At 38.4% G+C, this 144,179-nt stretch overlaps 9 protein-coding genes across 13 annotated transcripts; 4 read left to right on the top strand and 5 right to left on the bottom strand.

Moving 5' to 3' along the window:
- Positions 1-7,177: 7,177 nt before the first annotated feature.
- On the bottom strand, positions 7,178-8,236 carry LOC117296583 (protein trapped in endoderm-1-like). Its single transcript, XM_033779605.1, has one exon. It carries the CDS (start codon positions 8,234-8,236, stop codon positions 7,178-7,180), a length of 1,059 nt encoding a protein of 352 aa, XP_033635496.1.
- A 12,059-nt stretch (positions 8,237-20,295) lies between these two features.
- On the top strand, positions 20,296-21,393 carry LOC117296554 (protein trapped in endoderm-1-like). Its single transcript, XM_033779539.1, has one exon. The coding sequence runs from the start codon at positions 20,296-20,298 to the stop codon at positions 21,391-21,393; it is 1,098 nt and encodes a 365-aa protein (XP_033635430.1).
- A 6,099-nt stretch (positions 21,394-27,492) lies between these two features.
- Positions 27,493-35,936, bottom strand: LOC117300970 (NPC intracellular cholesterol transporter 2-like). Its single transcript, XM_033784844.1, has 4 exons — positions 35,753-35,936; positions 31,286-31,402; positions 29,886-30,064; positions 27,493-28,488 (listed from the first exon to the last, which is right to left on the bottom strand). The coding sequence occupies exons 1-4, from the start codon at positions 35,835-35,837 to the stop codon at positions 28,402-28,404; spliced, it is 468 nt and encodes a 155-aa protein (XP_033640735.1). The 5' UTR covers positions 35,838-35,936; the 3' UTR covers positions 27,493-28,401.
- Positions 35,937-40,925: 4,989 nt separating this feature from the next.
- LOC117294368 (MAPK/MAK/MRK overlapping kinase-like) lies at positions 40,926-66,613 on the top strand. The gene is made up of 13 exons (XM_033776748.1): positions 40,926-41,209; positions 43,155-43,269; positions 43,648-43,737; positions 44,877-44,947; positions 50,618-50,696; positions 51,753-51,801; positions 56,443-56,528; positions 56,725-56,817; positions 57,832-57,933; positions 58,784-58,960; positions 63,795-63,957; positions 65,023-65,244; positions 66,433-66,613. The coding sequence occupies exons 1-13, from the start codon at positions 41,203-41,205 to the stop codon at positions 66,511-66,513; spliced, it is 1,335 nt and encodes a 444-aa protein (XP_033632639.1). The 5' UTR covers positions 40,926-41,202; the 3' UTR covers positions 66,514-66,613.
- Positions 66,614-73,206: 6,593 nt separating this feature from the next.
- Positions 73,207-87,688, bottom strand: LOC117295376. 4 transcript variants are annotated; one of them, XM_033778004.1, is made up of 11 exons: positions 82,941-83,061; positions 82,050-82,239; positions 81,167-81,332; positions 80,587-80,646; positions 79,956-80,066; positions 79,319-79,424; positions 78,358-78,427; positions 77,218-77,383; positions 75,747-75,812; positions 74,094-74,204; positions 73,207-73,576 (listed from the first exon to the last, which is right to left on the bottom strand). In XM_033778004.1, the coding sequence occupies exons 3-11, from the start codon at positions 81,312-81,314 to the stop codon at positions 73,464-73,466; spliced, it is 951 nt and encodes a 316-aa protein (XP_033633895.1). In that variant the 5' UTR covers positions 81,315-81,332; positions 82,050-82,239; positions 82,941-83,061; the 3' UTR covers positions 73,207-73,463. The 4 variants fall into 4 exon arrangements, with proteins under 4 accessions (XP_033633895.1, XP_033633904.1, XP_033633888.1 ...); XM_033778013.1 differs by lacking the exons at positions 82,050-82,239; positions 82,941-83,061 and adding an exon at positions 87,288-87,688; XM_033777997.1 differs by lacking the exon at positions 82,050-82,239.
- Positions 83,226-85,156, top strand: LOC117295396 (MAD2L1-binding protein-like). The gene is made up of 2 exons (XM_033778035.1): positions 83,226-83,429; positions 84,178-85,156. Exons 1-2 carry the CDS (start codon positions 83,226-83,228, stop codon positions 84,787-84,789), a joined length of 816 nt encoding a protein of 271 aa, XP_033633926.1. The 3' UTR covers positions 84,790-85,156.
- Positions 87,689-88,023: 335 nt separating the features above from the next.
- LOC117290626 (gephyrin-like) lies at positions 88,024-114,420 on the top strand. Of its 2 annotated transcripts, XM_033772132.1 has the most exons (18): positions 88,024-88,165; positions 90,768-90,846; positions 91,852-91,909; positions 92,391-92,483; positions 93,060-93,154; positions 94,974-95,040; positions 95,750-95,887; positions 103,213-103,246; positions 104,000-104,134; positions 104,919-105,011; positions 105,783-105,958; positions 106,278-106,336; positions 107,138-107,291; positions 108,262-108,383; positions 109,327-109,488; positions 111,010-111,074; positions 112,479-112,582; positions 113,118-114,420. In XM_033772132.1, exons 1-18 carry the CDS (start codon positions 88,123-88,125, stop codon positions 113,346-113,348), a joined length of 1,908 nt encoding a protein of 635 aa, XP_033628023.1. In that variant the 5' UTR covers positions 88,024-88,122; the 3' UTR covers positions 113,349-114,420. The 2 variants fall into 2 exon arrangements, with proteins under 2 accessions (XP_033628023.1, XP_033628012.1); XM_033772121.1 differs by lacking the exons at positions 103,213-103,246; positions 104,000-104,134; positions 104,919-105,011; ... (6 more) ...; positions 112,479-112,582; positions 113,118-114,420 and adding exons at positions 98,018-99,344; positions 100,218-102,067.
- A 1,636-nt stretch (positions 114,421-116,056) lies between these two features.
- Positions 116,057-123,176, bottom strand: LOC117299396. The gene is made up of 4 exons (XM_033782939.1): positions 122,949-123,176; positions 119,063-119,457; positions 117,514-117,618; positions 116,057-116,672 (listed from the first exon to the last, which is right to left on the bottom strand). Exons 1-4 carry the CDS (start codon positions 123,082-123,084, stop codon positions 116,118-116,120), a joined length of 1,191 nt encoding a protein of 396 aa, XP_033638830.1. The 5' UTR covers positions 123,085-123,176; the 3' UTR covers positions 116,057-116,117.
- Positions 123,177-131,434: 8,258 nt separating this feature from the next.
- On the bottom strand, positions 131,435-133,951 carry LOC117295655. Its single transcript, XM_033778367.1, has 3 exons — positions 133,871-133,951; positions 133,116-133,355; positions 131,435-132,433 (listed from the first exon to the last, which is right to left on the bottom strand). The coding sequence occupies exons 2-3, from the start codon at positions 133,345-133,347 to the stop codon at positions 132,156-132,158; spliced, it is 510 nt and encodes a 169-aa protein (XP_033634258.1). The 5' UTR covers positions 133,348-133,355; positions 133,871-133,951; the 3' UTR covers positions 131,435-132,155.
- Positions 133,952-144,179: the final 10,228 nt, after the last annotated feature.

Genomic DNA, 144,179 nt, shown 5'->3' with positions numbered 1-144,179 from the left:
AGGTCAAATTCAAATTTGTATTCAATACCCTTCCAGTTTTTGTCAAATTTGTCAAAATGTCAAATTCAACACCGTTTTGATTGCTTAGCGACAATTAGGATAAACCAATAATTCCCCATACAAATTGTTCAAACCCAAAATTGAATTTGACCTTGGAGTTCTTCTTTAAGCTGTGTTAGCCTGGAAGTATTTATTCTGACCTTGCCAATTAATGTAATTTGACCATTCCAGAAGCATTGTAGTTAAAGAAGTTCTTGCACAAATTGTTTGCAATAAAGTATCAAAATCATAAGAGATGTGATAGTTGTGATAGTTTTGATTTATGGAACAACCTTACAGTTTAAACTGTGTTAGCCTGGAAGTATTTATTCTGACCTTGCCAATTAGGTAGATTTTTTGTAATTTTTTAAATTCACTGAAATTGTTGACTGATTATGAAACATACAGAAAACCCCATTTTGCACATGTGATGTTTTGGATTGTTAATATTATTACCATTAAATTTTTATTAAAAAGTTGTTATCTTGAAATTCATGTTGTAGTCGCCAAGTCTCAGTATTTATGATGTGTCCATTTATTACAGCCCTAAACTCCATGAAATAACACTTTGCTAGTATTCAACACAAGCATTGTGTATATTATTACCAGTTTTAAAGGCACACAGTTTACATTAAAAATCGGTAAAATCTATACTTCAAAATTTAGTAATTATTTTACATGAGTGGATTTATACCCAGCAATTCAGTAAAAAAAAATACCCAATATTGATGTAAAGTTTTACACAACTATTTACATTGTAAAGCGGTAAAGTCTTACGTCACAATTAAGTAATATTTTACATGAGTGGGTTTACCCAACAATTCAGTAAAGAAAACTACCCAATATTTATGTAAACTTTTACACAGCTATTAAGCAAGATATTACCCAACGCCTGTTGGGTAAAGTTTTACCTAATAGTTATGGTGTTCGCCCACTACATCTAAAACAGGTAATATTTTACACAAGTTGTGTAATCTTTCCTCTGTGTGTATGAGACATTTCATTTCGTTTCATTTCATTTTAATAGTACCACATTTCGTGGCCCACAGGCCAAACTGGACGTGATTTACATTAGTTAAATAGCAAGTAGACTATTCCTTTAAGGCACCATGTCATTGTTTACAAGGTGCTGTGGCGCAATTTGCTACCTATCAAAACACTGGGGCGAATCCCTTCTCTTTACGCCTAGTGCGCTGGGTTCTATTACATGCTAATACAACACACATGACCAACAGCTTCATGTCCCATCCAAAGGACGAAGCAATGGTTAAGTGGTATGCTTCAAAGGACACAAGTGTTACGACCGGGACTCAAACCCTAACTCTGCTGTACAAAAACACCAGAGTTTGAATTCAGGGCTCTTTACCCGCTCGGCCACGATACTTCTAGTCAATAAAACCAATCAATCAGTCAATCAACTGGTAACTTCCGAATGACTGTAACAATGTGTAGGTCACTTCCTAAACCTGAGGTTATAGAAACACCACTTAAAATTCACCTCAGGTATGTGCGATGGGGAATTGATCATTTTGTGGGTTTACAACTAAGCATGCAAATCTTGCTTTTTTTCACTTGTGTACCATCGACAGTTGCCGTATAAACGAAGGATGTTGAAAGGGGTATCCCCCACCTCCGAACAAACAACCCCTCTCGGGTGTGTGGAACGGTCCAGCTTAGGACATCATAGCTTATATCACATGACCGGTGTTTGATGTGTTTAAAACAAGGGAATTAAATAATGTCAGCAAGCGCCGACAGCATTCTACCGTTTGAGGGCTTTAACTGCCCTTGGAAAAGAGAAGCAAAAATGTTGGACAACATTTACTCACTGACTTTTGGCGTTTGATGCGTGGTGCAGCCAACAAAAACGAATGTCTCAAAGTATTAACGGCAGTCCACTTCACTTTATATTCGTTTGTAAGAGATTTGTCAAACGCCACAGGCAAATCCATAAACCCAACAGAATACACCTTTATGAAACTCAATGTCCGTGTTTTACATTGTTATGGTTTTATTCTAATGTATACTGATTGCAAAAATCATTGAAAAAGAACTAGCTGTTGCTAACTGCTTAAAGGCAGTGGACACTATTGGTAATTTTCAAAGACTAGTCTTCACAGTTGGAGATTCTCAACATATGCATAAAACCACAAACCTGTGAAAATTTGAGCTCAATCGGTCGTCGGAGTTGCGAGATAATAATGAAAGTAAAAACACCCTTGTCATCTGAAGTTGTGTGCTTTCTGATGCTTGATTTCGAGACCTCAAATTCTAAACTTGAGGTCTCGAAATCAAATTCGTGGAAAATTACTTATCTCTCGAAAACTACGTCACTTCAGAGGGAGCTGTTTCTCGCAATGTTTTACACTATCAACCTCTCCCCAGCATTACTCGTAATCAAGAAAGGTTTTATGATGATAATTGTTTTGAGTAATAACCAATATTGTCCACGGCCTTTAACAACCGAAAGGGCGTATGGTATAATGCCAAAAAAAAATGGTCTCATGTTTCGACTCTACAGAGTCTTTCTCCAAGTCGAAGGCTATGACAACACAATAAAACACAACACACATATGAACAGGTATTAAGTGTCTAGCAGAGTCTTCTTCGGAGGTTAATAAATGACAACACAACACACTTGACATGTTCAAGTGTTACATCTGCTCATGTGTGTCGTGTTGTTGTAAATTAGCCTTCGAGAAAGACCCTGCGAAGATCGAAAAGTCGCAGGCTACCTTTTTGTAAACATAAAAAGTGTTTAAGCCACTACAGTTCATGAAAGTCGGCCAACCACAAAACCAATGCTCAGTAAACAGAGCCCTGAAAAAGTTACACCCACGGGGTCGTTTCCTCTTCATTTCGCGTCGATCTCTAATACCATCTCAAAACCTTCGTAAAAGCTTCAAAGAGAAAGCATTTTGTTAATGCAGCTTGAAGTCTTTTCATTCAAAAAACCACTTTAAATGCAATTAACGTACAAAATGCATGTTCGATGACACATACCCGTCAGGTAATACTATAATGGATAATTCTGCCTGAAGCTATACTTTTTTTCACTGAGAATACCCTAAAAAAGACAACGCAATAAACAGTCTGATCTTTACACACGACGGGAGATTTTTTTAAAGACATCTCGTATATACACATGATACAAAAATGCCAAGTGATGTACACAAAGACACTCTGCAAAACCGTTAAAACACTACAACACATTAATCTTATTCATACAAAAATATTAAATTTCCTGATTCAGATAAAATGCCACATTTTAAATTAAAGGAGTATACAATGTTTAAAGTAATAAAAGGAAATTATGAATATGTACACACTAACTTTTTGAACGAACTTTTTTTGCAATTTGACGTCTTAAACATATTTCCTGTTAACCAATATAAGCCAAACAACACGGTGGCCGCAATATACAATTAATTTTGTAAGATGTACTACGATTATCTTCGAAAAACGCGGGTAACCAGTCGGAAAAAAAATTGTGTTTTTGTAGAAAAAACAAATGTTAGAAAACCAGACACGTATTAAGTCTACCACCCGTTGCGAAAAATCAATTGTAACGTATTATTAATGCGTACCAGGAGTGCGTTTTGGCGACCCCAACCAAAAACTGTTTCGGTTGTTGGTCGTTCGTTCTGCTGTTCAGACTGAACGATAACCGAGTTGTGAGCTCGGTTACCGTTTTGGTTATGACGTCAGAAACAATTATTGGTTACAGCCGCCAAAACGCACCCTTGGATGTTACACAATTGAATGACAGCCCTGAACTTTGTTAAGCCGGGTTTCCAGACGGATTGGAATGGACGTTATCCCTCATTTGTTAAGTATTAATGTTTTACAACATTCATTCATGGAGAATCAAATTAAATTAAAAAGCACTTTGATAACAAATACCGATGTACTATAAAAGGAAAGTAAAAATGCATTCAAAAATTTGCAGACAATTAACAGAAAAACGGTTCATTTAAGGATATACATGTATATCACTTCACATCGAAATTCAAAATTCGCTTAGTTTTCTAGTACTATGATAAATTTACCAAATATAGGTTAAGTACTTTGTCTTTGCTTTAATGGTTATGTTAAAGACTACTTTTTTTGCAGCGTCACAATTTTACGTTTCTTGGTCAAGTACTAAATATAATTTGGTCGACCTTCAAAAGTGGTTAACAAACACTTTTTATGACAAACGGGACAGGAACGACTTTATAAAAATCGTACTGAATCGTTGAAGGACACAGATTTGGGTCAATTTCAGGCTTAAGATGGTTTGATATCAGTCTGTCTAAGTGTTGTTTGACTCTATTGTTAAAAAATGTGGCATACTTGAACTGAACAGTCATGTTTTTAAAATAGGAACAGTTTAGAAAACGAGGGAACATGGCCCAGTTTCATGGCTCTGCTTACCGCCGAATTCTGCGCTTACGATTTCGATTTCCCGCTTACTTGCAAGCGCCGAATTTATTCGCTAGCCTATAGGCTTACTATACTATAGCATGGCCGTAAGTACAGAATTCCCTGCTTCCGTAAGCGCCAATTCTGTACGGTAAGTAGAGCCATGAATCAGGGCCCATCAGTACGCATTGCATTAAACATAAGTTATTTAAAAACTGCTATCTATCTAATAAAGTGATAATTTATGTCAGGTTTTCCAATAACATTTCACAAGTAGTGCGAGAACAATTACACTTTTTGTTCATCCACAGGTGGTAAATACTCAAAATAATTATTAGCAAAAAACCTTACTTGGTAACGAGAAGCCTAATGGGGAGCTGTTGATAGTATAAAACATGGTGAGGAACGGCTCCCACTGAAGTAACGTAGTTTGGGAGAAAAAAAGTAATTTTCCACGAATTTGATTTAGAGACCTCAAAATAGATTTTGAGGAAATCAAGCTTCTGCAAGCACACTTTCGTGCGACAAGGATGTTTTTTATTTCATTATTATTTCGCAACTTTACACAGGTTTGTTATTATATGTGCAAATGATGAGGTAAACCTAGTGAGAAGACTGGTCTTTGACATTGACCAACAGTGCCGAGTGTCTTTAAACACCATAGAACAGCATCGAGATATGGACACAATTTCGCTGCCTACGGGCCTCAACATAAGTATAACAACAATGTTGCATTGTACAAGTGTAACAAAATGTAGGTGCATCAATATAAGCGAACCTACAAACAGTGGGGTAACAAAACTATCCAGGTGACTCTGAAACGATTTCCATCATCAAAATGAGGTCGTGACAGGAGTAAACAGACTGGTTCCTTTTTCTTTACAACAAAACTTGGTGACTGTATTATTCATTTGACATTGCAAGGAAACCCTGACATTATTTTAAACAAATACTCCAGCCACTGCAACGTGTATTTTTTTTTTTAAATTTCTAACATTCTTCTTTGGTAAGCATGAGTACCAAACGACATAATGTTGACAAATAGTGTTAATTTTTTAATTAAAGTGAACATAATCATTACAATAAAGTCAATACCCGCTGATTATCTCGTTCATGCAGATTACTCTTACGCCGCGTGCAATTTGCAGGTTTGTTTTTTTCTCACCTGGAAATTACCAACACAAACTCAGTGTCTGTCAACCTGAGCAAATTAAAAGTAAAGTGACTATAGCTGCCATAAATAGCCGGTGTAAGTGCAGAGATGTAAACAGTGTGTAGGCTAATATTGTATTCCCAACTGTTAACAGTTCCAGTCATGGATATTGGGTGACAATCGTCATTGGGTGACAATCGTATTGGGTGACAATCGTGAATCCAGGTCAAACATGAAAACATGTCAAACATGAAACTTCGTTATTACCAAAGAATATAAAGAAAAAGAAAGAAGAAGAAGAAATAAACTGGGATTCTGTCTACATTTTAGTATAAACAACTTTGCACGTGATAGACACAACCTCGTTATTATGGACAACGCGCAGTATCAATACCTCTCGTCACTATAAACCCCTGGAACGTTGGATATCGACGCTGATTGGCTAACCAAAAGTGATTGGCTTGAAGACACGCTTGTTGAAAACCTCCGAGTGCTTGCAATGCTCTTATGTGGCGCTTAGTACGCGCTGGTAAAGATGCATGTATTTTGAGACAATACACTTGAAACGAACCACATTTTTCAAAACAAGAATAAATCTGTGCCCAATGCCATAAGGCCTGTTTAAGCGCAACAAATTGCTTATACCAACGAAACCTCGTGAAGAAAATAGGTTAGCAGTATAACAATACCGTGCATTTAGCATTGCTGTGACTGACCATACAACTCAAATTCAATTTAACTTTAAAGGCAGTGGACACTTTTGGTAATTACCCAAAGTACTTATTAGCATCCTTGCTTGGTAACGAGAATTTGGGAGAGGTTTATGGTTTTAAACATTGTGAGAAACGACTCCCTCTAAAGTAACGTAGTTTTCGCGAAAGAAGTAATTTTTCACGAATTTGATTTCGAGACCTCACAATTAGATCTTGAGGTCTCGAAATCAAGTATCTGAAAGCTCGTGTGACTAGGGTGTTGTTTTCTATCATTATTATCTCAAAATTTCGACGACCAATTGAGCTCAAATTTTCACAGGTTTGTTATTTTATGCATAATGTTGAAACACACGAAGTGAGAAGACTGGTTTTTGACATTTACCTATAGTGTCCAGTGTCTTTAAGTCTTGCGAATATACAACAGCATGATATTCGGTAAACTTATAAGGCCGTTCATTTCAGCCATGCGAAATTGGTATCCAATTGGCAGAGATAGGCAACTGGAGATTTTGAATGCTGCTTGAGTGGCTTATCAGGTTGAATGGTTGTCTTTCTCAATCGTACAACGTAAAATGCCAAAATGGCTTTGAGGGTCTTTCGTTTCACGTGAAATAGAGTAAAGCCTAGTATTGGCTCATACTTGCTGCAAATGTGATACGAATTGTGACGGATAATTTTGCAACGGACTAATTCGGACGAGTTTAATTGTGTGTAAGCTCCTGCGAAATATTCGCAGCGAAAATAGAGCCGTGACGTCAAAAGTCGTATAGAGCTGTAATTGTTGGCTTCTAAAAAAGCTATGGTCGCAGAAATAATTTTGAGGAACTTTGAACAGTGCAAGTGTACAACTTTACTTTAAGTGGTTCTCTTAGCGTCTTTCTTTGCGGTAGAGCCTCTTGTAGGCAAGTCTGAAGTTACGGTTGGACCAGGCGTAGAGGTACGGGTTGATGGCCGAGTTGGCCCAGATGAACAGAGACGCTAACTGACCAAAATAGCCAGACACTTCCGTAAAACCGTCCCAGATGACGTACACCAAGTGCGGGGTCCAACAGCAGGCGAAGACCGTAAAGATCAACAACGGTATGCGGGTAAGGTTGAGCTCTCTCTTGCTCACGCCACGATGGTGTACAGGGGCAGCATCATTAGTGACCGATTTAGACACAGTAGACACTGTGCTACCTTCTGTGGTGCTTCCTTCTTGAGTCCGGACAGTCTTTTTATTGGACGCGTCACCATTGTGGACCCGCCGGTGGCTCGCTTTGGCCGCGTAAACCGTCATGCCGTAAAGTATCGGTACGAGAACGAAAGCTGGGAGGATCACGAAGAAACTCAAATACACAATGGAGACAATGTGCTTGGAAATGACGGTGCACCCCAGATTCTTATAGCTGTAAACCACTCCATTTGAGCCGCCGTTAAGAGACGGCAGGACCATGGTGACAAAGACGAATATCCAAATGATAGCGATGTTAACTATGACGGACTTATTGCCGCAACAACAAGGGTAGCAGGAACGCGGTCTGGTGATGAGAAAGTAGCGGTTAAACGTGATGAACACGAGGGTAGTGAGTGACGCAGCGAACATTGTGCTTGGGATGTAGTAGGCAATCTTGCACAACACCATGTTGTCCGGAAATCCTTTGTAAATCATCAAGGGAACCATGAAGAACAACTGCTGTACACTGGAGACCAGATCTGCCACGGATAGGTTACCGATCAGAGCCGTGCATGAGTTACGAAGTTTAGGCGTGGTGGCAAGAGCAGTCAGGGCGAGACAGTTACCGAACACTCCAAACGATCCTGAGACGATGAAGAAAACACCCTGGAAACCCATCCACAGTGGATGATAATATATCATCGGACGAAGCAAGTCATGCTCTCCACTCGCATTGAGGGAAGTCAAGTTATCCACGGACAACTCACCCATCACACCAACCTCAGCGTGTGATGTGAAGTTCGAATTTCAACGGTGGTAAACACAAAACGGAAGCCACACATACAATGTAAATGTTATCACTTTACATGTTCACCAACCTTCCCAAAGAAGTAGTCGCACGTTATTATTTACACGATGTGTAAAGAGAAACAATCGCTGGAGACGTTTGTAAACGGCTGTTGTTGTTGAGACTGTTTCTCAGAATCAAGATTGTTATGTTCAATTTACTGGAAATCAGTGGAGCTGGAAACCAACAGACGAAACGAATACATCAGCTAAAACAACAATACCCGATTTCACCGTGAAGTCAACCCCGTGTCGTTCCGAAGATCGATTCGTCAAGGCTTCATTGATCACGAATTGCCAACACCAGTCGTTCCCAACACCTGCCGTTCCCAAAATCTGGCATCTCCGACTCTGACAACATTCACCACAGATTGTCTACAAAGAGACGTACAATTTTTTCAATTTATGCCTTTTGGTAGTTTCATATTACACTAGGCTGAGTCGTTTCTAGATCAACGTACAGATAAACATCACTGACTTTTCTTCCTGAATTCAGCCAATGGAAGGAATCGGGTTGGGGGGGGGGGGTGTGGACGGTGCGATGGGTTGATACCTATCACACGCTATGACACGCTATCCCAACGTGGTGGCGCTATAGTAGACTCTCAGAAAGGTTTATAATCCACACTTCGCAGTGTAAGTGCGGCTCATGTCGTCATGCACTCACGTAGAGGGTGCCGTAAGGTATTCTCACAAAACTGATATAGTTTCATACACGGGGGAACAGAGCCTCAATTTATCTTTTTTGTTCGCTTTGTCGTTCGATTAAACAAAAACGGGGTTATTAAAGGGACAAAATAAAGAAAGAAATTGCCGATTAAGAACAAATTAATATTAATTCGATCTCGAAATTTTCGTAAAAATTATAGTTCATCCTCTCGCCCTCATGTTTCTCATTCCCCGAAATCTTTTCGAGTCTTCGGTCTATTGTTTCGTTTTCGGGGGAAATACTATTTTGAGGAAACGAAATAGGGGATTAGTACTTCAAGAGAACGAAAGACCCTATCTTCATCTGTAAAAGAAAATTCTTAACATTCACATGAAAGAACTACACAAAGCCTATTCTAACATAAATATACTTATTGTTATTGGTTATCCACACATTATATCAGCTACAATTGCAAAAAAAAAATAATAAGACTAAGATCTCTTTTGACAAACTTTGTAATAAGCTGTTTTAAAATTCATGGTCAAATGCCCTTTCGTATGAAGGCTGATGGGTATTAACTTCTAACAAAGACCAAAAGGTACAGGATAGGTTAATATTATCAATAAAAGAAATAACAAGATTAATTTCAGCGTTAAAGTGCTCTTATTATAGTTCATAACAGTGACATCATTCCACAGCAATGTTCTTCGCCTTACAAGCAATTGTTAATTTACACTTAAAGGCAGTGGACACTTTTGGTAATTACTCAAAATAGTTATTGGCATAAAACCTTTCTTGGTGACGAGTAATGTGGAGAGGTTGATGGTATAAAACATTGTGAGAAACGGCTTCCTCTGAAGTGCCATAGTTTTCGAGAAAGAAGTAATTTTCCACAAATTTGATTTCGAGACCTCAGATTTAGAACTTGAGGTCTCGAAATCAACCATCTAAACGCACACAACTTCGTGTGACACGGGTTATTTTTTTTTTCATTATTATCTCGGAACTTCGATGACCGATTGAGCTCAAATTTTCGCAGGTTTGTTATTTTTATGCATATGTTGAGATACACCAACTGTGAAGGCATAGTCTTTGACAATTACCAATAGTGTCCACTGGCTTTACTTATTCGACTCAACATAGTGGCGTGCCCTGTAAGTTCACAACGCATCCGGAAAACCGTGCTTTTTTGGTTATAGAAAGACAGTTATCTAAGGAACAAACTCTACCTGGCAAGTAGACACACACATGGTTTTACCGCAAATCAAATATATGTTGACACCTCACCATGCATTGCCTCAAATATATTCAAATCAGTTTCAAATTTCTTTCGAACCATTTTACATTTCATAAACAAAACGGTTTCAAACGCTTTTTCGCTTAGACCAACAACCCCGATCCATGGCAACGTGTCCCTTCGTAAACCAGTTGTTGTTCTTGTCAATATTATTCCTTAACCGGAGCTGAGCCGGGAAGGTCAGTCATTCTCTCGAGGGGCACGTATAAAAACTGATCTCCCCACAGTTTTAAACGTGACCGAAAATTATTGACCCATCAAACAGGAAGACAACCGACAAGCATTAAGAGGACACGTTGCTTTGGATCGGGAGAGTTGGTCTAGAATCGCGTTTGAAACCGTTTGTTATAAATTGCGTATGGAATTGAATTGAATTGAATTGAATTGAACTGAATTGAATGGAATTGAATTGAATTGAATTGAATTAAATTGAATTTAATTGAATCCAAACGAATTGAATTAAATTGAATTGAATTGAATTTAATTTAATTGGGACACCTGGTCAGGTGACTGATTCACACTCGTCATACAATGGGTTATTGAATGAACATTCACCTTTAGATCCGTCCTCATTCGCAATGACAGCTTGCGTGAACTGTGTTTCCATTTCTGGGGGATCAACTTCCCGCTTCGATGACATCATAGTCGATCTCCTGATTGCGCTGACTTTGGAGCCATCGGTGCTGGACTGTCCAGGTCGATTGGTGGCGCCCGATATCTTCTTTGCCCACATGCCTCGTACTCGCTCGGTGAACGCGAAAGCAAAAAAGGACATGGGCCCCTGAAGGGTGAAGATGACAGTGATGACGTAGGAGAAAGCACGGTCCTCGAAATAACCAACGATAAAGATACCAAACCATAGCAGACCGGTAGCTACAAATGTCTAGTGAGAAATAGTTAGAATTGCATTAGTAACTAAATTAGGTTCAATTCATGTCATTCGGCTATGGGAAATAAAAACTTCTATACAAAACATTCAACAGTAAAACTGAAAAGAATGTATTTTCCGTGAAAACTTCTCGTGGGAAGTCGAAATTTTGCCCGAACATCAAATTAATATTGCTCTACAGTTAAATTAAAAAGTATTGACTTGCAGATGTCATGAAGAAAAAATAAAGGGGTTCCAGAATTTATTGTAGCGGCGGAGCACTGCTGGCGGCCCCATGCAGGCCGATTGGGGAACCCGCTCGCCAGAGAGGGCGTCCTCTGGCTTAGCCCTTCTCCCTCGTGTGTTGGTATGACTTGTTGAGTGCAAACTAAGCTCCGGAACAAAGAACAGATAAGCCAGTAACTTGTATCTTCTTGTGTCTGTTAAAGCTGTGTGTTGATCGCAACTCCCGGTAAACGCTACACTATTGCTTTAAAGGCGGTGAACACTATTATACACATATTGACTGGCAACGAGGTAACTAGTATACGTCTATTCCCACGAGGGACTTTTAGTGACCAGAAGAGCGACCTATTTCCCGAGGCCGAAGGCCGAGGGAAATAGGCCCCTCTTCTGGTCACTCACAGGCCCGAGGGGGAATAGACGTACACTAGTTACGTCAAGAGAGGGCGCTGTTAACGCGGGCACTATTTGCAAAGACTAGTGCCCGCTCTGGTATCCCGCAAAAACACGCGCGCGCGATCACTAGCCTATTTATTTCATCCCACGTGACCGTGTTTCAGCCATCCAACCAGAATACAGAAAAAGCAAGAGATGTGTTATAATGGTAATTGTAAAAGACTAGCCTTCACAGTTGGTGTCTCTCAACATAAGCATAAAATAACAAACCCTTGAAAATTTGAGCTCAATCGTTCATCGAACTTGCGAGACAATAATGAAAGAAAAAACACCCTTGTACACGAAGTGGTGTGCGTTCAGATGGTTGAGTTCGAGACCTGAAGTTCTAAATCTGAGGTCTCGAAATCAAATTCGTGGAAAGTTACTTCTTTCTCGAAAACTATGGCACTTCAGAGGGAGCCGTTTCTCACATGTTTTATACCATCAACCGCTCCCCATTACTCGTCACCAAGAAAGGTTTTTATGCTAATAATTATTTTGAGTAATTACCAATTGTGTCCACTGCCTTTAAAGTATTCTGTGTTTCTGTTCACTGTTGGTATAGTTTGTGGGTCTTCAGAAGCTGTATAAGACTCTTGTATAATAACCGGAAAAGCTTGGATTTTGTCTGACAATTTGAATTCACCTACCTTGACAAAGAGACTCAACTCCATATGGAAAGTCTCAAGTCGTCCTTTCTTCTTACGGACCAGTTTAACATCTTTCCGAGTCTTCCTAATCCCCACCAATGTGACGGTAATGAACACCGCGTTAAGAAACATGAGACACGACAAAGGAATGGCCACCAGGTAGATAGCAGCCTCCCCACCGGATACGATGCAACCGTTGTAGACATTCTCCCTTTGGCCACTAAGCTCAGCAAAGAAGTGCAACAAACAGCCAACTCCTGCAATGACAATGGGAGCACCCCATCCGTAGAGCGAGTACAGCTGGAATACTCGCCCATCGTTAGTCGATCCTGTGAGCCTCATACGAACACCGAGGCCGAATGTGCGCACAAAGTGGAGAGAGATTATGTTACTCCAAAAAAAGACGGCCATCAGGAAATAATGGATAAGAACGGCGAAGGTGAGACAAGAAGCCTTTGAACCCAAGGTGAGCTGAGACAGAGGGGACCCAACTGCTATGAGGAACGTCACCAATAGTGCAAACAAAGCAACCAGAAAACTCATCATGTTCTTACCAGGTAGATTTCTCAGTTCAGGGAACATGTAATAAGTGAACAGAGACATCGCTAGAAACACTAGAGATATAGACATACCAACCATTGATAATATTATTTCGCTGGTGTTGTATTCAATCTGGGGGTATTTTTGGTTTTCGGTATCGGAATGGCACACGGCTATCTTTCCTTGTGACATCACGATGACATCACTCGATGATATATTTCGACCAGCTGCGTCACAATACATCAGCATTGAGCCCATCATGGTTACGTTATACTCAGTTGAATCTAACACAATGATTGGGCAGATTAATTTGACACTGCAAGTCAAAACAGACAGTCCACTCTTTTTCCAATCTGCATGAGTGATTTCTTGCCTCGTCTTAAGCGATGGAATGACATACGTTTCATTGTCAAGTAAGAACTCAATATAAGGAACGTCCTCGACTAAAAACCTTTGGTACACATCCAAAGCAAACTGGTCGAGCTCTTGACCTTGCTTCGCACATTGATCCTGCAGGAGCACTTGATCGAAATTCCTTATTCTAACTGTGGACACTGAAAGAGACATATTGGTAAACTCCCAGCATTTTGTTTTATTCAAGGCGTCTAAGACTAACTCTGACATTGATTCGATACTGGTTGAGTTGCTGACTTGAACCACAGCGGATAGAATGTACGGGTACGGCATTTTAATACTAGGGCAACTTGGATTCGGATACTTTTTATTTGAGCCATCGAGTTTTAGTTCGGTATTCTCGACCGAAACGTCACCCAATATCTGGCGGAAAAGAACCGAAGAAAACGCTTTCTTATCATCAACGGGGAGTTCGGTTTGGATGAAAACTTCATACGAGAATCTCCCGTTAGGAACTTGGGTTTCAAATATTAAAGAGTAGTTGCTTTGGTTCCTGAGAGAAACACACGTGAAACCATCGTCTGCAACTACCTGGCCGAACGGGCAGAAGAAATCACGACACTCACCGGTCGACTGATCATAGATTTGTCCATGGTCGCATGTTGCCTTGATAAACGTCTTGTCATGATCATTTACAGATAAACCTGCACCTTTCGATGGTGAGAAATCAAACAGCGCGCTAATCGGGAGGGTTGTTATGCCAATTCCTGGGCCAATTCCTGGACGTGGTATTTTATTATTAGTATCTTCACCCGAAGTGCCCCGGTAACCACACAACGAACAGTGTATGTTTGTATATTCCTTGTATGGTAACGAGTAGGCACGGCACGCGCCCCCGTTCTGTGAGTCGTTGCACTGATAGGATTCAAGTGACAAACGACGTGGCGCCACATCCCAAGGAAATGATTCAGGGCTTTCCACGCCATTAATCATACAGTTTGACACCAGAAGTGAAATATTTCTTCTGAATGCAAAATCAAGATCAAGTTCAGCTGGAGAACAATTAAACGAAATTTTCCAAAATGTGACATTTGGGGAGTCAAATCCATTACACAAAGCGCAATGAATGTTCATATAATGTAGTCCATTCGCAGCGGTTACCGGGAGAAGTGCAATGACGTCACTAAGGTGTTGAACGCTTTTTAATGAGCGTTTCATCTGACAGGCATGCAATTCACCTTCCGATGCATCCAATCTACAATCCTGTATCATCGCGTAACGACTTTGTCCAGGAGCATTAGCGAATTGATGAGTTGATTTTCGTTTGAGAATCACTGGCGACCACAGCGCCCTCAGTTGACAGAGATACTCTTGAACTAATTCATGTGTCGCTTCCTCGGCGTATACTCGGCACTTATCTTCGGAAGTTGATACCTCGCCCTCGCTTGTTAAGGAGCTATTGACTTGATCATTGGTGCACTTTTCAATCCCAAGTAAAGTATTTTCACTTGTCCCCGTCTCGATATCAGTACAGAAGAGAGCATAATCTAAACAACAGTCCCCATAAATGACGCAGAAGGGTTCACATTTGCAGACCAGTTCAATTCTCCGAGATTTTTTCGTTTCATACGATGACTTACTGCAGCTACCACAACACGAAGCGTCGCGAGTAAGTTGCAGTGTGACGTCATTCAATAGAATCTCCAAACCTGTGAGAAACAGACGGTAATAAACTTAACCGTTTGGGTCTGATTGTCTATGGTTTAGAGGTTGTTACCTTTGAAGCACAGTGCCTCTTTATCACTGACAACAATAAACACTTGCAACGCTAATCGATTTTTTCTATTTTGATTTTAATTGGGTTATGAAGTAACACATACCGATTTTACACAAGGTGTGTTGAGATTGGAGTTTTTCAGTGGCAATGATTTTGGGGCATTATACGCCCTCTCCCTACCCCGTGGTTACGTCATTGAGTGACTTCAATACCATAGAATGTGCCGAATCGTGCATGTCACTATTATGGTGACTTTGTATCGTGACCATTAAAATTGCCGGAGAACCCCCACAAAATTAATTAGGCATGAATTAAATTACCCCTCTCTCGTTCATTCGAAACTGATCTGACCCAATTTTTACACTTTGTATACCTCGATTATTTCTTCTTCGTATATGGGTACCCTTCTTCAGATGTATCGGATGAAAAAAAAGGCAAACGCGGACTCCATTTTGAGATCTATCGACAACTGTAGTGAAGACCCAAAACAAAATCTTCTTTCAGAACTGTCCATTAATTACAAACATTTCAGGACTAGAATCTGTTTCCTGTGCAATTAGTGCCCAGGGGAGTCAGTAGCCTCTGCAGGTTTGCCCTTAGGAGCAGCAATGGTTTAACATCAGAACTCAATAACAAGGTCGAGCTGACCATTAGATGCTCTATAGATAAACATTGTAATTAGTTATATTTTTTACTTAACCTAATGGAGTGGAAGTAACACGCCATGAAAGGCTCATCTTGCTCTTAAAAGGACGGAAGATTGAGCAAGTCGTACCTAATATCTCAAATACTGATTGATATTTTATTTAATTTGTTGTGTTGGCGACACAAACCCACGATTTCACCAAGGACTAATTCCCAGCGGCGCAACTGTACATGTTTGGGCGGGGTAGCGCATAGACATAGATTGGAGGGGTAAATTTAAAATATTAAAATATTCATTTTGTGCCTTGTTTTCTCGATCTCATGTGGGGATAGCAAGGGTCTTCAGGGGGCTTTACCCCCGCCCCCTCCTGCAAATGCTTATTCCTGATTCAGATGTTCAGGCTAGGATGGCTGCAAGCTAGGTTTGTTGTAGCGTGGTGTAAGGTGGTGAAGGCGGAGGGGGAACGTGTAGGGACGCAATAAGAGTACAATACAATAAACTGTGGCAAGCAACCCATCTTAAGTTAAGACGAATCTGAGTGCTTTGTAAAACTCAATGTTTTTGTCCCGTAGACTATTGCCGAAGAAAGAGAATCATTCTAAAGACATCAGAGAAATAGCAGCTGCACTGGAGCAGACATTCCCAAAACAGTGCCAAAAGCAGCTTGACATTAAAAACAGCACTGTTAGGTTAATCTACAAGTACCATTACGTTTTGGCACATAATACAGACAGGAAATTAGTGTTCTTTTTTTAATCAAACGTTTTCTCCCTTACACATTAGAGTAATTATGTTGCGATGAATGTTACACATTTAATTCCATGTATCTTTTCAAGCATTTCGCACAGGATGTAATCATCCGGTTTATAGAAAAAAGCATTGTTAGGTTAAATTACATCATCATCAGAATTTGTTTGGAGCGGACTTACAAATTCCATACAACCAACCCCGCCCCCAAAAGAATGTTTCTATATAAAATTCACACTGGAATTGAAGACCAGACATTTGAAAGGGAAAGCACCGGAATTCCAGTTAAAACCGGAAGATTCTTATGCCTGGCCATTTCTAAAAACCCAATCCTCAAATTACTAATCTATAGAATTTGCTGTTGATGAAAACACTTTTATTTAGGGCAGAAATTAAGGGGGAAGATCATCCAAACCGCGTTTTCGCGACCTTCACTTTGCTTGTGGGTCAAGCTGCTACTTTCCATCACAAGCCCAATTCTATTCCTAACGCGCCGATGTACATTTTCTCGTATTCAACCCCACCCCCCCCCCCCCCCCCCCCCGCTAGTTATCCTGGTTTGTTAGGAGAATTACTCACTAAAGCGTTCTAGTACCCCGGACAAAGATACTGGAAAAAAATAGATCACCATTATTAAGTCAATATGGCTCAGTTGGTAAAGTTTCGGCTATAGTTAATCCAGAGGTTGCAGGTTTAAGTCTTGTTTTAATAGATTTGTCTTGTATGAAAAAAAACTTAAGCTACAAATAGGATTTTTTTTCCTTTTAAACATAAGAGTATATGTTTATTAACAATAAAACAATTTTTTGAGTAATTGTTTGTCACGATTTATATGTTCAAAAAATTAGTTAAGTGCTTGGGGGTTGACTCCGCCTACCCCTTTTGTGACGTAGGAAAAGGAAGACTTTGCCTCGATCAAACATAGACCCCCCCTCGATGCGTAGAGAAACACACGTGCAAAAGTACATGTAATTCTAAGACGTGAGTTTGTACGCTGCGAAAAAGGTTTTTTTCTGGCATTTTTCCGGCAATGCCGACCAGGTGTATTGCTGCTTGATGCAGCAAAACAACTAAAGATGGGGTCAGTCTTCATCTGTTTCCTGCAGATCCCAAGTATAGGCGGCTGTGGGCTGCGAAAGTCAGATTAACTAAAGCGAAGTGGTTCGGTCCGACGTCTTTTTCAGCGCTATGCAGCGAACACTTCGAGCCGTCGTGCTTCGAATCCGGGATACACCACTCATTTGACATGACGAGAAGAGCCATTCTTAAACACGACGCCGTCCGAACAATTTTTACAGCTAGTGGGAAGTCGAAGAAGGTATCTGAAAGACGTGACGAACCCAGAGGAGCATTTGCTAAACGTGAAAAAATTCGGGTAAGTTTGAACTTTGAGGGTATGTTTTTAGCTTTTGCCAAGTGACACGATTTGTTGTTGGTACCGCATGCGATTCACCGTGCGTGCAGGTCCTATGTGACCGTCCGCACAACAGCAGCCATAGTGCGTGCGTGCAGTCTGCTCCGTGGCCGTATTTCTATAATAATACGTAGGCAGACCCACATCTTACAACCCATTGGTCACTAAAAAGTTGCATAGTTAAATAAAAATAGCAGCAATAGCTTTTGTAAAAACGTTCAACATTTTCAAGTTTCAATGTACGTAGTTGTGTAAAATCGTGTCTAAATTTGTTTTGATGTGCCAGGTTCCCAGACGTAATGTACGGGGGCCTGACTACAAATTTTCTCTTCAAATATCGCGCCTTGAATTACGACACGAACAGCGCCCTCTCGGGTCGGGGCCTACTCGTAAATTTGTAAATACATGTACAATCAAAACTAATATTTTTAAACCTTAGTTAACTTTATATTGACATTCCTCTCATAAAAACACATATTTTAGTGACAAAGCTTTATTTTAAAAAATACCACTGCCAGGTGACTTTTAAGACAGTGGACACTATTGGTAATTGTCAAAGACTAGTCTTCACAGTTGGTGTATCTCAACATATGCATAAAATAACAATGAAAGAAAAATAACCCTTGTCACACGAAGTTGTGTGCGTTTAGATGGTTGATTTCGAGACCTCAAGTTCTTTCTCGAAAACTATGCCACTTCACAATGTTTTATACCATGAACCTCTCCCCATTATTCGTCACCAAGAAAGGTTTTATGCCAATAATTATTTTGAGTAACTACCAAAAGTGTGCACTGCCTTTAACGGTAAACGGTTATATTCCTATAAAGGACATAGTAATGCAACCAAACACGACCATAGGTTGCAGTTTAAATATGTATTGGTGCTTTTTCAAACATTTATTGGTTTTTAAAAGGTAAAATAAAGCACTTACCATGTGCCAAGAGTGATGGAGAAAACGAGCACATCATTATCACGGCTGTAACACACAAGTTGTGGTGTCCCTTCATGATGGCGATCGTATGCGAAGTGGTATCAGCGAATGGTAATCGCCGGTATCACTGCTTCCCGCCTAACTAAATCTACCAATACTGACCAGGATACCACTTTAGGCGCTGGTGGTCACTCGGCACACGCATTGCGCTCAGCTGAAGATAGTCTTGGTGCAAGTAAAGAATACACTCAACTGTACCCACGTCACAAAAGTCGAGTAATAAGGAATAGCAACGTCTTGTACAAAGACTAAGCCGAAGAGCATGTAGGTATGTATGAACAGTGGAATTACTACCGCTCCCCAACAGAAACCATTGCGTAATTAATTAGAGTGTTTCATTATTGGGAAATTGTTGTTTCTTTTACTTCGTGAACGGGCACGGTCCGCCAATTTGTGGAATCAAGCTGACTACATAAAGGCAGAGTGTGCTATGTCACACAGTAAAAGGGGAAAAACTTTATTTCGTCCCTTTTTAAGAACTCCGTAATTTTTTAATCAAACGACACAGCAAAGAAAAAAGATAAATTGAGGCTTACTTCCCGTGTATGAAACTATATCAGTTTTGTGAGCATACCCTACGGCACCCTCTACGTGAGTGCATGACGACATGAGCCGCATTTACACTGCGAAGTGAGGATTATACATCGTCCTGAGAGTCCAATAGCGCCACCACGTTGGGATAGCGTGTCGATCCTGAGGTATCAACCCATTGCACCGTCCACCCCCGATTCCTTTCATTGGCTGAATTCAGGAAGAAAAGTCAGTGATGTTTATCTGTACGTTGTTCAGGGGATAAACGGCTCAGCCTAGTGTGATATGTTAACACCAAAAGGTATAAATTGAAAAACTGTACGTCAGTTTTGAGATGATCTGCGGTGAATGTTGTCGGAGTCGGAGTCGCCAGGTTTTGGAATCGGCAGGTGTTGCGAATTCGTGATCAATGATGCCTTGACGAATCGATCTTTGGAACGACACGGGGTTGACTTCACGGTGTAACCGGGTATTTGTTGTTTTAGCTCATGTATTCGTTTCGTCTGTTGATATTAAGCTCCATTGATTTACAGTAAATTGAACATAAAAATCTTGATGCTGAGAAACAGTCTCGACAACAACAGCCGTTTACAAACGTCTCCAGCGATTGTTTTTCTTTAAACATCGTGTACATGTATATGATAAACTGCGTGCACTTTTTTAAAAGTACTACGACCCAAACGCGTTGTAATTCGTCTGAGATTGAAAACCACAACGACTACTTCTTTGGGAAGGTTGGTGAACATGTAAAGTGATAACATTTACATTGTATGTGTGGCATTCCGTTTTGTGTTTACACCGTTGGAATTCGAACTTCACATCACACGCTGAGGTTGGTGTGATGGGTGAGTTGTCCGTGGATAACTTGACTTCCCTCAATGCGAGTGGAGAGCATGACTTGCTACGTCCGATGGTATATTATCATCCACTGTGGTTGGGTTTCCAGGGTGTTTTCTTCATCGTCTCAGGATTGTTTGGAGTATTCGGTAACTGTCTCGCCCTGACTGCTCTTGCCACCACGCCTAAACTCCGTAACTCATGCACGGCTCTGATCGGTAACCTATGCGTGGCAGATCTGGTCTCCAGTGTACAGCAGTTGTTCTTCATGGTTCCCTTGATGATTTACAAAGGTTTCCCGGACAACATGGTGTTGTGCAAGATTGCCTACTACATCCCAAGCACAATGTTCGCTGCGTCACTCACTACCCTCGTGTTCATCACGTTTAACCGCTACTTTCTCATCACCAGACCGCATTCCTGCTACCCTTGTTGTTGCGGCAAAAAGTCCGTCATAGTTAACATCGCTATCATTTGGATATTCGTCTTTATCACCATGGTCCTGCCGTCTCTTAACGGCGGCTCAAATGGAGTGGTTTACAGTTATAAGAATTTGGGGTGCACCGTCATTTCCAAGCACATTGTCTCCATTGTGTATTTGAGCCTCTTCGTGATCCTCCCAGCTTTCGTTCTCGTACCGATACTTTACGGCCTGACGGTTTACGCAGCACAAGCGAGCCACCTGCGGGTCCACAATGGTACTGTCCCCCGCCTCGCATCCAACATAGCGACTGTCCAGTCACTCCAGATTCAAGAAGGGCGTACTTTAGAAGGTACCACAGTGTCCACTGTGTCTAAATCGGTCACTAATGATGCTGCCCCTGTACACCATCGTGGTGTGAGCAAGGGAGAGCTCAACCTTACCCGCATACCGTTGTTGATCTTTACGGTCTTCGCCGGCTGTTGGACCCCACACATGGTGTACGTCATCTGGGACAGTTTTACGGAAGTGTCTGGCTATATTCGTCAGTTAGCGTCTCTGTTCATCTGGGCCAACTCGGCCATCAACCCGTACCTCTACGCCTGGTCCAACCGTAACTTCAGACTTGCCTACAAGAGGCTCTTCGTAAACGTGAAATGCTGCCGCAAAGAAAGACGCTAAGAGAACTACAAATAGTTCCAAGAGCTTGCACGTTTAATAGTTCCTCAAATTTGTTTTTTGCGACCATAGCTCTTCTTCTTTTTTTTTCTTCTTTTTTTTTTTTTTTTGGGGGGGGGGTTAAAAACCAACAATGCGATACGATTTTTTACGTCGTAGCTCATCACTACCTGACTCATTCCAATATTTTGAAATGCAGGAAAGCGCAAGCATGGTCAGCATGTAACAAATTAGATAAGATCTGGAAGTCTGATCTTGACAGAGCTATCAAAATCAAGTTCTTGATGGCCTGTGTTGAAAGCATCTTGCTATATGGAGCCGAAACATGGACAACAGCACAAAAAAAGAATGATCGCATCAACGGTTGCTACACTCAACTGCTGCGTAGAGTTCTCAACATCCACTGGCGGGACCTTACTATAAACAGGGAGGTTAATGGCAATCGACCACCACTTTCTGATACCATAATGCAGAGACGTCTCCAGTTTGCTGGCCACTGTTTGCGAACAGCGGATCAACCTATATCGCATCTGGTCTTCTGGAATCCTCCTGGCGGACATCCAATTCGCGGCAGGAGGAAAATGAGCTACACTGACACCATCACCCGAGACACAAATCTCAATCCAAACGAGACTCAACAACTCATGAGGGACAAAGCAACCTGGCACCACTTCATCAAAGCTGCTTCTATACTATTCCGTCTAAGGACGAAGGATGATGATGATGATGATGATTGTGTAAAGTTGATTAAAACAAATACATTTTCATCTCCGTAGGCTAATAACATCTCCAGAGGCTGATAACATCATGTCCGATACTATACCTATTCACACGACAACTATCATTAGTACCTATTTACCTTTTGTATTTTTGCACATCCCATAAATATTATTAAGAGTCGTATTTTTAACTTCTTTATGTCCCGGAGCACCTTGCACAACGTAGCAAATGTACAATGTTAATTATCCAAAACACCAATGTACAAAAACGTTGGCTCCAAGGTAAAAGTCAGTTACAGTGTGATGCATACATTTTCATGGAAGAAACAAAATTACAACTCTCTACATCGTTAAAACGGTGTAAATGCCAATGTGTTAGATACATTTAAAGTGCGATTTGGTCAAAATACAAAACCGTTCGATCGTTTCACATTTCAAAATAGTCTTAACGTTTTTGTTAGGAAACTTTTTAGCTCAATCATGAATTTTGATGATGTCCAATCAAAACGGCATTATAATACCTATAATATATTACCTATAGAATACAGACCCATATGTTGTTGATATTCGATGACGTCATTTTTCAAACTTCGCTGTGAGAGGGTATTAAATAAAAAGAAATGTTAACATGAGGTTACAGACTTTGAACCCCCCCCCCCCCCGCCACTTTCATGAGGACTCAAATGAGTGCACCATGAAGCTGAATTTTACCTTGAAGGCCCTTTTTAATGTGTTATATATTGTCCCGGTGGAAATGTGCCATGGACCATGCGTTTTGTACGGTAATTGCATTCAAAGTGGCTTTTCGAATGAAAAGACTTCAAGCTGCATTAACAAAATGCTTCCTCTTTGAAGCTTTTACGAAGGTTTTAAGATGGTATTAGAGATCGACGCGAAATGAAGAGGAAACGACCTCGTGGTTTGAACTTTTTAGGGGTGATTGTACACAGAGCATTGGTTTTGTGATTGGCCGATGTTCATTAACTGTGGTGGCGTAAACGTTTTTTATATTTAAAACGAGCAGCTATTGGCCTAACGTTTCGACCTTGTCAGAGTCGAACGCATAATTAACAACACGACACACATGAGCAGATATAACACTTACTTGGTGAGCTGTTGATAGAAATAAACAAATAAAAATGGCTTGGATAATTTGCAATTCTCTATCGTCATTGTTTACAGACAGTCCTTTTAAGGTTGAAAGAGCAGCTCTATAATTATTATTTTAATAACTGTAACAAAATGCGTGGATCAGGCCTGGCGTGGATCAAGACGCTGATTTTGTATAACTACCCTTCCATCACTCCTTCATATATATCATCTAGTGATTTATGGGTGGGTAAACTCGGAGGTTGACAATAGTGAGAAGGAGGTTGACAATAGTGAGAAGCACTGCAGCTGTTTTATTTTGACAAAGAGTAACAATGGCTTGATATACTTTTCACCACAAAACAACTGTATTTGAATGTAAAACACAGTTCGTGCATGAAACGTTTTTTCGTCGTTTTCTCAATAAATCACCAATGTGTCCACAGTGCCTTTAAATGCGGCAAATCTCCAGACGATCAATGGCCATTTACGGACAACTTTGCTTTTGGTCGGCTAGTACGTCTAAGTCCCACTGCCATGGCATCGATTGGTGATCATCTCAGATTCAGTCAATCTGTCGTTTTTTACTTGACGCTGTCATCTCGTGTGCAACTGGACATGTCATAGGCATTTTGGCCTTATTATGTTCACATGGTTTACGGAGGCTTGGTTCTCCAAGTAGGCCCCTATTAATTTACTTTATATAAAAAATAAATATAAAAACGCAAAATGTGATGTTGCACATTGCTGTAAGGTTTCTTACTGGGACCATGGAGGTAGAATATTGGGGTGGGGGTGTGGTGTGAACGTTTGGTTGTTGTTTTTTAATACAACGTCATGATATAACTTTTCAAAGGCTACCTAAATTTTACGCTTTTGGAACTTTTTTCGTTAACGGGGAATTTAATTTATCAGATATCGAGTACATTATTTCTGTCGAGAATGACTTCGAGTTGCATAAAGGTTTTTTTTTTCAATAAAGAGTAAGGACTTGGGGTATGAATTTGCTAGCCGATTAAAAGCAGTGAGTCGAGTCGAGTGTTAGCACTGCGAAGTATAAAGCAGGTCCAAGTCCCCAGTTTGTCATGCAAAGTATTTTCCCGCGTTAGCGTTATCACAGATGTCTTATAACACACCGAAATGTTAGCTTTTAATTTCAAGTCTTTTTATTTGAGATACAAGTCAAGTTAATGTCAAGCCCAAGTTGCGTTTTTAAAAATAGCTTATCATCTCTACACACACACAAAATATATAAAATATAGGAAGGGTATAGGTCGTGGGTTCGAATCCCACCCTAGTACTACTACGCTTGGTTGCATGTGATATACCACTGAACTCGGAAAAGTACTGGGGTGGATTTCACAAAGGTAGTCCTAACTAAGGACTAGTCCTAGGCAATGCTAAGAGATAGAACTGGTCCTAAGTTAGGACCAGTAACTCATCCCAACTTAGGACTGGTCCTATCTCATAGCATTCCCTAGGACTTGTCCTAAGTTAGGACTACCTTTGTGAAATCCACGTATACAGTGGTAGTACACACCGGTGTATGGGGTAAAACCAAAATTAATTCTTTATCCACGATGCATATTTAACATTATCTATTAGAGGGTATAGAAGCTACGTCAAACTGCGGAAAATAAATTCACTACCTCGACCTTCTCTTAACCAAATATTGCGCAGTCCTTTTGTAGAAAAGTACAATATCCCCCCCCCCCCGCTACCCCACACCAACCCCTCCACTCCAGAGCATCCAACATCTTTAAGAAACTGATTTATTGTATCAATCATGGGTGGATTTACTCGACTGAGGACGAGCCATTCGTCCTACCTTCTAGCCATACATTTTTAATATCTCCTATAGGACTAGTCCTAACTCTTCGTGAAAGTGACCCCAGGTAGACGTTACAGGGCGCTATACCGTGAAACAAACCAATCGTCCATACCTTTCATACAAAATTCTTGTTTAGTCGGGGGGGGCTAATGTACTTCATATGTATGTTTTTCTCTTTCTCGAATCATTTTATTATGTCAATAATAAAAATGCAAAAGCAGCATTTTAATTGGATTCAATACAGTCAGTAAGCAACAACACAAAGCTTGCTAATCTTGATACAAATTTCCAAGTAGTACATACACAATATAAAACTGTTTACATGCATTTGCACTCTATTGAAATGACTAATGCACAACTCGTTGGCTTGATCAAAAACTACTGGCATTATCTGGCATAAAAAAGGGTGATTGTTTTGTCAAACATTGTATGAAAATAGTTCAAACGTAGTCCCACATATCTTGCAGCAAATAATGTCTGTTAAAAGCGCCTTGAGCGTCACTATCAAGTGATGGATATGCGCGCTATATTAAAGAAGCCACTATCATTATTATTATTATTATGAAATTGCATAATTGATGTATTATTATTTTAAACATAATCCACATTACATACATACACACCACATAGTAACACTTTCCACACTATTTCTAATATTTAGAAAGTAAAACAGGGGTGGAAGAATGGACTGAACACAACATATGCATTCAAGTCACAAAGTGGTCATATATATTATAAGCATAGAGATCATGGACATAATACAAACTCCATTCAGACAAGCTGGTGTGCTTGTTGCAACAACAAAAATGCAATTCTCTATGAAGTAGAAACTGTTACAATAACAACCCTTTGTTTCGCAACCCCCACATTCCGACACCCCTATGTCCCGTCATATCTAGTGTATTTTCCCAACCCTAACCCTAGACCTAGCAAGTAACTTACCAGGGGTCGATTTCACAAAGATTTAGGACTAGTCCTAGGAGATATACAAACTGCATGGATAGTCCTAAGTTAGGACGAGTAACTGGTCCTAACTCAAGATAAGACTAGTCCTAACTCTTTGTGAAATCCACCCCTGGGTGTTTTGGAACATAGGCTTGTACGAACAAATATACCCCTCTCTTAGTATTTATACATGCATATGTCACATTTCTAACACAGAACGAGGCCAAAGGCGCAGCCACTGCAAGTTGTGGCTGACATGCGCCTATAGCCTCATTTTCAGTAAGAATTATGACATCATGCATGAGGGCGATTCCAAGCAAACATGGACATGACACCAACAAATAAAAATTGTGTAACAACTTTCTTTCCACGTAAAAGTTATAGCTAACATATGAAAGGAAACAGACATTAACTTTTTTACACACTCTGTACCATTTTGTACAAATTCAGCTCATGTTTGCACAAGCTGTGAACTAACCATGGTTTTGCCACGTAAACCTAAAAGTTCAAGTTGCTGACTATTTACAAGTATCCTGTTGGATACTAATGTATAAGAGATGTGTGCTAAATGCAGTAAAACCTTTGCAAGTTTTTTAGTTTGAGGAAACTTTTGAATTGAGACAAGTGTATTTTTTATTATGTCCTTTTTGCGTAATGCGACCATGCAGGAAGGAACAGAAGGAGCTCGAACGACCCGCAAAACCGCAGAGTAACAAAAGAATACCCTGAATACCCTGACAATGCCCCCGTCTAACTAGTGGAAAAAGATAGAAGACCTCCAGCTGGACGGCCGATTAACGAGCAGGATTAGATTTCTTTGTACAGAACGTGCGGTACCGCCGCTCTGCACCGTTGCCATTGGAGACAAGAATTGTGAATATACACGTTTTCATTTACCGTTTGTGGTGTTTCACTGAAACATCATGGCATATTTTTTCGTTTTTGTTTACTTTCCGGTCACTAGCGGTGGTTCAAAATTTGGGTATTAGCACACGAGGGTGGTTGGTATTCAATTGTGTTTTTCGATTTGGTGAGCACAAGGGTACACAATTTTTTTCAGGTCTCAAAAAAGTTGTTTTTCTGTATTATATCCATACGACATACGACACCATGGTTGAGTGAAGAACCAAGTGCGCACGCGCAAACTCACATACGCCAGGTCGCCCATTGTCTGTATAAGGTATGTCGGTGGTTACGAGGTGTTGTTAAACGACCGCGGTACCGCAGGTTCAACTTTTGAAGTCCCTTTGTTCGAGCTCCTTCTCTTCCTTCCTCCATGATGCGACTAACCGCTTTTTACAAAGCTATAACATCCTGAGTACAACGCCCACAACATTTTTAATATCATCACTTCAAAGTCTATAAACTTAGTGGAAATAATATCTCACATAGAACTACTAGCACCAAGATCAAGAAATGACACTCAAAAGTGTATTGCGACTAACCATGGAATCGCCCATGAATATTAAGAGAGACATATAGAGCAGTCACCAGTAGGAACATCTTTAGAAAATCAGAATATTCTGCATTTTTTGTCGTCTTTTGTTTCTATGTTCTGCATATTGTTGCTCAATTTGAATAAATTTAGATTAATTTTGAAATGTGTGCCTAGTTTCAACTCATCCTAACGTGGTAAATAAAAAAATATACTCTCACATTGCACACTCAAAACCTAAATTCCGAAAAAAGGTTTTAAATTCTTACCCATGCCTTGTCACTGGACATATGATTTAAGTTATCAAATTTCTTATCACATTGACTTTCTTTAATAACTCAAACAAAATATCAGTAACTACAGAGCATTGCTTTTCCTAGCAGACAGCTCTTTCCAAGATTTTACAGTAATGTAGGGATCTTGATGTATTATAAGCATTTATACATTTATTTATTTGTTTGAATCATTATTTAAATTAATTTTTTTTTTTTTTTAGTGACCCAAAAAAAGTTTTAACTACAACAGACAACAGGATTTGAATTGAATTGAATTGAATTGGATTGTACCACCACATGTATCTGTAAATAATATGTATTTGGCCATTACTCTCTTCGAACTTTGACCCTTTGGTAATAAAAAAGACAGCTAGCAAGCTTAAGCCATGTTCCCATTGCACTGTGGAAGGTTACAGTGACTGGCTTTGGCGTAACTGAGTCGTGCGTTCCCACCTAGACCTATATGCTGCGAAGTTTGCATAGCCTTTTACAGCTTGGTCACGGAAAGGTTGACAACGCAGAGCTGTTCCACTAAGACTTTTTAAGCAGCCCTGATAAATTACTGTGGTTGCGCGAAAGTCTTCCACCTGTTAATAGTTTTGCAGTAAATTGACAGGGAGGTCAGTTTACCATGCGTCCCTAATGGACTTAATTTTGTCTTTCTACAGAAGAGCCACAGTAAACAATTCTAATGGGAACACGTCTTTACAAAGCACTTTACCCGACGATTGTCACAGGAATTTCAAAGCAGAAAAGATCCTTGCCATCCTGGTCCTGTAGTTCCCACTTGACATAGACATTTATCTGGAACAAGGAAGAGATAAAGAGCAAGTGTTAATACAAAAATGAAAGGCAAGAGATCATTGTAACTCTTTAACTCTGTTTTGGGGTTTCTGAACACTGAGCCATGGGTGTAGCCAGCACCAGGGGTCAATTTCACAAAGAGGAACTAGTACCGGTAACTCATCCTAACTTAGGATTAATCTTAAAGTCCCCTTGAAGTGGTATTTTGTCAAAACAAAGCTTTTGTCACTAATATATGTGTTTTGATGAGTGGAATGTGAATAAACAGTTAACTAAGGTTCTAAAAAATTAGTTCTTATCTTATTTACAAATTTAAGTGTAAGCCCTGACCCGAGAGGGCACTATTCGTGATATTTGAAGAGAAAATGCTGCACAGCGCTGAAAAAGACGTCGGACCGGACCACTAGGTACTATTGCTCTTGTGAGTCTGACCAGCCATGCAGACTGACCCAATCTTTAGTTGTTTTGCTGCATCCAGCAGAAATACAATGTTGGTCGGCATTGCCGGAAAAATGCAAAAAAAAGAAATTTTCGAACAAGCAACCTCTTGACTTGGACTTGCATGTACTTTGCACGTGTGTTTACTCTCGCATCAAGGCAAGATTGCCGTGAGTGATGCCACAAAAGGGGTAGGCGGAATTAACCCCCAAACAACTTTATCTATATTTTAAACATATAAATCGTTACAAACAATTACTAAACAAATTGTTTTATTGTTACTAAACATATACTAATGTTGTGTTATGTTAAAAATTATATTTCGAGGTGACCTAATCTTAAGGTCTGCATGCTATAGTGCAGGGTTGGGACTCGTCCTAAGTCCTAAGATTAGTCTTAAGTAAGAAAGAGTTTTGTGAAATTGACGGCAGGTCGAGGAAGGGAGTGGGGGGGGGGGGGGGGGGGGTCACGAACATTGTTTTAAATTCTCAGTCAGCATTTTGAGACCTCTGTCTGCAAGAAGCACAAAATCAAATCATCTAGGCTTACACCAAGTCATTTTGCTGAACAGAAATTATAATTTTTCCTATTTTAAGTCATTATGAAAATATTACTTGTAGGTTTCACAAAGAAACTTATAAAAAGAAAACCATTCGTTTATTTATGCTATATCTTTGGGTTATGCTTGCTTCATTTTCAGTGATAGACCTTATGTGCATGACGTCATTTGAGTAGAGTGCCCTCGGCTTGAGGACGAAAGAAGTATTGGCTCATTGTGCGACTAGAATTTGTAGACAAAAAATATTTTTAAAGTTTGCACATACATAGATATACATGTAAAGAGTCTAGATTGATAACCCACACCACACAAGCTACCAAAATACTATGTCTTTCCAATAATGTAAAAAACTATTAACTGACTATAAATTGATTCAGAATGACTGACAATATCTACTTACATCAGGGTACACCTTTTCGATGTAAAGCTTGGCTGTGTAAACATTTTCACTTGACTGCATTAAGGGACATTTTAAGCCAGCGGTTTTGCACGCATCTGTGTAATCTGTGCTGAAGGGTACGGGCAGACCTTTTAGTATCCCATGTACAACCGTGGTAGCTGTCTTGGCCATTTCAGATTCTAGACAGGAGAGAGAAAAACATAAAGGTAGGGTTAAAATCTCTCCTCTATCCTTCAACGAAATACATGTACTATCTTACATTTCCATCTCTCTTAAGAAAACCCTTTAGAGACCAAGTTCCATACATAATCATCACAAAATGCCCAGACATTGCTAATATTGTTCATTCCTTTAATCAAATTTTACATCAACTCGAAGCAGAAAATATTTTGTTTTGTGTTTAGAAACTTGGCTTACATACTAACTTAGAAAATTTCATATCCCATTATGAACTTTACCTTGACCTCTTCATGTGAATGGAAGAAGGTCAAACCTTGCGGCCGTTTGCGACCGCTATATGGGCATTTTGGTACAAGCCGCTTGTGGCCGCTTTGGTCTCTTGAGGGTTAAAGGCAGTGGACACTATTAGTAATTACTCAAAATAATTATTAGCATAAAACCTTTGTTGGTGACGAGTAATGGGGAGAGGTTGATGATATAAAACATTGTGAGAAACGGCTCCTCTGAAGTGCCATAGTTTTCGAGAAAGCAGTAATTTTTTACAAATTTGATTTTGAGACCTCAGATTTAGAACTTGAGGTCTCGATATCAACCATCTAATCGCACACAACTTCGTGTGACAAGGGTGTTTTTTCTTTCATTATTATTCGCAAGATCGATGACCGATTGAGCTCAAAATTTTACTTCAGAGGGAGCCGTTTCTCACTATCAACATCTCTGCATTGATCGCTAATAAGTAAGTTTTTATGTTAACAATTATTTTGAGCAATTACCAAAGTATCCAGTGCCTTTATGATGATTGGACACTTTCGGTAAACGGTATTGTCCAAAGGCCCACACTTCGTGTATCACAACTTATAATATGTATATAAAATAACAAACTTGTGAAAATTTGAGCTCAATCGGTCAATCGGAGTGGGGAGAAAATAACAGGAAAACCCACCCTTGTTTCTGCACGGTTCGCCGTGTCATGACATATGTTTAATATAAATCCGTAATTCTCGACATCGAGAATTGACAATTGTTTTACCGTAATGTTTTCTCAAAAGTAAAGCATTTCATGGAATAATATTTCCAGAGAAGTCTTTCACCATTACCTTCTATAAACCCATTGTAAGTTATTTGTTAATCTGTGAACTTTGTTTTTGTCATCTGTTCCGAAAGCGTATAATGGCTTTAAATAAAAAGAGCAGAATTTCCACAACTTTGTGAGTACTTACTGTTGAGGGTAAAGTCAACGGTGATAGTGGTATTAGTTCCTTTCTTCAGTTGACATGGGAACGCATCACATGGGCTTACGTTTACCTTGTTGATAACCGCAACCATAGGAACTCCCTCTGAATGACAACAAAATAAACAATGCAATATTAATAAATAGAATTAATGATTCTTCCATCGCATGCAGACACGATAAACATCGTTTGGGTAGTGCTGCTCCTGTGCCGTCGCCTATATTTTTGTTTCGTTGTTTCTGTTGTATTTCAGCCATCACAGAATGAAAGTACTCCTTACACTAATTTACCAGATTAATTAGGAATTAAACACACCATATATTCTTGATACATTCGCAACCAAGTCTCGCAAGAGTTGTTTTAATCATGCCAGATTGCAGTCAAAGGTTATGCAAGGTGCAGTGTTTTGGGGTCAGCTCGGTTAAGAACTTCACTGTCCTGGTAATTCTACCCTAGTCAAATCAACTCAAGTGCGCACGATGAACGGATAGGAAAGTTACCTAGCGTCATGGTACTTGGTACCTGGTACTTGGTTACTTAATCCCTTTACAGCCCCATTTGGGCTAAACTGGGATGGTGGGAAAGTGATGTCAACAGCCAGGTGGATAAGGTGCCAAAAAAAAACGATTAAAGGTGCATTTTTTACAGGTGCAAGAAAAGAATGAATGAGTGGTAAAGTTAGCAAATATCTTAACCCAGGACCAGTGCAAACTTCTGGCTTTTTATAAGAAGACTTGATAAGGGCAACCAAGGCAAGGTGTAGCGGCTTTTGCATGCGATATATATAGCCCATGAAGTTTGTTCATTGTGCCCTTCATATGTAACTGGTGCATTGAGGGGTTGCTGTGTCAACTCGGTTGCTGTGTCAACTCCAAACATCATCATTTTTTGGTAGAAAAAGTACCAAGAGTACTATTTCATGCCCTGTGTTGCATCTTAAACAATGGAGATGCCAGTAAGGAGTTTTGAAGGTTATTTGTTTGTTTTTTTCGTCATTTTGGGCGTTTTTTATGGGACAGTCATAGAAAATTTTAACCCTTATGAGTTTTAAAGAGGCTTGGATTTTAGCCTGGTGTTATATCATCATCCGTTCAAACAACCCCTAGTGATGCCCTCTCGACCAATCAGAATGGATAAATTGTCTTAGGTATTTATGAATAAAGTATATAATAATTTACCTAAGTGAGTAAACCCTTTTTGTAAAAATAAGTGAAAAAGTGGTGGTGCCATACGGTAAGTTATCCCATTTTTTTTGTTAACACGAAATAGAAAAAACAAAATTAACACTTTATTAGACCCAGTAATTGGGGCGCTGTACTCCTTTTTTTGGAAATTTTGACATTCTCGGTCGAACTAGCGAGAATGTCAACATTTCGAAAAAAGGAGTAGGGCCTACAGCGCCCCAGTTACTGGGTCTAACCATGCTTAAATATGCATGAGTCAACTCGGTCCCACAATTTTTCACAATCAAAAACTGAATGTTTTTTTTTCAAATCATCTATCCAATTTTTTTAACAATAACACTTACATTAAATTCATGGTGTGTTGAAATTTTTTAAGTTTTGGTTTTACGTTGCGAGAGATAGTCCACCATTACCAGTGCTAATGCAAGCACGACAATGTAGCAACGTCATATGTTTTCACACCTTTCATTGGTTGGTATTTTAATGAATATTCAGAAGCTAGTATGGCGCGCAAAATAAATAAAAAATATTATTCAATTACTACTTAACAAATTTATATACATTTTTGTCCTAAGCCGTATGGCTACTACATGTATATTAGAATCCAGAGATATCATAAGGCATGAAAGTAAAACACCCCACCCACCTTGAAGCACACACACTGCATATATAACAATCCGTTTTCCCCCATTTCAGACCAGTAATGTTTGGTTTCAGGAGATAAGAAACCAATCTATGATATTTTCTCTTTAATGTAGACTTAATATTTATTACGCTTACCAGAATTTATTACAGTATGCAGTTAATCAAACAAAAAATTAATATGGGGAAATTTTTTCCCCATATTGGCACACCATAGAATCCTTAATAGTAACCGCCTCACGTGATCCATCTAGTGACTAAAGCAGAATGAAACTCAATCTAGCAGATAGTAATTTTGTTTTGAACTTTCGAGGTTGGATGATGTTTCTTTGACTCATTTGAATGTTGGCATAATATGCACTAGTGATTTGTACAAAAAAAATAAATGTTTGAGCTGACCAACGACATGAAACTTTATTCTCAGCATGATTAAGCCTGATGAAAATACAGACCGTGTGTAAACTGCATAGCTTCTGTCACCGGTGTAGCTTGCACAATCTCGCGGTAAACGGGAAACAAATTTGGGGTTCGAAAACATATGAGGGTCGATAACGTATGACGCTACGATAAAAAAGTATGTTTTTGTGAGAATTTAAACATTCTGGTCGTGCAGTACACTTACACAAACATAATATTATCAAGTCAACTTACAGTTACATGAAACAGTACCAATAAAATAATTTTAAAAACATTAAGGTTGGTCGAATGACCTTGTTGACTTGGGACCGTGTTGACTTGGGACCGAGTTGACTTGGGACCGAGTTGACTTGGGACCGAGTTGGCTTGGGACCGAGTTGACTTGGGACCGAGTTGTTGGGATGGAGTTGACCGGTAAGCCTAACCATGGTCTAACACTTTTTATATAACACCCAAGCAGATCCTTGCCATTTGATTGGAGGATTGTCCGTCACGTGATAGCAAATAAAAGTACCATTGCACGCTGAGTCACTCAACGTGCTTTTTCGTTCCATCCGAAAAGTACCATTGCACGCTGCCAGCGTGCAATGGTACTTTTCGGATGGAACGAAAAAGCTGAGTAAAAACATCACTGCGTGCGCGTTGTCTTCGGTAACGCAGCAAGGCATATTAGTAAAATTACTAGCATTCGTCTTCTACAATTAAAAATTGGAGGCCTACGCTTTGTTTGTTTTGAAAGTTGTATCTTTCAATCAAAATGACAAAGATCTACTTGGATGTTATATAAAACAAATAATGAATGTTTTTCATTCATGCAATGGTGCGAATATGTTCATTCGTTGAAAGCTGGAATGTTCCATTCAACTCGGCTCCGCCTCGTTGAATAGAACATTCCATCTTTCAACTCATGAACATATTTGCACCATTGCACTCATAAACATTCATTATGTGTATAATATTATAGCCCCACTTGTGTGGCCAAGGATAGCTGAATCCCCCCTATCCTTGGCCACACAAGTGGGGCTATTTATCGTAGCGTCATACGTTATCGACCCTCATATGTTTTCGATCCCCAACTTTGATTCCCGTTTACCGCAAAATTGTGCAAGCTGCACCGGTGACAGAAGCTATGCAGTTTACTCACGGTCTGTATTTTCATCAGGCTTAATCATGCTGAGAATAAAGTTTCCTGTCGTTGGTTATGCTCAAACATTTATAAAATGATTGATTTTTGTTACTAATCACTAGTGCATTATTATGCCAACATCCAAATGAGTCAAAGAAACATCATCCAACCTCGAAAGTTCAAAACAAAATTACTATCTGCTAGATTGAGTTTCATTCTGCTTTAGTCACTAGATGGATCACGTGAGGTGGTTACTATTTGGGATTCTATTGTGTGCAAATGTGGGGAAAATATTTAAATATTTTAAGTGAAAATGACAACAATTTTTTGTTGTTGATTTACTGCTTACTGTAATAAATTCCGATAAGCGTAATAAATATTAAGTCTCCATTAAAGAGAAAATAGCATAGATTGGTTTCTTATCTCCTGAAACCAAACATTACTGGTCTGAAATGGGGGAAAAAGGATTGTTATGAAGTGTGAGTGCATCAAGGGGGGGGGGTGTGTTTTACTTTCATGCCTTATGATATCTCTGGATTCTAATATAGTAGCCATAATGCCTTAGGACAAAAATGTAATTAAATTTGTTAAGTAGTAATTGAATTTTATTTGTGATTTGTTTTGCACGCCATACTAGCTTCTGAATATTCAATAAAATACCAACCAATGAAAGGTGTGAAAACATATGACATTGCTCCAATGTGGAGCATGCATAAGCACTGTTAATGGCGGACTGTCTCTCGCAACGTAAAACCAAAACTTTAAAAATTTCAACACACCATGAAGTGTAATGGTTATTGTTAAGGGAAAAGTTTCCGTATGGCGCCACCACTTTTTCATTCGATATAAAATAATATAGGAACTTATTTACCTGATTGATATATCCCTTTTTGTAGCGAAAAAGTGGTGGCGCCACACGGAAAGTTATCCTTGTTAAGAAATAGGATAGGTGATTTGGAAAAAAAATATTTAGGTTTTTTTTGTGAACAATTTTCCTGTTATCCTACTGAAAACACATGACACCAGGAAGCAGGATAGAGGATATATTAATTCTGAAATTATGATTATCTTTTGTGCTTAACTTACCACATTTTTCATACTTGTTAGTTGCGTAAGAAGTTGCAAAGAAAAGAGTTAAACTTAGCAAACTCAACATCATTGTCGATCCCATGACGAAGGTCTTGTTTCCTGCAAATCTTCACCTCAGATTTCACACAGAAAGTGGCCAGAGCAGAGCGCAGGTTCTCTACTTTGTTGAAAAGAGCAAAATGCATGAGTCATGTGGAGATTAGTCACATGATAATGAACACGTGACACAATTTTTACACTGGCCTTGCGCTCAAGGCTGAAGTCTAAGTTTAAGTTTATGTGCGTACCATAGAGCTGACTAGAGCGCTAACTTGCTCTGCGTTTTGAAGCCACCCTGAGCGCAGACATGTTCGATGTGTTGCGTGAGTTCGGAACGATTTTAATTTTAAGAGAACACACATTGCCGCAATTTTTTACATTCGGCGTGTGCGCTTTCGTACGCGACTGCCCATAGACCTTATCGCAAATACCAATGCGCAAGCGCAGACTGTTGACTGAGATGCATTGTGGGATAGATATGGATCAAATTTGGATACCAGCAAGACCACAATGCACCTTATTCCAAGCTTTACGCGCGCGCCCCGGTATTTGCGAAAAGGTCTATTCGCGCACGTCCGCGCTACGAAAACCGTAACTTCGACTCAGTGATTGACGTTCTAAAAAAAGTATACGCGCCATGATGCTCGCAGTTTTGTACGCTCATCAGCAGATTGTGCGTTCACATTTGCTGAATGTTTTGCTTCGATGACACACAAAAAAGAACAAACGCACCATCATGCAAATAGCCGTACAATTGCCGTACAAAATGTCAAGCTTTTGTATTGGTTTGTACATAAACATGGATGCGCCCACACGGCTTCAAAACCTTAGTGCGTGTATAACGGGGTGTTAGCGCTCTAGTCAATAATAGCGCTATGGTGCGTACCGATTAATCTGCAGACGTTTGTAAAGAGGGAATAACAAACAAACGTATGACATGTGGCAGCATGTCCAGAACTCTGACCAAGATTCGAGAATTTTTTACGGAATATTAATTGGCTTTTACCTGGATTTATTCGATGGGAAAATCCTGGAGCGGAAAACTGTGTCAAAAGAGGGCGCTATCATACGAAATTTCTACACATCGCCATAGACCTTAGGTCTATGGCAGCCTTGTACTTGCCTGTTATCGGCATACATCAAAGCAGTCGTGCGGTCATTTTTATGACATGACTAGGTTATCTTATGCAACATCACAGCCCGATCGACTTTTGCCAACCGAGGTCGGAAAACTATGGAAAGCCATCTAAACAAAAAGAGATGGCAAACGTTTGTAACAATGTCATAATGAACTTTGACAGATAGTTTGAAAATAAATGATAATGGTCACAACCAGACATCTTATCTGCCGATTGACTAGAGGACCTGGATCTCGCTTCTACAACCCACACTGCAGCAATCAGGTCTCAATAAGGGACTGGAACTGCTTGAAGATGGACTCTCCACTCCCACCCTCTCTGGATGCATTCAATAATGCACTGAGGGGGTCTTGATCCCCTATCAGTGGTAGTCTGCTACGGTTTTGACCTTCACTACACTAAAATGGTTTGTAGTTTCACGGTTCAGATGTGTACATGTGGCTTGTAATTCATTAGAAACGTAAACGTTTAATTTTGTATTAGAGAGTAGATTGGCGATAATTATCACCCCCCCCCCCTATGTAAACTTGTTGCCGACGGAAGAATCTTCTAAACAAACAAACAAACAAATAAACAGACAAACAAACAAACAAACAAACAAACAAACAAACAAACAAACAAACAAACAAACAAACAAACAAACAAACAAACAAACAAACAAACAAACAAACAAACAAACAAACAAACAAACAAACAAACAAACAAACAAACAAACAAACAAACAAACAAACAAACAAACAAACAAACAAACAAACAAACAAACAAACAAACAAACAAACAAACAAACAAACAAACAAACAAACAAACAAACAAACAAACAAACAAACAAACAAACAAACAAACAAACAAACAAACAAACAACAAACAAACAAACAAACAAACAAACAAACAAACAAACAAACAAGCAAACAAACAAACAAACAAACAAACACACACCCAAACAAACAAACAAACAAACAAACAAACAAACAAACAAACAAACAAACAAACAAACAAACAAACAAACAAACAAACAAACAAACAAACAAACAAACAAACAAACATCAAACAAACAAACAAACAAACAAACAAACAAACACCCAAACAAACAAACAGTCGGCTTTAACGGGGTAAATCCACATTGGGCATCGGTTGCAGGTAGGATTGAATTGGCCAAAAAGACCCTGCTAACAAAGAAGGGTCTAAAAAACAACATTCGAGTCGAGTAGGTTTATCTGCCCAAAAAGCCATTGTTTGATTGAGGGGTTAAGCCGCGATGGGATCCTGTCAACGTGCGCTCAATGCTGCCGAAAAATTGGGCTGAATACAAAAATATTATGTAGTTGGTTTGCATTTTATACACTAGTGCACTGCTTATGCTGCTGGTGGTGTCAACGTTTCGCGCTTGCCATACTGCTACCGCAAACTAATCCTACATATACGTCAGCATGCCTCGAACACCCAAATTGTGTGGGCATGTCTACGCATGCAAATCGAGGACTTTAACAAAAGGGATCCGGGAAAAGTCACACAGAGGACGTCCTCAATTCGATTTCGTGTACAAAACCAATGGGGACGTCTGAAAAATAAACTATGTCAAAACAATGGGAGAACAAAGAGAAGTCCTCGGTTTACACCATAAACACAGCGGTGTGTGCGTGTGTGTGTGCCTTCAAATCCTGCTAAAAAGGAATGTGTGTGTTTCACTTTGGTCTGGTGTGTGTTTCACTCTAGAACTGCTGATACACGTCTTCCTCGAAATCATATTTTCCTAGACATCCTGCAGCATCTTCAAACCCAACGCCAAGAAACAGGACTCAGCCATTTAGTGGTGCTCTTTTCTATAGTCATGACTTACTTACTTACTTAGGGGCTCCTGCGTCGTCCGACGCATGAGGCAGTCAACGCTCTCCAGGCAGATCGGTCAGCAGTCAGTGACCTGACGTCGCTCCAGCCTCTATTGACCCTATGAAGGTCCCGCTGGACGGTCTGGTGCCAGTTCTTTTTAGGTCGGCCTTTCCTCCTCCTTCCCGGCGGGTTCCACCACAGGACTTGATTGGCGAGTCTCAAAGGGGGGAGCCGCGAAACATGACCCAGCCTGTTCATGCGCCGCCCACAGATTGTATTGGACACTGGAGTTTGTTGTGATCGATCTCTGACCTCCTCGTTGCGGACGAAGTCACTCCACTTAATGCCCAAGATATTCCTTAGGCATCTTGAGTCGAATGCATCAAGTTTCTTCTCTTGACTTGATTTTAAGTGCCAAGTTTCGCAGCCATAGAGTGAAGTAGATAGCACGTTGGAACTGTAGAAGCGAAGCTTGGTTTGAAGAGAGAACTTCTTGCTTGTCCAGATCTTATTAAGCTGGTTGAAGGCTGCGGAGGCTTTACCTATTCTGCAGCTGATTTCATAGTCATGAGCTGCTTAAAAAATTGAGATTATTGGGGCGAGCCGCCCAAACCCAGCTGCAAGACATAATAATAATATAATAACAATAATGTATTTATAATGCGCCATCTATCTAGTGTACAAGACCCTATTCCGAGGCGCAGAACAAAAACACAATACATACAACAAAAAAGAAATGTAGAACATAATACAAAATTATACAATGAATAATCTACTGTCAAGACATGCAACGAGCTAAGTGTAAGAGGATTTAAATAAATGAGTTTTAAGCAAGTTTTTAAACAATGGAAGAGAACTACAGCGCCTGATGTTATTAGATAAAGCGTTCCAAAGTTTAGGAGCACAAGTGGAAAAGGCACGATCGCCATATGATGAGGAAGTTCTAGGAATAGTTAAAAGGGACTTAGCAGAAGAACGAAGAGTGCGAGAGGGGGCATAAGGTACAAGGAGATTTGCAATATAAGACGGAGTCAAGCCAAACTGAGATTTAAATGCAATAAGGTGAATTTTGAATTGAATTCGTTGTCGAATGGGTAGCCAGTGAAATTCCTGCAATATAGGTGTAATATGATCATGTTTTTTAGATTTTGTTAAACCACGAGCGGCAGCATTTTGTAAAAGTTGTAGTTTGTGGAGCCGGTGTTCGGTAACTCTGTATACATGTAATAGGGAATTACCTTTGTCAAGGCGAGAAGTGACCAAAGAATGGATGATAGTAGCAGCAGTTTTATGTGGTAAGGTTTTTCGAATGGTATTAACAGTTCTTAAGTAATAGTATGTCGATTGACAGATTCTGCTGACATGTTTTTCCATGGATAGTGTGTTATCAAAAATAACTCCCATGATTACGCGCACAAGGTGAGGCGTGAATAGAGGCACTGTCAACATGGATGTTATGATTAATGATTTTATGGCGTTGATGTTTGGGAGTTATAATGAGAAATTCAGTTTTATCATCACTTAGTTTTAGCTTGTTAATTGTCATCCACGACTTAATCTCAGATATGCAGGCTTCGGCACACTGGCGAGCCGATTCCTCACTATTGGGTTTGTTTAAATCAATTAATGGACATCAAGGTCATAACAAAAATTAAACAGGCCAATCTCAAATAAAATGAATTGGATCTGGACTTTGGAAAGCCTTGTGAGCGTTGGAAAGCCTTCACAAAGGGCTCATGCTTAGCGTTTTACATCCTGACTCACTGTGGCCGCCCTGAGAAAGAGACTAAACAACTTGACTTCCCTCTCTCTGAAAAAGGTAAAGAAAGTGCGCCCTCTTGCGTCGTAGCTATCCCATCGGCGTTGGTTGTTGCTACTGACGACAGGTGTGCCTTTTGACTCCCTCGTCACTGGAACTACGCATAGTAAAAGTAAATATTAAAAACATTGAATAAACTTTAAATTTTCGAACAATAAAGAATTTTATGACTTTCAAAATAATTTCTTACTTAGTTATGTTTGGAATGTTGTTGCATTAAACCTTAATGGAAGAAAATATTCCATTCAGCTTATTAATATTTCAAATTTGTTTGAAGTGTTTCGCCGGCCATCCATTAAATATAGTTCCGGAAGTACGGGAAAAAATCACACTGTGTGATCTTTGATGGTGGCATGCAACCCACGTACATAATGTATGAGATTGATACAATATCAAATGCTGTGATAGGATATCCTGAAACCTGGAATTCAATCCAGTCAATACACACGTTGTTATGAAAGTTTCTCGTGACATTCATTTCACCTGGTGAAGCTTGGACTGGAGTTATGGACTGGCAGACACAGAGTTCTACCATCGATTCTGCCGATCTTGTAAACCTAGCAAATTCTCGGACGATTTTATCATGATGATGCAAAGAAAAAGATAGAATCGCCAACACAAACATGCACAGTAAGTTTACGCTTCTTGGGGATCGTGTCTTGACAAAAGTGACAGTCACAACTTTACTCATGCTTAATTTACTATGTAATTGTAATTGTAACCGGTTGTGTAGTATTAAAAAATAGCTAAATAATCGTTGTTGAAGAACAGTAACACTGTTAAATAATAAGTAAGCAACGTTGTTATGACAGCTTTTGATAATTTCATTGTACAATTGTTGCACGATGACGGGGTCCATGGCGTTTTGTACACCCGAGGGGGAAAATGGCACACGAGGCGAAGCCGAAGGTGCCATTTCCCCTCGAAGGTGTACAAAACCCATGGACCCCAATCACAGCGTGCAACAATTGTTTTGTTATACCTTTGTATAATTGTTATTCGTCTTCTCAAAGTTCTGTTGTCATTCATTGTTTAATAAGCAGACGAACGAGAAACAATTCCCTTGAACCCGCGGTTGTTTCGTACACAGCGCTGGAAATCGACCAACGCCGGGAACGATCAAGGTGACGTACACCGGTGTACATCACTTTTTATGTCACCCGGCCCGTCGAGCCATATAACATGAGTTTTTGATGCGCGTCACATGATTGGTTCTCGACCGATCAAACTTCACAGTTTGTTAACGAGGTATAACAATAATACTTGGTTGGGCGGGGGAACTACTAAACTCAAATCAAATCCATTGGTCGACCTTTCCATTTTAAGTTTGACAGATTCTGACTCTGCTATAAGGCCTACTACGATAAGGCTGTGTTTTTTTAGTTACTGTTATTTTTAGTATTTGCCAGGCTCCAAAGTCCATGTTGTTGGAGAAATTGGCAGTAAATTCAGCATCTAATCGTCTTACCTAAAAAACATTTAAAAAAGCATGCATGCTCAGTCACACCATGGAGGTAGAATTCTACCTCCATGGTCACACCCCCTTACTAAACTAGCCTTGCCCCATAATAGGGCCAATCCACTTTGAATATTGGCCACAGCACCAATGCAATCATATTTTTGTGCCCAATTAAGTTTTAGATACGCATAAACTTAATGAAGTTTCCGATCTTAAAATTGACCCAATGCTACTTTTCATTACTTTTCTTTGATCAACAAAAAATGATTTTCATTGTTATCATATATGATATACACGGGATCAAGCACCAGAACCAACATTTGGGTTCGAAAATAAGGTTTTGTTGGGCCTCTCCGTCAACAACTCCATTCACAAGTGGTATGATCAACTGGTACCAGAAAAATTAACTGGAAGAGCGCTGAGAGTGAGTAAATGCCTAGTTCATACCTCATCCGAATGCAATACAAATTCGCAGCGAGTAATAGTTGACCTGTGCTCTACTACTCCTGTGAAACATTCGCTGCGAAAACAGCCCTGTGACGTCAACATTCTTATTGCATGACATTCGCAGGAAGTATAAACCGGGCTTAAATCAGTCTGGTACCAATTTAATTTCAGCAAATATTTATCGTACCATTGTTGTACGTCCTGCTGTGCAAAAAATGTGGCTATCAGATGAGGGGTCTGCTTTTACATGGTTTATTGATGGTTGGAGGAATGCAGTAACATCTGGCACTTGACAATCACAGTCCAAACTATAGCCCATAAATTTGGAGTTTGTGCAGATCGACAATGTAGTTGACAAATTTGACAGAACTTCTCATATCAAAATATTATGAAAACATACATTGGGCAGTGGGGTAACACACAATTGCATTTCTTGGTGACGGTGCGCAACTCTGCACATTTAACACTGAATAACATTTCATTGCAGTTGGTGAGACAAATTTCAAATTTCAAGATGTCCCATTCACATTCTGAGATAAAAATATGGCAGAACTGCCAGTATTTTAATACAAATAGCCCCCAAATAAGTCTTTCTTAAGTTGAAATAAAAGTCCTTAATCTTTTATATTTTGGTTTAATAATTTGTTCTCTTTGATTCCCACTTGCCAGAGTATCGTGTCCTCGGGAAGAAAGGTGAAGGGACCTTCTCAGAGGTTCTGAAGTGCCAGCACATCAAAGATGGGACATACTATGCCTGTAAGAAAATGAAGCAGACTTATGATAGGTAAGACTTGATGTCAAGCACAACGCTCATCCTAGTACCAGTGTCCTGTCCAATGAGATTGTCAATTGTGCAATGACTAGACGGATGGTGCATCAAAACAAAACTTTTGTGTTTTCAGAGGAAATTATAATTGCAAATGAACTATTTTCGAAACTGCTGTTTCGGAGACTGGTAAATTATTTGTAAATCTGTGAACTTTTTTTTGTACCGAAAGTGTCCAATGGCTTTAACGTGCGTGCTGTGCCTTGAATTGAAGGGAGGCCTTTACTGCTATGGGAAAAATTCTTATAAAGGGTGACATTGTGAGAAGATATTTAGTACAAAATTTACTCAAAATGGCCAAACTACATATTGTGCTTTTCTTTCCTTTCTTTTTAGTCTGGAGCAAGTGAATAACTTACGTGAAATTCAAGCTATGAGAAGGTTGAGCCCTCATGAGAATATCTTAGAACTTGTTGAAGTCGTCTTGTAAGTATAGCTGCTACAACATTTGTCTTCTTTTTAATTTATTTTTAAGTGAATTGTGTTTTTTGTAAGGTATATTTTTCCATATTGATAAGATAACACCTCCTATGTTTGATTTTAATCAAGATAAAAGGATCCCATTCCCATACTTATTTCCCAAATGGGCATTTTGAAGCAAAAGTTCCTGTCCAAGTACTTATTATTGAGACATGTACTTGGTTTTCTTTGAGTTTAATTTGAATTCCAGGAAAGTACAGTTTTCCCTGGTTAAATACGTTTTGGCATTTTAATGGACACTTTGATTAAGGGAATCAAAACCGATTCAACACACTTTGATTCCCATTCATAAATACCTTTTTGGTCAAAAGGCCTAACAAAGTAAGAAACTCTGTAAAACTTATCCATCCGAGTGCTTGAGCTCTGTTTCCACCTCCATGGTATGTTCAGATGTACATGTACGATGTCCTTACGCATGTGTTTTCCTGTTCCGTTCGTGCGCATGCGCGTATAGTCTTGGTGCATATTCGCTGGTTTTCCTTTCACACACAGCGCGACCAACTCACCGACAGCGCCTGAACGCCCGTAATAAGAAACATCTTGCATCAAGACTAGCGCGGACAACCGGTTATAAACACTGATCATTATCAACGGTTTAAACACCCCCACGTGATGCGCTCTCCACCAATAGGAGTAGTGAAACTGTCTGATGTATATGAATTGGGTTTATTGGTTGATTGGTTGTTACATTCACTTGTTTTGACAGAAATTGATCATGTGAGAAGTAATTTAATTATGTGGTTGTTACAAAATTACAATTATCCGGAACTGGTCAATTATCCGGAACTGGTGAACCAAATAAATATATCCAGAAGTAGTGAAATGGCTATGAAGCCATGGTGTTCTATTTCTATGTTGATAAACATCTACCTTACAGGCCCTATTGGTTATGTGTGATTTAAAAGCGCAATTAATTTGATGAGAAAATTAACCAAGTGTTGAGCTGAGAAGCCCAGTTGTTCAATCGCCTAAGAAAGGGTTGATGCGGCCATTGTTCAATAGGTCCTTAAAAATATAAAATTGCTTGATTGTTTTTCCGACAATGATTTATTCCCTTCAAATCTCTGGTTATTTTTTTTTTCCAGTGACAAGAAAACTGGCAAGCTGGCTTTGCTTTGTGAACTAATGGACATGAATATTTATGAATTAATAAGAGGTAAGATTTTTGAATAATTTGTTTGCCACCAATCTCTCACTGTATTTAATCTGTCACTGTGCTTAAAGGAACAACTGCTATGGATTTGGTCAAGTTGGTCTTCGAAAAGCGTGTAGTATAGCCAGTCCTAGTGACGCCTGGAGGAAACTTAGGCCATTGTGTCCATGCTTTCTGGTCATTTTCCAGGAACAGATATGTCTTAAACTTCAAACTGGTCCCCTTTTACTTAGGTAAAACTTTTATGAGGGTATGTTTAAAAAATTCACTGCCAACAGTTTTCAACTACAGATACTGTATGCGCGGTTCTATCAGTTTTAAATCTGCATTTTTTATAAGATGATAAGTCGGAAAATTAATCCTGATTATGTAAAAATACTTAGTTTTATTATTATATTCTTTTTTACCTGATTCATCAATTTAATTTTTTTCAAATTATTTCCTATATTGTTTCAGAAGCTTAATTGACCCCAATCAATTTCTATGTGTCAAATAGTCTCATTAGTGTGTTGAATGACAAGAAAGAACAAAACATTGCAAATATTTGGAAGTTATCAAGAAATCCATTTCAAAGGCTTTTAGTTAATGATCGAAATATGCGTTTTTTATAAAACATGATAATACACAGTATCTTGGTTTACTGTTCTGAAGAAACCGTGAGTGTGACAAGATGTAATGTTTAGATTGTGCGTATACTTCCTACTGCAGCTTGATCAATGCTCTCAACTCAATTACTCAAGGTCTTTTTACTGCACTCAGTCTCTCTGTAAATGTCAGTGAAGCTAATTTTAGGAATGAAGTGAAGATGCTCACATTTTGTTCGGCGGGCTTGAGCTGGTATAAGCAGGGCTCCAATTTTTGGGGGACAAAATCCACAAAGCACAGTAGGGCTGGATCAGAAATCTTTTGTTTTTACATTACAAGAGTTGAAAAGAGGGAACTATAAAATCAGGCACTAAGAGAAAGATTGATCTCATTTATACTATTATGGGTTAGTATTATTTAATTCTCGACAGAGTTAAAACAGAATTTTCAGACAGAAAGTCAACATTTGAACAAAACACGAAAGACCGCCAGACTTTTCCAGTCATGAGTTTACTGGCCTGATGGTACAATTACCGGCTGCAGGACAGTAGTCTAGTGTGTTTTAAGCCATGACATATCCACGAGTTGAAACCTTGCTCAGATTTAAGCATCTTTTGTATTGGCTATTGTAGGAAAGACACGATATTGGCTATTATAGGAAAGACATGACAGTAGTACTGTAGCCAATGTTGCTGATTTATAAACACAGTATTATCCAGGATTTAAAACCAACAATTGTCTGTTTGAACGTCTTGCCCCCCAAAAATCCTTTAACAAAGCTGCTGAAAGCGAAACTGTTTCTGGTTACCATGAGACGAAGAGCTTACTTAATGTCAGGAACATCCTTAAGACACTTATTAATACAGCTACTTTATTATGTTGGACGAACCCTACAAATAACTCCGGATAAGGACTTACTGTAATCTAGAGTGTAGAGACTTCAAGCCTGATGTTTTTTTCTTTTAGAATTTAATATTAGTCAGTGTAATGCCTGCTGAAAGCTTTCCTTAAGTATTGTTAGGAACAGAACTGAATAAAGCACAGCATTTAAGTTATAAAGCTGCATTCATATGGGCCTTGGCATTTGAAAAGAGTGCATAAATTACAAGCCATTATTTTCATTTTATGGTCACAAGCCTTTATATTCTTTATATAATATAATTTAATCAAAACTGCAAATAAATGACGCATCTGCACAAACTTTTTAAAAACCTAATATTTTTTTAATTATTTTGTTAAATACTTCTATGAACCAGCTGCGATTTCACCAAACTCTTCCTAGCTTAGGATTAATCTTAGGACTGAGGACGGGTTCTGTTCCGTATCCAAATACGTGTAGGAGGCATTGAACCCTTCCTAAGTTAAAGGCAGTGGACACTATTGGTAATTACTCAAAATAATTATCATCATAAAATCGTTCTTGATTACAAGTAATGGGGAGAGGTTGATAGTATAAAACATTGTGAGAAACAGCTCCCTCTGAAGTGACGTAGTTTTCAAGAAAGAAGTAATTTTCCATGAATTTGATTTCGAGACCTCAAGTTTAGAATTTGAGGTCTCAAAAATCAAGCATCAGAAAGCACACAACTTCGTGTGACAAGGGTATTTTTTCTTTCATTATTATCTCGCAACTTCGACGACCAATTGAGCTCAAATTTTCACAGGTTTTTTATTTTATGCATATGTTGAGATACACCAACTTTGAAGACTAATCTTTGACAATTACCAATAGTGTCCACTGTCTTTAAGGCTCGGTCCCACTGAAGCGATAACAGGAACGATAACAATAACGACGCAAAGAGAACGCATTCCATTGGTGGGATGAGCCTGTGTGTATTCTGCGTGGAGCAGTTCAACCAATACATTGCGTTCTCTTTGCGTCGTGATCGTTTTTGTTTTCGTTATCGCTGCAGTGTGACTTGGCCTTTAGGATGGGTTACTCGTCTTAACTTGAGTTAGGATTAATCATAGCATTTCATGAAATCGGCTGCAGGTTTGTTAAAATATAGTAGATAGTAGGTTATGTCATTGTATTGTTATATGTAACAGGGCCCCAAGTGGTTGTACACTAACCAGGCAATACTATGTAAATATCATGAAAGAACTAGAAACTGGTAGTTTTTGAGCAGTAAGTAAGTTATCGTAGAGCTACCTTTAAAGCAAAAAAGTTGCTTAAGCACGAAAATAGCTCGCTTATTTTACACATGTTACTGGCCAAAATGTCATGCCATGTACAATGCTTGTGACTGGTATTTAGCTGTTGTTTACTCAGCATAACAATGGACCCTTCCCATGAAATATGCTAATCACATTCACGCATTTGTACACATCCTGTTGGTTGGCAAATGCCATAGAGTTGTGCACTAAGCAGACGCGCAATTGCGTCTGCGTCACACACCCATTAGCCGTGTACAAAACAGCGCGATGTTCCCTCATTTTGCCATCCAAAATGTTAGTGCGCACGCGCTATGTGCAATTTACATAATCATGGGAAGTGTCTATTGAGTGGAGTCTTGGCCGGTAATCTGATTTTACTAAGCAAGGATTTTTTTGCTTTTAAAAGCAAAATTTTGTGCTTGAGCAGCTCTATGAAATTGGGCCCAGGTTTTTGTTATTGTTTTAATACAGACATTCACTAAAACAAGCCAACAATCCTGTGTTGTTTTTCTTGTACTTTTTGTGTGTGTGCGTCGGTGTGAATTCAAGCTTTGGATGAGCTCGGCTCAATTTCATAAAAATGGTTAGGAGCACAAAATGTATCTGAGCACCACAAAGTCCAAGAATAAAGTAACCGACAGCCAAGCAATCATTTCACGTGTACAATGTTTGACTGGTATCCTGCGCGTTGCTGCTAAGCAGAAAATTGTTGAGCAACTTCTGTGCTGAAGTAACTCTTTGAAGCTGGGGCCAAGTTTATAAAACAATAAAGCTCGGTTCATACTTGCGAATGCGATTCAAATGTTGACAGATTCGCAACGAATAATTCGCAGCAGTTCAACTTTGCTCAACTCACTTGCGAATATCGCTGCAAAAGGAGGGTTGTGACGTTAAATTCTCGTCAAACTCGCTTCGCACTCGCATTCGCAGGAAGTATGAACCGGGCTTAAATAAACACACCCTTTTCAATGTGTATTTTAGTATTTACACAATAACAATTACATGCACTGTGAGTTTATACATTTAACTAGACGGTTGCCATTGCTACAGCAACCAAGCTTGCCTTCATCTGGCATGTTTACAGCATAATCCGAATGTCAGAACTTGTTGTCTTTAAACAAACCAATCATATTATTTTCTGTCAAACAACCTTGACAGGGACAAGGAATTGGTTACGCAAATAATGTTGTTGTGATTAGTTTTGATGCAAATCTATGGCCTGACCAAATCCCTCAAATAAGTAAGGCAGCACTGTATGCAATGTGTACAAATTGAATTGGTTGCAATACTGTATTTAATTAAGGTCACTCCCAACCAGCCTAATTGAGCTCTCAAGCCTAAATATAGGTAACATCTCACTACATCTTGAAGGCGTGATATTCACAGAGGCATAAGGGACAAATCCTGAACTGCCTTGCTCTTAAAAGAACAAAGTATCAGGCCTGGACCCAATTTCATACAGCTGTTTAAAGACAGTAGACACTGTTGGAATTGTCAAAGACTAGTCTTCACAGTTTGTGTATCTCAACATATGCATAAAATAACAAACCTGTGAAAATTTGAGCTCAATCGGTCGTCGAAGTTACGAGATAATAATGAAAGAAAAAACACCCTTGTCACACGAAGTTGTGTGCTTTCTGATGCTTGATTTCGAGACCTCAAATTCTAAACTTGAGGTCTCGAAATCAAACTCGTGGAAAATTACTTCTTTAGCGAAAACTGCGTCACTTCAGAGGGAGCTGTTTCTCACAATGTTTTATACTATCAACCTCTCCCCATTACTTGTAATCAAGAACGATTTTATGATGATAATTATTTTGAGTAATTACCAATAGTGTCCACTGCCTTTAACTTAGGAAGGGTTCAATGCCTCCTACACGTATTTGGATACGGAACAGAACCCGTCCTCAGTCCTAAGGTTAATCCTAAGCTAGGAAGAGTTTGGTGAAATCGCAGCTGGTTCATAGAAGTATTTAACGAAATAATTAAAAAAATATTAGGTTTTTAAAAAGTTTGTGCAGATGCGTCATTTATTTGCAGTTTTGATTAACTTATATTATAAAGGCTTGTGACCATAAAATGAAAATAATGGCTTGTAATTTATGCACTCTTTTCAAATGCCAAGGCCCATATGAATACAGCTTTATAACTTAAATGCTGTGCTTTATTCAGTTCTGTTCCTAACAATACTTAAGGAAAGCTTTCAGCGAGCATTACACTAACTAATATTAAATTCTAAAAGAAAAAAACATCAGGCTTGAAGTCTCTACACTCTAGATTACAGTAAGTCCTTATCCAGAGTTATTTGTAGGGTTCGTCCAACATAATAAAGTAGCTGTATTAATAAGGGTCTTAAGGATGTTCCTGACATTAGGTAAGCTCTTCGTCTCATGGTAACCAGAAACAGTTTCGCTTTCAGCAGCTTTGTAATCAAGAAAGGTTTATGATGATGATAGTCATTTTGAGTAATTACCAATAGTGTTGACTGCCTTTAAAGGAATATTACAGAATAGGTTTTTGCTAACAAAACATCTGAAGGCAGTGTTAGCACTTTCTGACAAACCTGTAGAATTTTGAGATCGATCGTCCTTCTAGGTCTCGACAGAATAGTGAAAAACCGATGACAAGTTTTGCATTGCATCGATGCCAAAATAAAAATGAATAAAACGCCCCCTGAGCGATAAACTCCAAACACGGAGTTAGATTACTTTTTTCTCATAAAATAATATGACATTTCAGTAAAAAATATTTCAAGGGGTGTTTTCTACTATCATCATCATTAGACCGTGTAAGTTTTATGTAAATCTGTGATCTTCACAATTTTTTTTGTTACTGATTCTGTAACGTTCCTTTAAGCAGTCCTTAAAAATGGTTTCCATTCAAATCAATCTATTTCCAACCTTCATTACTTTCTGTCTTATTTTATTTCAGGACGAAGACATTATCTTCCAGAACATAAAGTAAAAGCGTACATGTACCAGTTATTAAAATCACTAGATCACATGCATAGGTGAGTTTACTGAGTGATGTCACTTAGGAAATAACCTGAATACACTTGTTTTTGTTTTGGCATTTTTGTTTATAAAGGCCTGTAACTTTATTTGTAACTAACTCAATTACCTTTCGATATGGGTTGAACAATTCCTTAATCATTTAAAATGTACGGGTCCAGTCAGTTTCCCTTGTGGTTCATTATTTGATATAGTCTACATTTTAGTAGAGTTATCCAACTTTCCCTGATTCTGCAGAGAGTTCCCTGAAAATAAACCCATCTTTTCCACGTTCTAAAGAACAAATTTAAAAAGTGTCAATGTTTGTGAACAAATCTGTCCCTATTATATTGAATGTTTGAAATATCTCCCTGATTGTTGTACAAAAATCTCCCTGATTGCAAGGAGCAAATGTTTGCAGCTCTGCAAAGTGTACATTTTTTTTTAAAGGGACTGGACACTATTGGTAATTACTTATAATAATTATTAGCATAAAACCTTTCCTGGTGACAAGTAATGGGGAGCTGTTGACAGTATAAAACATTGTGAGAAACGGCTCCCTCTGAAGTAGGGTAGTTTTCGAGAAAGAAGTAATTTTCCACAAATTTGATTTCGAGGCCTCAATTAGATTTTGAGGCCTCAATTAGATTTTGAGGTCTCGAAATCAAGCATCTGAAAGCACACAACTTCGTGTGACAAGGTTTTTTTTTGTGTTTTTTTTTATTATTGCCTCGCAACTTCGACGACCAATTGAGCTCAAATTTTCACAGGTTTGTTTAAAATAACAATATTATTTTATGCAAATGTTGAGATACACCAAGTGAGAAGACTGGTCTTTGACAATTACCAATAGTGTCTTTAAACCTCAGTTTACGTACATACGTACATATTTGGAGCTGCGTACAGTAATGGAGGACCAATGTGTTTGGAGGGCCATCATTCGATGCTACGCTTCGACTGAATGAATGAATGAATGAATGAATTGAGGTTTTGTCATTGCTCACTCCGACCCAAAGGACTATAGTCTGTTTGTTTAAACCAAATTGGATTCCAATTTTATCTGTTATTTGTCTTAGGAACGGAATCTTTCATCGAGATGTCAAGCCAGAGAATATTCTTATAAAGGTAAGTTATTGAGAAACGTCTTGTCTGCCAGGACCCATGTCTCTAGTGATACTTTACGGCGGCAATAAGCACAATGAAATAATGTAGATTGCACCACACTGTGCGCACTGACACTATTGGCTGACAAAATGAGGCTACATACATCAAGTAATTTTGTGTGGGCTGATGGTACCATGATAAGCGTTTCGTTTGTCTGCACAAATCAATGGCGTTTTTCCAACCAATGTACATGTATGCATGCGTGAATGTAATTAGCAAATGTCTTGTTCCCTTTGAAATGTTTTGTAGAATTTTATAAAGTGCCCTTGTTGACGTGCCCAATACTGTGGACTGGAAAAACTGCCTTGCCCTCACCAGGGCAAAGTATTTGGCATCATAACCTTTTACCAAACAGAATCGCAGAAATTCCAAATGGAAGTATAACTAGCTGACCATTGAATTGCTTACACAGGTTTCATTGTATGAAATTGGTGCGAGTTTTTTGCCAAGTCTCTAAATTTGTTTACTTGAGCAATACATTTTTTCGCGAAGCACATTTCCATCCAAGCTTACATTTTGGGTTGAATAATTATTATAAATTGTTGGAGTGAGATCAGGTGCTCAACATAAGAATTGAATCTTTTCAGGGTGACACCTTCTAATTCTATCAGTGCCAAGGTCATACATGTACTATCTATTTTCTTTAATCAAAAAGTGTCATCATCAAGCACTAGCAGACATGTACACGACCAATAATAAACATGTTATCCCAAAAGGGCACTATCACTCAAGCTATTGACTTTGGGATGTACATGTACATGTACCAAGGCAACACAAATCAGCAAGATGCATTTTGTTTGATGAGAAAGACTTTTTTGTATACAGAATTTTAAACGAAAACTTTAAAAGGTTGACATTTTAGGTTCAACATGCAAAAAACAAAGCGGTCAGCAAAAGAGTTTATTGGCAGTGTGTTCATGAAAGTAAAAATAAAAATGTTTTAAAACTGGCGTATAATTGTGCTGCAAGTAGCATTAGCTTAAATCTCACATTAGTCATTTGCAATGCAATTAGGACTTGTGCGTAGCAGAATAAAATAATTGCTGTATCTCTTAATGTATTGTTAATTGCTGGCCAGTAGATATTTATCAAAGAATGGAAACTGAGAAGGAAAAATTTCTCACTCATAATATTAAAAGACTTCAGGCCTGAAGCCTTTTCTAGGCATCTGAAAGAAGATAACCTTTTTTTCTCTTAAAACTTCGATGACCAAACCAATTGAGTCAAAATTTTCACAGATTTGTTAGTTTGTGCATAGGGATACACCAAGCGAGAATACTGGTCTTTGACAATTACTAAAGGTTATCCAGTGCCTTTAAGTGGTATTTTGACAGCACTATAATCCTTCGTATGTGGTAATATAGAATTGAAACCACAATTTAAGCCTGTTCTGACACTACCGTCCAAGACTAAATTGATGAGGAAGCTGTTCTTTGTAAATGATTAGATTGGTACCCAGCAACTCTGTTAATTAGTCGGATGGCGTCACCTTGGCGGCAGACAGAAAAAATCCAGCCAAAACACAAGTTCCACAACTACAAGTTTTATCATTTGAAAAGGTCTAGTGACCCTAAAGCTAAAGAAAAATGTCCTTGAAAATATACAGCATGAATGCCGTTCCCTCCCCCCCCCCCATGCAACCCCACACCTTTTCTTTGGATTGATCTCTTAATTTGAATCAAGCCACTTTCAGATGGGGGCGTAAAATTGCATTTACGTCAACATGCCGGGAAACTGTTGATTGGTCTGTCCCCTGAGCTCCTGAACAAAACTCAGATAGCAATTAGGAAAATGGTGATGGCAATTGGAGTTACGTAATAACCCTTTTTGTGCTCCTCGCCATAAAATAATTGCTTGTTGCCATAGTTGATTACAAATTGATAGTCCTGTATATAAACTTCATCATGCCCTTGGGAGTTAAAGGCACTGAACACATGTACCTTTGGTAATTGTCAAAGACCAGCATTCTCATTGGTTTATCCAAACATTTTATGCATAAAATAATAAATCTGAAAAACAATTTTTACTAAATTGGTCATCAAAGTTGCAAGAGAATAATTAGTGACAAAATACCTACTTCAGAAGGAGCCATTTATCACAATGTTTTATACAGTCAACAGCTCTCCATCGCTCGCTACCAGGTAAATTTTATGCTGACAAATAGTTAGAGTATTCATCAATAGTGTCCACTGCCTTCAATTCAATATCAAGATGGAAATGTGCATCAGTGATGCTGTGTAGTAAAAACCAAATAGTAAAACCAAAAAAATCAATTTGATTTTCTTCATCTGCATTTTCAAAAAACAAACAGCTGATCAGAGAAAAGGTAATTATGATTTCAAGAGACTTGTGTAGTACTTGTAGTTAATGAGAGATAGGTTTGTGCATCACGCATCTTGCACCGAGTTCCTATTCTCTTAGAAAAAAAATAGTAAAACCAAAAAATCAATTTGATTTTCTTCATCTGCATTTTCAAAAAACAAACAGCTGATCAGAGAAAAGGTAATTATGATTTCAAGAGACTTGTGTAGTACTTGTAGTTAATGAGAGATAGGTTTGTGCATCACGCATCTTGCATCGAGTTCCTATTCTCTTAGAAAAAAAATAGAGGGGTTTGAAGTACTTGAAGCTCCTGGGCCCACTTTCATGGCTCTTACCGTAAGCCTAGAATCGCCGCTTGCAGAAACAGGGAATTCCGTGCTTTTGTCAAGCCGTTTCACGGATTAGCAGGGATCTTCTGCTTGTGCAGTAAGCGGAGAATGGTGATTAAAAGCGCATAATTCAGCAATAAGCAGAGCCATGAAATTGGGCCCTGATCTTAATGGCAGTTGTACAGACAATGGCATAGCCAATACCGGGAGAGCCCAACAGAAACTTAAGGAAGCTTGCCCCAAGCTTGCAGAGAACATGACAGCAAGCTTGTTGCAAGCTTGATTTTCCATAAGAGAGAATCGGGAAAACTGATATTTGTCTACATTCATATTCCTCCTAAGCCAGTTAATTTCTTTTACAAAGAAGACATAGTAAACTGCTTGATGTTTTGATCCTAGCAGAGTCTTTTATCAAATTCTAACAACAAATTCTTTAACTGAAATTTGTATAAAATAATCTCACAATTTGAGTTTTAAAGAAAACAATTATTAAAAACATTACACCTGGTCACAACTGTGCCAAACTGTTGAGTTTTCTCACATTGCATGTTGGCTCACATAATTCAATGTTTTGGGTTGTAACATCTAAATGTGTTTGAAGTATTATACATGTAGCAAGAATAGTCATTAACTGATACTGTACATAATTGCTCATTCCTAACTGTGTGAAGTCATATCGTGTACCTGCTGTTTTGTTGATTTACTAATTAGAGATTGATAGTGCATTATCATGTTGTGATTCGTGTAGTTTCATATGTGTGGTAATATCATGTAAAATGTAGCAGCAGCTCCAGTTATAACTTGTAGTATTAACTTCATGTGCTGATTTCAGACTTCTGGATGTTTGAAACATGTCTACTTAAGTTGAAGTTAGATTAGTTTAACTTTGAAAATGAACAACCACGGACAAAAACATTAGGGACAGATTTACTAGGGGTGCAACATAGCATAAGACATGAAAACATTACAACTAGTTGATATGACACTTGGGAAAGCACCGAGTATATAGTGCTAACACATATATCAGTGTATAGCCCATGGGTAAAAATCAAAAACTAATATTCTTTATTCCAATGCAAATTTAATAACACTTATTAAAATATTACAACTGGTTTTTTTTTTGGTTTTTTTTTTTACTACGGATAAAGGAAATATTCACTGGAATCCCATAGTTCAAGACTAACTCACGACATGGCTTATTTGAACTCGTACTCTGTCGTGCTCTAAACACTCATCATATTCCTGCTGTTTCCAAGGACTTGGATCTTAGCAGGGGGTATAGTTTATTGTATTCATAATTTCAATTTACTTACATGTGGTTTCTGATTTTGCTTTATGGGTTCGGTATTGTGTGTAGTCTACATGTAGAACTAGTTTGTAAATTACTCAAAGAGGTTATTGTAACTTCAATTGTCAACAGATACAAATTCATGTCAAACTTTGTAAAATATAAAACAGTGCTAAAATCCTGCCATATTACATGATGTTTTTCATCGCTCAAAGTCACTGGACACTATTGGTAATTGTCAAAGACCAGTCTTCTCACTTGGTTTATCTCAACGTATGCACAAAATAACAAACCTGTGAAAATTTGAGCTCAATCGGTTGTCGAATTTGCGAGATATTAATGAGAGAAAAGCCACCCTTGTCTCACAAGGTTGTGTGCTTTCAGATGCTTGACTTCAAGACCTGAAATTCTAAATGTGAGGACTCAATCAAAATCGAATTCTTGGAAAAATACTTATTTCACGAAAACTACATCACTTCAGAGGGAGCCTTTTCTCACAATGTTTTATACTATCAACCCCTCCCCATTACTCCTTACCAAGAAAGGTTTCATGCTAATAATTATTTTGAGTAATTACCATTAGTGTCTCCACTGCCTTTAAACGACAATGTGAATATTGACAACCTTAAATTGAAGAAATAATTGTCTGTTTTTTTAATGCAGGATGATTTACTAAAGCTTGCTGATTTTGGTTCATGTCGGAGTGTTTATTCAAAGCAGCCGTACACGGAATATATATCAACAAGATGGTAGGCCCAACATTTTTGTTTCCTTTTTTTTTTTTTGACCTTTTCGTGATTTAATTTTTCGTGGTTTAATGTTATAGTTTTTCTTATTTTTAAGCGCCTGGGTAAATTTTTACAATAGATTTGCTGCTTTATAAATGTTTTTATAAATCTATTATCATTATGAAAATATCCCTGCTCAATATTATTGATTCTACAGGTACAGGGCTCCAGAGTGCCTCTTGACTGATGGCTACTACACGTATAAGATGGACTTGTGGAGTGTTGGTTGTGTCTTCTTTGAAGTACTTAGGTAAATATCTTATCAAATTCTGGAATATTCTACCGTTAAATATCCGAGCTACAGAGTTTCTGGACATTTTAAAAATTGTGTTAATCATGAAACCTAAGTAAAGATTGCCAAAATTCAGTGATTGGCAATAGGGTTTTCTCAAACAATAAGCATCTTCGTTCCAAATTTTGAATTTGTTTCAAAATATTTGTTTATGGGTATTTTTCCTCCTTGGAATGAAACAGAATTTGAAAAGGAGATTTAATTTCATAAAAAGATACAGTCTTCATTCAAGTTGTTTTCTCGTTTTTTATACGGTGCAAGACTTGCACAGTCTATTCACAGAAATATGTGTATTATGGCTTTGTGCAACTTCTGCTTGTTATAACCTTAGACCATGGAGGAAGAAAACAGAACCTACACCTAATTGAATTATGATGACAAGCGTGGATGAATTTATACGAGACACACAGTGCAGGAACACTGCATAATATGTCCATCACCCATGTTGAATAGAATGCAACTAATGGCAGTGACATTTTGAATGTCCTGTCTGCAGTAAAGAACATTAAAGATCTGTATCGAAACAAAGCTCTTATAAAGGCACTTTATCACAGTTGATAAGACAATTTGAGTGCTCATACAATTTCTTTTTTTAACCTGTTGCCCCTTAAAAAGTATTGAAAAGTCTTAAATTTAAGTATACAATTTTAAGGCCCTAAGAAGCATTTAAAAGTATTAATTAAAAAATTAAGCTATTTGCCCAGAAACCGAACCTACCACTCTGACATTCCTAAAACTTCAGTCCAGGGCCAAATTTCATAGAGCTGCTTAAGCAGACAATATTGCTTAACAAATTACGCTAAGCAGCAGGATACCCGTCAGAAATTGTATGCATGACATGGTATTTTGGCTAGTAATCCTGTTCTTGTAAGCATGTTGTGCTTAATTTTTAACAGCTCTATGAAATTTGGCCCGGTGCAGTAGATCGATCCAACACAACAATTTTAAATATTTTTATTTTTTTTATTTTAGTCTCCATCCATTGTTTCCTGGTGCTAACGAAGTTGATCAAATAGCAAAGATTCATGACATCATGGGGACGCCCGATGCCAGCATTCTCAACAAACTCAGAAAGTGAGTATCAATAATGGATTTTTTTGACTAATTTTAGTGTTAAAGGCAAATTTAAAGGCAAATTGACCTTTGGTTTGTGGAACTACTTGATTGTTTTAATCCTATAAGAATGAAGATTACACAATAAACTAACATTTGAAAATTTAATTTCAAAAGTATATATCATCGAAAAATCCAGGGTGAACGATGTCCACTCCAGAACACAATCACAAAAAGGAGTACACAAACTGAGAAACCCTACTGCCAGTAGCGCTTCGCAGACTTAAACTAAAAAAATGATATCTTTTTACACAACTACATCACTTTGAAGTGAAATGTTTCTCAAAAAGCTTTATGCTATCGCAAGCTGCTGTAGGTCTAACCACGTAAGCTTTTTATTTCCAGTAATTTTAAGATTGATTACCAAATGTATACTTCCCTTTAATGTCACTGTAAACGTCATACAATTGATGATTGATACACAGGAAGAGTTGTAGCTACTGAGTATAATGGAATCAAATGCAGTTTTGCTATTTAAAGACAATTTAGTCTGAAAGGCTGCAGGAGAAATTGCTTGTCATTGAATTTTAATTAACCATTAAACGTACTTGCGATTGTTTATTTTACAGACATTCAAAATAAAAGTTACTTTATATATTATTTCAAACAGAAGCTCAGCTATGATACAGGTGTAGTTGCTAGGGACAGTCAGGTGCTTCCAAGCCTAATGAGAGATAGACAAGGATGCGCACATCTCAATATGAAACCGAGCTCGGTTGACTAGAGAAAGAGAGATGATTTCGTATTGTAATTCATCAATCTATTTGAGTCCAAAATAACACAAATTTGTCTTGACTGTTCTCATCCTCAGTAAAACAAGAGGTATGAATTTCAATTTCCCTGCCAAGAAAGGAACAGGGATCCAGAAGTTGCTTCCCCACGCCTCTCCGGAGAGCTTAGAGCTCATTTTCCAATTATGTACATACGATCCAGATGAGAGAATATCAGCCAAGCAAGCTCTCAGACATCCTTATTTCAAGGAATTAAGGTAAGAAGCCTGATTATTTTTTATTTTATTTTTGTATATTGTTTACAATATCTTTTACTGGCTTAAACAAACCACTTTTACTTTGTAGTTAAATCAAGAATAAAATCAACGATCCTAGGCCCATTTTAATGGCTGTGCTTACTGTTGGCAAAGAATTGGCACTTACGGAAGCAGGTAATTTCCGTGTTACGTCAAGCGTATTTTACAGGTTAGTGCCGAGTTTTGCCTTGTGTGCGTGCGGCTCCACGTTACTATATAGGAAGAAATTTGGCGCTTGCATGTATAAGCGGAGAAGGATGATTGTAAGCGCCAAATTCGGCAGTAATGTTTACATGTGATCACGTGACCTATAGTGGGTAAAGAAAAACAAAGCTACACAGTAAAGACTTGGGAAGACTCGTACCGATGGACCATAATTGGCTGTATTTTCAATAAATTACACTTTTAACTTTTTATAAAGTTGAATATTGTGACATTGATATAAAGGCAGTGGACACTATTGGTAATTGTCAAAGACTAGCCTTCACAGTTGGTGTATCTCAACATATGCATAAAATAACAAACCTGTGAAAATTTGAGCTCAATCGGTCATCGAACTGGCGAGATAATAATGAAAGAAAAAAACACCCTTGTCAGACGAAGTTGTGTGTGTTTAGATGGTTGATTTCGAGACCTCAGGTCTTGAAATCAAATTCTTGGAAAATTACTTCTTTCTCGAAAACTATGGCACTTCAGAGGGAGCCGTTTCTCACAATGTTTTATACCATCAACCTCTCCACATTACTCGTCACCAAGAAAGGTTTTATGCTAATAATTATTTTGAGTAATTACCAATAGTGTCCACTGCCTTTAAATCACATATGCTGTTTGATGTTCCCAGTATTCTACTACAAAAGAGGGTTTTTTTTAGAGTATGGCTAGACTTCTTAAATTGCTGAGGTTTTAGCGAGCTCATGCTCCGTGGATTTTGCGTTGTGCACAGCGTGAAGTTGGGCTGTGATAAGGGAGATCGCGAAGTGCCTGATGTGGGCATGGTGCATTGTAGAAGTAGAACTGATTTGAGTAACTTTTGACCTTGATTTGAGTGCAGGAGAATACTAATGTCTACCGTCACACAGCTCATATAAAACAACTTTGATTAGCAAGGTAGCATAGCACCTACAGAAAATCATACAGAGTTCCCAATAGATATACATGTATGGTCTGTATAATCTCATTCCTGGCAGTAGTAATTCAGTTTGCCTGAGTTCCGATTGGATCAAATGCTCACTCAACTTTTACAAAATGTCCTATCCACGTGCATTACCTGCATTAGTATATTTGAATGATCGTCGCATGAGCACGAGATGTACAGTAACTATAAATATAACACTGTGCTTGAAACAAGGCCGTCATTGTCGTCATAAATAATCATGTGCTGTATTTGGCACAGAATTTGTCCTTGTGACATTATAAGTTTTGAGATTTTTTTTATGTAAGACGCTACATTAAAAATAAATTATTATTATTATTTTATTATTATTATTAGTTCATGCAAGGATTCATTGAAAATTTGTATTGGCCGTTGAGGCAAGACTGATTTGACTGAGGGAGCAAATATCAGAAACTTGCATGTATGAAAAGTGAGTTTGATTTTAGCTGTAACGGAAATCAAGCTTATTCATTTTGGTTTTTTACCCATACACCGAATGTGTGCTGGTATTGTATACTCAGTAGCTGTGAACAAATATCACAGGAAAACAAGCTGTCACGTTGTCATCAGGCACTTGCAGGAAGTGTTATTTCTTTCAGAGCCAAGGTCGTAGATGTACGATCTATTTTATGTAAACATTCCGAAACTGCCTTTATCATACATTATATTTTATGTACGATCTAAATTACTTACTCAAACATGTCATCAGTACATTCACCATACATGCTATCACGAGAAGGCATTATCACTCAATAAATACTGTTGTCTTAAGAACAGATATCAGCAAGATACATTTTGATTTGTGAGAAACGCTTTTTTTTCTTTCCCTTTTCTTTACACAGTTTTTAAAACATCTCAAAAAGCTTAGCATTCAAAATACAAAAAAGCAGGTACTGAAAGAATTGATAAAAGCAATGGCAAATGGTGTCATTACATGTATGTGTTCCTTTAATGGCTATAATGCTGACCTTGATCCTCGTCATGCCTACTCCAGAGCACCCCTAATGTTCTTTCTTAATGCCAACCGTCAATTTCAGCGGATGCTTAATGATCTTTAATGACATTAGAAAGCCGTGGTGTGGAATTATGCATGGAACCAGGGAACAGAGGAGTAATGCTACCTAATTATACACCCATACATGGCGCAAACAACAAAAATTGTTAAGGCACTGGACACTATTGGTAACTTACTCAAAATAACTGTTAGCATAAAAACTTACTTGGTAACGAGCACCAGAGAGCTGTTGATAGTATAAAACATTGTGAGAAACGGCTCCCACTAAAGTAATGTAGTTTTTGAGAAAGAAGTTATTTCCCACTAAAATATTTTAACTAAATTTGAGACCTCAGCTGAGGTGTCGAATTCAAGGAATTTGAAAGCACTCAACTTGTGTGACAAGAGTGTTTTTTTTTCTTCCATTATTTTCTCGCAGCTTCGACGACCAATTGAGTTCAAATTTTCACAGGTTTGTTATTTTATGCCCATCCTGAGATACACCAAGTGAGAAGACTTGTCTTTGACAATTACCAATAGTGTCCAGTGTCTTTGAAGGAAGTCTCTTGCTTCATGCAGACACAGATGGTTAATTTTAAATGCAGTGGAATAAAGAAAAAAATTCACCGTGACAATAAACCTTAGATTACATGAACTCCGATATTGATGCAATTAAAAAATAGCGAGGGTTGAGATTCTCAACCTTGAGAAAGACATAAGGGATGCCCTCTGGAGATGAACAAAACCCCCCAGGTGCAGAACAGACTTTGGTCATTAACTTCTTGCTGAGGCAGCGATGAGGTAGATGACTGGAGAGGAGAGCTTATTATAAAACAGACAGTTGGCCAAAACAAAGATATTATTTTGAAATAACCCGAAGGTCGATGTGCATGTAAATTGCATTAAGCTATAGGCAGAGATATATGGGCCCAATTTTATGGCTTTTGCGCTTACGATCACCATTCTCCGATTACAAGCAACAAATTTCTGCACTAGTTGTGTGAAATCAATGAATGCCTAGTATCGTGGAGTGCGCACTAGCAAAATTTCTCCCTGCTAACTTGTGAAATAGGCTTGACGTAAGCGCAGAATTCCCTGCTTCCGGACGGGCCCCGATTCTTTGCTTAGGGGTTTTAGAAGAGCCATGAAATTGGGCCTTGGTCCCAAGTTCCACATAGAGAGAACAAATATTGTCCTGTTCATATCTGATTGTAAAGCAGATAGATTGTCAAATGATACCACCATTACATGTCATTTCATTCTAATCTGTACGTTAACTGAGCACTAAACATTTTGTACAAAGATGGATTTACATATCTTGGGTACAGTTTAAAGAAACTGCATCATAGGCATACAAAGTGTACGTTTTCCATCAATCAACAGATCAAAGGAATTGTGGCCCTTGTCAAGAAATGTCATTTGATGATGGTTGATTCAATAGCCCCCCCCCCCCCAATAGAAGGGACTTCCAATTAAAAAAATAGGGTCCTAAAAAAAACACATCAAAGTGTTTAAAATATAAACCAATTCCATGCACTTCTCATCGCGATTTTGTTTCCAATGTTGTTGTTGGTATTAATTTGTTTGTTTGGGGTTGGGTTTTTTTTGTTTTCGTTATTTTTACATTTCAAATATATGAAACTTGCTTTAAAATAAGGCCCACACAATGCAAATATTTCTGGGATTATGTAGAACCGTGGCTCTATAAATGCCAATTATCTTTGTCAGCTACTCGCCTTTGTTCGACAATAGAGTCTCTACTGATCAACTTCCCACCCAAGTAACATGCCTGTGATATTTTTGTCACAGGACTCGGGGGAAGTACTGAGTATACAGTGCTAACACACATCAGTGTATGGGTAAAACCCAAAATTAATGATCAACTTTTGCAAACAGTGCTGCACCTTCCCTTTAAATTATATGAGTATCCCAACAACCACAATTTAACTGTTGTCAGGGAGTGTATTGCACTCATGAGAACATATCACCTACATTGGGTATTTGCACAACTGAAGATAATGTTCCAAGTCAATTGGCGTACTTGTGTTCTTCTATGTCTTTCCTGTGTGACTGATTTTTCAATGAGGGTCATTTCTGTAGTGGGTATCACAATATGTCCACTTTTGATGTCATTTGATAACGCTGATCTGTGACAGTTAGAAGAATTACAGAGGTACTACAGGCTTCGAACAATGGTTCAAATTGCAGCTGTAGGTTAGAACTATGACCTAGATGCTGATGAATTGTGTTGACTTTTACCGAAATGAAGCTGTCGCAATGACAAAACATTTTGTTGGCGACATGTTAGTAGTAAATCATTGATTGCCAGGTAAGGGTTATTTTCAGGGCATACCTGTGCTTAATGTGTCTCAGCTTAGCTTAAAGTCCGGTTCATACTTTATGCGAATGCGATACAAATTTTGACATCACAAATTCGCTAAGAATAATTTGAAATAGTTAAAATATGTTTGCTCTTGCAAAACATTCGCATGGTTAACAGGGCTGCGTCGCTAAAATTCGCTTTGTATTTGCAATTGCAGGCAGGCAGTATGACAGGGCTGTAGACTGCTGCCCCACAGAAATAAAAGATTTGACAATTTCACATTGGACAAGTAAATATCTTGATTTTTTTAAATTTCTTTTTACAGAGATGCTGATAAGAGAAAACATCCTGTGGTGAAGAAGGTGGATGGGGAATCGGGCAAGATGTCACCCAACTCAGTTGATGAAGCCAACATCAAAACAAACAACAACAACAACATCATTACTAAGGAGATTGATGTAACCTACCAACCACAGCAAAGGAGGAGGGTGAGTCAAAGAGTTGAAATAAACAATACATCTACTTTTGGACGTTTTGGTATAAATACTTTTTAAAGGCACTGGACACGATTGGTAAATTTCAAAGACCAGTATTCTCACTCGGTGTGTCTCAGCATAAAACAATAAGCCTTTGAAAATTTTGACTAATTTTGTTGTCGAAGTTGCGAGAAAATAATGGAAAAAAAAACCCTTGTCGCACAAGTTTTGTGCTTTCAGATGCTTTGACTTCGATACCTCAATCAATTCAAAAATTTAAAATTTTATTGAGAAATTAGGTCTTTCTAAAAAACTACGTTACTTCAGAGGGAGCAGTTTCTCACAATGTTCTATCAACAGCTCTCCATTGCTCGTTACCAATTAAGTTTTTTATGCTAACAATAATTCTGGGTAATTAACATTAGTGTACAATGCTTTTAAAAAACCCATACATCTTTTAAGCTTGAGTTTTTCTCAAGGTTTGACCTACCTCCCAAAAAACATGTACAGTTTGTTTCAGATTATTAAATCTAGAGCTGCAATTGTAGCCATTGGTCATGTTCCTGAAAGAAGGCTGAAGTTTATAACCTGTGAAATACGCTTATGTTGAAGCAAATTTTTGTTGAAGTTTATTTGAGCGCTTTGTAACCTTAGGAAAAGGCGCTATATAAATGGTATTATTATTATTATTATTGTTATTATTATAAAAAAAATAAGATATTGTCAAATATAAGTAAAAATTTTCATCAGGGATGACGAACGGTTAATTGGTTGTATAATTGTTGCAGTACCCTTTACTGAAAAAGAGGGATTCGAGCTGCTTCTTGCTACCGGGCATTCTCAGAGGTCTAGTTGATAAGACATCTGCTCTTAATTGGCAACGGTCGTCGGCTCCAATCCTACCCGAGTAATATACCTGGGAATTTTTCACAACAAGTCTCGGGAAAGTATTGAGTATACAGTGCTTACACGCATCAGTGTAAGGGTAAAAACCAAATTACTAATGTTCCAAAAAATTAAATAAAAAATGGCCTTATCATTTTATTTTATTTTATTTTTTCCTGTCCTATTATCCAGAGGAAACCACGGCGGTTCCAAGAATCAGAGAAGACGTATCAGACGACACTCCTACCCAAGGTGGCTCAGTCCAGTCAGATAACATCCTCCAATGTCAACAGCAGCTTTCCGACAATGTCATCTTTCCCGTCCTCAACGTTTCCTAAGCTTCACACCGGTCCGTCCATGCTCCCTAGTATAGCCAACACACACTACAATAAACACCATCAACATGCTAAAAAGGTAAGTCAACAAAGAACATGGGGGGTCCAGTTCCATCGGTCAGGGTCCACTTTCATAGCGCTGCTCAATGTTTGGCAAATTTTTGTGCTAACTGTAGCAGAAAAATTTGCTTCAACATAAGCGTATTTCACAGGTTAGCAAGAAAATTAGGCAGCCATCTTGCACATTTACCATGGATTTTTTATTGTTAGTTTAAAGGTTAGCATGCCTTTTCATGTGCTTATGGTTAGTAGTGCTATGAAATAGAAATCACACAGTAGGCACAAAATAGGGCGTTAAGCAGCTCTATGAAACATGGAGCTGCTTAAGCAGAAAAATCTGCTGAGCACAACAAAGTTAAGGTTACCAGCCCAAAAAACCATGTCACATGTACCATTTGTGACTGGTACCCTATTCATTTTTATACGGAAACGTCGGAAACTTTGAGGCCACCAGTTCTTCTCAGAACCACCAATCACTCAAAACAGATCTATCTACATGGTATCACCGCACATTTCTTAAAGACAGTGGACACTATCTGTAAATGTCAAAGAATAGCCTTCACTGTTGGTGTATCTCAACATATGCATAAAATAACAAACCTGTGAAAATTTTTAGCTCAATCGGTCATCAAACTTGTGAGATAATAATGGAAAGAAAACCACACCCTTGTTTCATGAAGTTGTTTGCATTTAGATGGTTGATTTCGAGACCTCAAGTTCTAAATCTGAGGTCTCGAAATCAAATTCGTGGAAAGTCACTTCTTTCTCAAAAACTATGTCACTTTAGAGAGAGCCGTTTCTCACGATGTTTTATACCATCAACCTCTCCCCATTACTCGTCACCAAGACAGGTTTTATGCAAATAAATATTTTGAGTAATTACCAATAGTATCCACTGCCTTTAATAACAGGAATTTTTTGAGCAATATTTTGTGCTTCAATTGGGCCCTGACTTCATACAGCTGTTGTGCACAGATATTTGCTAAGCACAAAAAAATCGTGCTTATCAGAAATAGTTTACCAGGCAGCATACCATGTCAGGTGCAACCGTTACCCCGCTTTTGTTTTTACAAATAAATGTACTTAACAATACTCTATGCTAAACCTTTCCTTGCTAAAGGTGACTTAAAAAAGAAGAGATGATCATTGCAATCTAGTATATAATTAACCTTTATTCTGTACTTTCCTTTTTTTTGCAATTTCACAGACAACAACCTTCCAGCAGCCAACCAAAACAATGTATGGTCATTACCAGCTTCCATCCATCCATAAAGGTAAAGGATTCTGAATGCAATCAGACAGTCTCCTCTTGTGAAATGTCTTCCTCATCCCTTCACCGTGGCAACGAGTTCGCACAACACAAAAGGGCACACAACCCCCCCCCCCCCCCAAGCAGTTAGCTTCTCACTGTAGAGAGACGAGGACATCACCAAAAGCTTGAATGTAAAGTGTCGTACCTTGGGATTGTAATCAGTTGAATGATACCTAGCTAGCCACTGTAAAGACTCTGCACAACCATTTAAGGCACTAAACACCTTTGGTAATTGTCAAAAACCAGTATTCTCACTTGGTATATCGGAAGTATGCATATAATAACAAATCGGTGAAAATTTGGACTCCATTGGTCATCGAAGTTGCACGAGAACAATGAAAGAAAAAGCACCCTTGTTGCACAAATTTGTGTGATTTCAGATTCCTAAAAGGGCTTCAAACCTGAAGTCTTTTAATATTTGAGTGAGAAATTACCTCTCACTCAAAAACTACATTACTTCAGAGGGAGCCATTTTTGTGTTTCTCACAATGTTTTATACTATCAACAGCTCCATATTGCTCATTACCAAGTAAGGTTTTATGCTATCCATTATTTTGAGTAGTTATCAAACGTGTCCAGGGCCTTTCACCATTGCACCTCGTTATTACCAAGCCAGTGAAGATCCAGTCTACACTTATTTACTCATGGTTCAGATCACAAGGGAATTGCATTATGAGCACGTCGCCACTATTTGCACTTTCTTGCATGAGTACAAAAGGCACACTCCAGTCAGAGTAAGCATAACCTGTATGTCAGATTAGCTGTTGACATGATTAGAATTTGTACTTTCCTCAGTAATTTGTAGTTTCTTCAACTGGGCCCGATTTCATAAAACTAACTTCACAAAAATTGTGGTGGGCACCAGTCACAACAATGCAAATTTATAGGTGTTTTGGCATGTACCATGTCTCTCAAGCCAGGGCCCAATTTCATAGAACTGCTTAAGCAAAAACATTTGCTTAACGATTTTCTGCTAAGCAGAAATGAGTAGGATATCAGTCACAAATTTTAATTGTGACATGGTAGTTTGGCCGGTAGAATTTTTTTGCTTAAGCAGCTCTATGAAATTGTGCCCTGGCTCTTACAAAACCAAATGGGGTGCCCATTAGGCAGTTAGAAGTGTTTATTCATATGAACAAGTAATGTGTGTGACTATGCTTATTAACCATGTTAACCTTTGAAAGACCATTTGAAACTCCCAATATTTCTGTTTTTGTTTTCACAGTTTTGTCAGTAAAAATGTCTGGGTAAAATAGTACAAAACAGATGGTTTGTTTTAGAAATGTGGATACATGTAATACTTATACGAACTGGAAAGGGTTCATTCGAGACATGATGAACTTTAAAACATTACCCTTTCCTCTTGTTCGGGAGTAAGTCAAATCTTGCAGCCGTGGGCATTATTACAAGCCGCTTGTACCCGCTGTGGTCTCTGAAGAGTTATAGGTCAATCTTAACAAGCAGATGAAGGTGCAATATTCCGGCATTAGGAGAATAACTCCTTGAAGCTGTGTGATAATCAGAACCTTATCCATGCAGCATAATAGCATGCAAGAATTACAATTAAAGATGGTTTTTATGTCAGGAAGAGGTCCCTACCTAAGAATTCATTTGAGAGTCATAAAATCATACAATAGACTGTTACAAGAATCAAACTGACACATCACAAAGGAATGGATCAGTTAAAATAAACGCCGATCATGCTGAGATGACTTGTAGACTAGTACAATATGTAAAAAATACATAAACTTTGCATGCAACCCGATTGAAAAGCACCATAAGTTGTAAAATGCCTGCAGTCTGGACTCTTTTTTAAAGAAATACCGCACTAAATTTGTGTACTTTTAGGAATAATTTTTTTAACACTTCACTGAAGTTCCACTACTAATTTTATCAATGGCTCCCTGATATAAATTTGTGTACGTTTGTTTCTATAAGTACTGATTCTGTAGTTGAGTACACGTCCGGTATGTAAATTATATTGTTTGTGTTTTACCAATAACTCGAGGCAGTTGGAACCCTTTCTTTTAGTAGATGTTAAATTTGCAACGGGTTGGATGGATTTGCATCTATTGAAATAACATGTGAATTATTTTTCCTGGGTTACTGTCTATAAGTGTATGTTTTGGTTACGCATCAATTCAAAAACACCCCCGAACAAAGATATTGACAAAATAGGGACACCGCCAATATAGGGCTAGATAGCTCAGTTGGTAGAGCGCCGGCACGTTAATCTGGAGGTCATTGGTTCGTATCCCACTCTAGTCAATTCTTTGTTCAACCCCCAAAATCCAATCCATTTAAAAACAGAAGCAATTTCATTTCGCAAGCTGTATTGCGGTACTAAGAACCTCTCTGTCAAAATTCAGCACAAGCACTGAACACAAACAATGATGGCTTTAGATTTGCCAGATTTTTAGATGTAAAAACTTTTGGGAGTGTTTTTCATGGATATTTGTTTCTTTCTGCAGAGGAGCAAATTGCACAAAGATCAGTGAAGTCCACAGGTTTACTCAAAGATCTTAACTCACAGTGACTACCTTTCCACATTTGGACTGAATGCTGAACAAACTTTTAAAGGAACATTACAGAATTGGTTTTGCTAGCAAAAAAAAGTCGCTGGCAGTGTAAGCACTCTATGTACCGGTAATCAACAATATACATAAACTGACAAATAGAAGTTTGAGATCGATCGGCCATCTGGGTCATGAGAGAATAGTGAAAAACCGACTACAAATTTTGCATTGCATCGATGCCAAAACAAAATTGAAGAAAATGCTCACTGAGCGATAAACTCAAAACGCGCAATAAGATTATTTATTTTTCATCAAATATGAAATTTCAGACAGAAATATTTCAAGGGATGTTTTCTACTATCATCATCATAAGACCGTGTAAGTCTTACCAATTCTGTAACGTTCCTTTAAAATTCTTTTATGAAGCAACAATATCTGTGAAGCAATTTTACCTCCTGAAAAACTGTTTTTCTTTCCTTTTGTAGCCTTCTGTAAAATAAAGCAGATAGATCTCTGGCAGTCAGAACTAACTGAAGTTCTTAGACTTGTATAGTACTTATTTTTATACAAGAAAATTTATGCGGGCTGTTTGGGCAAATCAACCAGAGTAATGACTTGATTAAGGACACTTTTAAACATTAGAATTGCCCATTGTCAACAAGTTTGTGAATTATGGACATTTGGGCAAAATTGTGATGGGTGCCGAGTGAAAACAAAAAATGCTGGTGAAGAACAACTTTTAAACTTTGTAAGTTTTGTAATCATGTTTTTTAAACCAAAGTCATAAATTGTAAAATTGAACACCGTTTGTTGATGTATATATTGAGAAGTTAATGTATAAATGTTTATGTTTGTTCCGAAATGGCTCATTTTTATTGGTATATACTTGTTTTAAGTTGACAAGTTTATATAAGATAATGAGGACAATATTGTTGTGCCTTTTATGGTGATGCGTGTAAATACCCATTGAAAAAAGAAGAAGATATATATAATGTTTTAACAATGACGATGGTAAGAATCTAAACAAAACTTACTGACCTGTTTTTTTTTTTCTTTTTTTCAGAAAGTTTTCAAATTGGGGTAAATTTACTTGTAAAAGACAGTAATTTTTGTAACCTGTTTTTATTATTTATATTTAGTTTTTTTCAAAACCTTGGCTCAGACTTGGTCACTCTGGCTTTGGCACTGTCCGTAGATGTGATTGAAGTCCCCGTACAAAGTGTACGTTTTCAGCATTGATCTACGCACGGGTCCAAAGCTGGAGTCAGTGAATTATAAGACTATGTTGATTCTGAAATTTTGTCTAGTATATAAGTTGGTAAAAGTCATCAAAATCAGTCTAAATGTCGCGTCGCGTTCAAATTTGATGTAATTTTTCTTTCAAGAATGTACCATGAAAGAAAACGCAGCATTCAGATGTCTGCTGTATTGTCAAAAATCATAAGCACAGATGTATTTCAGTCTCGTTCACAGTTTGCATACATATTTGAAACATTTATTGAGGGACAGTCTTTAATAAATGTTTGCAAGGAAAGAATCGTTAGGTCACAGGGTCAGAAAGTCCTTTTTTTATACTGTAGATGAGATTCTTTTGCTTTAGGAATTTGAATAACTAGGGCCTGTGTAGGGTGTGCTTTATATACATCAGAAATATAATTTCATTATTTTTATTTTTAGAACAATCTTAATTCATGAAAAATTCCCATCAGTATTTCTTAGCAATTGTGAAAATATGTGGCAACCTTTTTTTGATCGGGCAAAGTATTTAGGGATGTTAAGTTTATTGAGCCAAATTTCAATGAACACTTCCCATGAAATATGTCAATTGCACGTTGCTCGTGAGCTCATACACTGCTGGTAGTCAAACCAACGAAACACTACACGTTTTTGTATGGGGCTGATGGTGGCATGGCACGTGTGCCTTTGTGTGTCTGCCTGGTCAAAAAACTCTATGGCATTTGCACACCAATAGTCTCTGTACGCATGTGTGAATGTAACTAGCATATTTCAAGGGAATGGCTAATTATTGAAATGAAATCTGTAAGCATCACTGGAACATTGGTGTTTAACTTAAACTGGTGTGAAAATATTTACAGATAGCTATTTGGATTCAGTTGTCAGCACTGACTTTTAGTCCATTTCTCTCTACAAACACACAAAGTGCCCAGATTAGGTTTTTTTTTGCACTGCATAGATGTTCAATCCTTTGATTATCTATTTGTTAGTACATGTACATGTAGTAAGGTGGTTAAAAAGGGGGCCTGATTATTTGTTTCACATCAGAATTTACTAATTAAAAAAAACATAAATTGTACTTTTTTTTTTTTTTTTTGGGGGGGGGGGGGGTTACAGGGAGGTTAATGAAAACCTGAAGGTTGAACCCCATTAACACAATTGAACATTCCAAAATACTAAACAGAAATAAGAGTTCCTGTAACATCATGCACCTTGTATTTAAGATAACTTGTAAAGAAAACTGAGAAAGAAAAGTTGATTGAAATTGTTGATGATTTATTAGGCTGTGTGTTTTTGTTTGTTATTATTTGTCTAATAAACGTGAAAACCTGGTGCTACAGGGAAAACAAAATCGAGCATATTTTTGTCTTTATTTTAGATTCAATCATTTGTTCCCACAAAATAGCTGACCTTGTTCTGTCATAAAATTACACAAAAACACACAATTTCAATGGTGGATATTAACATTTATTAAAAAATATAATAAATTCTGCTTTAAAAGTATCTATCCAACCATATTCAATTCATAACAAATGTTTTTTTATTACCCGAAGCAAAACACCTGAAGTCATTGTGCCTCTTTAAAGACACTAGACACTATTGGTAATTGTCAAAAACCAGTCTTCTCACTTGGTGTATCTCAACACATGCACAAAATAACAAACCTGTGAAAAATTTGAGCTCAATTGATCATCAAAGTTGAGAGATAACAATGAAAGTAAAAACACCCTGGTTACACAAAGTTGTGTGCTTTCAGATGCTTGATTTCGAGACCTCAAATTCTAAACTTAGTCTCAAAATAAAATTTGTGGAAAATTACTTCTTTCTCAAAAACTACGTAACTTCAGAGGGAGCCATTACTCACAATGTTTTATACTATCAACCTCTCCCCATTACTCATTACCAAGTAAGGTTTTATGCTAATAATTATTTTGAGTAGTTACCAAAAGTGTCCACTGCCTTTAAAAATCAATACAGATTGCATAGAACACCAAGGTGAACAAAATTGCCTACTACCTGCGTTGTGTGTCTCTAGCTGTTAACATAATACACAGTAGTTGTACAGAGATGGAATTCACAAAGACTAATCTTAGAGTTTTAGGACTAGTCCTAAGATAGGACTGACAATTTTTGTCAAATCGTCCCCAGGGATGTTTTTTGAATACATTTTCAGGATTTTAGACCCTTGAGATACAACTTTATTATGTTCTACATACATCAGGGCTCAACCTGTACACTGGACCACAGGTTCCAGGGCCAGTAATTTTAGTATCAGACCTGTAATAAACTCATGACTTGTGTTCTAAGGCTTGTGTTCAAATTGTTTAGTCCGATAAATTCAATTCTGATGATTGAAGAATACATCTTTATTTAGTTAAGTTTAAACACGAGTTGGCTTTTTCAAATTCAAATTGTTAAACTGTGTAGATATTTTTTTTTTCTTCATAAATTCAGGTCCAGTAACCAATTTGATCTTCAAGTCTCCTAAATTCGTGGCCCTGTGCATGCAATCTTTCTGCTCATCAGCTGATCTGCTCTGCTCTACTTATGCCACAGCAAACTGCAGATAGTGAATAAATGTAGCTTTGTGTACTCTGAAATTTCCTCTTTTTTTCATGTTCACAAAAATTTCATAACCCTTTAGAAACCGTTCATCTCACGTCCAGATTGCTAACCTTGTTGATTTTTTGCCCCAGTATTTCAGGAAATATGTTTCAGGAAATTGCTGATTCTATGTTAAACATGGGTGACATGGGAATATATCAATTCAATGTGATACCTTTACTTATGACCCTCTTGTTGAGTGGAAATACCCCCTGAAATCTTGCGACCATTTGTGGCCACTATTGGCATTTGCTGATGTAGTCTCTAAAGGGTTAAAGAGATAAAGAAATCATAGTAGGTTTTTATCATCATCATCATCATCATCATCATCATCATCATCATCATCTTTCATCATTATCTTTACCAGGCTGTGGTCTATAAGATGAAGCCCTCCTCCTGCATTGTCCATTCTCTTGTGTCACTGTTCATTCTACTCCATAATGCTGTGTTCATTCAGCAATTTCATCTCTCCATCTCCTTTTCTGTCTTCCTCTTCTTCTCCTTACCCTTGAATATATTCTCTGAGTCTCTTGTTCCATCTAGTCATACAATAGTTAAACTATATCCTTGTCAAAGGCTTGGTTGGAAGAATTCCTTAAGGATTGCTGAATATTCCTCATCTTTGTACCCCTTGACGGTGAATGACGATCCGTTTTCAGCTCCACTGATCATGGCAGAGATCCCTGTTGAAACCATGAGGAAATTATTTGTAATAATGGTTGGTATATCTGCATATGAAGCATGTACAATAGATGATGATTAATTTGTTCTTGCCAGCTAGATTGATATAACCTTAAAGAGTGTGCACAACAATGAAGAAAGAAAGCAAATCATGTTTACAGATTTGTACATAAGTTTCATTGTATAGAAGATAAAGATGGTCATGGTGCACAACTACCCATAAAATGTTTTCCCAAATATGCTACTTTTGGAAAAGTGGTAAAATAATTACTTCTGATCTCACGAGAATACAACTTGATGTTCTAAAACAGTTGAACCATACCCAGTTATCCGACTTTTTTTCTTGATTCTCCAATGACTGAATGAGCTTTATACAGGTTTGTTATTTCACGTATTGTGTAGTCAAATAATTTTGAACACTGGTCTTGGATAATTACCGATATTGTCCACTGCTTTAACATGAACAATCTGTGCTTTTCTCAAATTTCAAAATTTAATGAAATTAAACCTTAGACTCACTTGGGGCAGTGTCTGGCCTGTATAGACACATGATCTTCTTATTCATTTCAACCGCTCGGCCAATCTCGTATCCAACACCAGTTGAGACCTGTGTAACCTCGGCAACTAACTCTAGAATCAGTAAGAAAAACTTTTGTTGAATTATGGAGGAATTCTCTTACAAATTCTTGACCCATTCTAAAGTAATTCACCGAGTGGTCAATTTGAGGCCATTATAAATATACTCTGGTTATGAAACCAAATATACCTCATGAGTGAACTTAATCACTGTAGCTTGCAAGCCTGAGGAAACCTGTAAACCAGAGTGCATGCTATGTGAACCATAAACACCAGGGTTAACCCCTACTCCCCAAGATAAATGTCCTGGGGCCGATTTCACTAACGTCTATGTTTGCGATCATCGCTAACACACTTGCGATGAGATCGCAAACCTCAAATCCATCGCAATTGCGATGTCGCTAATTCTGCGTTTCACTAAAGTCATCGCAATTGCGATGACGTTAAAAGGGAAATAAAGTTTTTGTACGAGGCTAAAAGTAGTGACCTTTGACATACCGCGACAAAATCGTCGGTCGTCGCTCGAAATGAAATGGCATTGTGCAGTTTATATGTAAATCGTTGTCATGTTGGTGCATACGAACTATTGTGGACGATGTTTAGGCATTCATTTACAAAGGGTTAAAGCATTTATAGGCCTATGGCCTCTATTATAATTTTAGATTTTAATAAACAGTTTTCGTAAATCTGTTGTAACGGTGGGATTGATGAAAATACTGACATATCTGTCTAATAATACTAAGCTTCACACTGTCAATTTGCCAATACATTACACATTTTTTCTAAAAATTATGGTTAAAAATATCAAACCTATATAGTATCTCCTTTTTACCGATATTAAGGGGCTCTTTGCTGCAGTTGCGTCGCTGATAGTTGTCATCGGCAATCTGAGTCTACCAGGTAAAAGACCGCAAGACTAACTAATGTAGCGCCACTCATTTTACTCTAAATCACGAAAAGTCAAAATGTACACCGATATAGCTATAAGCACAGAATGGCGCAATGTATCATAAGTTTGCGATGAACTTTTACTTTGCGACCACTAACATGTCATCGCAAGATTGTCATCGCTAAATAAAACTTTGCGACGAGTATATTCATCGTTAAGTTTTAGTGAAATCATCGGCTAAAAATCCATCGCTAAGTTGCGATGGATTTTAGATTTAGCAATCGATTTCGGCGTTTGCGATGACCAAAACGCGTTAGTGAAATCGACCCCTGGGGTTTTTGTTATACGCACACGACCAATCCTAGTAAATAGGACCTACTGCTTATTGTCCCATCTGAAGAACAAAGCAATTACGGTAAAGTATCTTGCTCAAGGATACGAGTCCTCCATTGATTTCACTGTAAAAAAACTTCACTGTAAAAAATTTCACCTTTAAAAGTTGTTCATAGTCCACTCTTTGCATGGCCTATGCCATGTTGATAACATGGAATTGCCCCTAATAATGACCTTGATCTTGCAATACAAAACAACAGAACCTTTTTTCACTTCACATCAAACGACCAAACACAAGGAGATGAAATTAGGCAAAACAAGACGAGGAACACAATTGAAATGTAATCTGTTTTTAAGTGAAGAGTTCCACTCACCCGTTGATTCTTGAAGCCATGCCATGTCAACCTCATGTATCTTTTCATCAGTCATCTTGTCTTCCCCTAAAATCACAAAACCATCAAAAGAAATATCAGGCCCCAAACTCGCTTCAAATCTCAACACTATAACATAGTGCATGTGTTATGTCTTGGTGTCCGATCAACGAAAACGTGCAACAAGACAATATTTTTATTTTCTTGCTGGTGTATTTAATGCACTTTCGTTCTCACCAATAATTAAATATCTGTAATATAAGTGACGTCCAAGCAGAAAGAGTTTATAGACCCCTTACAATGTGGCACACAGAGCTATCATCTGCCCATGGCCCGCCATTTTGAGAGTCAAAATAAATACATACAAGTTGCCTAAAATGCACTGCACAGTAACACTCGGGAAATCTGACATCCAAAAATGGGGCAGCCAAGATATTTCATCAGGGTACAAATTTTACACTTGACCACCTGCCCGTGGCCAGTGATTTCAGTGTTGGACCAGTAAAGTTAAAGGCAGTGGACACTATTGGTAATTACTCAAAATAAATATTAACAATAAAACCTTACTTGGTCACGAGTAATTGGGTAGAGGTTGATAGTATAAAACATTGAGAGAAGCGGGTCCCTCTGAAGTAAGGTAGTTTTCGAGAAATTAGTAAATTTCTACAAATTTGATTTTGAGACCTCAGACTTAGAATTTGAGGTCTCGAAATCAAGCATCTGAAAGCACACAACTTCGTGTGACAAGTGCATTTTTCTTTTATTATTATCTCGCAACTTTGACAGCCGATTGAGCTCACATTTTCACAGGTTTGTTATTTTATGCATATGTTGAGATACACCAAGTGAGAAGACTGGTCTTTGACAATTACCAATAGTGTCCAAGGTCTTTAAGACAGGACAAGAATGATGTTCAAATGATTAGTTTAAGTCTTACAGATAATCTTTCAATCCTGCTCAGAGTATCACCCATAAAACAAAAGACAACTTCTCATGAGCAAGACACTATAATTGCTTCTCTCCACCCAGGGGTAAATGGGTACCTGTGAGGGCAGAGCTGGTTCTTGTGATTGATTTAGCTGAGTAGCACATATTAATGTTGCACAGGCTGCATACTCCCCACCAGGGAGCTGAGATGGTTTAAGGAGTGAATTTAAGGCCCAGGGGTAATAATGTGAAGCGCTTTGAGACGCCCTCCGGGTGTGAAAAGCGCTTTATAAAAACTGGCTATTTTTATTATTATTATATTGTTTTTTTCAAATGAAACAGTTTAGATGATACATGTAAAACCAGGTTCGCATTTTGATTCTAGGCTATTTCAATTTTGATTCTGCTCTTGTAAATAAAATCCCGGTCTGATAAAGATTGTGAGCTACAAGTCCTGCCAGCTCGTGGATTTTCCCTCCAAATTCAAGCCCTGCTCATCATGGGTACTGAGTTGGGTGAATTGCGCCAACTTTGTGAACATACTAACCAGGAAGAACAGGGTTCTCATAACCTACAACCTCGGTCAACACCGGGCCATATTCACGTTTTATCTCCGCGATGATCTTTGCGTAAGTACCAGCGTCTTGGCGTCCACCTCTGATGCTACCACAGAAATAGATCTTGCGCTCTTTGCTATCAGCCGACTCCGCATTCTGCATGAGGAGAAACGAAGAACACAAAACTTTTGTTATCAACCAATCTGCGAGATATAACACTGTTGAGTTTTAATAACAATTCATAAATACCCGGGCCAGACAGTTTATCCACTGTGATCGGTCGAGAGGAGGTCATGTGGCCACATGTTTAAATGTGTAATAAATATAGACATGGACATAATAAAAGGTGTTTAATATACAAGTTGTTGGTGCACAAGCTTATGCGTGTGCTATTTTACACGCAATCCAATCAATACATACTGGTACTCAATGTAAACAAAAATTAGTTCGTGCGTACACACACAACTGTTGAGCATTGCATGGAATTTGACTTTTCACAAAAAAAACCTGAGGATGTTACAAATTGTTTTTAAAGCATTTTCTTACATGAATTTTTCAACAAAAAGAGCATTGAAGGAGAATCGATTAGCGACTCTTTCTAATGTAAAACAGCAATTCAAATGTCGTTGCAATGTCGTGGCCAACTGATTGCATGAGCATGACCCTGTCAGTAGTAAAAAGCCGTTTAAGACCTCGTCGCCACTCTTTTTGTTTACCCAATTACTGCATTTGTTTCATCAGTTAGTCCTGGAGTCTCATATGTTGGAGGGCCAAGCAATTTTCGTTCAGCAAGGAAATGGGCAATGCCATTGCAAAATCTGAACTTTTTTTTATTCAGGTATTCAAACAAAATGATCTCAGCTTGTGGCAGTAAGACCATGTTGCACTGAAATGATGACTAATATGAGCTTGTTGCTATTACACAAACCTTGATGCGTCAACACAACAACTTGTATGTGCTATTAAAGTGCTTGTGGCGAGTAAAAAGGACCATGTTGCACAGACACAATGACTTATATGGGCTTGTTGCAAATACACAGACCTTGTTTCATCGACTGTATGAGCTTGTGGCAATTACAGAGACCTTGATGCATAGACAGGGTGATTTAGTAACTCTATAGCCAACTAACCTTGTTTCCTTCATTTTCGTCCATTTTCATCTTCTTAGTGGCCACTTCACCATCTGAATCCTGTATTGATCTGTCAATCAATGATAAAATTAGTATATTGTTATATTTTTCTTGAGTCAATTTTACTGGAATTTTAAAGTAATGCCCCCTTGAACAGGCTGGTCCTGGAGAGAGCGCAATATAAATTAAATAAATTATTATTATAATCTGATTATGAAACATGAAGTAACAACATCTGTACCAATTGTTCAGAGCTTCCATAATAACATCTTTTTTAATATGACGTGACAAAATGACTATCAGAATGAAATAGTTTTACATCTGACAGCCATTCAGTTCCAACTTAAAATAGTTGACTTTCTGTTCAAAAGAGTAACAACAATTTTATGAAATTATTGAAGTTTACAACATTTCCAAATTTTGAAGGAAAAAAAAAGCTTTGCAATGGAAAGTAAAATAAAGTCTGTCCCAAGCCAGGCCAGGATTCAAACCCATTTTTTGTAAATTACTGAACTTGAGTCCACTGCCCTAGAACGCTCAGCCACAACACCCCCACTTGAAGCAAACATTTTAAAAATCAGTTTGTGGACAAAGATTACACCGATCCATTAGGCTCCGCCCACGGCGCACATGTGAGCAAGATTACGCCAGCCCCTCAAATGCCATTCTGCACAACTCTGCCGCGCGCTAAGCATACACGCACGCATGTCGGACTTTATAGTGTCGGACTTTTGGTTGTGCAATGGGTCGTGATTGGTCAATACGCAATGGGGCGGAGCTTAATGGATTGGTCTATTGTCAGAGTCTTGCAGAAAATTTTACTTTTTTTTTCATTATTCATGGTTTATTTATTGAAATCTCAACTTATTGCCAGAGGAAACTTAGCATTGAATTGTTTCATAACAAAAATAATAATAATTCAAATTAAACTCAAAAGGCTAACAAAAGAAAAAAGACTTACAATTTATCGAAAAACTCTTTCAATATGCCTGGGTAATCGTCTACTTTGTAATGCTTGACAACAATCGATGATCCATTGTGAGCTCCCTGTACCAGTGCAGATATCACTGAAAGAAACAAAATGGTGGCATTCAAATTTGAAGTTATGTCCAATCAGTGACTGTGGCTTAGGCGGCACGGTAACATAGCGACACTATCAGCAACAGCCACAGCTCCCATTTTTAACATTGCTTTAGGATCATATCCCGATGGTTGGCTAAAGCTACGGCAACAACTGTTGTTAAAAGTGTTGCTAAATTAAGGCATATTATACATCAAAGCATGACGCAATAATCTAGCCGTAGCTGTAGCCACCAATTTCATCTTAAAGAGGGCAAACCATTTTCATTTTGCATTAGGGCCCTTCCATTGAAAAAGCTTAAAGTCTATAGAAAACTTTTTAAGTGGAAACAAGGCCAATACCGTGACAACGTAGAGGCTATGGCCTCTGTTTGAGTCAGGGCCTGCACCAGCATGCAGCAGGTAAAGCAAAACAATCGTGTGCAAGCTGGTGATACGCTTACTGGTGAGTCCGGTCAAATTTCCATTCAGCTATTATAATGAATCAACAAAGATGTATAAACACTTTCCTGACTTACATTTGTCTGTGTCAGGCCTAAAGAGACAGAGGATCTTTTTGCCCATGGCGACAGCTCTGCCAAGCTCATAACCAACGCCCATGGAAGGTTGGGTCACTTCAGCGACTACAGCTATAATAGATCAAAAGAACAATTCTGTTACAAATTCTGCCTGTTATAAATCTTGCCATATATTGTAATATGTGTATGTGAAGATTAAAAAAGACGATTGAACAAAGCACTGGAAGTGGTAAGAAACATGTCACAAGCTAAACGTATCCCAAGTTAACAAATATGACATATCAGGCCTGGGTTTGGATTTCACAGAGAGTTAAGACTAGTGTTATCTGGAGTTATGATGAGTTACTTGTCCTAACTTAGGACTAGCCATAAGTTTTTTATTAACTCCTAGGACGAGTCCTAAGTCAAGACTAGACTGACTTCTGTGGCCTCCATTTAATGCCAAGCCTGTAGTGACAACCACCGACACCGCCTGCCTTCATTTCCTCCAGGAAGTATTAGGCCTGCTGCTTGTTCCAATCAAGTACTGTGTGTGCGTTATATATCCATTAACCTCAATCTGTTAGAATTATTTTTTCCCCAGTTGTTCCAATAACTAACACTAGTATAAACCATTGTATGACCTACGTACCATCACACTCTTTCAGCCATGCTATATCTCGGTCATGAATTCCCTTATCATCCAAGTTCTCTGTGAGGAAAAATAAAACAATTAAAAAGTTACAACAATCTTATAAATCCATTTATAGAATTTGAATGGTACCTGAATGCACAGCTGATTGAAAAACAAATGAAGCAATTGGCAGTTAGACAAACAAACAAATCAGTGGTTAGCACAAGCCAAGTGATTTTACATGATAATAAAAACAACAACCTTGGTAGTCTAGTTGGTAAGACACTGCTCTAGAATTGCAAGGGTGGTGGGTGTTCGAATCCCACCCGAGTAATATGCCTGTGATTTTTTTTTTTCACAGGACTTGGGATAGTAACGAGTGTAAAATTTTAACACATCGGTGTATGGGTAAAAACAAAATTAATATTCTATAACCCTGATGCAAATTTAACACATTTATTTATCGTTGCGGTACACGCTGCCAAAACATAGAATTCATACTGCCTCTAAAGAATTAATGTGAAATAAGTAGTAAGCTGTTATTTATCTTGATTATTAAGTCTCTCCCACAGCTAACTGTGCAATGCAGTACACGCACCATTCTTTGTGACACCTCCAGAAAATCCAACATGTTCAGTGAGGACCTCTCCATAGCTCCCGAGGGTCTCAATAATCTTTGAGTAGAGACCTACATCTTGGCGACCTCCCCTGATGCTTCCACAGAAGTAGATCTTCATCTTGTTCATGGTGGATGAAGCTTTATACTAAACAATGTGAAGTTAGAAAAGACAAAGAATACTGGACATTAGGTATTTGTCATTTAGATAAACACAGAACTGTTCTGGTTTTAATTGATGATTATACATTCCAGACCCTAGAACTGACCCTGAATTTGAGACAAATTAAACCCATACCATTATCCAAACACAGAGGACCCCCCATTTGACTCAGATTAACTGTTCCCGAAACCCAAACCATAAATGAACTACGGCCATGTTTTTAAATGAAATGGTGCATTCTGCATGCTATACAAGATCGCAAAAAGATTTTGACTTATTAATGACATGTGGTTCAGGCATTATGTTTTTTATGAACTTTAGAATTTCATGTTTGGACTGGAAGGAGAGGTCAATGTGGGGTCAGCTTTTGATATTAAGGTCAAATGTGGTAATGGGATAACAGTACAAGTTTAGCACAACTAGTGTTGTTTTTACTTCAGTTATTTTCTTAGCACAACTTTCCAACTGTTTCACACACTTCTAGTCTTCACCTCAGCTTTTACATCCAGAATAAACTTTGCCATGTACCAGTCAAAGATTATAGAGCGCCGAAGGCGCAAGATCGGATCTCGTGAATCCCACCAGACGCCATTTCGTCAAGTTATAACTCTTTTGATGCAACAATAGATCAGTGCAGATCAGGGCAGACAATGACCGTTCCTATCACTGTCCCAGTGATTCACTGGGAAAAAAAATACTCACTTGCTGAAATGGCGCCCATGCGTATTTCTTGTTCCAAAAATAGATAAAGCTTCAGTTCCGCATCTTGCACCTTCGCCGCTCTCTAATCTTTAGTACCAGCGTTGAAGTAGATGTAGCAGTAGCTCAAAGATTTTATATGATTGACAGTGTGATTCAAGAAATGTGCTTTGATTTGATTTGAACTTCTAGACTAGAATGAAAGGTCAAAGTGGGGTCAATTTTGTTTTTCAATAACATGTCAAGTGTCTCAGGAACAAGATGACAAACAGATTCAAGTAATACTACGATCTTTTAAAAAAAACAGAGTACAGCGCCCTGGGGCTAGGTTTAATTATGTTCTAATATTAAGTAATAAACATGTTTAAATTAATCATTGATTTCTTTTTTCGAAATTTTGACATTACCGGTCATCTAGATTTAATAGATTCCTTTTTTCGAAATCAATGTCAAAATTTCGAAAAAAGATCTTTGACATGTACTGTAGATGTAGAAAGAAGAATGCTGGTGCCGAAACAGCTGAAGAAAGCTGGAATGCTTGACTTTAAATGAGAAGTTGAGTGTCAAGAAGAAATGACACTGGCTGCTACTGTACTGTCCATAAACCCTAACCCTATATGGCCTAACCCAATGGCCTAACCCTAACCCTGGGCCTAACCCTTACCCTAACTAAGCCCTGGACTCTGGTCGCTGGAGTGGCCCTGTTTTCTATAATTGTACCAGTAACCATGGAGGTATTTCTACCTCCACGATTGTACCCATAATGATATTGATAATCCCCCAACATGCCCAACACATCCCCACTATAAAACCCTAATGCACAGCCATGATTGACACAGTCAGACAGTGGTAATGCAAACTCGTTTACACATAATATACATACACGACTTACACTCTTAACACAGCTTGAACTCTGAACTTGACTGACAAAAATTGTGTTACTCTGGAGATCAGCAACAACAAGGAATGTGGACTCGGTGAAAACTGTGTTTTCTTTTCCCGCGATTAACCACCTTCTCTGTGCCACTGCCATGTTCGCACTACAAAGCACGTGCAATAATTGCACACGAGGTTGAAACACTTCCTGGTCTTAAACCCATTTCACTATAAGGAATAACTTAATGCAATATGATCGTACTGTGCACCACGTTAAACCGGGAATATACAAAAATTCCCAAAATGGCTACCGATACCCGCAAAAAAGAGCAACACATATCCAGTTGTAATATTCATTTAAATGGACGAGTTGCACCTCATGTTCAAGCTTATGTTATAAAGGAGATGTTTAAGTACCTTGTGTTTCAGAGGAATCAGATTCCGATGGCTTTTGAACAGTTAAAATTCGAGTATCAACGACAAGCTACGCCCGCAAACTCAACTAGCGTAAGTATACGATACGAAGATCAGATGTACACAAAAATGATAACAAAAACATCACTAGACACTACACTACTCTCCTACCGTTCTACACGTACTATGCTACTGTACCATGGAGACTGTACACAGTCACAATGACGATGTCGAAATGTTGAATGTGACTGATATTTTCAGCTATAGGTTATGACGTCTTACTCTTAGTTTACTACCAGCATGGTGCACCTTAGGCTTATTCAATGGTGGTAGTCACACAGTGCATGTAAAAAAAAAAAGATGATTGGAAAGATTTCTGTAGCCTCGTTTTGCGTGCCACAACTTGTTATTATTAATTATTAACTAATTTTTACAAAATCAAAAGGAATATCTTATTTGTTGAGTACATTAGATACTAATTTATTTCATACTGAACTGAATGGAAAGTGGTGGAAGGATACAAACATGTTTCCAATTAATTGTTTAGCCTCGAATTGAAAAAAAATAGAGTATGTTGTTTTGTTTTTTAATTTAACCACTACACTGCAATCAATCAAGTCGTTGATATGAGTATCATGACTCTGGCTCCTTATTATAGTCAAAACTGGCTGATCATCATCTCTGTCCTGGTTGTTGCAATATGACCAACCAAAAATTGAAGACTGACATTAAATAAGTCTTGTGACAATAGAGAAATTTTTTGCTGTGGAGTTGGTAGTTATCCAGTTGTCATTTTTATTTTGCTCTATCATAATTAATTCAATTTTTTTATACTTTTTAGGAGACTGGAAAACAAAGACCTCAGATCCCGAGCATGGCATTCAAGCGGCTAGGACAGCTAATAACAGTAGCCGAGGAACATCTTTCAAATATCGACACTCTCTTCACCTTGACCTTTGTACCCCGAGTTCTGGTTCTTTTTGGTGCCACGGCCGTCAGTCCGAAGGAGGTGCATGAAATTGTCTTCACAAACCAGGAATCTGTCCATGACTCAACTCTGACAGATCTAAGGACCAAGCATTGTATGCGTACCATCATGCAGGCTTTAATCACTGAGTCTCCCATCTGGGAGGCAAAGCAGTTATCCCTCACGAACACATTGCTCCTGGTGTACGCCCACCGAGACAGTGGTCTAACCTGGTTCAAACCTAAGATCTCATTCAAGGTGCCGTCCAGATGTCAGCTATACCGCTACGAGATACACTGTGCGTCTGCGAACCAAGACGACAGCTGTGAAAGTGACTGCACAGTAGAGGGAGGAGAAGTTGAAGAGCAATCTCTGTTATCCCTACATGAGAATGAGGATTATATTTGGTATCAGGCACCAATGCCGATCAAAGGTTTACAATCTTTCACCAGTAAGACAACATCTGAGAGTGATATATGGGCGTAAAACCAAAGATTTATACATTTATTCAGGAACTATTTTTTATTTATCTCAACCCATTTTTAGCTTAAAAGCAGACTTAGATTTACTACTTATATTAATAGATGTTATCCTAAGGAATTAAAGCCATTGATCCTTTTATTTACGTAACCAATTTGTGGCTCCTAATCTAGTCAAAACTATATATCTGTAGAAAAATATTTTGAAAAGCAACAACAATTAACAACAACAGTTCTTACAACAACAAAAACAGATTGACTTACAGGTTCTTGGTGAACTGTTTCAATTAGGTTTTAGATGAGCCTTTAAGGCACTGGACACTATTGGTAATTACTCAAAATAATTCTCAGCATAAAAACTTACTTGGTAACGAGCAATGGAGAGCTGTTGATAGCATAAAACATTGTGAGAAACGAATCTCTAATCTCACTCAAATAATAAAAGACTCCAGGCCTGAAGCCTTTTATTATGCATCTGAATGCACACAAATTTGTGCAACAAGGTTTTTTTTTTGCTTTTTAACTTTGGTAATTGTCAAAGACCAGTCTTCTCACTTGGTTGATCTCAACATATGCTCAAAATATCAAAGCTGGGAAAATTTAAACTCAATTGGCGGTCGAAGTTGCGAGATAATAATGGAAGAAAAAACACCCTTGTCATCAGAAGTTGTGTGCTTTCAGATGCTTAATTTTGGGACCTCAAAATCTAATTATGAGGTCTCAAAATCAAATTTAGTGGAAAATTACTTCTTTCTCAAAACCTGTGTCACTTCAGAGGGAGCCGTTTCTCACAATGTTTTATGCTATCAACAGCTTCATTGCTCACTGCCAAGTAAGTTTTTATGCTAAGAGCTGTTTTTAGTAATTACCAATAGTGTACACTGCCTTTAAAATGATCAATGATACTCCAGAATGTTCCTTGCCCCATTCAGTGGTGATAAAACTTGCCAATACAGTGTAGCACTGCCTCGCTATAAAAGAAAAGTTACTATAAAATTGATTGTTGTTGTGAAACAAATTTTGAGTTTCCTTTGATGTGCATGTTGAATAATCACACATTTAATCATGGAATTTCCGCACAACATTCACTCTGATTCTATCCCAGAGTTTACTATGTTCATCATGTAGATGAATTGTGGTTGAAGCTTTGAATCTTAAGAGTGTTTTTTTTTATGTTTTTCGAACAATATTTTGTCTATTTATTCCAATGAACTGTTGTATTATTTAGCAAAAGCTATTTAAAACCATTGGACACTTTCGGTTATCAGTATTGTCCAAGGCCAATCACAACTTATATATAAAATAACAAACCTGTGGAAATTTAGGCTCAATCCGTCATTCTGTGAACTTTTCATTTTTTTTCCTGTACCGAAAGTGTCCAATGGCTTTAAGGAAAGGCAATCATGATTTGGATTATTTTTCTGTTTAATTTTGGTTAAATCATAGCTCTTTGGTTAAATTAAATATATTAACTAGACCACTGTCTTAGACTTAAGGTTGTAAAATGTCTTGGGTGCTCTCAAACATTCCATCTATAAACTTTGCAACAACTTGCTTGTAGTTGTGTGTAAATTATTTGTTTGGTTTTTGTTTTGTTTTTAATTGAAAAGCTGCTGTAGACTTTTTATCTTGACCCTGTAAATATTGAGTAGAAATTGCTGTAATGCAGTGTTAATTTGTCGAATTGTTAATGCATGTTGATAGTGTTTATCTGTACAAGGAAATGAATGAAAAGAGAAACAGGACACAGATGATCAATGTCAGATGATCATGTTGGTATAACCTCATTTTATTGACAGATTCTTGAGAGATCTGCAGAATTTAAGAGAAAACTAATTATTTTATTTTGTCCAAGATAGAGAGAATTATTATTTGCTGTGCCCAACTAGTTGAAGGTTGTAGAACTTTAATTAATTTTCAGGGATTTAAAGACAATGGACACTAATGGTAATTGTCAAAGAGCAGTCTTCTTACTTGGTGTATCTCAACATATGCATAAATTAACAAACCTATGAAAATTTGATCTTCGGAGTTGCGAGATAACTATGAAAGAAAAAACACCCTTGTCACACGAAGTTGTGTGCTTTCAGATCCTCAAATTCTAAACTTGAGGTCTCGAAATCAAAATCGTGGAAAATTACTTCTTTCTCGAAAACTACGTCACTTCAGAGGGAGCCGTTTCTCACAATGTTTTATACTATCAACCTCTTCCCATTCCTCATTACCAAACGAGGTTTTATGCTGATAATTATTTTGAGTAATTACCAATAGTGTCCACTGCCTTTAAATGTAATTATATAAAATTGCACATAATGTATTAGAAATTGGTCGCTCTACAAAAAAACAGGCATATAAGAATTAAGACTTCATAATAATAATATGCTAAAAACTTCATACAACTATCTAATAAAGATGTATTGTAAGCAGACTTAATCCACATCAAATGAGTACTGAGTAGTGCACTCTAGGCCAGAGATCAAAAGAAGATTGGCCCTTCCTTTTAACCTCTAAGATGGCGGCATGATGACTTCAAGTACATTCCACCGGGAACTGAGATGAACAGGATATTAAGTTGTTGAACTGCACCTTCCATCATAAAGAACATGAATTGATGAAGGCAAATTGGACTGGTCTTCTCAGTGCGTTTATGGCCGATCACCAAAACTAATACCTGAATTGCATTCCAGTACGTATACCTCTCTGAATCTGGTGGAGCTTTTATTCTTAGTTGATAAACTTGTCATCAATGTATATAAGTCAAGAAAATAGTTATCTTAGAGGTTTTCTACCTCAACTAATTCTTGTGTGTGACTGTTGTGTATATTTTTTATATTGACTTGAGAATTCCAGTAGTTTTTAATAATAAACAAGATTTTTCTGTTGACACTGAAAGTATTCTTTGATTGATTGACCATTTTAATCTTTTGTGTTTCATTTCAATTTTGAGAAAACAATCTTTTAAAGACACAAAATTTCTATAAAATAAAAAAATCATTGGAAGAGTTGGTATTAATTTTGTCACAAATTTGTTTTTATAATAATATAAAATACAGCTTGCCCGCTATTAAAATGCGAAAATTTTTTTAGTTTACAAACTTAGGAATAGCCTCCGACCCTGGCTTACGGTGCAACTACATACAGTATGACTGCAGTTGCGGGAGCCGGTAGCCAGAGCCAAAGCCAACAACAAGCGCTGCCGGGGGGTGCGGGTGTACGGGCGTCCGTGCATGCGTGCGAAACACAGAAACAACATGGCGGCGCCCATCAGCTGCTAACCACAATATTGATCAGCTAGAGTGGCTTCTTTCCGCTTTAACCACACTGTAGCCATATTGCCGAAATGGCTTCAAATAAGGGTGCCTTCTTGGTCGGTATTTTGACAGGTATTACACTTTATTTTTATCATGTTTTTGAATATCTACTTTTATGAACTGAAAATATTTTCACACTGTCACTGAGTGTCAGTGCCTGTCGATGTATTGAATTGCTATAGTCTATGTGATTGAATTGAACAGCTTGTTGTTTTGTCACCGTAAAGCGATAGCCAAGGGGAGTACTCGCTGTGGTCATAGCATGGAGGTAGAATAGAAGATCATAGGAGGTCCTGTTTTCAAATTCAAGGTGTCTCTAAAATCGTAGCAAATCTTTTACCTCTCTGTGCGCGATGTAAACAGTCCCTGGCCTAGATACAAAAATGTTGGTTTTATTATTTGCCAAGCAAAGAGTCTCCTCTCCCTTGCTTGACCAAAACTTAGAAACACTGCACTGGTTATTTGCCAGTTTGTAAATGCAAAAAGTTTGGTATTTTAGGCATTTCTACAAGGTACAAAAATATGTCGTAATGTTGAGGCCATATAAAAAAAATTGCCCACCGAAAAAAGTTTCATCAAACACTATTTCAATTCACGATGATCAAATCATGTAACTGAACATTCTGCTGAGCATTCTGGGAAAAAAATACAGAGGCTTAAAGGAACACGTTGCCTTGGATCGGTCGAGTTGGTCTATAAACAGCGTTTGTAACCGGTTGTTATAAAATGCATGTGGGTAGAAAGATGTTGTAAAAGTAGAATACAATGACCCACACAAACATGCCTCGAAATTGCACGGTTTTCCTTTTACCTCGTCGACTAACACGGTTGGCCATTTATGGGAGTCAAATTTTTGACTCCCATCAATGGCCCACCGTGTTAGTTCGCACAGTAAAAGGAAAACCATGCAATTTCGAGGCAAACTTGTGTGGATCATTGTATTCTACGTTTAAAACATCTTTCCAACCATATGCATTATATAAAAAAAACGGTTACAGACGCTTTTTATAGACCAACTCGTCCGATCCAAGGCAACGTGTTCCTTTAAACAAATTCTGATATTTTTTTAGATTTTTGTTAAACCCTTGTATCAATATTATTATAAATATTAAAATTTAAACATCAGCTTGGTGAAACACAAGGGAAACTACCTCCATGATTTGTCAGTGAGGGGAGGGGGGGGGGGGGTGCTAGCCCCACAAAAATAAATCGGTCCAAATCCTTTTTTATAGCTTCATTGTCCAATCCACTCTGTATCCTTGGTCACATATTCTGTCATCAAAATAGTTTGCTTTTTGGAGAATTAAAAACATCTGCATCAACGATCGGGATCTGCGCATCATGAAACTTTCACTTACAGATCTAATGCTTCTGAAGTTGTGGATAGCCCTAGAACGCCTGGATTTGTTCAAACAAACATCATGCGTTTTGATTTTTATACCAATGCAAAGGTGCTGGGGCCAAGGATACGGAGTGGATTGAATCGATTTATGGGGCGGGGGGGGGGGGGTGCGCCTGCTTTTATTGAGTTTACTGATTGGTAATTTGGCCTTTTGGTTTGTGACAATCTGGGTCGTAGTAATCTGGGTTGCGATTAATCCTTCACTATATTTGTGTAAATACATAATTACAAAACAGTTTTTTCAGGGGTGGGGACCTGGAAATGTGTGTGCCCCCCCCCCTTCCCACTCCCCCCCCCCCACTCCCCTGATTTTTAGTACAAACTGAGACATTGTGTGTAGCATTTTAGTGATTTACCATTCTACATGGGAAATCATTAAATTAAAATTTGGAATTTGTAAAAAGTATTATAACTACAGTTTGTTTTATGTCATGGTTTTTCCTAAAAATATAATTCAGGTCAAGTATTAACCACTGAAACCAAGTGCTTGCACTAGTCACAACAATGGCCTAGTAGTCTTCCAGACAAGCTCAATGTTCCCAGACCTAAATGTTCTGACAGCCATATTCCAACTCCTTTTTGATCTGCATTTAAGTTTTGGTTATAGGGTTAGGGCTAGAGTTGGGGTTTATAGGCTAGGGTTATGGTAAGGGCTAAGGTATGGGCTAGGGTTGTATGTACAGGGCTAGGGTTAGGGTTAGGGTAAATTTAGCCCCGTTCATACTTCCTGCGAATGCGAAGCGAATGTTGACGCCACAAATTCACACACAAAAATTTGCAGCAGTTCAACTCTGCTCAACTCACTTGCGAATATCCTGCGAAAGGAAAGATGTGACATCAAATTCACGTAAAATTCGTATCGCAGTCTCAGGAAGTATGAACCAGGCTTTAGGGTTTATAGGCAGGGTTATGGTAAGGGCCAAGCTTAGGGCTAAGGTAATGGACAGGGCTAGGATTAGGGTTCAGGTTTGGGCTGTAGGGTTATGGTACCGGCTAAGGTTAGGGTTTGGGTTAAGGTGAAGGTAAAAGGTTAAAGGTTAGGGTTAGGATTATGTAACATAAGGGTGTCTTAACATAGGGTTGTCTCAGAGTTTCAACTATATTTTGGGGTTGAACAAAGAATTGACTACAGTGGGAATCGGACAATGACCTCCGGATTAACGTGTCGGCGCCCTACACACTGAGCTATCTAGCCCAATATTGCGAATCTGACCGTTTTAACCTGGCAAATCTCAATAATCAGATATTATTTTTGTGTCTTTCTCTCCCCAGTGAGTGACAGATGTCACCAAGGTTCCCAAGAGGATAAGAGTGGACCTAACTTAAAATCCATAGTTGAGCAGAAAAATGGGTATATGAATTATTATACACATAAGGAATGTTTATGAGTGCAATGGTGCGAATATGTTCATGAGTTGAAAGATGGAATGCTCTATTCAACGAGGCGGAGCCGAGTTGAATAGATTGTTACATCTTTCAATGAATGAAAATATTCTTACTATTGCACGAATGAAAACCATTTCTTTATATAACATCCAAGTAGATTTTCGTCATTTTTATTGGAGTATACAGCCTTGTCCAAGGGTCTTTACGCAAGCACCGACCCGCTCTGAATTCATGAACTGCATAGATACTATACTGTGCGGTACATAACAGTACTTGATACCGCGGGGTCAAAGCATGGCTTTTCGAGGTATCAAGGAGGTTACAACGAGGTAGGATCAGATCTGATAATTTCTATAGTTTCTAATTGTGACAAATCACACCCGTTTCTTGGTTTGGCCTGTTGGATTCAACAGTGACAATGTGCGTTATGTACAGCTGTTTTGAGCCTTGCAGTAGTAATACTGCTGCATACCAAAGACGCGCACGCAGTGGTGTTTTATGCACCGTGCAATAGTACTTTTCGGATGGAACGAAAAATGCACGCTGAATGGAGTGAAAAATGCACGGTGAGTGACATAGCGTGCAATTTTGCTATTGCGTGACGGACAAGCCTCCAATCAAATGGCAAGGAACTGCTTGGGTGTTGTTAATGGGGTTTATATGACCTTTGGGGATTATCCCAATCATAGTTTTTGAACCCTTACTGTCTTTGTATAGAAAGTTCCAACTCAGTTGGGAACGTCCAAACTATGGTTTTGAGTCCCAACAATCTTTGTACAGACCCAGATGTTCTAAAAGATCATCTCAATTATAGTTGGGACTGTCCCAAATCAAAGTCTTGAGTCCATGCCAACTATCTTGGTACAGACTCGAGTATAGTCTTTGGTCATCCCAACTATTGTACAGACTGTGCAAACCATTGTTTGAATTCCATACTGTCTTAATTAACTGTTACATTATATTCTAACAGGTTGGCAGCATTGGTTGTTAAAACTGAGATTGTTCCAGATGAAACCAAACAGATAAAGGTAGGACAAGCTGGTCATGTAAGAGACCATTGATGATGACTAGAGCAAGCTAGTCGAAACGTTGAGACCAATTTCAGAACTGACTCCGCGGCAGTTCAGTTAATTACGATCCTATAAGCTAAAGTAGTAGTCCAGTCTAATTTCTATACCATCCACCCTGGTAATAGTTAAAAAGCAGGACAGTTCTTTTCAGAACTGAGAAGTCTCCCGAACCTCCGATTATCTACTCCACGGCAGTAGAATAAAGCAAGACAGTTCCCTAAGAACAACTCTACCTGGCAAGTAGATACACACATGGTGTTACCGCAAACCAAATATACATTGATACCTCACCATGCAATGCCTCGAATCCTATATACCATTATGATACTTGTGAAACTTTGCATACGAACATACTGAAAATTAAAATGTCTGGCCATTGTTGCCTGCTGCCTCTCTCGTTCCAAAATCTCCCATTACTTTCTTTCATTTGATTCCCAAGGACATCTTAGTTGAATGGAGTGATAGAGCCAAGCTTGATCTGATTTTAACAACTGGGGGAACAGGCTTTGCCGAGAGAGATGTCACGCCAGAGGTGAGTCTTGACCGTTTACACCAACTGTCCCTTTAAAAACTGGATAAGACGATTGTTTTGTGCGTGAGTAAAGACTTGAGTAAAGAGGATACTTACATAAAATTAATAAAGCATTTTAATAATAATTAAGTAACATTTTAAAAATTCAGCAGTATTGGAGATAATGGTCATCTGTTTGAAAAAAGGTTGTTGTTTTTTGGGTTTTTTTTTTTCAAAATTTCTTGTGGGAAACTGCAAATTGTCCACTTTGTATTTCTTTTGAAAATGCTACAGAGTATGACAAGGCAATGTTTGAGTTGGCAGCTCATATCTTCCTTTGCAATAAAATTTGCTCAGCTGAGTTTTGTTTGTTTTTAAACACAAAATTTTGTTAAAACAGCTTCATTAAATTGGGCCCAGGGGTCGATTTCACAAAGCAATAATAAGACAAATTGTGATTTCTATTGTGATATCACACTTTACTAAGCAACTATAATTGACTTGCAGTTACGATCAATCTTGGCATTTTGTGAAGTCGCCCCTGATCACATAGTATGTTAATAAATTGGTGACATTTCTTGAATTTGACATTTGCAGGCAACTAAAGCAGTACTTGAGAAGGAAGCTCCTGGGTTAGCTTTGTCAATGTTGATGGGTTCTCTCAATGTAACACCACTAGCCATGCTGTCAAGGTAGTGTAGTTTATGTTAACTCTCTATGAATGCTTAAATACTGTTCTCAGAGTCTACATGTACATTTGCATAAAATGTGTGTGTAATTTACTGGTGTGCGCACAGGATCAGAAACTTGAAAACTACTTTCATAAGGGCCACGCGTACCAATTGTTGTTATAACGATAATAATACCAGGGTCTTGTGTATCTACAACTAAGGTACTCACCAAGACGCTTTTTTTATTTTTATTTTAGTAATTTGAGACAAATCATGCATCGCCTTATATAGGGTTTAAACAAGTTGCGTTGCGCATTCGTTAGCCACACTGGGGCAAATCCTTACTCTCTTACTCTAAGCGATAATTGTAACTGGGTTATTTTACGTGCATTCCACAGGTCCAACAGCTTGGACGAAGCAAAAACGGTTAAGTGTCTTGCTTAAAGACAGTGGACACTATTGATAATTGTCAGAGACCAGTCTTTTCACTTGGTTATCTCAACATATGCATGAAATAACAAACCTGTGAAAATTTGAGCTCAATCGGTCAGCGAAGTTGCGAGATAATAATGAAAGAAAAAACACCCTTGTCACAAGAGGTTGTGTGCTTTTAGATGGTTGATTTCGAGACCTCAAATTCTAAATCTTGAGGTCTCGAAATCAAATTCGTGGAAAATTACTTCTTTCCCGAAAACTACGTTCCTTCAGAGGGAGCCGTTTCACACAATGTTTTGTACTATCAACCTCTCCCCATAACTCGTACCAAGTAAAGTTTTATGCTAATAATAATTTTGAGTAATTACCAATAGTGTCCACTGCCTTTATGGACACAATTGTCAAGAGTGGGACGTCTGTGAAAACAATAAAACAGCAACAACAGGGGCCAATTGCATAGAGCTAGTTAAGCACAAAATTTGCTTATAAGCTCGAAAAAAGCTTACTAATTTTACACATGTTATTGGCAAAAATTCCATATCATATACATTGCTCGTGAGTAGTATTTAGCTGCTGTTTACTTAGCATAACAATTGATTGGAGTCTTGGCCGGTAAACTAATTTTATTAAGCAAGATTTCTTTAGCTGAAGCAAATCTTTTTTCTTTATTAAGCAGCTCTATGTCTTGGGCCCAGAACTCAGGGAAAAAGTACTGAGTACATGTATAAAGTGCTTCCTTGGGTACATCTGCCACTTGAACGGATGTCGGGCACTTCGTACCTTTGCCACTTCATACCTTTGCCACTTCGTACCATGGACACTTCGTACCTTCGGGACACTTCGTACCGTAACTAAATTGGTCACTTCGTACCGTGGGCGGGGTACAAAATGACCATCAGCTGAGTCACTTCGCACCTTCAGCCGAGTCACTTCGTACCTTCATTAAAATGTGTATTCCTCAATAATTTAATGTTTGTTGAGATAAAAAATTAATAATAGGCTACTTAATGAATTATAATTTTTGTTTGAATATGTGAATGTAATTTTTAATGTGAAATTAATATTTTGTATAAGTTAATTACCGCCAAGGACAACATCTTCCGCCAATATTTTTTACATATAATTTAAAGTCAAACAATCATGCAATCGTCAAAATGGCTCCTTGGTGTCCCAACAAAATGGTAACAGTTGGTTTGATTTGCTTTTATTTAATAATCATCCGATCACAAAGCACCAACAAAATCATAAACGGGGGAGAAATCCCAAATTAGTACGAAGGTAGAAAGTGTCTTGTAAGAAGGTACGGAGTGTCCAGGGTACGAAGTGGCAAAGGTACGAAGTGTCCTGACACCACTTGAACGTGTCCTGTATTTCTCAACTGGTTTTTAATTTATCTTATTTGAAGGCCTGCTTGCGGCATCAGGGGTAAATCACTCATCCTGAACTTACCAGGAAGTAAGAAAGGAGCCCAGGTAAGAATGCAACAACAGCCTTCATCAGTTCAAGAATTTACTTAAAGTGTTTCGGCGCAAGGTTGTATATATGTATGATTTATTTTATGTATTCCCAAATTGCATAGTACAATAATGTTGGAGACTTCTAATGTGCCATGTCTGTCACAAGGTGAGCTGATAAACTCTGGGAGCTATATACAAAAAACAGAAGGTGAAACAGCTTTTTAAACGAGATGGGTTTGAGTCCATTCTTGAAAGTGAGGTAGGAAGTCTCCTTTCTCAGTTTGATGGATAGTGAGTTTCATTGGGAAGGACCCGACCGAGATAAAGTTCCGCTCCCCAATCTGTTTTAGTATTCAAAAAGTGTCACCAATTGTACATAATATGACCCAAAATATACATGTTATGACATGGTATAGAGTTCTCAAAAGTATTCGTTTGAATCTGCCACATTTCTTTTTCCATAAAACAAAATCTCTCAGATCTGGTGTAAAGAGATTGCCGTTGATTGCACAAAACGCTTCCTAATTTAGAATTAATCTAATTACTTTAGGACGTGTCAAGTTCCGTATCCATAGACTTTAGGACGCATTGAACCAATTCTTAGTTAGGACGAGTTACTCGTAGGACAAATCATAGCATTTTGAGAAATCAGCTGCTGTTGAGACTTTTTTTAACAAAATGGAATGTCATACCATCTCTGTATTTTGTCTGATATATTTCAAAGGAATGTCTTGAGTTTGTATTGCCGGCCTTGCCGCACGCCATACAGCTGTTAAGAGGGGATAACCAGAAGGTGGAGTCAACGCACAAAGCGATGATGTCATCAGTGTCACATGACCAGCCCGCTCGCCATGAACACAGGGTAAGCAGCTTTGTCTTTCATGTTTTATGAGCGCAGTAACAACATTGGTTCAAACCTACCCTTAAAGCCATTATACACTTTCGGTACAGAAAAAAAAAAAAAAAGTTCACAGATTTACAAATAATTTACAAGGTTTACAGAAGGTAATGGTGAAAGACTTCTCTTGAAATATTGTTCCATGAAATGCTTTACTTTTCGAGAAACATTAATACAATATCAATTCTCGATTGCGAGAATTACCGATTTATTTTAAACACATGTCATGACACGACGAAACGTGCGGAAACAAGGGTGGGTTTCCCCGTTATTTTCTCCCGACTCCGATGACCGATTGAGCCTAAATTTTTACAGGTTTATTATTTTATATATAAGTTTTGATACACGAAGTGTGGGACCTGGACAATACTGTTTACCGAAAGTGTATAATGGCTTTAAGCCTGGTTCATACTTCCTGCGAATGCAAAGCAAATTGACTTCACAGGGCTCTTTTTTTATGTCAAATTTCGAAGCGCATTTGCAGGAAGTGTGTACCGAGCCTTAGTGTTGCAGCAACCTCCATCCCAGTAAAGTATCACTCCTTGAACCCATCATAGGTCAAATGGTGGTTATTAATTAAAATAGCGAGTTTTCAGTTGATGTCACACAATGTTTAAAGACAGCCATCTTAACATGCGAATCAATTATTTTGTTCACGCACAACTATGCATCATAAGACAACTAACCGTCCCTCAATGGTGTGCTGTTGTCACCTTTGGTCTGAAGCTTCTGCCTGTCAGTGTAGATATAGTGAACAAGCATATTGTTGATCTTGTTGGAGGAGGGTTTGGCTCAACTTTGCATCCTCTTTCCCACTGAAGGTCTGTTTGCCAGCCTCTGTATTATCTACAGATGTTTTCATGGTGGCATGCCTAGTTCCTCCTATTGGGATGTTTGAATGTGAATCTTGAAGGTACACACTGAGATGTTTTTGAGGTTAATCCTTCAGAGACCATGCTTCTGTATTCTAAACAGACAACTGTCAATAGACCTTTATCATGGTGCAGCCATCTTGAATTTTGTCCATTGATATCAATGTAATCAAACCAAGGCTGGAGGAAAACATAGTCTGGTTCCTGTGCAAAATTATTCTTAGCATTAATTATTGTTGATACAGGGAATAAGACCAAGATGGAGGTAGCATGATAAAGGTCTATTCAGTTTGACTGTAGCCATTTTGAGCTTTAAATGTTAAACAATCAGGCATGTAATTTATCAGGGTTTTTGCTGATTTCAGGATTTTTCATTGGTCTCCCTGCACTTTCAGAGGTGAAAGTAACATCACAGATATAAAAGACTTTGCTAAGTTATGACCAAGCTATCAGAAATCTAACTAAAATAATATAGAGAATCTGTAAACCTTTGGCTTTAATCTCCACACAACTTATTAATTTTTGAAGATTTTTCTTTTTCATTTTACCCAACCACTGAAGCAGTGTGCAGGCATTTGCAACTGCTTTATGTATGCACATCGAAATGAAATGCTATGCAGTTCAAAACATTTGTGTAGTTACTGCTGTATTCATTATTCAGTTTCTCACACAGCAATTCAATTAACAATTTACAAAAAAAATAATTGTGTTATGTCATAAATTTATAATTTACAGAGAATTTCTTATGTTTTTGTCACCATCACATTTGTTTCACATCATCTGAACTTGACACTTTTTTTGAAAAAAAAACACTTCATACCCAATCACATATTGCAGGAACCCCTGCAAATCCAACTATCTTCATCATTTCGTTGAAGTTGTAGTAACAAAAGGCAATAAAATAGCTCCTCTGCCAAGAGAAATATAGCATTAATGTGACATTTTTTCCCCTAGATTTACCTCCATAGACATTCTGTCTCATTCCCATGTATAATTCAACCTTTAAATGATGACTTGTGAATGGCAGAAAGCTGATAAAACTTTCATGCTCAGTCTTCTTAGAGTACAATTTTTTGCACATCAATTTCTTACGCCTTTTTCCGGTAACTTTTTTATTATGTCCTCTCGGCGCATGATGATTTGTGAAAATGCTTTTCCCCAGAATGTAGTGGCATAAATGAAGTCAATAGATGAAAGTTCATTTGACTGTTTTTCACCTCAGAGAATTAAGATTCGCCGATCCGAACAACGCCATTTAAAAACTTTGTCTCACGCGGATACAAATCTAAAGCAAGTGTCTGGGAATCCATGCTCGGTAGTTCACGATTCACCGTCACCACTGGAGAATGCTATACTCGATCTAAGGGCCAAATCTAACGTGGCGATAAGGCCACAGAGTTCTCAAGTAGAGACATTAGATCTGGAAGAGACCTCATTGCATCCAGAGACAACTCCATTCACCGAAGGAGATGAGACGGGGGTGCAGATTAACCGCATCCTGAAGGCTCTGTCCCAGCACATCAGTGAAATAGATGACGGGAGAGCAGCGAAGGCAGGGCATTCGAAAGAAAGTTTCCAAGATGATGGGAACAGCGAGATAGACTTGACGGCTGGACTGGATAAGCAAAGTAAACTACGGATAGGTAGAGGTCAGAGTTCAACAGGAAAGAGGAGCTCGTTAGAATGCTTTACTTATGTTGATGCAAACAAAGAAGATGTGATGGATGTTGAAGAACACAATACCTTGGATGAAAAGGATAATGATGAGGCAAGAGATGATGGCACTAGTGATGATAACACTATCATAGAGGATGACGGGGAATCTTATTCAAGTGGATTCACATGTTTACGTCTTAAAGATGGCAAGAGTTATCATGAGGACGATGGAGCTGGAAAATACAAGAAGTCACACGACCAAAAGGGCGCCAAGTCACCACGAGTCTCGGGGAGTACTCTTCTTGACAACGAGGAACATTCTGATCAGACCAGAGGGGGGAACCCCAAGGACACTTATGTTGTGTTTGAGTTTGACCCCAATGATATCGAACCAAAGGATGGAAATGAAGAACCACAGACCAAGAAGCAACGCATCATTGATTTACCGAGACCTTTCGGGAAATCACAGCGGCAGCTGCGAGCTGGGAAAAAGTCATCCAAATCCAAAATAAAGAGGAAAGAGAAGAAGTCAAAACAGCCAAACCAAAAGGAGTACAACATCCCTGTAGGAAGTCCCCTGAGGAATTTCCTGACATCTGAAATCTTACTCAAGGACGTCGCTCTGAAGCGTGGGAAGCGAGCTGTCAAGCGTGAACTCGTCACTCTCCAACGACAAGAGAATGCGACTGCCACCCAGACGTGGCATCGGGGTGATCGCTTCAATGAACGCTGCTGCTATGAAGACCTTTTTGTGGCAACGGAAAAAGGGGAAAAATTGCTGAACAAGGTGAAGAGAGGAGGAAAGGACCAGTATGTGGTGATGTGGTATCTTTGGTGTCCAGGGAAAGGGAAGTGCCAACGGAAGTGTGGTGGTCACGGAACGTGTTTAGAAGGTGAATAAGGAATTCTTTCTTCTTCTTTTCGGTTGTTGATATTTTTATAAGATACAACAGCTTCCTTACATCATCTAGTCTCTTTATGCGTTGAATTTAACAAATTAAATTTGAATTTTTCATAATAACTATGCAATATGACTACATCCAAATGCATGTTCCAAAGATTTGGAAACTGAAAATGCTTGTTGCAGTGTATCATTGCATAACTGCCTTTAAAGGAACATTACAGAATTGGTTTTGCTGCAAAAAAAAGTTGCTGGCAGTTTAAGCACTTTATGTAATCCATCATATACATAAACTGAAAATCTGTAGTTAGATATCAATCGGCCATATGGGTCACGAGAAAATAGTGAAAAACCGATTACAAATTTTGATTGCATCGATGCCAAAACAAAAATGAATAAAACGATCACTGAGCGATAAACTCCAAACGCGAAGTTAGATTATTTATTTCTCATCAGTCACGAAATTTCAAACAGAAATATTTCAAGGGAAGTTTTCTACTACCATCATCATTAGAGTGTGTTAGTGTTATGTAAATCTGTGATCTTCACCAATTCTGTTTCTAACCAATTCTGTAACGTTCCTTTAAGAAAAGCGGAGTATCTTTTGAAAAACAAAATTTCATCAAATATCAAAGCACCTAAATTACTGAAGTTACATGCTGACCCAAAATTTAGCAGAGAGCCAGTCATGTAAGCATGACATGGTTTAACATGATAGTATTTTGGTAAGTAATCTGTTTTTGCTAAGCAAAACTGTTACAGCAATGCGTAGCAGCTTTTTCAAACTAGGTGGTTCAATGTCATGGTTTTCTCAGTATTTGTGGTTGTTTTTAATATTTTATTTCATTCTCTTGTTCAACACCAGGTTGCAAAGGCGCTCGACACAAACAAGATCGTCATAATTGCTCTGTCTTGGTCACCCTCAAACTCTATCTCTCTGACCTCCACACATGGAAAGTCACAATAACTGGACAACATGCGCCACAAGAGGGCACCGTCACATGACAAAGCAGCAAGACTCAACCACAACTGAGAGCAAGTGCGAGTGTGCACATTTTAGTCGACTACTGACCAGCAACCTCCTTGCGCAGACTAACTTAAACAACTTGTTTGGAATCCTAGTTGATCAATCCAACATTGGTACCACTGTATTCAAACACTCCATTGCCTTAATTCAGCTTGTTCAGTATAGTGTCACTGGTTCTCCTCTGAGCTTTACACATGTTAGCGTGAATCAGGCTATTTGGTTCCAAATGGTCAACCACAGTAGCCAACCAATGTTCGATGACCCGGGTACCATACAAAATACCTTTAGATAACCATGGTGCGAACTTGAACTTGCTCTTTGTTATGGAGACAGACGTCATCTGCCCGCAGGCCTATATAATCAGGAACTACGCGCTGAGAACGGAAAGTCACACAATGAAGGTTGTACCCCACGAATGATCCTCCACAGAAACACTAGTCTACACTCTATAAAGATGCAAATGACTTCTAATGCAGACGCCAAGAATTCAAGGCAAACATTATTTTTTCTTTTTTGCCGCGACTGATTGACTTTTATACTAGCATCATGGCTGGATTTTATGTTCCAATCATTCTTCTTAGAGATGGGTCAACAGATGAATTCATGTAGGTGCCATGATGTACATTATGTTAAGAGCAGAACAGTGTTCCTCTGGTTTACTAGCGGACAACTACCTAGACTTGATTTAAGTCTTAGATCGAGGTTATTCTTCTGCATCTAGGCCACGAAAAACGCCCCCACATTTAGCTATCACACGCCCTAACTTGCAATCTTACGAGAGGGCGCTGTTTGTAGCGGCTATCGGGACGACTAAAAAGCCACGATCAAAGACTTGGAACCAAGTCTAACAACTACCACATTGTGTGTATTGTCTGTCGCTGTAGGTTCACCATCAGTGGTTAATGATGGACATCCCTTATGTGCTAATTACCGCCTTTCTTTTTACATTACTTTCAAGAAGTAAATTGTCTGCAATATGTTCTATTGTGTTCAGCTCAAGATACATCTCATTCATTTTATTTTATGCATTCTTTGGGTATTCAACCCTAGGGATCGTGAACATTACATTTACCTTGCAAAAAGTCCCCCAAGAAATTCATTGCACATTATGAGAACGCATTTTTAATTTTGTTGGGGGGGGGGGGGGCATTTTGAGTTTCGGAAAGTCATTGCCACATATAATTGCAGTAAATGCTGCTTGGGTCACACATGTACAGGGCCCATATTCGCAGCTCTGCATACCACTAAATTCTGTTCTTACTAAATGTACCTATGAAACTGTTCAAGCTTTATATGGTGCCATAAGCGCAAAATTCCACAGTATGAAGAGTGATGAAATTGTACCCTGATCTCTGTACCGCTACACAAAAACTCAAAACACTTCGTTAACGGCGTGTGTCAAAATGACAATGTGTGGAAGTTTGCTTTGTTATGCCTCCACGCTGCAACAAAATGGCTATACAAATTGGAGCCCCCACATATGACGTAACATGAGTTATGAAAAAACAGAGCTTTTCGCGAGTCTTTCAGAAAAGCTCTGGGTAAGGGTGTGTGAAATGAGGTGTTTGATATCTCATTGTATGTTTTGTAATCTCATTGCTTATTTGTAACTTATACGCACTTCTTGTCATCTATTTTACATTTAAACAAACATTAAATTAGCAATTTGAACGGCTTGTTTAACAGCATGTTTAGACAAAAAATATAAATGGATCGATTATTAAAATAAATACAAACAGATCAACACAAATTGCTAGGTGTTTGTCAACAAACCCATTCCATTCCATTACGTACAGGTACCTAAGACTGCTTAGCCATTCAATTAAAGGTACCTAAGACGGCGGTCCATTTGCTACGTCAGATGATTTGAGGCAAGCTTTTGCGTAGTTACATAAGAGAAAATCCATAATTGACTCTGAATGTATGTGTAATATGCAATGGTACTAGGGTTTGTTCATCTGAAGGTTGCTTTACAAAAGCTTGCCCGAACCGTTTGACATAGCAACTGTCCCTATAGTCTGAGGAATTCAAACTTAAGCGGTAAGTTGTGAGTAGGCAAGTCACAACTCCCAATTGGCTGATTGGTATGGGTACCTAAAAATACAGATTTTTTACCTTCCAGTTGGTATTGACTACCCAAATTGTGCACATGCATCGCATTGAATTAAAGCATTTAATTAGACAAAATAGTTCTTAGTCACTTGTTTTCATAAAGAGATTCAGCATCTTTATCACTTTCTAAGTGTAAACTGGGAACGTGACAATGATGGTAGCAGTATTTATGTCTTAAAGGCAGTGGACACTATTGGTAATTACTCAAAATAATTATTAGCATAAAAACTTTCTTGGTGACGAGTAATGGGGATAGATTGATGGTATAAAACATTGTGAGAAACGGCTCCCTCTGAAGTGCCATATTTTTTGAGAAAGAAGTAATTTTCCACGAATTTGATTTCGAGACCTCAGATTTAGAACTTGAGGTCTCAAAATCAACCATCTAAACGCACACAACTTCGTGTGACAAGGATGTTTTTTTCTTTCATTATTATCTCGCAACTTCGATGACCGATTGAGCTCAAATTTTCACAGGTTAGTTATTTTATGCATTATGTTGAGATACACCAACTGTGAAGCGATTACCAATAGTGTCCACTGCCTTTAACTAGTGGTGTAAATTTTCACAACATGGGACTCTATGCCACATCATTTTCTCATTCTTGTTAAAGAAATAGACATTGACATTGTAATGCAATTAAACATATTAGGCCTATAACTCAAAGGGATTAGTAAACCTCATGAATATTCATAAATATTGTATGAATATTAATTGCAGTGCCCTCACAGTTACGATATCCCAGACTTGCCAGGTAAGACCTCTTTCTTATTTTTTGAAATATTAATTGAATTTTTTTAATTTTATTTTTTCAAGAAACGTAATAATTAATTCACTTTGTTTTTTATTTTGAGTTTCCCTGATTCAAATCATGGGACCTTCGAGCAAGATATTCTTCCAATATGTAGTCTTATTACTGATTTGTTTGCCCTTTGGGTAAAAACTGAGAATTTTTTATCAATAGACCTTATGCACATGATGTCAAATCAGTAGGGCACCCTTACCTAGAGGTAAAAAAGCAGCCATTCACTGGCCAATTCTTTGCTCTGTACATACAAACCTGTGCGTTTTGATTGTTTCGTCAGCGTTTTACCCCTAAGATGGCAGCTGGATGATGTCAATGCATACAGTTTTTTAGGTCTACAAGTCCTGAAAATACATCGAGCCTAAACCATGTGTACATGTAGGTCAGCCATTCTATTCGATAAAATGTTCCTATTATTTTCGGCTCTGGCTTAATATTTGTTTTGTAAGTTTTTGACATCACACTTTGCTTAGGAATTGCAGCATCACACTTTGCTTAGGAATTGTGACATCACACTTTGCTTAGCAATATGTGACATCACACTTTGCTTAGTAGTTGTGGCATCACACTTGCTCAGCAATTATGATTGATACACCTCTCATAAGATCAATTCTAGGTTTGTGAAATATGACCCAATCTACTCTGAGTTTGACTATTTGTATGACTAGTTGATATTTATAGTCCCACACTCTTTGTCCTCAGTTGAGCACCATGACATCAGTAAAGTAGCAAGGCGTCCAAGAACCTCACCATACCCTATGATATCATACAATGATGCCTATAGTCTGGTTCAAGACAAAGCTCCCATCCTACACCAACGCTCAGTCAAGTGCCAAGGTATTACCTTAGTTACCTAGTTAAACTAGACTTCACATTAAGATTAACATACCTTTTTTTTATATGTTTGTTTATCTATTGTATTCATTTATTCATTCATTTATTTCAATCTAAAAAACAGAATGGTCTGTATGCATATCGTGGCAGAACTAAAAGCCCTCACTGAGGCCAAAAAGCCCCGTACTGGTCATTGGACAACAGCTGTTCTTCAACTTCCCTAGCCTTGTATTAGTTATGTGTTGTTCTATGCATTTTAAGCTGTAAATCACTACATTATTTTAGGAATTGTATAATATACAAAATTCGTGAAACAATGACCTCATACTCAAGTTAAAAGCCGACTTCACCAACTATCATGACTATATAAAGCCAAGTAAACATCATGTGACTGCTTCAATAGATTTGCTTTACTGTCATGGGTGTATTTTTTAGTGTCTTTTAATGCCTCAAGATCAACGTTCCAGTTGAACCCAGTTAACTTTGGTCAACTGGTTTGACTAGATTTAGTGTCAAATTTTCATATAAAACCAACTGGTTTGAACAGTGTTCAACCATGGAGGAAAGTTTCAACTAGGTTAACTATGTTTAATTGTATAAACCAACTTGTTAAATGTCCAAATTCCATAAACAAAACACCTGCTTTTAACTGTGTTTAACTTTAGTTTGTGGACTGGTTTTCAACTGGTTTAAGTTAAACCCAGTTTAACTAGGTTTAACTGGATTTGTTTGACGTTGGCTTACTCTGATTGCTGGCAATAGCTTCTCTCTGTATTTTAAACTTTAGATGCGCTTGGTTACATCTTGGCTAGTGATGTCACAGCCCAGCATCCACTTCCTCCTTTTCGGGCATCAGTTAAGGACGGTTACGCAGTCATCTGTAAGTACACCTGTAGTCATTTATTAGCCAGAATGCTTGCTCATCTAAAACAATCCAGAGGACCGCTTTTTTTAAGTTTTAATAAACTTGCATCAGGATAAAGATATTTTGTTTTTATCACACATGGCAATTTCTTCAGGCATTTTGGAGACAACCACTTGCACTCTAGGCAAAAGGAACAATCTGGCAGCATAAGAGATAGTCTTCTAGCTGTTGTACTAAACAATATTGTAACACCCCTTACCAATATTCTGCCTTTTCATTGGTTTAGAGCGCCTCACATGATATGTCTTAGTTTTACTAGATGACGGCCGTGTGATAGTGCATCGGTTTGCCGTGCGCTAGTCCGAAGACTATCAGGTCATATGGCTTTCTAATTTCCTTCTTTTTTGACATTTAAGTCACCAGACACACAAGGCCTGAAGACCACTTCAAGTTGTGGGATACAATCAACTATTTTTCAGGGGCCGTTGCCTCCTACTCCTAGGGCTGAAACAGGGTTACCCCGTACGAATAGGCTTGGGTACACGTATCATCCATCAGAAGCCTGGCTGGTAGAGCAGAAAGCACTTCCATCCCAAATTTTACGAAGCAATCGTGACTAAGTGTCTTGCTTAAGGACACAAGGACACACTCTGCTGACCAAACACCAGAGCTTGAATCCGGTGCTCTTAACCGCTAGGCCATGTCACACCATGATAGACAAAATTTAACTCTTCATTGTCATTGTTTGCTTCTCAACTAAACATTCCCGTTCTGATTTGTGCACAGCTTCAGATGGACAAGGCCCTCGAAGGGTCCTGAGCGATAGCTTGGCTGGTGAACTACCAAAGAGTGAAGTTATACCTGGTTATGTCATCAGGATAACCACTGGTGCCCCGGTACCCGATGGAGCAGACGCTGTCGTAGAAGTGGAAAGTACCGAACTGCTGAAGGAGTCTGATGGGGTGAGTAAGGTTTACATGTAATTACTCTGAAGTTCTGTTTGAAAAAACCCAACCAGTCACCGTTGGTTTTTTTTCTTCTGGTTTTGAAATGGCTGTCAGGTTGGCTCAGTGGTTCCTGTCTGCCTTTCCACTTCTGTGGACTCTGGTTCGATACCTTTCCAGATTACAGTCTTTGCCAGGTTTCCTACCAACCTTTCAGCCGAATGAAGCGCTCCATGAAATTTGGGCCCAGCTCAGATCATTGTGCATTATTTACACCCAGTGAGCCTTCGATCCAGTCATTTAAAATCAAGTTGTTTTATTCTCTTCTTTTATTAAGGGCGAGATGGAGTTAGAAGTGAACATTTTGTGTGATCCTGTACCAGGGCAAGATATCAGGTACAAATTTACAATCAAAGTTTTTTATAACATCATGACCACCTTAATAATAATAATAATATTTATTCGGGCAATCACATTTACAAGCACATGTACATGTACATACATTAAACATATTTAAGAAACAAAGTAAAACAACAGTGGGGTGCCCAGGAGAGCAGACTTAAATCCCCCAAAATACAAATCCCCATGCAAATATGAAGTGATTTGCGGGCGCTCTCAAGACTAATTTATCACTTCTAGGGGTATATGCGACTAGTCCTGCACAGTTAATCAACGTTCTGTCACTTTTGTTGCGCTGTAGTTTTAAGTTGATTTAGAGGTGGATTATAATGGCTCCTTCAATTGTCTATGATGGATTTAGTCGGTTGTGGTAATGTGTTTCAGTCTTTGAAGTCACCTGGAAGTGGTATTTTGTCAAAATAAAGCTTTTTTCACTAAAATATGTGTTTTGATGGGTGGAATGTACTTGCACGTACTTGTGTTCGATGTTCGATCGAGGCAAAGTCTGCCTAGATTGACGTCACAAAAGGGGTAGGTGGAGTCACCCCAAAAAACTTCATCAATTTTTTAAACATATAAACACTTCAAACAATTACTAAAAAAAATATTTTATTGTTCATAAACATATCCTCTAATGTTTGAAAAAATATATATATTTCTAGGTGACTTTAATCATTTGGTGGTGTATGAATGAACATACCCCCCGAAGCAATACAAATAATTATGTTCACGTGGTAAAAAATACGGCGCATTAAGAAAACAATAATTTTGCTTAAATTTTTGTTGCTTTTGTTTCAGACCAATTGGGCTGGACATTCCCCTGAATCAGGTGATTCTTAAGAGAGGTATGAAGCTCGGTCCATCAGAGCTAGGACTCCTAGCAGCAGTGGGTGTGACACATGTTCCAGTTTACCAAATGCCAACAGTTGCTGTGATATCCACTGGCAATGAGGTTAGTATCGACTCATGGTGTCTCTTTCTTTTAGACTGTTACTAGGGGCACGCCGCCACCTGCTCCTAGGGCTGAACAAGTGTAGGGTCCTTCACAGTCTGTCGGCATGGGTGTCATCCACTAAGAGCCTTGCTGGTAGAGCAGTGCACAACTGTCATGACCGGGATTCAAACCCACACTCTGCTGCTGACAACACCAGTGCGTGGGTCCAGTGAACTAGTCTGATCAGCCACGACACGCCACGACATGCTCTGGGCTCATGTCTTAGTCCACACTAAACAGCTTAAACATTTTATTTATTTATTTATTTTCTCAAAACCTCCAAAAATGGGGAAAGATAAAAAGATTTATACAAATTTCATCAAATTTACAGTATAAGGGACATAAACAGGTAATAAAGAAACAGGATAACCCTGACACTCTCGGACGACCCCCCAGACCATGTTGAAAAAGTATGAAACAAAAGGATTGTTAGAATGATCTGAGTAGCCGACCATGAGTATCAAGATCATCATATTTTAGAAACTGGTTCGTAAACAAAACTGTTTTGACACCATCACAAATACCATGGTTGACGCAGTTTACGTACTTAAAGTCAGAGTTAAATTTCCGCCTGAAAAATTGACTAATAATGCAATTTTGCATAAAAGCAGTGAAAAATCTTTGTGCAATTTTAAAAGTGTTTTTAATTTTATCAATTAGAGTATTCTTATAATAAGCAAAATCATCGCTGGCCTCGCAATTTAGAAGGTGAGCATAAAAAGGCCTAGCCTTAAAAGTGCTGTTAAAAATCCGACATACAAGATTTAATTTATCCTGATAATGACTCCAGCAAATGCTGCATGTGGCCCCCCCCCCCTCTCAGTTGATGAACTTGCAGCATGTACCAATGTAGATTAGTTAAAACTTCTTTTATAGTTTAAGTGCACTGACTCGACCAGTTAGTGATTCTTTCTTGATATATTTTCAGCTGTGTGAGCCGCATGAGAAGTTGAAGAAGGGACACATATTTGACAGTAATAGAACAACATTACTGTCGGTCTTGAAGGAACATGGATTCCCATGCCTGGATATGGGCATAGCAAAGGACAAGTGAGTACTCAAACCGGTATAAAAAACAATGTGCCAGACATATATGTATGTTTTTGTGATTTAAGGATCTGTTCACAGTTGGTAATTAATTAAAATTAGTGGCACTAAAAACTTTCGTGGTAAGAAGTTCCGCAGCTTTGGATAGTATAATGCATGTTGAGAAACATTTAACTGCGAAGTACTGTGGTTGTAGAAAATGATGTAAATTTTAATCCCCACAAATTTGAAAATAAGAAGATTACCCCTTGTGGTAATGCTTCTCAGATTGTGTATTTCTTTTGGGGATTATTCTTCCTGCGCAGACATAATTCACGCCGGAGTTATGGCGACATCTCAAAAACAAGACCACCTGTTGAAATGAGACTTTTTCAGGTTAATTTTTGATTGTATGCAACTACATGGGATTAAAACAATCAAACAGTTCCAAAACACAAAATTATACAATGCCTTTACGAACTAAACTATATCGTAGTTTTCTTTAAATGTTCAAGTTGCCTTTGGATTTGGCGCTTTAGGCTATAAAAATTTGAAACTAATATGGTTGGGGGGAAACAAATTTACAATAAAATAAAACGTTTCACACAAATATCCCCTCAAATTGTGTGGTTCCAAGGGCCTCAAATTTTGAAATGTTTATGCCACTGCTCAATGCATAGCAAACCTTTTTTAGCCCAATCTCAACGGAACTGTCCTAAATATATTTCAAGAGTATTTGAAGAAGTGTTATCTAACAATAAGGGAATCAATGTGAAGAGGTTTTCAACTAGTGGTTTAAACCCAACAAGGCCTGGTTCTTGATAATTTTACCGAGATGAAGTCAACACTTTTTACTGGTCATAAACAAAGGTTTATACACACCCACGTGACACGCTCTCAACCAATAGGAATGGCGAAACTGTCTGAGGTATTTATGAATGTTTCTTTTATCTGACGGTTATAACAGTGAAGAGAGTTTAAAGGCCACCTTGAAGTCCGCTGCAGACCAAGCAGACGTGATTATCTCTACTGGAGGTGTCTCTATGGGTGAACGAGATCTCCTCAAGTACTGCCTCATGGTTGGTCTTCATGCTAAGGTCCACTTTGGAAGAGTATTCCTCAAACCAGGGTTAGCAATGTATAAATTTTATTGTAATTGGTTTGTTAAAAAAAAACAGTCAAACTTGGCAGTTTGTTTAAAAAACAATCAAACTTGGCAGCCAGAGGCTGAATTGCGTTTAAAATTACAGGGCATAAGAAGATACATATACTATCTCTAAAATTACAGAAAAACATTCAAAATATAAAAATATTTATTTAAGTACAATTTCAAAATACGAGATATTCAAAGAGTAAAATACAAAAAAAACTTTCCACTAGGGAGTCATAACACACTTCTTGCTACAAACTCTAATAAGTGCTACTATTAACTAATAATAATAAGTATTATTAATCATAATCATAATCGGTATTTATATCATGCTTTTCACACCCAAACTTCTTCTCAAAGCACTCCACCATGTCATTACCCCTAGTCACTTGGCCATTTAATTCATTCCTTAAACCATCTAAGCTCCCTGGTGAGTATTCAGTCTGTGCATAAATAATGAGCTGGTAAGCTAAATCAATCTCAAGAACCATCTCTGCCCTCACAAGTGCCCCTTTACCCCTGGGTGGAGAGAAGTTTATAGTTGAGTGTCTTGCTCAGGGACACAAGTATTACGACCGGAATTTGAACGCACACTCTGGTGAACAAAAACATCAGAGCTTGAGTTCAGTGCTTTTATCCGCATTAGTTTCATGATATCAGTTTCATGCAGTTCTTTTAGGGTCTTGTCACAGGAGGCAACGTTTACAGGCAATTTGGAGGCAACCAACTGCAGTGCATGCTACATGACTGCTGTGGTAGCACATGAGTCATTTTACAAATAGTGTCTTACGATTCCCAACAAAATTATGAGAAATTTCAAATGTAAATGGATTCTCTTCCCTTAAGAGAACAACAGGGCCCAATTTCATGGCTCTGCTTACCGTAAGCACAGAATCGGCGCTTACGAAAGCAGGGAATTCTGTGCTTACGGCAAGCGTATTTCACGGGTTAGCGGCGAATTTTGCTTCTGCGCGTGCGTTCTCCACATTACTAGGCATTCTACGCTTACAAGGCTAGCCCAGAAATTCGGCGCTGGCACGTAATCACGATCGTAAGCACAGAATTCGGCGGTAAGCAGAGCCATGAAATTGGGCCCAGATATTGCTTAAGAAATCTATTTGGTAGTGGAAAAGGTGCAAGGCACTGGCCACACAGGTCACATGCGGCAAGTTTTTTTTCTTATTAGATGTGCAAAAAAAAAATCCTCATTAGTATTGTTTTGTTACGTCTTGCTATTGTTGGGTCTTGTGCTTAATAGGTTGTCATACTAGCAAAGAATTGTGCAGTGAGCAGCACCATGTGGCAAGTTATGGCCGAGTGGTAAGAGCACCAGACTACAGCTCTGATGTTTCTGATTTGAGTCCTGGTCAAAACACTTGTATCCCAGAGCAAGATACTTTACCATATTTGCTATGCCTTTGTATGGGACATTACGCCATTTGAAGTAGCTTTTTAACATGATAATCTTCATTCCACCTTTACTTTTCCTTGTTTTTACAGAAAACCAACGACCTTCGCTACAATTTCCTCCAAGAGCTCGCAGAAACTCTTCTTTGCTTTGCCGGGTAAGTCATTAAACCTGACTAATTCAGTTTTGAATCTTTTAATTATTTGGTTGTGTTGTGTGCTAAACAGGCTCTATGAAAATGAGTCGCTTGTAGCACGGCACACTTCAAATTACAGGGCTGGGAGAGTGAAAAATGAAAGTTGTTATGGTTTAATTTAATATACAGAGTTTGTGCTTCTCAATTGTCTATATTTTCATATTTGTCAAATAGAAACTTACATTTTGATCAAGAAAGATGTATTTAAAAACAAGTTTTTTCAGACCCTTTTATCTGTTGTGTATTTTTGTTTTCTTTACAATGTTTGATGTTTTTTGTTTTAACTTTCTCTCCATGGCGGGTGATTTTCTGATTATTAGTGCTGGGCGAATAGTGAAATTTTGTTATTCGGATACCGCTGGCCAACTATCCGAAATTAACCGGATATTCGAATAGTTTTTTTCGCTGCTAGAGGGCGAAATTAGATCTTATGGGTGGATTGATATTAGTTTTTGACAGTGTCTCTCGGTTCATTCATAAAAATGACCGGATCTAATTTAAAGATGGCGATTTGCTTTTTCTTTTGATCGTGATTGACTCTACGTGAAGGAAAACTTTGTAATCTTTGAACAAATTACGTCAGAAATGTCATTGTTTTAACTCTTCTCGGAGGTGAGCATAGTTAAATACTTAATTTATGCTGTTTTATGCTGTCTTAATAGAAGTTTCATAAGGATTCAGACAAAACATTCATATCAGTTGTCGCCCGACGTCCGCGGATATTCGGATATTAAAGAATATCCGGTTACTCGGTTGTAATTACAGAATTATCCGGTTTGTAAATAGCTATTCGCGCCCTATGCGGGTATCCGGTTAAGAAAAAAAAGGCATTCGCGGTTACGGATAGGAAAACCTATTTGCCATTAACCGGATATTCCAATGACATAAACCGTTTTTCCAAAGGTCATGATTTTAGAACCGCAATGACACAAGTGAGGTCAAAATGAAGCTCAAAACGTTAATAGTCCCCCTGTGGCTCAATTTCACAGATCACATACTAGTTTTTGTCATTTTTCTTCAAACTATTTCCTCAATGGTATTTTGAGTGATATGGAAGGATTCATGAGACATTGAGGATCAAGTTCGTGTTCCTAGAATTTGTGTCATTATTTGTGGTAAAAATTGAGCAAATCTGCTGACTAGCTGTTGAAATTTTACGTTTGTAACTATTTCGCCCTGCACCGATTGCGTATGATTCGTAACCCTCCGGCTATGCCGTCGGCAGGAAGGTTACGTTATCGCAACTACTCATATACCAGCCTGGCTGTTCTAGTTAATCATTTGGTTTTTTCTCTATGTGGTAACATTTCCAAGCTTGTTTATAAAACTATTCCTGGTCAATTTGTATATGTTTCTTGTAAACAGGGAATCCTGTATCAGCAGTTGTGACATTAGAACTCTTTGTGCTGCCAGCCCTTCGTAAGATGATGGGAACTCCCAAGCCTGGATTGACCAAGATTAAAGCGAGGGTAAGTTTGAAAAATTTGAAAAATAACCCAGGTGAGTTGACAATAGGAATTGATATTCCTCTTAAAACAGACTTACTGCACCATGTGCAGCTCTTGGCCAATGAAAGGTTTTCGTTCGTTCAATTTCAATGTGGGCGCTGTTTGAGCAAGATTGTGACCTCATAATTCAAGGGGTCTATTCCTTATACCCCTAGGGAGCCTAGACTTAAGAACAATGTCTGGACGTCGTTGTTGTGTATACAAAAATAAAAGTCCACCTCACTAGTCTCCTCTTCCATTGATACCAAATTTATGTGCACCTTTGGGTGTACACAAAACAGATAAAGTTCCAACGGGTCAAAATGTTGTTGTGCCCAGTTCTCATATGCTGAAGAATTTGATTGTTATGGATCAGCTCTTGTTCAAAGAGCCAGGGCAAGGGGTTAAGGCTTAGGTTTAAGTCATTCAATAAGGCCTAGCCTGCATTAGCATACCTTGTTGTACATGATTAAAAAAACAAAATTTAATTTTGTGTGTTTTGATTTACACATAACAGGTAGCTTCTGACATCAATCTTGACCCGCGCCCAGAGTTCCAACGCGTCAAGCTAGCCTGGGAAGAAGACCATCCCATCCCGAAAGCCACGATCACGGGGAGTCAGATGAGCAGTAGGCTTCTGAGCATGGCCGAAGCCAACGCTTTACTGATGCTGCCCCCGAAGACGGAAAGGATGAAGGTGATGAAAGAGGGAGCGATTGTTGATGCACTCATTATAGGGAAACTGTGAGGAGATTTGTCAGTGGCGTAATTTAGGGGGAGGCACAGGCCCCCTTAATGATGTCCATGCCCCCTCTTTTTAATAATAATAATAATAATAATAGTAATAGTAGGTTCTTCTAATTAAAAATAATCATAATTGCTGCTCCTTATATAGTGCGCATATCCATCACTCAGTGACGCTCAAGGTGCTTTAACATACAGTATTTCATGCAAGGTATGTATAATAAGACTAGTGTTATCTCTGCTTAGGACTAGCCATACGTTTTTAATATATCCTAGGACTAGTCCTAAGTTAGGACTAGTCCTAGCTCTTTGTGAGATCGACCCCTACTCTTTTTACATAGCACCATGTAATGGTTTACAATGTGCTGTGGCCCATTATGCTGCCAACCAAACCAGAATCACTGGGCCGAACCCATTCTCTTTTCAATAAGTGCACTAGGTTTTTTTTGTGCGTTACACAACCCAGAAATAGGACCAACTGCTTCACGTCCCATCCGAAGTACAAAGCATCATGGTTAAGTGACTTGATTAAGGACGCAGGTGTCACATCTGGGACTCGAACCCACACTCCACTGATCAGAAACGCCAGAGTTTGAATCTGGTGCTTTTGAAGTCTTGGCTTTTGATGTTGGAAATTTTGAGAGTAAAATGTAGCATGTTATTCATTAATTAATGTTTTAATTTATTATTATTCATCATGATATCAAAGCATGAAAGTACATACAGGCTTTAAAGTGATAAATCTGATGTTATTAAAACATTTTTCAGTTTACTTTTCAAAAATTACATTCACACAAATTGTTTAAAACCCCCATACACTCCCAACAAAAACCATTAAAACTTTAATTTTAAAAACTAGGCATTCGGTGTTTGTGACACCACAAAAAAAAACAATTTTTTGCTGACCCATGAATTGAGTTTTATTCTGCAAGACTTTATGATTCATATGATTACAAGTCATGATTTGAAATTCAAAATTGATGTTACCTGCGGCCGATCTCACAAAGCAATAAAATCGATTGGAAGACAAATTGTCAGTACTACCATAGTGATTTGCATTGTAACATCAAACTTTACTAAGCAACTACAATTGATTTGCAGTTACGATAAATCTTATCTCTTTGTGAAATCTGCCCCGGGCCCAATTTCATAAAGCTGTTCAGCAGAAACTACTGCTTTTAACAAATTTCTTTGCTAAGGAAAAGATTGAATGGGGCACCAGTTGCAACAATGTAAAGTTTATGGAATTTTAGCTGGTAACCAGATTCTGTGTAGCAAGATTTGTCTGTGATGAGCAAGTTTTTTATGCTTACTGGGCCTGTGTGAAATTGGGCCAAAATAGCAATGTATGCTGATGCTGCTTTCACGAAACGCTAGGATTAATCCTTACTCGAGTTAGGACGAGTAACACGTCCTAACTTAGGGAGGGTTCAATGCGTCCTACGTATTTGGATACGGATCTGAATCCGTCACAAGTACTAAGATTAATCCTAAGTTAGGAAGAGTTTGTTGAAATCGACGGCTGATGCCATCAATCTAGATGTGCACTGGGTTGTTTTATTTGTGAGTTTTGATTTTATAAACAGCAATTTTGAAGTTGAGGTTCAATTGTTTGATGAGTTTCAAGATTAATTAAATTTCCTTTTTACATAAATATCGGGGTTGGGGGGGGGGCGGAGGTTGGACTCCAACCATGACATAAGCTTGGTTTTATAGGACTTCTTCCTCACTTCTTCCCTTCTTCCCCAGTTATTGCACTCTGTACAAAGTATATGAAGTATCTACCATGTATGTATGTTATTGTGTATAGCAAACAGTGATTGAATGGAAATAAACAACTCAACTGAACTTAACTAAACTTGACTTAAAATACTAGGCCTGATTTTCGCCGAGTGAACTTTTTGTACACACTTTTTTATCGAAATGATTGTTTACAGATGATGCCGTTTCAAAACGAGTGTGTACAAAAACATGTGCATGTGTACAGACAATGCACAAAATTCCTGTAAAAACATTCAAAATTGTCACTACGACATGGCTGATCGAGTTCCCATAATTACTTTTTAAAATAAATTAGACCTATCTTTTATCTTGTGCACCTAAAATTGAAGCTTCTCGGGTCCATTTTACTATTATTTTTAAAGCTTTTAAAATTTTACAATAAAACTTTTTGTTTGAAAGCGGTTAAAAACTGGCAAACATCAGTCATCAATTTGTGTTTTGTTTTGACACGTTACCAATAACATAAAATAAACTAAAATATGAACCTGATTGTAAAATTAAACAACAATTATACACTTTCAGAACAGAAAAAAAATAAAAGTTCACAGATTTACAAATAACTTAATAGGTTTACAGAAGGTAATGGTGAAAGACTTCTCTCGAATTATTATTCCACGAAAAGCTTTACTTTTTGAGAAAACATTAATTTAAATCAATTCTCGATATCGAGAATTACGGATTTATTTTAAACGCATGTCATGAAACGGCGTTACGTGCGGAAACAAGGGTGGGTTTTCCCGTTATTTTCTCCCGACTCCGATGATTGATTGAGCCTAAATTTTCACAGGTTTGTTATTCTATATAAGTTGTGATACACGAAGTGTGGGCCTTTGGACAATAATGTTCCCGAAAAGTGTCCAATGGCTTTAACAAAAACAGTTGTAAAAAAATAAATGTAAAGTAGACTACCCCCCCCCCCCCCCCCTCCACTGTATATTGGATTTGCATCAACTGGATCAAGACAAGAAAAAGAAAAAATTGCTTTGAAAAATTACGTTTTTTTCCCCTGGCAACGCTTGACACCCTTTGTTTTAATAGGAGTACCTCTATTGACAACTCTCATAACCGAGTTGAAGGTTTTGGTCGCATCATGGCCGCGATGGTACAAACCTCTCAGATTTTTATACATCAGTAAGGCGAGAGCTGATTGGTCGTAGCGGTGCTTGTGATACCCCTTCTTGCGCTCTTCGTGTGGGTTTTGACTTCCTTCGGGAGCTATACAGTTTAGCGCCATTGCGCAGTCTACCCATGGTTGCAGTAGTTTTTCATTGATGTAGGAGCTGTTCACGAAGTAAAGAATGCCGCCCTGTGGTTTGGGGATGTATCCATCATCACTCTGGTAGGTTTTTATGTCAATCTTCAGATACTTAAACATGGCTGGATGAGTCAAGGTACACACCGAGAATGGCCCCGCTTTGGCGTAGTTTGCCACCCTTGGAATGAAACCGTGAAATGTCTTCAGATGTTTCGTTAGGAGTTTGATGCTATTCGTGAATATCACCGAAGAGTCGGCCCAAAACACGGCACCGAATTCATAGAGTGTTTCCTGTCATAACATTAGATAGAATACAGTTGAGCAGTTTAAGGAGGACAGTACAATACAACGGAATTTTTTTTATGTATTTAGAACAACGTGGACAAACCCGTATTTAGAACAACGTGGACAAACCCGTATGCGCAATTTGTTGTGAGGAGTGTGTATATTATTGTTGAGGAAGGGAACTGTAGTTTTGGGGGGTTTGTGATGTACTCATTCCAAAAGAGAGGGTCCTCATGTGTAGTGGCAAAAAGTGTCAAGTCTCTTTACCTGACGTTCAAATTATGTAAATAATGTCATTGTATTTAATACTGTTCCAGTGCAAAAAAATATATATATATATGCAACAGTCAGGAATATCGTATAGCATCATTCTGAGAAAAATGGTTCTAAACATTATTTGTATAGGCCTACGAGGATGTTTTGGTTCATTCCTGACTTTTTCAGAGCGAATTTAAAAGATGGCGTTATTGGATTAAAAAAATGTATCTTTTCATTTCAATGAAGAACTTTGATGTCAGTCAAAATGTCAAATTCGAGGCAGCTTTTAGCAAATTCGGAGCGAAATCTCAAACATGACGTCATTGGTTTTCAACAACACTGATTGATCTGTACATAGGCTTATTGCAGGAGGAAGTTGTTCGTAAGAAAGTCGGGAATGAACCCCAAATTCCCGTACAAAAATTGTCAGTGCAGATACTCTCAGAGTCATCGGGTGGTTTAATATTGTTGAATGTTGCACTGGCATTTGGCAATTTTACACTTACTGGTTAGAATAGAGCCTGTTTGATGGCCAAGGTTCGCCTACAGGTATTGCTAATTGTCGTTATTTTATGTGTGTTGTGCATACCTTAATGATGGGCGGTTTCCATGCGTAGTTCAGTAGATCCTTTACGTGACCGGGATACTTGGAGAAGTTAAAATGCCGAACTTCTACATTGCAAAGAATGGACATCTAGAACAAAGACAGAATGGAACATTTAAAGAATTAATTTGGTCATGTATGAACAAATTCGTAAGAATTGTGTACAAGTATTTTCATGTATGAATAATATTTTACGACGGGAAGATTTAGTGGGATTTTCTCAGTGTTTAACACCGTTGTGAATCGTTTTTAACTTGAATAATTATGCAAACAAAGCCGGTCAAAGTTTGAGGGCGGAATCAGCGAAGATTCACAAACACAAAAACTAAATAATACTTTATTTTCAAGTGTTTTACCCTCAACCTCAGTCCTCAAATATAATTCTCGTTACTGCAGGCCTGATACTTCACGAAAGCAACGAAAGCGATTGCCTCCATGCCCCCTGGTCATCGCCTTGGTTCCCTTGAAATGCTCCAGTACAAATTTACAATTTCCTCAAAGGATACCCTTTACCGAGAAGAAAATGCCTTGGTGCCCTTGCCCTTTCGGAAACGAATCATTCAGGCCTGCAAGTTATCATTACGTTTTAAACCCTCTTCCTCAAATATATTTCTCGTAAAAATCATCAGACGAAAATTGTTGACTGGCTGCAGTAGAGTAAGAATTTTCTCCTGAAGACGAGCAAAGTATATTGTCCGAAACTTGGAGACCACACCGCATTTTTTTCAGAGCCAACACTCCAACAAAAGAGATATTATACATGATCGCACCCGCAACTTTTATATTAGTATTTCATACCATGAAAAGCTTCAAAATGAGCTCCAAAATAACTCAAAGTGATTGTTAGCATAAAAACGTACTTGGTATAACAAGCATTGAGGAGCTGTTGGTAGTATACAACATTACGAGAAACGGCTATTTCTTCCGCAACTTCGACGACCAATTGAGTTCAAATTTTCACAAGTTTGTTATTGTGTGCATAAGGCCAAATAAAAAAAATACCAGTTAATCGTCCGGATTTTTCAAAAAGAGGAGGATGAGGGCCTTATAATTTATTATTTACTTTTTTTTCAAGATGGCCGCTTAGTATTTCTAATCAAACAGGCAACCAATTCTTCAGTTTGAATCAACCGCAAACTTATTTTATGCATGAGGACCTATGTTAACACTAACAGGGTCGGATACTACTAAAAAGATTTGCTGATAGGCATTCACTAATATTGTTTTATGAAACAGACGGTTACACGTGTTCGAGAGCATCACGTTAGATTCGGGAAAATCTCATGGGCTAGTCCTTTTGAAAAGATGGATGAAACAAAAAATGAGAATTTTTTTTTTAATGATAAATAGCAAAATAGTATAAAAACAAGGATGCTGCCCATAAAAGGATGCGGGTGGGGACGATCAACTGGTATTTTGTTTTATTTGGCCTAATGTTGAGATACACCAAGTGAGAAGGTATTATTTTGACCATTATCAAAGGTGTCCATCGATCCAGTGTCTTTAAAAATTATGTAAACGGGTCCAAACTTACTGTCTTAACTTGTTCAGTAGACAGTCCCAAACTGTAAACCACAATCCTCGTTTTGGGCATGACTGTCTGCACCATACCAATCATTCGTTGTACCTCCATGAAGTGATCTGAAGACACCGCAGTCACAATAACGGTCCTCTTGAAAATCGAGTCCAATGGCGGAATCTCCTTTTCCAAATCGATCGGCGGATACTTCGAAGCCACCAAGGAGAGTGAGTTATTCCCGTCAGGGGAAGAGTTTTCTATTGTATCTGATTGTAATGTCGTTTCCATGGTATTTGATGAGTTGGGACTTGGAGACCTCGTGTCAAAGAGGGTTCTTGAGTTGGTAATTGCTGTGAAGCTCGTATGCATGACGTTCCGTTGTTTTATTGTTTTGCTTTGTGATGAGGTTTCTTTGGGGGAATCGGTAAAAAAGGATGGTTATTGTTATTGACAAGAGTGCTGAAAGGAAGTTGAGGTGCAACAAGTTTATCGCGAAAGCGTAGAAAAGGTCAAAAATAAATAGAGGGCCAATGTATTATTTGGTTTTACTCTTACACCGATGTGTCTTATCACTGTAAACGTACTTTCCCGAGGTTACAAAACAAATTGAAGGCATGTTACTTTGATGGGATTAGAACCAACGACCTTTGCCAATTCATAGAGCTGATATCTTGCCAACAACACCCAGATTCCCCAAGGTGTGTTCCTAGTATAGCGAAGTTGAAATCACACAATACGTATCTGGGCGTAATTCCACATGTCCAATCGGTATTCAACTTCGTTTAATAACATAATATTCCAACTTAAAATATGGGAGGAATATACAGTTATCATTGAACTCATAAGTACTTTAACCACACAGTTTCAATGAAACTATATTGGCCTAAATGCCAGTCATCTCGCCCCCTGGCAAAGCCGCCCCCTGCAAAGGCAACACCAAACGATGTATCCACAGGGATGCAAAAACAGAATGATTTTGAGACTTCAGAATTAGATTCACTGGGAAATTATGGAACTTGTCATGATATGTTGTAATAGGGAGGTTTCGCACGCGAACGGATATACGCACGTTTAGCCGCTATCCGTAACCTTCTTACGTGTAGCAAGCAATACATATCAGTGGCGTCTATGGGAAATCAAATTCGTGGAAAATTACTTCTTTCTCGAAAACAACGTTACTTCAGAGGGAGCTCTTGACCAGTTCGTAGGCCTCTACTCTACTAATATTTTTAAGAACTCCTTTATCATTATCAAGCTGGTCATGTCCTCAATTCAAGCTGTATTGTCCAAATTGTCTGGTTCACTGGTACTAAATCACACTACCACATAAACTGATCAAATCTTTTTACATTGGCCGCCATCTTTGATTAAACGTAACCACGTGAAAGGCTTGTAAAAAAAGGCCGTGCGCAGCTAGCGCTACATGCGTGCACTTTTCCACTGTTGTAAATCAACTTAATGGTGGACAATGACGTCATGATTGTGTATTCCATCTATTGAGATTGAACTGATGTGCGCCCATTGCTCTCATAATAGAGATCAACGTGAGTGCGCCTCATACGCACCAGCTTTTCATGATTGACGATTTTGCAAATATCATTATTTTTTGTCAAGCTCTCTTAATAATTGAAAATTTAAACTGCGACATCCATAGGTTCAATTGACCTGAAAAGACATGGATATCTCCCCGCAAATAGTTTTCCTAGCCGTATGAGAAAAGTTGTTATTGAAGAGGCAGTAGACCTAAATGATGACGTTAAACATGCTGTTACATAATATAGCCAACCATGACGTTAACAAAATCAGACATTTTGAAGAAGATATATGCCCAGAGTAGATTCGACTGATCGTAGGGTCGTAGTGTCGTAGGGACGGGTGCATATCACACTACGAAGGTCGTAGCAACAACAACGAGTGTCTTTGAGAGCTTTGTTTCCACGAAAAGTGTTGTTGACCTCATTGTTACCGTTTTGATTCAGTCGCTGTTTTCGTGTTGGTAACTGATTTTTATCAAGTGATAATACGAGGTTGACATTACAGCTTTTGGAACTGTAAGCATCATTAAAAAAACGTTAGGGTGAAAACTGCTGAGGTATTTTCATTAAAGCAAAATTGCTGCTCAAAAAATAACCTGATGGGTAGTTCGAGCACTCTAAAGTACTTCCGTTATAGATGGCCAGTTGGCGTAAACTTCTACATTTTAAACTGCAGAGTAACTTCGAATTGAGACAAAAGACCACGATATTTCTTTGGATTAAACTCAGTTTGGACCGTACCGGGCCGTACAGATTTTATGAAAAACAAAAGCTCATGTTTAAAAAGGAAAACTTTGGCATCGTTAAACATTTCTTTTGGTAGGTGGCCGACTGGTTTAAACATAATTGACTCAAACTTGACAATGGAGATCCTTTGAAAGTACATTTTTTTTTTAACTACTAACCAAGTTTGGGCCGGAATCCTTCAATTTAAAAGGAATAACAGAACACATGCGTCACGTGGCGTGCACGTGCCTTAAAAGGTATAATTATGTTCCTTTTTTCTAACACAAAACACAAAACATAAAGTCCACAGATTTACACTAAACTTACAGTTTGAAGATAATGATATTGAAGCTTCCCTTAAAATATTACTTGCTGGGGTGCTGCCCTGTGCAAAATTAAACTCTTCGTTTCTGTATAGTTATCAGTGAGTTTAAAACAAAAGCATTTGACACTATTGGTAATTACTCAAAATAATATTATTATCGTAAAAACTTACTTGGTAACAAGCAATGGGAGAGGTTGGTAGTATAACACATTGCGAGAAACAGCTCCCTATGAAGTGACGTAGTTTTTGAGAAAGAAGTAATTTTTCACGAGTTTGATTTCGAGACCTCAGATTTAGAATTTGAGGTCTCGAAATCAACCATCTAAACACACACAACTTTGTGTGACAAGGGTGTTTTTTCTTTCATTATTATCTCGCAACTTCGTCGACCAATTGAGCTCAAATTTTCACAGGTTTGTTATTTTATGCATATGTTGATATACACCGAGTGAGAAGACTGGTCTTTGAAATTACCAAAGGTGTCCAGTGTCTTTAACAACTTTAAACTGGACATGGGAGTTGGTAAAAAATAAACTAATAAAGATGGGTCTCTACCTTATAACTTAGGTTATGAAGCCTTCGAGTAAGACCGGGCAATATCGGTGATCTAGTTGGTAAGAACTGCAATGGTCGTGGGTTCAAATCCCACCCAAGCAAATATGCCTTTGATCTGTTTTCATAAAAGTATACAGTGCTCACACCCATCGATGTTACGATTTAAACAATTATATATTACCCCCATGTGAATTTAACATCTATTTAATCGGTGCAGTACCCGCTGCTAAAATATAACATTCAAGCTGCCTCTACTAACGGATAGTGTCGGTGGTCTAGTTTGTATAAAAGACATTTGCTCTAGAATTGCAAAGGTCGTTGGTTCGAATCCCACGTGATGAATTAAATGCTGTAATTTGTTCACATGACTCGGGAAAGTACTGAGTATACAGTGCTCACACACATTGGTGTGAAGGTAAAACACAAATTAATATTTATCACGCTTTGGAGTGTTTCTTGGGCAAACTGGCAGTTTTGGATATGCCTATCATAAGCCGTTAATGCAGTTGAAGATTAGAAGGACACTGTGTCGTCATCAAACCACACTGCACAAACTGTTAGGGTGTTAAATTGAAACCAATGCTGTCAAACCCCTAAAAGAATCAATAGCTCTGCAGAAATAAGTTATGATTCTTGTTTGGATATGTGGCATTACCCATGGTGCCAATTCCAACAGCCAGTTTTTGGCATTCATGGACCGACAGCTACAAAAGTCTTTTAAAAAATATTGTCACTTATACAATGTAAATAATGGTCATACCTAGTTCTGCATACAGTAAAAACACGATTGAGGCACCAAACAGTAGGAAACTGAGACCCTTGATGTATCGCATACGGGTTGTTGTCCCTTCAATCCGTTGCCTTATTCCCGGCATGATTGCTGTCTCATTACACATGAATATGGAGAGGTATCTTGTCTGAAACACCCGCCGTTGTCTATCATGTAAGGCACTTGACTCCCGTTTCAAATAAGATCAAAGTCATTTCTTCAAACCATGGAGGTACAGGAATGTTCATAGTGCAGTTATACGCATGCCCTGTTTTGCTCTACATGGACAAAAGGCCTGCTCGTCAAAATCTTCAATCACGGGTGATTTCAGTAGATAATGGGTGCGGCCAGTGGTTGGGACAATGATACCTCACAGCTCAACCAAGCATCAACAATAGCGTGCACCGTAGGACAAAATAATGTTCATTGTGTTTTTGGAGGTCTTTGCATCAGACTACAAGGTAGGTTTACACCGTCTTTAGTTAGTCCATCAAGCAAGGAAGCAACAGTTTGTCAAATCATTTGGGTAGTCGGGTTCCATGGCCATTGAGGAAGGGAACCTTATACACTATATGGCGAGGCTCAGGCATAGCATGGTTTCTTAATCTTATCTGTGCCTTTCAGTCTGTGGACCCGGTTTGAATACTTATAGCCGACTTACTCTTTGTATTTATTTTTCTCACCCTCATTAAATAGCTTTGTTTATTGGTTATTCCTTAAAAACATTGTTTGTACTCTGTTTTCATGAAGTATGGAAATAAATATCAGTTTGAATGAATGAATGAATGAAACCAACCACAGTGCATGCTAACGAGACCACATTGATTAGCACATGAGTAATTTTTAAAAAAATGTCTTATGGTCCTCAAGAAAAGTATGTGAACATTGAAATGTGAATGCCTTTTCTTTTTTGAGATTGCCTGGAACTGGTTGCCTGTAAATCTGATAAAGGTCTCATAGGGAAGCGTAAATTACCGTTGCGTGGATCCAAACAAATTCTGCTCTTATACCTAGTCTTGTTCGCTCATTGCATGTGGCGGTGTTGCGCTTCCTCGGCTATTATAGTTTGAGTTGTAGGCCAAATATAAACAAATACCGGTTGATGGTCCCCTCCCTCATCTTTTTTGAACCTGCATTCTATTTAATTTTCTTTGATTATTTTCCATTTTAATCTGTGTATTTCTCATTTAATCTTACTAATCTTTTAAGAACTACAAAAAGTGGTGACTTTAAAATGGATAATTTCTAAAATGCTTGGCGGCCACCTTGGAAATAAATATGATATCAAAAAATAAAAAAAGGCCCTCATCCTCCTCTTTTTGAAAAAACTTGGACGATCAACTGGTAATCCACAAATAAAGGCCAATGAGATGGAAGAAAGAGAAACACTTTATAAGACAGGTTTTGACATTTATTTAGATGAGACCCATGTATTCAGCATCTTATTATGGTTTCAAGGTTTACAGCTGCATCTGATATACGCTTCCGATGGATACATTCTAATCTTCATGTGTTTAATAAACAAACATAATACACCAACGCCTGTGTACAACGTTGGTAATTACTCAGAATAATTATAAGCATAAAACCTTACTTGGTAACGAGTAATGGAGAGCTGTTGATAGTATAAAACATTGTGAGAAACGGCTCCCTCTGTAGTAACGTAGTTTTCGAGAAAGAAGTAATTTTCCACGAATTTGATTTCGAGACCTCAGAATTAGATTTTGAGGTCTCGTTATCAAGCATCTGAGAGCGAACAACTTCGTGTTATTGTGTGGTGTGACAAGTGTGGTTTTCTTTGATAGTTATGGCATTTTCGACCACCAATTGAGTTCAAAATTTCACAGGTTTGTTATTTTATGTATGTTAAGATACACAAAGTGTGAAGACTGGTCTTTGACAGTTACCGAAGGTGTCGTGTGCCTTTAAGTGGATCACGGCCGAACCTTCCCTGAGCATGATCAAGCTGTCCTGCAGCTAACAGTTGATTGACTATACCAAAGAAATCGGATTATGCTAAAGCTAGCCGACGTATCAACCTCGTTTCCAGTGGTGTACCACTAATACTCAACGTCGCTCGTCCCCCCCCCCCCACCCTAGCACGTGTGACTTTGAATTAACCATAACCGAGGGGCTAATGATAAGAGGTATCTACAGTTATTACATTACCTGCGTCTAATTTAGAAATACAAAAAAAAATAAAAAATAAAGGAAGAATTAAAAATACAAATCGGGCAAAACGGTGATTGAAGAAAATTTTGGGCACAGCATGCAAAGAAAAAAAAAGTTTGACAGAGAAAGCAATACTTTTTTTTTGAGGTATAATAGGTTATAAATGTTTTTAAGTTTTATCTTTGTAATTTTAGGAAAATCCCATTGCATATCCCCTAACCAACGAGTCCCCAAACGCCTGCCACAACCAGCATTTATTTTGGTATCAAGACCAAGTTTGGAATCTCTCAGCAGTAACTTTATTAAACATGTTTGCTCTCCTATACAGACAACATTTCAGAGAAGTAAACACCAAGCAGTGTTGAATTCTTGGTTGTATGCATCGGGAGAAAGTTCCTCCTCAATTCTCGGTTTCTTCACGCTACTCTCTGCCGCCTCCGACCTGCTGTCACGTCTTTTCCGGCGACATGACCGGCATCTGCAAGGAGGCGTCTGGCAGGATTTCTCACCCGTTGCTGGCTGTATTTTCACGGCAGTGATGTCCGGCAGATCTTGTTCCAGTCCTCGCTTACACGTGGCTTTTGAGTTCGGAATATTTTTTGAGCTACCGGACTTCTGTCGGGCTGGCGTCGTGGATGGTAGCAGAGCAATGCCGGACATGAAAGAGTCTTCGGCAATGTGTTTGTCCTCAAAGTTATGTTCAAATAGAGGGGTGCTCTCGATGTTTGAGGAGCTGGAGTTCACAAGCCATCGCTTCACCTTCTCCGCTGTCTGTCGACGGCTTCTTGTTCTCCGTTTCCCGCGTCCCGTAGAGGCACTCGTAGATATCATGTCAGATTTGGGAGCGGGAAAAACATCCCGCATCAGATGAACAGAGGCGGCAGTGCTTTCCTTGTTAACTGCATTCGTTGCCTGTTGTTTACTCGGAAGAGACTCACATATAACATTTGAGTCTCCATTATCAGTTGCATGATCGGTGTCAGAACCAGCCACATATCCCCCCGGAACATCATTACTGATATCGTCCATAAAGTTAGTTTGGGGACTCTCTAAAACGACTTTGTCTTCACTTAAAAGTGTTTCCTTATTGTTTAAATTGTTCAGATCCTTGCTAGTACCTGTGTCAGTTTGATCTACCTGCTCATTTCGACCTTCGCCATTGGAAGGAACACTTGTTTTTACAGCAACATCTACACTCGGTGTAGCGGTTGATGGAGCCTGAGCTTGATCTGGTATATTGATTCCTAGGGACACGTCGTCTTCCCCAACACCACACCCCGTCTCAAGGGCATCGGTCAGTAACACGGATGACGGGATGTTCACCGTCACCATGGGAGACATGAACGGGACCCTCTCCGTCATGTGAACGGTCACGGCACAGTTGTTAATCTGCGCTCGTGCATGTTCCGTCCCCTCCCGGTGGCTGGTGAGCACAAGAAGAGGTCTCGGCGACCCGGTACTGGCAATGTAGTCCAGGCCCTCGGTTGCCTTTAACCGGTGTGCCTCTCTGCACATCAACAGACTCCCCGGTGATGAGGATTTGGTGGGTGTTGATACATTCAAAGTATTGCTCTCGAATAAATTCTTCTGTAAGTTGTCCTTCGGTTGTCGCTTCCCCTTACGCCCTGATTCCTGCTGCCTTGCGGCAGTTAGTCTTCGTGGGCCAGTTTTCCTGTCTCCCCGAACTGAGAGCTTTTCATCTTTTCTCACTCCCCTGCTAGTAGTTTTCCTTTTCTTTCCACCAGAGTCTACCGTTTCGATCGTCTGGGTTCCTTTTCTTAAAGTTTTCGGCTTCACAGTTCTTCCTAGTTTACTCTCTGTCATTTCAGGTAATATGGCAGATTTGACCACAGTTCGCCTGACTTGTTTCATGCCGGAAGACGCCTCGGGAAAACTTCTCTTTGTGGCAGATTTTGCAGGAGTCACTTTCCTTTGACGGACGGTCATGGTTTGCTGTATACTCTGCATGACAATAAAGAAGAGGACATAATGAAACGTTTTTCATTATATGTAACTAACAATACACTAATCTTGTAGGGGCATATACAACCATGTGGTATAACTGCCTTTTGACTTTGCTAACTCAAGTTTATCCAGAAGTTTACCACGCCCCCTTATAAGTTTCTTTCATAAAAGATCGGTAATTTCAGTCGATGACATCGAAAACATACACGTGTATGAATGATAATCTGATCGGCAATTTCTATAACTTCCGGAAGTCTGAAAACTTTGTTACTATTTTTTTCAATTTTTTTTTTACAAATCTGCTTTGTTCTATAATAAAACCCTGCTCTGGTATAACAATGCTACTACTTACTAGTTAGTAGGACAACATAATTTTTTTGGCGCTTGTGCTGTGAGAAAATAACGGGAAAACCCACCATTGTTTTCGCACGTTTCGCCGTGTCATGAGATTGTGTTTAAAATAATTCCGTGATTCTCGATATCGAGATTGATATTGAATGTTTTAATGTTTTCTCAAAAAGTGAAACATTTCATGGAATAATATTTCAAGAGAAGTCTTTCACCATTACCTTCTGTAAACCCTGTAATAAGTGATTTGTAAATCTGTGAACTTTAAAAAAAATAATTCTGTACCAAAAGTGTCCAATGGCTTTAAGACGTATTTATTACGTGTCATTTTGGACTTCTCACCTCCAAATCCTTGGGTGCTATCCCTCTCACATTAGAGACCTCATCAATGTTATTGAATCTCTGTTTCCTGCGGCGGTAAACAGTGATTCGCTTTGCTGTCTCTAGGCCTACACCAGCCACCATACTAAGTCTATCAGCAGTACATCGATTGATATCAACTCTACGGGCTGCCATCATGCTCAAAACAACTTGTCGACGATACATCAAAATAAAAGGTGAACCTCGTAAGAATTTCACCGTTCAAGAGTTATCTAATTTCTTTTAGAAATATCAAGATTTACACCATCTCGTATTTTGTTTGTATTCTTTTTCCATGCGTGGTGTTCTTGGTAAACGCGAGCGTTCGTTGTTAGCGCGCGTATGACCAGAAAACCCCCGGAAAACTCGATTTCCGTCTACTACGTACACAGCATGCCCAACTTTTTCTATTCAGCTTTGTGCTTAGCAAGAATTTGCAGGATGCCGGTGTAGTCTCCAACCAGGGCGACCTGAATTATGGAGCTTTGGCTGGTAAACAAGTTTCGGTTACGCAAGATTGGTCTGGGCTGCTTAAATAAGGCCCTGATGGGCAATCTACGGGCTGACAATGAATTATCCCTTTTATTTAGGTGCTATCTTTAATTCTTATAGTCGAGGGCCCAACTTCCTCTGAAGCTATTCAACAGGGGGAAAAAATGATTTTCAATGTTTTCTGCTAAGCAAGTATTTATAAGGAACCAGTCCCATATACGAATTGTGCATCATGGTAACTGCTCTGCTAAGCAAATTAATGTGTTTTTTGTGCTAAGAAAATGTCTTCCCTATACGAAGAAGGGTGTCTTAACTGTAACTGATGGTAGGTCTCTCTGCTGTTATAGGCGAAATATCAAGTAATTAGATCAGCCAAACACTAAACTTAAACTGCATAACTTTAGCCAGTGTTAAAGAACTATATCATTTTCAAACTTGAAACGCTTCCATCATAAAATCATTTCGTCATCGATGTGTTCCTAATAGCCTACCCCAAACAAAAATTAATGCGACTTGCCTCCGAGCTCCCCCCCCCCATGGTTCTTTTGTTTTTATGTTTTATGTCGTTTCTAATTAATTACGTTGAAATTTCAAATGGAAAGGGGTAGGATGTCTACGGTAGTCAAGTGTATGACCTAAAAGTTTTTATTTAAAACAATATGGCAACATTGAGTTATGGTTTGGGATATCATAGAATAAGAACATAACATTTCAAATTCAGAAGCAATGCCGAACGCTACGTTGTGATGTTGTTGACCATTGCTGACGGCTGTGGACCAACTATTGAACTTGCGTTGTGTGTTGGTCTGGGAATTCTGAATCTGGGTGATATATTGTGCACAATCTCCACATATCGGGATGTATACATGCTGGCGGCTGAGCGTGTTACATCATGCAGGTAGAACCTCCACGGTTATATTAAAGGAACACGTTGCCTTGGATCAGTCGAGTTGGTCTTTGAAAAGCGTTTGTAACCGTTTGTTATAAAATGCATATGATTAGAAAGATATTTCATAAGTATATAGAATATAATGACCACACAAGTATGACTCGAAATTGCGTGATTTTCCTTTTACCTCGTCGACTTACACGGTCGGCCATCATGGCCGACCGTGTTAGTTCGCAAAATTAAAGGAAAACCACGCAATCATTATATTCTACTTTTAAAATATCTTTCTAATCGTGTGCATTATTTTTATAACAAACGGTTACACACGCTTTTCAAAGACCAACTCGGCCGATCCAAAGCAACGTGTTCCTTTAAGAGGGCCCCCTTTACTTGACCAGCAAGGGAAGTTAGTGTGGATGGAGGGGAGGAAATAGGGATCCCTAGCTTATACTAAATGTTGTTACGTATATGCATAGATTGCATCAGTAAATAAAAGGGATGATTTATCCAATAGTTTATAACAATTGTGGGCGAAACTTTTCATATCTCCATGAGTAGACAAGCATTGATATTTTCTTTCAGAATGTTATTTACTTTCATGTATTATACTTCAAACTTTTTTGTTGTTTTAAGTTCGTCCATCAATTTCAAATCACTGTAGAATATTATGTGTAATGTACATACACGGTGACCTCACCTGTAATAACTGGGAGCCATGTTACAAAACAAACTGTTTTGTTTTTATATTGTATACTTTCAATGATATCTTCACAGCCTTGACTTAGGCAACTGTGTCACAAATGTTCCGCCCCAAATTGGCAAGTTGGGACTAGTCATAACCGAGTGTTAAAGTTGGGGCATCCCAACTCAGTCTTGTAAAGGCACTGAACACTACTGGTAAAACTCAAGATAATTGTTAGGCCAAACAAAATAATATGCGTGTTTCCGGTTACCCGACCGACCCTAGAATTAGAAAAACACGCCGACCCTATGGAATTTTATACATTTACAGACAAAATAAAATAAAACAACCCCGATCCCACTCGCCGTATGACAAAATACCGCACGATTTTAAAGTTTTTATATTTAATGTTTCCTTTTTTCTAAAATGTTTTCACATTTAAAATATTTAGCATAAAAACATAATGTAGTGTGTAGTTTTTGAGAAGGTAACTTCTCACTCCAATAAACTTTAGCTGAAGCCTTTTATAATGCACTTGAAAGCACACAGTAGTAATGAAACAAGGGTGTTTTTCACTCATTATTCTCTCGCAAATTTGATGACCAAATGAGCCCAAATTCTCACAGGTTTGTTATTTTATGCAGTTGTAGGGTTACACCAGTTGAAAATATTGGTCTGTTACTATTACCAAACGTGTCCAGTGCCCTTAACATTGGAAAACTCAATATTACATAACAAAAACTGGCTGAGAAAAGAAACAGTCAAGCTAGGCAAAACTAGTTTACCAGCCAAACCGCCATGTATTGTACATTGCTTGTGACTGGTACTTGCCTTATTTAAGAAAGTTTTTCTGTTTTTTTAGTTGCATATCAACTAGTCCGATTTCATAAAGCCTGTACGCCCACAAACTTGCTGAGCACAGAAAAGTATCGCTTAGCAGAAACAAGTAACCAGCCAGAATGATATTAAGTTTGCATTGTTGTGACTAGTGCCCCACTCAATTTTTGCTTAGCAAAACAAATCAGTATGTTCAGCTTTATGAAATTGGGCCCAGATTGGATTGGCTACTGGACAATCTATTATGCTCCACCCCTTTTATGCAAAGGCAATTTTGAGGTGAGACAATGGATATGTGCTGGAGTGTACACACACGACTGCTCTTCTTTTAACCTCCTTCAGGGCAGTGTTTTCGCTTGTGACGTCATACGCAAGGGGCGTTATTCATCATAAATGTGATGGCATGCAATCAAGTCCATTATCTAAAAAAAAACATGTGTACGTAATTGCAAGCGTAAGTTTGCTAGTAATAGTCACTTTGAACTATCCATACCATGCAAGGCTTCAAGCATCACTTGTCTTCAAAACCAGGGTTTTAGTGGAGGGCCAGCAGGACCATGGCCCAATTTCATAGCGCTGCTAAGCACAAAAATTTGCTTAGCATGAAATTTCCTTCCTTGATAAAAACAGGAATACCAACCAAATTTCCACATGATTTTCAGGACAAGCAAACAACAGCTGAAAAACAGTAAGAAGCAACATGCAACAAATGGAAATTTGCCTGGTAATCCTGTTTTTATCAAGGAAGAAATGTCATGCTAAGCAAATTTTTGTTTTTTAGCAGCTCTATGAATTTGGGCCCTGTTAGCTTGTATTTCACTATTCCGTTAGCTTTTTCATTTGTCATTATTCTAAATGAAATATCATTATGGAAGCTTTTTCAACACAGCCCGATCACTGGGAGAGCATAGACCAATCCATTAGGCTCCCCTCACAAGAACACGTGAGCCTGTCCAATGCCTTTCTTCACAACTCTGCCACGCGCACCAAGCATACGCGCCTGCATGTCGAACTTGATTTGTCGGACCTTCGTTGCGTTTTGATTGGTGCAATGGGGCAGAGCTTAATGGATCGGTCTAAAACACTGGTCCCCTTGTCTATGGCCAGCAGACCTCTATTAAAGGGAGAACGCTGAAAATCCATTACAAATTGTAGACAAGCTACATACAGCAACTAGGCTTGCAGGACAAGGCTTGCTTTCCTTTCCAAGTCGGTGCCATTGATTTGATATGGTGGATGGATTGGTCTACAGTACAAATCTTGTTGTAGCTTTGAAGACTATGCAAAAGGAGAGCTATTTCCCAGCTTGAACTCGCAGCCAGGCAAAAAGAGCGCCCTCCTACTGACAAAGTTTGCGGGTTCAGTTGTTCTGTACTAGCTCTGGGCATGATTGCAACAGATAACGTTATGATCAAACATACGTGACCACTAAAGTATAGATCATCACTCTAGATCATGAATCTTTAGATGTGTTCGAGTCCGCCTTGTTTATTGTTATAGCTCCGCCTTCTTGCTCCTTCTGATTGATGTCTTCTTCGACCTTCTGCTTGCGATGCATCTGTTCTAGCTGTTCTATTGGAATCTGTTGTGCCTTCCTGAATAAGTCAACTTCTGTTTGCATCTTCCTGACTCTGTCTTTGAAGGAATCTAGGGCATCAATGCCAAGAGCCTTTCCACTTGATGAGAATGGATTATACTTCGCAAGTCTCATAACTCCCAAAACTCCAAATACTGCAACAACAACAACAATCAAAGATTTGAGAATGCATTTTGAATACAACAAATGATCAACTTTTGTTGTTTTAAAAACAAGAATGCTGAATCATTGTGGTAATAAGCACTGGCCGACACAAGTGATCTATATCCCTGCATGATTAGAATCTATCAACTGCAGGTAAAAGATAAAACTATTGCTTTGTTTGATGTCGACAAACAATGGAAATGCATGACTCTCAGCCAAATGATAAAGGGTTCTGCCCACAGTGGTCAGTGCCGGAAAACCCGCCCAGCACTCAGGATTTCTCGACCACCACTGGAAGAACTTCATCGGTGTCCGACCCACCACACATTTTCCAAACTTTTAAATTATACTTGCAATTTCCCTTTAGAGGTTTTCAAAGAAATGTAACATTGGGTCATGACAAATTAAATTGGCATCTGCAGCCAATCATTTAGAGCGCTTCTTTGATTTCAGTCTTTTTATATTATCTACCATGAAAGTGATCCATCTCGCAATGGTTTCCAGGGAAACATTTTTCCACCACTCAAGAAATCATGGACAGAACCCTGATGATAGCTCTTCATTACCTTAGTGAGGGTACCAATTTGGGCTTTTGACGCCATATGCAAGGGATCTATTGCCAGGAATTTATCCAAACCAAAAGGTTCTGATCACATACACTCAAAGACTTACTTGATCCTACCACCATGGATGGAATAAACCCGTATCTGCTTCCATTGTGCTTTGCTCGTTGCCGACCCACATAAGTGACGTACAACCCAGCCAGCATCAAGGTTCCTCCACTGATGTACCTACAGCTGTTGCAATCCTCAATGTCAAATGTGCGCAAGTCCTCACGGAAGTATTGTTGTTGTCTTTCCCACCAACTCAGTTGGGTTGGCTCAACATCTTCCCCACTGCTCATCTTGAAATCTGTTGAACACAATTATGATCAGACTTATAACGGCAATCACTGTAAAGGTTTGCCTTTGTCCCTACAGAATGCTTTCAAACCGGATCCTGTGAGCGACTGGAGTTAGAACTGCAGTAAGAACTGCAATCAAAGGCTGTCGTGGCATCTTGCTTCCACTATTTAAATTAAAATACTTACATGAATGCAGATTTTGTGTGTCTGTTTATACAAGTGTGGCATGTTTTTGGTCTAGTTCCAAATTGATCACGGCCTTGGTTCTAGTAATAGAGCCAAAATGGAACATTCGAAAAAAGACATCGACAACTACAACTAGCGCCCCAGCCCAGTCAGTGGGTCTAGTTACCTGTATTCGATATTATTCGACTTTCAAAGCTTAGAACTAGGGCTTTCTCTTCGACCCACCCTCTCTACACAAGTAAAATACTCTGATTAGCATTGCCTTGAGGAAAATAAAAACGGGGAAATACTTTCATCAAGACAAGAGATAAACTAAAATGGATGGTGAACAACTTACCGTGGAGGATTCACCACTGATATGATGTCAAAGTTCAATACAACAAAATCCAGGCCTGAAATGGTACTCTGAACACCGCATGAGGGCGCTGTACAACTTTTTCATTTTGAGGAGTAGGCGGGGTCGCAGGGGGTGGGGGTGGGGAGGGTTAAACCCATTATGATTCAATCATGGAGCTGTAAACAAATTAGCAGTGACACTGGCATATAAAAGAAAACATATAATAAATAATAATATATTTATGTCTGTGCACCTCCAAAGTCACATGAACATTTCTCTTTGAGAAACCTCATGTTATCAAGTGATATTTCTTTCCCCCAACGAATCCTAACATACGGGACCGGGGCGTGGAGTGAAAAAAGAGATACTCCCAAAGCGGCCCCAAAACATTCCCTGCTCTAATTTTTCCTCCATGCTTCATAGAAATCAACCACCTTTGTTGTCACACTGAGCACGTAAGCCCCTACATGCAAACTCAAGCTGCACCACCAATGGGATTATCCAGATACCCTGACTGTATTTGCATACTTTGTGTAGGTACCGTTATAATCTCTCTCGTTAATCCCACTCACTGACCAGGGTGTCGAGCTTGGGTAACATTATAATTAACTCAAAAATAAATTCCATGTCCTTTCAATTGAGCCACGATTAGTCTATACATCCCAACAACCTCTGCGGCTTTTTGCCTCCTTGAACCGATCGATAAGATACCTGCTTGTATTTCGTTACCTTTTAACGTACAAGGCGGTATCTCTGAATGTACCGGGTACTTGTAATGGTCATCAAGAGCATTAGTTACCAAATAGTGATTACATTAATTGCGCTCCCTCCCCTAATCTAAACCAGTCACCGTAGAACAAACCACGCTGCAACATGCTGCAACTTGTGTTAAACTGTTGCAACATAACATTATAGACAATATCAACATGATCTTTTTATGTCTTTTCTACTAGTTGCAAGAATTCCTATGTATTTGTTTTTATTTGGTTGAGCTTTTACAAACCTGTTCTATGTTTTAATAAGGTTTCTTCCAGAGGGAGTGAATCCACCAGGTAAACTGGTCTCTCAACAAAGCAGACGGTAACGTAAGTGTGTATGGTGAGCATGATAGTGGGCAGTGTACCAATCAAGCGATAATGATCGAACGTGTGCAGAAAGGATGAAAATAGACAACCGTTGTCAAACAACTGTAGTCATTGAACGTACTCATACAGTTATAGAACCATGATAGCTAGCTACACGTGACTACACCATTAGCAGAAACTGTCACCATGGAGGTAGAATATGCTGTCACTATCTAGCAAAACACGAAGAGACCTACATAGCCGTACTTGGATAACTATGACATTGAGACGCAAGTTATATAGACAGTGAGCTTAAAAAACAAGCTGTCAAACAACCGACCATCAGCAGTGTGTATGCCTTCAAGAAGACACAGTAGCTCTTCGGCAGTTTACCGATGTTGCGTTATGTTGTGAAGAAGGCAGAAGACACAGTGTTGTGCAAGACACGCACCATTATGTCTTCGATCTGTATGGCAACTCATCATTCTAAAGACGAGGCCCTTTTATCCATGGACCAATCCTACCTCAAGTCCAAGGAGCTACACATTCTTCAATTCGTCAAGGACCAGAAGGATCTGCAGCGCCGTCTGGAGTCGTGCAGGTTCAGCGAGAGCGGACAGACCGTCAGCAGGAGGGCCTCGGCACACCGGTTAAGACCCCTGACTGCAGTGCCGCGGACCTCCGATAGAGATATCAGTAGAAACGTTTCAGTTTCACAGGATTCGAAACACAACGGTGACGGGTTATATGCTGGAAAAATACGTCGACCCGGGACGGCGAATGACTTCCGGAGGAGCCGAAGCGTGGCTAGAGAGGAACTGGAAGATGTGCAATTAGCTGAAGTCGACATAGACACACTGTCCGTGACAAGTATCCGGAGTGCGAGTCCAATCTTTGAAGATTTAGAAGACGATGATGTCGACGAAGCACCAACAACTATGTATTGGCCCCATGGGCATGACTCAATGGAGAAGAGAAGACAACTTCACTCTAAACATGGCGGGCGAACACAGGTGGTAAAAGGGTCAACCGGAGCCAGAAATCAAACTGTTTCATCTAAGTACAAAGATCGCGACATGGACAATCAACATGCAGGTCGTAAGCCAGCCATATTTCGTCATATGTCGGCACCTACCGGACTTAAAAATGAAGAAATACTGGGGCACTGCGGTGGACCGCGCAACGTCAACAAGAGGACGGTATTCAGCGCGCATCAGCCTCTACCCCCCGTGCAGACTCCATCTACCTCTTACACCCATGGAGACGAATTGGACAAGGCGTGACATTATTTATTAAACAAATAATAACCATTTAGAAAATAAGCATAAATGTATTTATTTCTGTAAAACACAATTTGATTAACAGTAGTGGACCACTAAATAAATGCTCGTACACCTTGAATTTGAAACAAAAAATAATGTCCACGAGTTCATTTTTAAATTTTTATTTGCTGTCTATTTCTTTGCAGATCATTGCAAACAGATCGAGGTCAAATAACGATATTATAGGCTATGTTTTGTGTGGCAATTTGTTTCAAGTCGGGTTGAACGATTATGAAACATTCAAAGCACCGACATGTGCATGCTGTCTTAAGAATAAGTAATAAGAGAGTAGACATTTCTTAGGTTTTTGTGACACAAAACACAGACCTCCACATAATCATTAAACTACGGCTTAAAGATAATGATGGTAGAAAGTTTCCTTTAAAATAATACTCGCTGGGGTGCTGAAGTAATTAACAAAAAGAAAACAAATCACGAACATTATTTTAGCACGTAGGCCTACAACGGATTTACGCGACTCTCCTGAAAAATTGCTTTGTGATTTTCACCTGTATTCTCAAAAACTTGGCGATCAATGAAGCTGAAATTCCACAGGTACATACATCTTCGTTCACAGTGAGTAGGGATTCGTTGTCGTGGCCGAATACATGTACTTAGATCTACATGTATACAAAAAGTATCAAAACCCAGTGACTTTGGTCACACTTTTCACTGTCTGGAGTTTCGTATACATGTATAGTCTGTTTTGTGAGAAGAAACTGCATGTGTTAATGTGAAAGAGGGGATCCAAGGTCAAATTAAGTTGTGTGATGCATTCATTTTCCAAAAAGAGTCCTCGTGAACTTAGAATGATGTACACAAGTTTCTTCCCCACTTCTAAGTGATGTTATATCAATGCAGGATATACTTTTGGTAGTTGTCGGAGATTAGTATCCTGTTGAGAGAAAAAAAACACCCTTAGATTGCGTGGTTTCGGTTCTCAGATTCTAAGGTAAAAAATATTCCCTAATAACATCAACAGCTCTCCAGTGGTCTTTCAAGTGAGTTTTACGGTTTTATTTGTGGAAGATTTACCTTAAGTACACCCTGCCTTTATTAATGTCAAATTTTAGTTTTACTCTTTCGATGCGAAATTGGATAAACCTGACGTAAATACAATCAACCAACAACAAATTAATGTGACCATCCACCACCAATAGGCTGTAAAGTTGCACTTGCACATTGCAGAGCCTATTAAATTGTTTGGGTTTTCAAGAAATCTTTGAGAAATCTGAATAAAAAAGTAGGTGGCTTTGAGAAATCATAACTTTGTCAAGAAATATCTGACTTAAATGTGGATGGTATCATTTTGAAGCTGATTACACACTCTCTCAAAAAATGCATTAATCCCATAACAGTGAAAGTGTCAACTTTACAGCCCATTGGTGGTGGATGATCACAAATGGTGCTCTGTATAAGAGGAATGTGTAAGTCTCGGAAGGTAGAATTCAATGCTTTATTGTTTATCAAACATCATAAACGACAGGTATGTATCAACAATTTCATGTACAACGTGACGTCATTGGATGGAGTTGTATGTTGATAAAAGAAGCACTAAAAGTGTTTAATACAATGACCCTTTACGTTACATTTTCATGCTTGTGAGATAATTGTCTGCATACACTTCTCTATTTTCAGTTTAATTTACTAAATACCCATCCTCCAACAATAATAATAACTTGCTTACTTAATTATCGTTACTAGCGTGCATTTATGCTTTTAAGGGAGTCTTTTGTCAACGCGAAGTACTTTGATTTTACAAAGAAATATAATTTATCCAAAGATGAATTGCTATTTGTTGCCATAGTGATTCGTATTGCGACGTCACACTTTGCTCAGCGATGTCCAAATGGATTCACAATTATTTTTTGTGTGTGACTATGAGACCGGGTATAGACTGAATCACATGAACTGCAGAAACTCATCGGTTTAAAGTATTGGTAATAATTGTCAAAGACCAGTCTTCCCACCTGGTGTATCTCAACATATGCATAAAATAACAAACCTGTGAAAATTTGAGCTCAATTGGTCGTCGAAGTTGCGAGATAATAATGAAAGAAAAAACTACTTGTCGCACGAAGTTGTCTGCGTTTAGATGGTTGATTTCGAGACCTCAAATTCTAAATCTGAGGTATCGAAATCAAATTCGTGGAAAATTACTTCTTTCTAAAAAACTATGTCACTTCAGATGGAGCCGTTTCGCACAATGTTTTATGCCACCAACCTCTCCCCATTACTCGTTACCAAACAAGGTTTTATGCTAATAATTATTTTGAGTAATTACCAATAGTGTCCGCTGCCTTGAAAGAACATTTCTGCGTGTAGTAGCTGAATCAATTTACCTCCATGATATCTGATTACACAACTGCCTTTAAAAAAAAGAGAAATGCTCTAAACTAAAATCACAAAATAAACACACAGAGGAGCCTTACGTAAATGGATTGGTACATAATAAAAGCACTTTGACATTTTGAAACGGGCAACAATTAAAGGCACGGACACTATCGGTAATAACTCAAAATAATTGTTAGCATACACATTTACTTGGAATAAGCAATGCATGGGGAGCTGTCAATAATTAAAATTAATTTTGGGAAACGACTCCCTCTGAAGGAACGTAGTTTTTTAGAAAGAGGTAATCTCACTCAAATATTAAGGCATCTGAAAGCACATACATTTGTGCTGTTTTTTCTTATGACAAATTGAGTTCAAGTTTTCACAGATTTATTATTTTATGCATGTAGGGATACACCAAGTGAAAATACTAGTCTTATATAGAATGCGTTGTCCTGTGTTGGGAATTAAACATAATTGTATGCCATTATTTGATTACTTGTTTTTATTGCATATTAAATTGTTTGTATGTCGTTTTGGTGGATGTCGATGTTTTTTAAAGTTAGATTGATTTGTTTTTATTTACTCAGTATGTGTTCTTGTTCCCACACACATTGCTTTGCTGAGTTGTAGAGATTATCAAAGAGCAATTATTTCAATATATATTTCACGTCTGATAGAACTCTATGGGTCGAGTCCTAACTTGGGACTATTCCTAGGAGATATTACAAACTAAAGGCTAGCCCTATAAGTTAAGACCCTAACTCAAGATATAAGACTAGTCTAAATCTCTTTGTGAAATCCTCCCATGCCCGGTTTGGTTTTACATCATACAATCATGGCCTCTTATAAAAGGAATATCAACTCATGCTTAAATTAGTAATATTTAACTGTTTTTTTCTTGTTGTATATCCCCTTACCAACAGTGGCATTTAAACTATATTGACTGTGGTTTGAAACGTGCATAACAATAAACAACAGCAATGATGATGAGAAAAAATGAACAGAAATAATGATGAAGCCATTTCACAAGGTGAAACCCTAAAACAGGCATATAGCAGGTGGCATTGTACCAGTTCACAAAACCATCTCATGGTTTAAGCTATATTTAAATGAAGAATATCGAACACTAAGCTTATTTATAAAACAAAAACAATGCGAAATATGCCTACATTGTATTAATTGCCAGTTTACCAGAAAAACATCCACAGCAGGCATAAACTTTGTTCATGTCGTGAAAAGGGTAAAAACCCAAACCACGGAACCATCACATGGTTGGAGCTATAAAATGAAGTCTATTGAACATGAGCTTATTTATAAAAAAAACAAATTACATATATAGACCTACGCTGTATTTAATATTGTCAGTTTACCAGAAGACATCCACAGGCAAATAAATAGTTTTTAGACTGAAAGGCTTGAACTTACTTTCAACTACTTCATGACTTGAGAATGGTTACTACCCAAATCCAAAGATGAAATTGATTAAATACAATACACTGCTTAGTAACGGTAACGTAATAGACAATGGACCTTGACTATCAACATCACCATGGTAATAGATCGATCGATACGATGAACGTCACTTCATCGCTCAAAAATAGGAGCACGAAATCTTTAATTAGGCGAGATCACACCGCAGACAACATTATAACCTATATATGTGACAACAAAAACGGTGCTAGCTCAAAAGCTACTGATAGGTAATAGGGAATTCTCTTACTAAGGTTTCTCTGTGAAACTTTGAAACTATTATTAAAACTCTCTCGAAAACTATGTTTTTGTTTCCATAATATGCCTAGGCTGATTTAAGTATACTAGTTAAAGGATTTGGGGGAATTTTTGTAACACAAAACACAATTTCCACACAGGTTAACACTAAACTTACACTGTTTGAAGATAATGGCGGTATAGAAAGCGTACCTTTATTGACTGCTGAGGTGACGTCTCATGATCACTGAGACGAACATTATTTTCATGGCATTGTTTTACTCATTTCTCAAAATCTACAGCACCTCAGCAAGTAGTATTTTCAGGGAAGCTTTCTACCGTCATTATTTTCAAACTGTGTAACATTGTGTTTTTTTGTCCTACAAAAAGTACCCAGACCCTTTAAATGCACGGGACACTATTGGCAATAACTCAAAATAGTTTTTACCGAGCAATGAAGAGCTGTTTATAGTATACTCTCGGTCTGCTACTCAGATCGTTCTAACAATCCCTTTGTTTCATACTGGTCAGGATGGTCTGGGGTCGTCCGAGAGTGTCAGGGTTGTCCCTTATTTTGTATTTTTGATGTAATTTTTATAAATCTTTTTATCTTCTCTATTTTTGGAGGTTTTGAGGAAATAAATAAAATAAAATAAATAAATATACAAAATATTATGAGAAACGGCTCCGTCCGAAGTAACGTATTTTTCGAGAAGGAAGTAAATTTCTCACTCGAGTACTGACGAAGCATTTTATTATGCATCTGAAAGCACACATGCAACAAGGGTGTTTTTCTTTCATTCTTGCAAATTCGATGGCCAATTGAGCCCAAATCTGCACAGGTTTGTTATTTTATGCATTATGTTGGAATACTATGCATATGACAACTACCAAACGTGTTACAATCCGTCGTCAGTTGCTTAATGTCAAAAATAACCCAAAACACAATCATTTCATTCCCTTTTTGAACTGAATGAAGTCGTGGGATCCAGCGCTGTATTTCACCCCGGGGGAAAAAGTACAACCGAAACAAAACAAGAGAAAGTATTATAAGGATTGTTTACTGTAACACGCCTCTTCAAAACGGTCGTCATTGTGTAAGTTGTAATTTCAAATGGAGCACCACAATACGTTCCGTGTAACCCTTGAAGAGGATAGCTCTTATAACAAAACGGGTGTGAAAGGCCCAGATGGTTCAATGAGGCAGCGATGGTGATGGTCCATGCAGCGACTGTTCTATGTCCTAAAGTTTTACTTTAATTAAGTCTATGTCATTTTCAAGTGACCAGGGGTGGATTTCTCAAAGAGTTAAGACTGAATAATAATAATAAAATCCTAATGCCAAAAGCCTCTCAGCGCATAAAGAGAGGAAAACAATACAATAAAAATAATAAGCAGATTAGCTTCAAACAAGTTTTTAACAGAGACTTCTTGGCGAATATGCACAGGAAGACTAAAAATAATGGAAGAAGCTCTTAAGTTTTTAGCAATGACTGTTGAAATGATCGTATCCGACACCCTAGTATCCGAGTAGTAGGTGACTATAGTCCTAGCACTTTGTGAAATCCTAAATCGACCCAGCAATGGTGATGCCCCCAGCGACTGTTCCATGTCATATAGTTTTAGTTTTAGTTTTAGAGATGAATGCATGTACGCATATAGGCCTAGGGTCCCTTCTCAAGTGACCATGCATGGCTCAATTTTATAAACTGGTAATCAGACGATACTGCAAAAAAATTCTTTGCTGAACCAAAACAAATAATGGTGCACCAGTTGTAACAGTTGGAATAGTGGGTTTCAATGGGTGCGTTGATTTTAGCTTCCCTGTGTCGACCCCCCGCGGCGTGCGCATTCGGGTGAGCCCCTGACTATAGCTGAACGAACGATCACTCACCGCTCTCGTGGTGACGTCATGGTGCGCCTCGGGGCCAGCCCCAAGCAAAGCAAAGCAATTGGGGCTGACCCGGGTGAGCCCCCGGAATGACATAAAGCTATCGACCCGGGGAGCACCCGGGGCTAATCGAACTCACCCTATATCGGGGAATCATACAAGAGTTGCACTCACGACATAAAAAGCTCGATTTTTAAAACTCTTGTGTAGTTGGGACCAAATTGCTTTAGGTTATGATGGTGTCTGACAACTTGTTGTGATCGTTGGTTGCTTGCATACAGAAGTACAATTGCTCACGTACACTGTGAGTTCTGATTAAAAAAGGGGTGGGAGAAGACTCCCAATAGGCCTAATTTCTACAACAAAGTTTAGATTTGGCGGGAACTTGAGTTTTAAATGTTTAGAACCCAATTGGAAAAACATATCTGTTCGATCGATAAACCTTGTCAACATTTGTGACCAATAAATTTGATATTGAGCGATACGCTCAATATCAAATTTATTGATACGCTCAATATCAAATTTATTTGTCACAAATGTTGACAAGGTTTACAAAGTTCGAGACAATGACGTCATTCGAAACAAATTGGGTCATTAACGATAAGAGGCACTTTATCCATGATTGCAGACCACCATGGGCCATGGGGGAATCGGTTATTTTTATTCAATCATACAGCTTTTAACTTAATATGCCTCAAATAAGCCAGCAAAATAGCTTAATAGTTCTATCGAAGTAAGCCCGATATGTTTTAATTAAAAGGAACAATCATTGCAGTTTTTCGCAAGTTTAACTCGAATGTCAGAGCGTGATTTTGGCTATTAATTTTGTCTAGTCTGTCGTGTGTTTTCTGTCTTCTGTATAGTATTTTCTGTTGATTGTCTGTCAAAAAAGGGTTCAGGCACAAAAGCCTCTGCTTCACCCTAACCTAATTGTTGTCCTGATTTAAGCATGCTTTAAGCTTCCTAATATATATATAACTATCTAAATCATTGTGAACTTTCATATCCTAAGATACTACGTAATACTGTAAACTACTCATAATTTGAATCTAATTATCAAACTTTGTCAAATGTGTAAGTGTACAGGGCAGCAATGAAATAAAGTGCAAATACAATACAATACAATAGTGGATGCGAATTTACAAATCAGTTAATACATTTTAGTGGATATGTGAGGGGATCTACGAGGGATATAGAGGAAGTTGTGGCTGATTGGTGACGTCATTCACCTGGTCTATATACGTGGTATAACACACCGATTCAATTGTTGTTTCCCTATTGGCATGGCAACACCATCAGGACAAACACTTAGGTTTAAAGGCCATTTTTAGTATTACAACTGAGGTGTGCTCATGTCGAGTTCGTCCTACAGAAGTCTAAAAATTAATCAGCTTCCAAGGCTGGCGTACATGTTGTAGTTCAGCTTTTAAATAGTTACCGAACTATGAACCGAGCCACACCGAATTTGCGGCTACGGCTAGTGCTGTTTCTAGGGCTGTTTCTCGGACACGATGACTTTGCAATAAGCCGTAGCCACGGCTCATCAACCTGAGGCACTTGTCCCTGCTTACAGGGGTATACATTTTTTTTTTTGGGGGGGAGGCATAGCCCAAAAAATCATCTGCTAACTCCCCAGAGTAAGGAGTCTGAGAGATAGCTATAAATAATATTAATTGATTGATATTTTAAAGTATTTAGCCTTGATTGCTATGGCGGATGTTTTTCTCTTGTGATGATGTGTTGTATGTTGGTTAGTGGTACCGTTCGGTAGTATTGGGGGAAAACAATATTAGTGTAATTGCAAACTTAGAGTGTTGATAAGTTTAGGACCGGAATTACGTTGGTCGTCGAGTGCACCGCAAAACATAAAGGAACACGTTGCCTTGGGTCGGTCGAGTTGGTCTTTGAAAAGCGTTTGAAACCGTTTTTTATAAAATGCATATGGGTAGAAAGATGTTGTAAAAGTAGAATACAATGATCCACACAAA

This window comes from Asterias rubens, chromosome 1, assembly GCF_902459465.1.
Source record: "Asterias rubens chromosome 1, eAstRub1.3, whole genome shotgun sequence".
Classification (NCBI taxonomy): domain Eukaryota; kingdom Metazoa; phylum Echinodermata; class Asteroidea; order Forcipulatida; family Asteriidae; genus Asterias; species Asterias rubens.
The sequence above is the reverse complement of the archived record's forward strand: the minus strand, read 5'-3'. Positions and strand labels throughout refer to the sequence as shown.

Excerpts from the sequence above, each read along its gene's own strand:
- LOC117296583 (XM_033779605.1), bottom strand. The coding sequence starts at position 8,236 with ATGGGTGAGTTGTCCGTGGATAACTTGACTTCCCTCAATGCGAGTGGA.
- LOC117296554 (XM_033779539.1), top strand. The coding sequence starts at position 20,296 with ATGGGTGAGTTGTCCGTGGATAACTTGACTTCCCTCAATGCGAGTGGA.
- LOC117300970 (XM_033784844.1), bottom strand. The coding sequence starts at position 35,837 with ATGGGATCGACAATGATGTTGAGTTTGCTAAGTTTAACTCTTTTCTTT. Across the intron at positions 31,403-35,752 it reads TAACAAGTATGAAAAATGTG|AGGGAGTTCCTATGGTTGCG; the intron begins GTAAGTTAAGCA and ends GTTGTCATTCAG. Across the intron at positions 28,489-29,885 it reads TCGAAAAGGTGTACCCTGAT|ATAAATGTCTATGTCAAGTG; the intron begins GTAAGTAGATAT and ends TCCTTGTTCCAG.
- LOC117294368 (XM_033776748.1), top strand. Across the intron at positions 43,270-43,647 it reads ATGAAGCAGACTTATGATAG|TCTGGAGCAAGTGAATAACT; the intron begins GTAAGACTTGAT and ends CTTTCTTTTTAG. Across the intron at positions 63,958-65,022 it reads AACCACAGCAAAGGAGGAGG|AGGAAACCACGGCGGTTCCA; the intron begins GTGAGTCAAAGA and ends CCTATTATCCAG.
- LOC117295376 (XM_033778013.1), bottom strand. The coding sequence starts at position 81,314 with ATGAACAAGATGAAGATCTACTTCTGTGGAAGCATCAGGGGAGGTCGC. Across the intron at positions 80,647-81,166 it reads TGGAGGTGTCACAAAGAATG|AGAACTTGGATGATAAGGGA; the intron begins GTGCGTGTACTG and ends TTTTCCTCACAG. Across the intron at positions 75,813-77,217 it reads TGAGAACCCTGTTCTTCCTG|GGGAAGACAAGATGACTGAT; the intron begins GTTAGTATGTTC and ends TTGTGATTTTAG.
- LOC117295396 (XM_033778035.1), top strand. The coding sequence starts at position 83,226 with ATGGCTACCGATACCCGCAAAAAAGAGCAACACATATCCAGTTGTAAT. Across the intron at positions 83,430-84,177 it reads CGCCCGCAAACTCAACTAGC|GAGACTGGAAAACAAAGACC; the intron begins GTAAGTATACGA and ends TATACTTTTTAG.
- LOC117290626 (XM_033772121.1), top strand. The coding sequence starts at position 88,123 with ATGGCTTCAAATAAGGGTGCCTTCTTGGTCGGTATTTTGACAG. Across the intron at positions 90,847-91,851 it reads ATAGTTGAGCAGAAAAATGG|GTTGGCAGCATTGGTTGTTA; the intron begins GTATATGAATTA and ends ATATTCTAACAG. Across the intron at positions 91,910-92,390 it reads ATGAAACCAAACAGATAAAG|GACATCTTAGTTGAATGGAG; the intron begins GTAGGACAAGCT and ends TTGATTCCCAAG.
- LOC117299396 (XM_033782939.1), bottom strand. The coding sequence starts at position 123,084 with ATGTGTAATGAGACAGCAATCATGCCGGGAATAAGGCAACGGATTGAA. Across the intron at positions 119,458-122,948 it reads TTTACTGTATGCAGAACTAG|AAACCTCATCACAAAGCAAA; the intron begins GTATGACCATTA and ends ATTCCCCCAAAG. Across the intron at positions 116,673-117,513 it reads GGAAACCGCCCATCATTAAG|GAAACACTCTATGAATTCGG; the intron begins GTATGCACAACA and ends ATGTTATGACAG.
- LOC117295655 (XM_033778367.1), bottom strand. The coding sequence starts at position 133,347 with ATGAGCAGTGGGGAAGATGTTGAGCCAACCCAACTGAGTTGGTGGGAA. Across the intron at positions 132,434-133,115 it reads ATCCATGGTGGTAGGATCAA|TATTTGGAGTTTTGGGAGTT; the intron begins GTAAGTCTTTGA and ends TTGTTGTTGCAG.